The sequence below is a fragment of the Spea bombifrons genome, chromosome 1 (assembly GCF_027358695.1).
Source record: "Spea bombifrons isolate aSpeBom1 chromosome 1, aSpeBom1.2.pri, whole genome shotgun sequence".
Taxonomy (NCBI): domain Eukaryota; kingdom Metazoa; phylum Chordata; class Amphibia; order Anura; family Pelobatidae; genus Spea; species Spea bombifrons.
The window spans coordinates 135,062,674-135,206,852 of NC_071087.1; the positions used below are offsets into that span (position 1 = coordinate 135,062,674).

Sequence of the window (144,179 nt, forward strand, 5' to 3'; positions counted from 1 at the left end):
CCACTGGGTGCATTGGTTACCAAGGAATCTGAGAGTGCAGCGCATGTAGGAGTGCGGAGACAATATGTTTCTATGTTTAGATGTACATAATGGTGTAAAAAAAAGCAGATTGAGGAAGGAGAAAGACAACAAAATGTGGGTTTTTAAAAATGAGGGACAGTTTTGTGTTGAGTGTAACAGATACTGGGTTCTTCCCAGCTAGCATTTCCAAAACCATATTCTTCTGATCTTCATCTGTTATGGTTACACCCCTATTCAGATGATCAGATCACCTCTTGTCAAAGAGCAATTGATGAAGTGGTAGACTTCAGCTGAAACTTGTATTATGTATGTGTGTGTGTGTGGGGGGGGGGTAAAGAACTGCACTTTATTGGAACTGCGTATGACCCACAGGGAAGGGGAGGTGACATACACAGAGAAATTAAGGTGATAATACAAAATACTACAACTTAATCCCAGGAAGCTCGTAAAGTTGCAGTCCAAATACTGTTCTTGAAACAAGGGTCCAGCATTCATAGCAATATGCATTTTCAAAGCCAAGAGTGACCACCACATCTCTGGCTATGTCTGCAGTGCAAATATTCCCCTTCACCCCCTTATTTTAAAAATCCTAGGTTCCAGAGGGCAAAATTTGCCCATAATTTCCAACGGCGTAAACATAATCTATCTTTATATATTATTCACCAGCACAAAGCATTGATGAACATAAATCACCCCCACTTAAAATGAATGTTGGGATTATTTCCACTGTGACCACTGAACTATCGCCAGCCCCTCCCAGCAATCTGTCCCCAACATGTGGAACCTGAGCACCCTACCACCACCATCTATGTAATCTTCAGAGCCTGTGAGGTCAGGAGTGACACAGGCTGTCAGGGACCCCGATACTAGATAAAAAGCTTGGCAGCCCATAAAACTGTAGTGGGAGGGATTGATGACTCCATAGGTTGTGTGTTGGCAGGGCCTATAGTATATAAGGTCAAGATGATAAGATAAAAATATTCCTCCTGACTACCTTTTAATGACTATAATTCTACACAATGGCCCTTGGCCAAGTGCAATATGCCCTGTGATGCTTCCTGCCAGCAGGTGGGAAGTAGCTGATCTTAAACATTTGTTCATCGTGTCGCTTTAGGGATTACGCTTTTATTTATATATGTATGTCAACGGACTGTGTACTGCTTATACCAAATACAATTAAAACAAGGAATCCATACACCATATGAATGGTATATAGGGATTATGATAGTGAGTGAATACTTTATTTGATTGAGATTTTAATTTTTATAACCAGTTTAACCCCTACTCAATGAATTATTTAGTACTAGGTCACTTCACTTTAAGCCTGGTTTTCTCCCTGCTAGCTGGGTCACAATATATGGCTCTATACTGAGCAATCTATTGTGGCAGGCTTCAAATTTCAGGTATCCCCTTTTCAGTAACATCATTGCTGACATCGCAAGGTAATCCGTTTACTCTCACAGAGACCTGAAGGGGTTTGTAGAAACTCACAATTGGGTCTCCTAGCAGAGATGCCCTGCTTAAGTATGATCAGGGAAACACAGCTGCAAAAAAATATCAAAAATAGTTTAAGCATTTAAAAAAAAAAGAAATTAAAAGGTATAAAAGCACACAAATAATCAGCCATACTACCCATCTTCCTTCATCTAAAGAAAAACCCCAAATAGATTAAAAATAGATTTTTTTTAAAAATGCACATATTCCAGTTTTGTCTCATAGCTTACCCAAAACATGGTAAACCTATGCATGTGGTGCATAGCTGTGAATGTGGTGGAAAACAAATTAGTGTTTATTTCTGGGCAAGAAAGCAAAATCAGCAATACTAATTAAAAGTAGATTTTTTTTACCACTAAGTTGTGATGAAGTTGGTGGGGAAATGGATGACAAAATATGTCAAAACAATCATGCAATACCCTGGGTTATTTGGTTTTCAGAAACATATACTTTAACGTAGTGGTTTTGAGATCTGTGAGCACTGTTGAAGCTGTTGAGCCTTAGAATGTCAACGATGAAGGATCACACAAAAATATGCATTCCCTTTAATATTTGCCCTAAAACTACCAAAAAGTCCTTAAAAATCAGCACAGCAGGGGGATATAATACTTAGACAAGCATAGTTACCTTATGCGTTCTGCATTGACTGCACTTAAGCATTGATGAGTGCCCAAATTTCCCCACACACTTTATAGTGAACATTATAATTACACTAACCCCTTCTAAACCTGCGGGGGTCCTCTATATTAACCATTTAACATAGTGCTGGATCTTGCTGGATAGTATAGGAAACATATAGGGGTATAAGGCAATTCTGGAGGCAGAGTGGCACATAGGGGGTCAAAAGGCATATCATGGGGCACAGTGGCATTTAGAGGGTTAAAAGGCATATCATGGGGTACAGTGGCATATAGGGGGTATAAGGCATTTCTGGGGCAGAGTGGCAAGCCAGGGGGCAGATGTACATAACTTGGGGGGCAGGTTGAAAAAAAGGAAATAAAAACAAAATATTTTTCTCAATCATAGCTTTTATTAACAAACAATTGTTCACATAGTGTACATGAATTAGCATTTACTGGTAAAACTTTTTTCCTATAAGGTCGTCTTATATTCAGGCTTTTTCTTTTTTTTTCATAAATTAATATTCAGATTTTAATCTTATAATCAGGGTCGTCTTATAATCGAGCAAGTATTTTGTTTTTGTTTTTTAACTAAGTAAATGCATGCTTAAAAGGTACTTTAATATGCATTCTTTAGTGAGAATTAGACCTGGGACACTGTGCACTTTAATCAATGTGTACAGGAATACTGCCATATACTTTACAAGGGAAAGCTGACATTAATCTTTGAATTCATTCATAAAAAAGTAAGTCTCGATTAAATTAATCAGTAACCACAACTTCCTCTGTAGTTTAACAACTTTCATTGTGATATCACACTTCCTCACATATAACTCAACAAACCGCTTAAATGCAACACTTACTGAGAAAAAATAATCTCTGTCACTTGGATGGATTGATGCTGTTTATTAACAGCCAAGTATTATAATTTTGAGTCTCTATAAAGAACTCCTGTCGGAATCTACTGTTCTGAATCAGGGAAAAGCACAGGGTCCTTATCTGGAACCAATATAATTAATCAAATGAAAATGATGGTAGTGAGGTCACCTACACATCAAAGTGTAAAACTGCATTTCACTCAAATTTTTATACACCAAAATCATTCCTGTCACGCCAATCCACGCTTGGTAAAACCATGACGAAGGTGTGTCTGGCAAAAATTGCCTGTTATTTATATTCACAAATTTCCTCTACTTGGGTCATGAAAAATATTATTTGCATATACCTAATGTTATTTATTCATATAATTCATAGATGCATTTTGTGTTATTTGGATTTACAGATAGAATTCAATTTAATGAATACTCTTAAAAGGAGGTACTTACCAAAGGAGAAAAAAAGGAACCTACATCCGCAAATGTCATGCAACTTTAGTGTGGATGAGATTTTTTTTTATCTAGGTAACCTCTCTTAGATGTTGCTGAAATATAACATGGAAAATGCAAGTTAGCAGTTATAACAGTATTTTCTTAAACATGTCCTTATAATGTGTCCAGAATCCGGACAACAGGTTACATGGCCAGCATGTTATTTTACTTCAGAAGAATTCACCTGAACATCAGAAACCCGGAATGAAAAGAGTTCTAACATGTCCACTTGAAAATTCCATTTGCATTGAACTGGCCATCAGGTAAACAGGGCAAATGCCACCGATGTGCATTAATTGCCTCTTGTGTGGCACATGTTATCCTGTAATGTTCGGCAGCTAGCTGGATACACACTGCTAATTTTAAGCCCTAGTACATCCCTGGTTTGCATACACTTCTTTTTTCATGTTCCTTATGGATGGCGGCATTTTTACACTTGTGGATAACAGCATTTTCCACATTTCTGCTATGTCCTTGATTTACTGCTAAGGCCAGTAAGGTATTGTCGTGTATAAAAAGGGGCATCAATTCGCCCCTTTATAAATCAATGGTAAGACCACACCTTGAATATGCTGTGCAATTTTGGGCACCTATTCTAAAGAAGGATATCATAGCACTAGAAAAGGTGCAGAGGTGGGCTACAAAATTAATAAAATGAATGAAACACTTTAGTTATTAAGAAAGGTTAATTAATTTAAATCTGTTTAGTTTAGAAAAACAGTGCCTCAGAGGGGATATGATAGCATTATATAAATATATTCGGGGGCCAATACAATCCATTGTGTGGATATCTGTTCATAAACAGGACTATGCATGGAACACGTGGTCACGCGTTCAGACTGGAAGAAAGGAGATTTAGTCTAAGGCAGAGGAAAGGGTTTTACAGTAAGGACAAGAAGGATGTGGAATTCTCTGCCTGCACAGGTAGTTTTATCAGAGTCTGTACAGACATTTAAACGGACTACGCAGCAGCTTTGGCACCAGGATTTTAAATATTCGTAGAAGCAACTCTATTGGTTGCCTGCAGGGGCCTCCTTTGCCATCAACCAATGAAGTACACCTGTACTATAACCTAATAACATGCTGTCTGATCACTGATTAATGACCTTTTTGGTCACTAATCATTAATCGGCCTTACTTTAATAGCCAGTGACCTAATCTGATCATCATCCCTATCACCAACACTATGCAATACTGTAACCTGTAACATCTAACTGTACCTATGAACATCCACTAACATGACCCTAGTGTTACCCCATATGCTATGCACTCAGAGCCGGTCTTAAGTGTTCTGGCGCCCTGTGCGGACTACTCCTCTGGCGCCCCCCCATCCCCTTCTCACTGCCCCCCCCGTTCTCTGCCCCTCCTCACTGCCCCCTCCCTCTGCCCTTTCTCCCTATCCTTACTTACCTCATTGCCGGAGTCCTGCAGTGGGAACGGGAGGCGTCCGTCTTCCCGATCTGCCGCGGTGCACGCTTCACAGCTGAGAACGCCGGCACCGCGACGGAGTCACGGAGAGTGAGGGGCGCCGAGCGGTCGCTGAAAACTTCACTTAAATTGAAACATCATGTTTTTTGTTTGTTTTAACTTTATTTAACATCCTCCATGTTAAATAAAGTTAAAAAAAACTTTATTTAATATGGAGGATGTTAAACAAAGTTAAACAAAAAAAAAAAACCGATGCTTTAATTTAAGTCCCGGGCAGGCGTCCCTGTTGCCATTGCGCCCTGTGCGGCTGCACAGGTCGCACACCCCTAAGGCCGGCCCTGTATGCACTAACCCCTAACCTAATCCCTAGGATTTTAGGGAACATATAGTTTATGGGATTATTTCGTTGTTTAGGTGTAGTTTACCTCCAAAAGCATGAAGTGTGCCTGGTTCAGCTGTTGAAACCTTAGTTGAAACCTCTTTGCACTCTCATGATTTGGGTGTATCTTGTGACTGTGTAACGCTCACATACCACACCAGAGGCGTATATAGGGTATGACAGCTATGGCACGTGCCATGGGTGCCATCTCAAGGGGGGCGCCGGTGAGCGGCTTTTAAATGCCGGGTTTTTTTTTGTTTTTTTTTTGATGCGGAGGAGAGAGAGGGGCGCCTAGCAACCGCTTGGCGCCCCTCGTTCTCCCCCGGATAAAAAAAAGGACAGCGTTTAAAAGCTGCTCGCTGGTGCCCGCTGCTTCACTGCTGGGCGCCGAAATATGACGTCATATTACGGCGCTAAGCAGTGAAGCAGTGGGCACCAGCGAGCGGTGCAGGAAGACAGCAGCATCGTGCTCCCGTTGCTGGACTTCAAGGTGAGAGGGGGGGGATATATAGTGGGTAGGGGGGAAGGTATATAGTGGGTAGGGGGGGAAGGTATATAGTGGGTGGGGGGAGAGGGTATATAGTGGGTGGGGGGAGAGGGGTTAGAAAGTGATAAGGGAGGGAGAGGGGGGTAAAAAGTGATAAGGGAGGGAGAGGGGGGTAAAAAGTGATAAGGGAGGGAGAGGGGGGTAGAAAGTGATAAGGGAGGGAGAGGGGGTAGAAAGTGATAAGGGAGGGAGAGGGGGTAGAAAGTGATAGGGGAGGGAGAGGGGGGTAGAAAGTGATAAGAGAGGGAGAGGGGGGTAGAAAGTGATAGGGGAGGGAGAGGGGGGTAGAAAGTGATAAGGGAGGGAGAGGGGGTAGATATAAGTAAAGAGTGTGCATTAATGTGTGGATGCATTGAGTGAATGAGAGAGAACATGAGTTAATATGTGAATGTGTTGTCTGAATGAGGGAGAGCATGAGTTAATGTGTGGATGAGTTGTCTGAATGAGGGAGAGCATGAGTTAATATGTGAATGTATTGTCTGAATGAGGGAGAGCATGAGTTAATGTGTGGATGAATTGTCTGAATGAGGGAGAGCATGAGTTAATGTGTGGATGCATTGAGAGCATGAGTTAATGTGTGGATGAGTTGTCTGAATGAGGGAAAGCATGAGTTAATGTGTTGATGCATTGAGTGAATGAGGGAGAGCATGAGTTAATGTGTGGATGAATTGTCTGAATGAGGGAGAGCATGAGTTAATGTGTTGATGCATTGAGTGAATGAGGGAGAGCATGAGTTAATGTGTGGATGCATTGAGAGCATGAGTTAATGTGTGGATGAGTTGTCTGAATGAGGGAAAGCATGAGTTAATGTGTTGATGCATTGAGTGAATGAGGGAGAGCATGAGTTAATGTGTGGATGAATTGTCTGAATGAGGGAGAGCATGAGTTAATGTGTGGATGCATTGAGTGAATGAGGGAGAGCATGAGTTAATGTGTGGATGAGTTGTCTGAATTAAAGTGTGAATTAGTGAGTGACTGTAAAAGTGTTTGTGTATCATAGATGTATAATTGTGGAAGGGCAAAGATGGCACTAGCAGGAGGTTTGAGCCTTGGGGACCAAGATGGCACAGGCAGGGTGTATATGGGACAAAGATGGCACTGGCCGGACTGTTTGGGGACAAAGTTGACTTGTGCTGGGCTATTTGGGGACAAAGATTGCAAATCTTATGTGTGTAATCTGGGTGCTGGCCAGGTTCTATGTGGGCAGTGTGGACGCCAGGGCTGGCTTTGGGGTGTGCAACCTGTGATCTATGCCTGTAATTTAGGGGGTTTTAAATATACCTTTAATGCCGTGTTTTTATGTGAATTCCAATTGATCTATACCTGCAAAGCTGGGTTTTTGTGTTATTCTGTAGATCCATATCTGCTATGCTATGTTTCCATACATTATTTATGTGTACCTGCAAATACAGGGTTAATATGTCTTATTCAGCTGATCTATATCTGCGATGCTACGTTTCATATATTTATTGTATACCCGCAAATACAGGACTTGTATGTCTGATTCTGTTTATTTGATATATACCTTCAGTGCTGAGATCACAAGTGAATTTTAATTGATCTGGGTTTGTGTGTTGATCTATACCAGCTATCGGCAGCAGGGACTAATATTTATATAAATATATATATATGGGCAGCAGGGGCTAGTAAATGGGTTTTAGATATTTGGACAGGGGCGCAATTTCAGTGCTTGCCATAGGCGCTATTTTCAGTAGATATGCCTCTGTACCACACATATGTGTTATCTCTGTGATCAGGAGAAGAGGAAGCTGTTTCTTGTGTTTTATTTCTGTTACAGATGTCCCAGCATGCAGCATCAGTCCCAAAATATGCCTGACATGAGAAAAGGTAAAAAATCCCCAAATCTGTTTTACCATTAGATTAGAAAGCCCCAGGCGAGAGCATGGAGCAAGAGAGGCGCATTACTGAGGGGACGTCAGGCAGCCCTCTCCCCCTCCCGTTTTCCTGTTTTGCAGAAAAATCTGCTGAGTCATGCTTGGGGGGTGTCAGTCAATGTTGATTGACGACCCTGAGCTGACAATAATAGGTGGGCATCATCCTACTGTGCTTAGGGGTGGGGTCACTATATATGGGAGCCCACCCCGTTTAGGTCACTTTTTCAATTGACCTGGAAAGCTTTCCCTCCCTCCTGCCCCTCTTTTTTGTTCCTTGGCGGTTGGTTATCAAGCTGGCATAGAGCAAGGGTTAACCACCTTAGGTGTGGTTTGACCCGTGGTGCACAGGCCCTCGGCCTAAGTGCAGGACACTCCTTGGGCTTGTGCCTTGGTGAATCCTAGCCGTGACAATGGCTGCCGTGCAGGGGACACCGGTGGTCTCTACGGTTTTTACGGTTTTACGCCTGTGCCAGCCAGGTCGGTAGTTTACAGTCGTTGTTTACAATTTAGGGTTACGATTTGTAGCCTTTATATTTGGTTTACAATTGTTAGATTTAAGGCTTGCACGTGTCACAAGTAAGTCGGGTGGTGCGGCACGTGCATCGCTATATTATATACTATGTTATATCGTGTTTACAAATAAAGTTCATTTTACTATGAATAAAGTTATTTATACCTGTGTCATGGTGTGGAAGGTGTAAAGTGGACTGGACCGTGGCCTTATTTTTCCATAGTTGACTATAATAAAACATTATATTATTTACTTTGTGTTTGTGTATTTATTTTGGGGGGGGTAAAAGAGGGCGACGCATTGGCGCTACCTCAGTCATGTGTTTGTGGTGGGCCACAGGAAAAGGTAAGCAGGGTGTCTTTAAAATCCTTAGGTGATGTGCCTTCAGGGAATATATAGTAAGCATTTTTATGATTAGGTGTAGTTGAAATCTCTTAGCACTCATGATTTGGTGGTCTCTTGTGACCGTGTGATGCTAATATACCACATGAATGTAGTATCTATATGCTCAGGACAAACGTTCATGGCATGTGAAAAGGTAGAGCAAAAACCTCAAACCTATGTATTCCCATTAGATTTGTTGTTGCTGTGGGCCACCTAGAAAGGTAAGCGTCTTTTAAATTCTTAAATATATGGGGTTTTATGAGGTTAACGCGATACTTGGGACCTCTACTGTGTCTTAAATGAAACATGGTCCCAGTAAAGTGATCTGTCAAAATTCCAACTTTGAAAACTAAAACGAGCATATTCCCGTTTTGACACCACACTTATGTGGGGTATTGCTGTGCTTGGGGTGTTAATAAACACAAATCAAGGCATGTTTTGTTCTTTCACATATCCACTCAGAAAAATAAACATGGTGGTGCTGGTGTGAAATCTGCTGCACATGAGAGGTCAATATGCCCCTAACCAGATTCCCTGAGCTGCCTAGTTTTTGAAAATATATAGTTTTATGGGGTTAAATTGAAATACGGGACCTCTACTGTGTCTCAAATGAGATGTGGACCTAGCAAACTGATCTGATTAGACATGCCCTACCCATAGACATACGTACCTATAGTATTTGGATCCCGGGGTGGATCCTGTATGTGACACCACCCCACTAAAAACTGAACGTTGGCAAGAATATTTATTTCACAAATTTGTAAACTGTATGTCAGTATGTCACCCTCTGAGACTGGAAGAGCGCAGGTTTCATAGAGGACAAAGGAAGGGATTCTTCACAGTGAGGACAATTAAGGTATGGAATTCACTTCCAAGGGAGGTAGTCTTATCCAATACATTAGATACCTTCAAAAGGGGCCTATATAAATAGAATAATATTAATATTTTAGAGCTTCTTGATCCAAGGAGAAATCCGATTGCCTCTTGTAGTCAAGAAGGAATTTTTTCCCCTGATGGCAGAATTCGAATTAGCTTAATTAGGGTTTTTTTGCCTTCTTTTGGATCAAGAATAGAAAGGTTAGGTAGAAGGGTTGAACTTGATGGACTTAGGTCTTTTTTCAACCTTATGAACTATGTAACTATGTAACTATGTAACTGCAAGAAATCTGAAAAAAATGAATTAATTTATAAATTAAGTTAGCTTAAATAAATAACATTTACTAAATAGATAACAGCATAACTCCCATCACTCTATACTGAGGCAGACATTGACATGACAGGCCTCTGCCCCTAAAACAATTCTGCTTTTCAAGCGCACTCTTCAAAGACCATGATGTCCCACTGGTTCTGCCAAAACTACAGGGCCAAAATTGGAACATATGCATTTTTTTTAAAAAAAATGCAATGAGGGACATTATTTTTATAGGGTTTTTATTTTTTTTAAGATGAGAAGTATGGGGTGGTACTATTATTTTTGTGCTTTTATATTTTTACACGTTTATTTTATTATTATTTTATACTCTTTTAAAACTTTTTGTTTCCAATTTTTAATATTTTTTATATATATTATAAAAAAAAAGCATTGCACCATTACTAGAGATCCCATAGATCTTTTCAGACCCCAATGATCACTTTTGAAACAGGAAGAATGCTTGTGATGTTTAAAACTATTGTTTCTATACTTAACCATTTGCACAGTTCCAGAAACCTAATTTAGCACACCTGGTCTACACATTACATAAGTGACAGTAAATTAGCAACAGACGCTTGTGCTTTCCTGAATGATTATTTAGACAAGATAGTAATTAACTTTCTTAATATATATCATCATGCCACCTAGTGGTTGAACACAGATCTACATAGATAGTATGGATTGATAGATAGAACAATGGATAGACAGTTAAATACTGAAACACAGACCAAAGAAATAAATCCAAAAATAATCTGTTATTCCGTCCATGTTAGTGAAACGATTAAGTTAGTGTGCTTTGACAAAGGTATTTTTGGGGGATTTTAAGTGTGCCTTTAGCTGTGGTGTTATATGTGTCTTTTTTCACAGCAAGAGAAGTAATGTTTTGGATTTACAGCATTTTGTTGAAGGGATTCCTGATTATTTTGATATTGACGCCTAGCATGTCTCATTTGCCACAAACAGTATACTCAGTGCCTATTATACCTGCCTATACATGACCCTCCACAGTGTTGGGATCGCTGGAGTGATCGGATCACTGCCAAGATGTTTCACAATTCTGATCAGGGTCACATCATTTCTTGCAGAGCATTGATTTCTTCTTCATCCTCAGATAAGTGGCAGTTACTGTTACTTTGGGTGAGAATGTAATCACTGATTCTCTTAGCTGAGTTTTCTGATGCTACCTAACTAATACGATACTCTAGGCCTTCTTCAAAGCTTGCTTCAAGTACCATTAATGTGGTCTCTATTCTTAGTGCTGCCTTTCTTTATTGTAAGAGGCCCGCGCTATAACAGCTTCTGCCTTTGCACATCCTTTATATATTAATTATAGATAAGGAGATTGTGCTTCTAGATTTGGTAGAGCGCATTGATTACGAGGTGTAAATGATTTGACTTCTAGCAGGTTCGCAATCCTATGTTTAGCTTTAGCTAAAGTGTTGTGCGCCAACTTCTTCCTTTGCATGTTAGTCTCATTAAACTTGGTTTGAACTTGTAGTTTTGTCTACATTTTGACAAGAGCACAAAAGTATTTTTAGACAGCCTTTCATATTCCCCGTAACTTGCTTTGTGTTTCAATGTTTTTTTTTTTAATATGTTCTCCATTGTTAGGAGCTTCATTGCTACAAGATATACTTTAATTTCATCCCACAATTTTGTTAATGCTACCACTAATTCATCTTTCTCAGTTTCATAACTTTCTTTTACTTTATCTGTAGGCTTAATTGTGCGCTTAGGCCTGGTTTCTCCCTGCCTATCCTCAGAGGAGATAGACATTGTTTCATTGGCATATTCCTGATCAGCCATTGTGTGATATATGATGACTGTGTCTTTTACTGTTCATAGAATGCAGCAGGATGATCCCTGGTATAGGTCTTTATGTGATTAGACACTCCAGAGCCAGAATTGTGAACTGTCTGGGCAGCAAGCAGCTGTATTAGCTCTAAACAGATGTCCTGAAATGCTACCATTAAGTCCAGAGCCGGCCTTAAGTGTTCTGGCGCCCTGTGCGGACTACACTTCTGGCGCCCCCCTCTGCCCCTTCTCACTATCCAATCCCCCCCTGCCCCTTCTCCCTATCCTATCCCCCCACCCCTTCTCGCTATCCCCCCCTGCCCCTGCGGTGGGAGGGGGAGGCGTCCATCTTCCCTCTCTGCCACGGCGCCGGCATTTCATGTTGAAATTAAATTGGCACTCTACATAAAATGCCTTCACCGCGACGGAGTCGCATCGTTTTTTTTTAACTTTATTTAACATGAAGGATGTTAAATAAAGTTTAAAAATATATATATATATATATTTTAATTTAAGTCCCGGGCAGGCGCCCCTGCTGCCATGGCGCCCTGTGCGGTCACACATCCTTTAGGCTGGCCCTGATTAAATCTAAGAATAGCTAGTTGGAGTTCAGTAAACGGAAGCAAGATAACTCTAAGATGGAGTCTTAAATTGTGTGATCAGGAGTGGGAGGGGCCATTAAATAATATTCAAAGCCAAATAACCCTATATAACACTAAGAGAAATACATATAGCTCAGTATAACAGTTAAAGACGATAAGAGCAAGGGATGAATATTACAGGTCACATGATGCTGTATTACGTGACCTCGTAGGGTCAGGGAATGTGATGTCCATACCTGGGAACGTAGGGGCTCCAGCTACCTAGAGTCTACTCTTGCGCGACGCAGCCAGGACTGCACACTGATGGAAGTAGGTGGTCCCACTGGCATAAGGGGCATTCCCACTTATATCAGTGGACATCGTAGGGAAACACCCACATTTAAAGTTGAAATGGGCAGAAAGTGCGGCGTGTTAAGACCCCGCTTCCACAACCTTGAGTTCAAACCCGGAGGGGTCTCAGGTTCCCACTGCTAAGAATGCCTCATTATGCCTCAAGTAAAGGGGAGCCCTACTCTTGAGGCTTATAACCCACCATAATTTCCAACAATAATTTCCCCATGAATTAAGTAGTAAAAGCAGTAACTAAAAAAATGCCTTAAAATTCCTCCCCTTAATAGATTTATCCAGTAGATATGAAGATGAAGTAATGTCTTACCTTTACTCATGTTATACACATGAGACCCTTCAAAAAACACTTGCACTTCTTATAAACATATGATTTCAGCTTGTAAAATGTTCAACCATCAATGTATACAGCAAAGTAAATATTATTATTGGCTTTTATTCAGTTTCTAGTCTTACTAATTTGACAGAATGGTTTTATTTGGAATACACACACTCCCTTGATTAAATGTTTGGCTCCAAATTATATGTATACTGATTTCATAATACTCATTGGCTATAAAATGTTACAATTTTTAGCAGCTTTGGCAAACATTTGAATATATCTTTTATAATCTGGGCCATATGGCAAACTATGTCATCCCAACTGAACTTTGACAAACTTGTATTATGTGTACCTGCTTGTAGAATTTGATTCATGCTTTCTGCTTAAGTGGGAGGTTACTTGCAAGTTTACGGTAAGTGGTACGTTATTTATATTGTGTTTAAATAAAGATATCCTTTATTTGTGGATGCTTGTCACACATGTAAACATACATAACAATAATGATATCTATGGGAATCATGACTTCACATTCTTATATCTGGAGACTTCCCAGTAAGGCTAATTAGAGTTCCCATTCGTATGGGGGAGTGGCTTTTTAACAGGTAACTGCCTGCCTTATGTGTGAAGGCAGGCAGGGGTATACCTGGAGTATTTGGCAAACAGGGAGGATCCTGTATGTGGCACCCCTCCATACTTTAAAATGTAAAGACACTCATAAAACAAATTAATTTTTGCAAGAATATTTATTGCACAAAATTGTAAACCATATGTCAACTGGAAAAAAACTAGAAAAATATTAACTTATAAATAAATTAAATAGGTTTAATTAAATAACATTTACTGAATCGATATGGTACAACATAATTTCTGTCACTATATGCTGAGCCAGACATTGGCTGTATTACGGCATAACTGCTATCATTATATACTGAGTGAGACATTGACAGTGGTACAGCATAACACCGATCACTGTATACTGAGCCAGACAATGCCGGTAGTGCAGCATAACCTCCATCACTATATACTGAGCCAGACGTTGATGTGGTAGGCCTCTACCATGTCAATGCCTAGTTTAGTATATCAAGCAGTCGGGTGATCCACTGCTAAGTAAAGGAAGTGGGTGGGGCTCAGGCCCGGACTGGCCATCAGGCAAATTATTGGTAGGCAGCTGCCCGACATCGCTCCATATGCCAGGTATGGCCACTGGATGGTGGCCAATTGTATGTATGCAAAATGATTTTTAAAATCCGCCCTTACCCATACATTTCGGAATAGATTCAAGACTCAACAATGTCAAGACCAGAATACTGCTGATTTGTGATTTCTATCAGTTTATGTTCAATGCAGTGCCTCAATTTATAAAAACCCTGTGCTGTATGTTGTTCTTCACATGACCCAGAAAAAGTATTTAACCTGTGTGATATAATTACGTCATACAATCCCAACGCCCACATTTAGAATTTCCTACGATATTGTAAATTCCTGAGAAGGATTATCAGAACTTAATCCTAAATATTTTAAATAAAGCTGTACGCAAGGATATTAACTATAAAAAATGAATTAATTCCATACATTTATTATTTGCCAAAGGTGGATAAAAGTCTTGTCGATTCCCCAGGACAGGCATTGACAGTCTTACCTATAATCTATCTCAGTATTAGGACCATTTCTTACAAAAGTATGTTTTACACCTGGAATCCTACACCAGAGACACATTACATATCTTCGAAAAGGTTAACATGCTAACTTGGAAGAAGTCCTATACATGGCTCACTTTAGATATTGCATCCCTATATACATGCATTGAGCATGAAAAGGGCTTACTGGCAGTGAAGTATTTCCTTTTTTGTATGTGTGTATTAATGAGTATGAGTGTGTGTTATAGCATGTGTAAATTTGTGTAAGTGTGTTTACATATGTTTGAGTATATGTTGGAGGGGGGCAATGACAGCACAGAAAAGTTGTTTGGAGACAAGCTGGAACAAAGTTGGCACTAACAGGTTGTTTGGGGGGACTGATAAGCTGCTTGAGGGGAAAGGTGACACTCACACGCTGTTTGAGGCCAGAGTAGGTACTCACAAGCTGTTTGGGGGCAAAGGTGGTATTGTGGGTGCCGGGCCCTGTGGTTTTTAGTTACTCCACCTATCTCACCATTAAAAACCCAAAATGATTAATAAAAAATATTTTTTTTTAAAAATTAAATCCGAAACAAATTTTAGCTACCAGGATACCATCAGGTATTGGTCCAGGTGGAATTATGCCACACAGGTCAAATACTTGTGTCTTAACATATAGTACAGGGTTTTTAAATTGTGACACAATTTTTGTTCTGCAAAATTGGTCAAAGATATATAGGTACAACGCCTTGCAAAAGTATTCAGCCCCCCTGGCATTTTTTCTGTTTTGTTGCATTACAATTTTGTTGCATTAAAACTCACAGACCAGGCAAGGAGTGCATAAACCAGAGAGGCAACAAAGAGACCAAAGATAAATCACAAGGAGCTACAAAGCTCCACAGCAGAGATCAGAGTATCTGTCCATAGGACCACTTTAAGCCGTACACTGCACAGAGCTGGGGTTTACAGAAGAGTGGCCGGAAAAAAGTCATTGCTTAAAGAAAAAAAATAAGCAAACATGTTTGCTGGTCACCAAAAGGCATGTGGGAGACTGCCTAAACATACAAAAGAAAGTACTAGTCAGATGAGATTCAAATATAGCTTTTTGGCCATCATGGAAAACATGCAAACTCAACACCTCTCATCACCCCAGGAACACCAACCCCACAGCGAAGCACGGAGGTGGCAGCATCATGCTATGGGAATATTTTTCATCAGCAGGGATGCTGTACATCAGCAAAACCCATCCAACTTAAAGTGGCTGAAGCAGTTTTGCCTTGAAGAATGGGCAAAAAGCCCAGTGGCTAGATGTGCCAAGCTTATAGAGATGTACCGCAGGAGACTTGCAGCCATAATCGCTCCAAGAGGAGGCTCTACAAAGTATGGACTTTGGGGGTTAAATAGTTTTAAGTTTTAATTATTTCATGTTTGTTTCACAATAGAAAATATTTTGCATCTTCAAAGTGGTAGGCGTGTTGTGTAAATCAAATGATACAAACCTCCAACAAATCCATTTTAATTCCAGGTTGTAATGCAATAAAATAAGAAATTGCCAAGGCGGTGAATATTTGCAAGGCACTGTAGAACTTGTGGACCACTCAGGTCAGTCCCGATTTTGGGACTCTGTCCCGCTGTCCTGCCTATCCCTACCTCTGTCCCGCTTTGCTGTCGCACAGAAATTGCTAAATTTGATGCGGCTGCACACCCACCTCCAATTGCAATCCAAATGTTTTTAAGCATCCAGCTTGTGTGTGCCATGCCGCTTATGCATCAGTGAGGCTCTTCATCCCGCCCCCTTGAAGACGCGACGCGACGCTGAAGGGGGTGGGCTCACAGAGTCGACAGAGTTCCTCATGTGGCTTTCAGTCCCGTGGAGGAGCGCAAAGAGCAGGCAGGAAAGTCAGAAAAAGGGTAATGATTATGGTACTAAAAAATAGGGGCAGTCTGGGAGGCATGAGTACTCAAGGCGATGGGGCAACAATACACAATGGGGCTGGGGCATTATATAAATCAAGACTAAAAGGGCTGATGGCTGGGGGCATACATACACAGTGGGGGAAGGCAAGTGAAACAAAGTTGTGGGGGCATTAATACAGAAGGGGCTGGCATCATTACATCTATTCTAAAAGGGGGCTGGCTGGTGGTATAAATACACAATGGAGGGCTGGCTGTGGGCAACACACAAGGTGGTTAGGGGTATCACATAAATCAATACTAAAAAGGGGGCTGGCAGGGGGCATGAATACATAATAGGGGGCTGGCTAGGGGCAATACACAAGGTTGTGGGGTCACCAATACACAAGGGGGCAGCTTAGGCCATTACATGATAAATCGATACTAAAGGGAGGGGCTGGGAGAGATTCACAAGCAGGCAAAAACACAAAAGGGGGGTTAATGACAAAGCAGTGTGGCAAATAAATTTTTATTTGTTGTAGCTTAGCCTGTCCAGATGTGGGTGTCAGTGTGGCAGAGCCTGTCATGGTGTGTGTGTTTGGGTGTGGATGTGGATGAGCCTGTTCTGACATGGGTGTTTGGGTGTCTGTGTGGCAGAGCCTGTCCTGGTGTGTGTGTGTTTGGGTGTCGGTGAGGCAGATCCTTTCCTGGTGTGTGAGTTTGGGTGTGGATGTGGCAGAGCCTGTTCTGGTGTGTGTGTTGGGATGTCTGTGTGGCAGAACCTGTCCTGGTGTGTGTGTGTTTGGGTGTCGGTGTGGCAGAGCCTGTCCTGGTGTGTGTGTGTTTGGGTGTCGGTATTGCAGAGCCTGTCCTGGTGTGTGTGTGTGTTTGGGTGTCTGTGTGGCAGAGCATATTCTGGTGTGTGTGTTTGGGTGTCGGTGTGGCAGAGCCTGTCCTGGTGTGTGTGTTTGGGTGTCTGTGTGGCAGAGCATGTCCTGGCGTGTGTGTTTCGGCATCGTGGCAGAACCTGTCCTGGTGTGTGTGTGTGTTTGGGTGTCTGTGTGGCAGAGCCTGTTCTGGTGTGTGTGTTTTGGGTGTCGGTGCGGCAGATCCTGTCCTGGCATGTGTGTTTGCGTGTTGGCGTGGTAGAACCTATCTTGGTGTCTGTTTCCTGCCACTTTATTTACTGTAGGAATAAACAGAACTATTTATTTTTTACTTATTTACTCTATTTCAATCTGCATATTTTATTAACCCCTTAAGGACAATAGGGGTTTTTACTCGTAGTATATTGTGGGACAATGGCTATTTTAACATTTTTCGGTGTTGCTGTTTAGCTGTGATTTTCTTCTTTCTCATTTCGTGCTCCCACACATATTATATATTGTTTTTTTCAGGACAAACAAGGCTTTCTTTAGATACCATTAATTTTATCATATCATCTAATTTACTATAAAAAAATGATAAAATATGGGGATTTTTTGTTAAAAAATTACTTTTTCTCACTTTTTAAACAAAAAACTTTTACTCATCTGCAAAAACGAATGAAAAAACCTGCTAAATAGATTCTACTATTTGTCCTGAGTTTAGAAATACCCAATGTTTTTATGTTTTTTTGCTTTTTTCTGCAATAAGTACAGGTAGCGTTTTGCTATTTCAAAACCTTTTTTTCCAAATCTGGTAATTCTTCCCCCCATGTGCCATTTCGGGTATCTTTGAAGCCGGCCAATGCAATTTACCCCATCAAGTCATATATTTTTAAAAACTAGACACCCCAAGGTATTTCACATGCTGTTAATTTAACCCTTTCCATGCACTAATTTTACCACCAGCCTTTGTGAAACTTTATGGTAGTACATTTTTTTGTATTTTTTTCACACACGTTGTACTTCAGGTATAAATCTATCGCTCCTGGTATATGTCCCTGTCAAACAACACCCCAATATGTGTTCAGTAACATCTCCTGAGCGCAGTGATACCCCACATGCATGGGTTTGTTGGGTTATTTGGGAGGTAAAAGGCCGCCTTTGTGAGGTGTGTATTTTTTGGCCATTTAGACATCTGATCCTACTGCCCCCATGTCCCATATTTGGGACACCTTTGAACCCGGCCAATTCAATTTATCCCATCCACTCATGCATTTTTTAATACGAGACACACTCTTTCCATGCTGGAATTTTTGTAAAGATAAAGAATTTTAGGACTTGCTTATTTTTTTTTTTTTTGGTGACAGTGGGGATTTTTAAATGTTACCATATTATTTTTATTTTTTTTAAACATTTTTTTAATTTTTTTTTTTACATTTTTTTTTAATTTTTTTTTACTAATCACTCATTAGTGACCTTGCATGGTTGGATGCAGTACCTGCATTCAACCTGCAGGAGGAGCTCGAGAGTTCACAAGAGGGTCTGGATAGACCCTCTATGAACTGATATTTATTGTTGATGCCATCCTGTGAATGACGGCAACGTCATTCACAGGATGGCACTTGTGGTTGCTCTTCGGAGCAATCACAAGGTGATCGGGGTAGGGGGGTAGTGTTACTGACATGCCTCGATATTGAGGCATGTCAGTAACACCATTTATGCTTAGGAAGCGATTCAGATCGCTTCCTAAGCAGTTTTACCCGGGCGCCGCCGCGATCTTTGATGATCGGTGCGGCGGCGGCCATTTTTCTTCCGGGGGGGGCTGCCGAGGGCTGCCCTCCCCGGATCCACGGTCAGCCTCACTTGTGAGGCTTCCGTGGATGCTGCAAAGCCGCCGATCGCGGCGAAAACGCCGCGATCGCGGCGATGCAGCTATTTAACGGCAGCCCGTACATGTACGGGCATTGTCGTTAACCCGTTGCACGGCAACCCCGTACATGTACGGGGATTGTCGTTAAGGGGTTAAAAAGGATAAGTGGCCCTAAATTGTGGCTTCAGGCATCCCGTGTATGATGACTTTTGATGAACTCCCAATCCCATCACATTATATCAATATGCATTAGAAATCAGGAAAAGATGGGCATGGATGGTGGGCTAATTCGGTGGCACATAGGCTGCCAGCCCTCCCCTGTTTGCGCGAGAGCGATTAAAAAAAAAAAAAAAGTCCCTCTTTCACATTTTGAAATGTTGGGAAGTATGTGTATATTATTTAATTCTAGTTGCAGTTATATAGCTTTCTAATGAGCTTTTTTCATTCCTCTATAAACCTCAGGGATTCCTTTTGTAACCAGACCAGACCATGATTATTAATTACGAAAAAAATTAAATTTTTTGACCTACAACTTTACTAGTAATGTTGTGTAGTGTAGTTTATTTAACACTATATAAAATCTAAATAAGGTATACAATATAAAATGCATGGTTAGATCCCTTGTTTGTGAAGACGTAACAATATTTTTTATTTTTTACATGGAGAGCTACTGTATATTATTGTATTTTTTTGTAAACATAATAGCTAGCACTCTCAGGAAGGGCCTGGGTAATAAATAACTTATTTCACATGTTTAAAGCTACTAGCAGCTCAAATAAAATTTTACTTTGACACTAATTCCCTTGTAGTGCAAAATGAGTCTATATCAAATACATTGGCAAAAACAGAGGTTTTTGGTGCATGACTCAGATTTAAGGTCAGATTCAGGTTATAACTAGTTGCTGATCCGTCACCTATGTAAAAATGTCATACTACTCAGATCAACAAAATCTATGATGTTATGATGCTGAATTTACTCACTTACAAGGAAATGTTTTCAAAGGCATATTATTGTGGAGAAATAACCACATTTAATAGAATACATAAACAGGACTGGAGTTTTTTCATGCCCTAGGACTGGAGTTTTTCCAATGTTTTCCATATGTTTGTTAACTCATTATTTTGCTTGTCATTATTAATGTACCCATATAAATTATACATGTTGTGTTCAGGACAAGTAGGACCTTCTTTTAAAATCATAGAAATACATAAAACATAATAATTATTAGTGATAATTTAAAAAACTGTACTAAAATAGTAATAAGTAATGTTAAAATGTATTCTATACTTTAGGTAAACTATCACACAAAGCAATTTTGAGATGCTTAACCAAAAAAGGACAACCATTTCATAACTTGTCTTATGGTGCGTTCCCACTTGGGAGCATCTCTTGCTTTAGCTGTCTTGGGTGACCACAGAGGAAAAATCTCCAACAACATATCAGTCTGATCTTGCTCCAAGGGCAGTCCAGAACCGAAATGCCCGGCGTTTGTGTCATCAGGGCCACTTCGTTATCCCCAACCCATCCCTCAACACCAGCACACACATCAATTGCTTATGCTATTGTACAATCTTTTTATTTTGTTGTACATTTACAACTATTGTATATTATTGTAAAGAACCCACAATAAGTAAACACTTTCAGTAAATAGTAAGTAAGATAACAGAACTCTTTGTACTTAATTTCCTCCTACTGTAAAAGGTGTTAGATCGACAGCAAATACATTGGCAAAACAGAGGCTTTTGGTGCATGACTCAGATTCAAGCTTTTATTAGTTGATTGAAGACTGATACCCAAGAATGTAATGCTAAACACATCATCGAAAAAAGTACAGGCTAGATGGGCTGAATGCTTCTTATCTTACCTGCCACCAAATTATATCATTACATGTTACTATATTTACTTAACCATTAAAAAAGTTCATATTCAGACATGTTAGTCTGAAAGAAGAACCTCCATGTATAGATGTGTCTAATATTGAAACACTATGACTCATGCAGTCAAGCGATTGTGAAGTTCAATACTAACCCCTATTCTTCTTCTGACTCCAACGCTACTCTCCAGAACCTTCTCTTCCCCCTCCCGAACCGCACAGTGTTACCATGGATAAACAAAGACTATGACATCAGAGCAGTAGAATCATCATAACCATATGACTAAAATGTTATTTGTCCTTTTTACAATATGTTCATTTATGCATGCAGTAGCGTATCTAAAGGGGATAGTCTGCTCCCCCTGGGCGGGGAAAGAGTTTCCTCACACAATGTGTGGGCACCACAGTAGTAGGCCGCATAGACGTCTGTACGACCCCAGGGATGCTTAGCCAGCTCCCAGACCAATACAATCTACAAGAGAGGTAATGGGGTGTGGGAGAGTGGGTGAACGAACGAATGGGCAAATGAGTGACTGTTTAGGTGCAGAAATGGGACAGGCAAGCTGTTTAGGAGGGGCAGAGGTGGCACAGGCAGATTTCTTTAAGGGGCAGAGGTGGCACTGGTAGTTTGCTAAAGGGGCAAAGGTGGCACTGGTAGTTTGCTAAAGGGGCAAAGGTGGCACAGGCAGTTTGCTAAAGGAGCAGACATGGCACAGGCAGGCTGTTTCAGCAGCAGAGTTGGCACAGGTAGGCTGTTTGAGGGGGAGAGGTGACACAGGCAGGCTGTTTGAGGGGGAGAGGTGACACAGGCAGGCTGCTAAAGGGGCAGAGGTAGCACAGGTTGCTTCAGGGGAAAAGGTGGAACAGGCAGACTGTTTAAGGGGCAGAGGTGACACGGGCATGCTGCTAAAGGGGCAGAGTTGGCACAGGCTTGTTGCTTAAGTGGCAGAGGTTGTACAGGCAGGTTTCTTAAGTGGCAGAGGTGGCACAGGCAGGATGTTTCAGGGGGTAAGTTAGCACTGGCAGGCTGTTTCAGTGGCAGAGTTGGCACAGGCAGGCTGCTTCAATGGCAAAGTTGGCACAGGAAGCCTGCTAAAGGGGCAGATTTGACACAGGCAGACTGTTTTAGGGGCAAAGGTCTACCACCTCAATCTCTGGCTCAGTGTAAAGTGATGGGAGTTATGCCATACCATATCTGTTCAGTAAATGTTACAACTACTTTTTTTCAGGAGAAGTATGGCCTAATAATTATTCTAAAATAAAGAAAAAAAAACACATTTTTGATATCCTTTAGACTTGATCAAGACAACTTGCTGAAGTTCAAACCGAGCATCAGAATGGGGAATGGAGTCTGAGTATATCACAAACTGCTGATCTACTGGGATTTTCACGCACAACCATCTCTAAAGTTTAAAGAGAATGGTCTGAAAAAGAGAGAGTATTCAGTGAGCGGCAGTTGTGTGGATGTGACAACCTACGTGAGTATTGTTGAAGGCAAAAAGGGGTCCAAGCAAGGTGTACCTAATAAAGTGGTCAATGAGTGTATTGCAATAATGTAACTATTGACTTTTTTTTTTTTTTTAAACTTATAGCGGAACAGCTCAGAGTCACTTTTTTAGACTTTTTCTGGTTAATTTTTGGACTATTCGTTTTCGGGCAACAAATTACATTCCCTGCCCATTCAGTTCGGCCTACATTTTGGGACATTTTTAATTCGGAAACCAAATTCGTCTGGAGACCATATTTACTCTGACTTTCTTACTTATTCTCCCACTCTCTCATTCTCTCATGCTCCCTAAATGTTTCCCTTCAAAGATGTCCCAAATAGGACATTGGGGAAGAATCGGGTAGTATAGGTCAGAAAGCTAGGCTAGAAATGTGGGCCAGGTTTCTTAGGACTTGGGCGGCATTCTATGTTTATTCTTCAACCTAGTACAGTGGCGCTGCTCCCTTCCTGGGTTTTGCAGCCATTTTGGGGGATCAATTGATTTCTGAGAAATGGTCCTCCCAGATTCAGGAAATTCCCCATTTCACAAACACCTCGGAGGCGGAGGTGCTGGGCAGAGGTTGTCTGCAGATGTCCACCGACTGCCCCCACTAGACACCAGGGAGTCTGGAGCATGGGGTTCAAGTCTCGGGATGCATTGTAAGTCTGGAGGGGGCAGAGTGGCATACCTGGGGAGCAGAGTGGCATATCTGGGAAGCAGAGTGGCATAATGAGGGAAAACATGAAGTATATCTAGGTGGCATATATTTTCCTTAACTGTAATAGTGCTACAGAATCGGGAAAATATATCTGTATTGTTTATTTTATTGTTTCACTTTTTTGGATGTTCTTTAAATTAATACATTGATTCATTATTACTTATGGTTAAAAAAAGAGAGATAAAATGTTAGCTAGAAGGATTTTCAGAATTGATCGTATTTAGATGACTCACTGAATCAAACCTAGAACTGTTAGCTCATGGTATAAGATATGGAAATGATTAATACAACTCCTCAATTACATATTTTATTTTTTAATTGGAAGTGACTCATTGCCTAGGACCATTTCAGCATTCCTTTCTTATCGGTGCTTTTATACTACGTAGTTTGCTGCCAAAGTTGCGTTTTCATTAATAATACTGTCTTATTGGCATATATTTCAAGATCTATTTAATATTCATATTTGTTTATGACCACATCTATAGATTCCACAGTAGCAACCACAGCATAATTTCCATAACTAGAAATGATATATGTATATATACACAGTTGTGCTCAAAAGTTTGCATACCCTTGGAGAACTGGTAATATATGTACTATTTTTAAAGCAAACATGAGTGAGCAGGCAAAACACATTTCTTTTATTTCTAATGGAATTCATATTCAACTGTAGGTTATAACAGAATGGCACAATCATAAAACAAAACATGGCAACAAAGAAAAAAACTAAATGACCCCTGTTCAAAAGTCTACATGCCCTTACTTATGAAACTATGTTTTGCCCCCTTTAGCATCATTGAGTATTTTGTAATCGTTCTCTATGAGGCCCCAAATTCTTGCAGGCGGTATAGCTGCCCATTCGTCATGTCAAAATGCCTTCAGGTCATGCAAAGTCTTTGGTCGTCTTGCATTCACCTTTTTCTGTTGTAACCACGGGAGGGTTAACTTGGCCCTGTGCTTAAGGTCATTGTAGTGCTGGAAAGTCCAATCCCAATTGCCCCTCCAGGCCGCCCTACATCTAAACTTCTAAACTAAGCTACTGTGTAGCCACATACTGAATTGGCCAAAAGCCAGCAGCAACCGGGATCGCAGGGTTTGCAACTGTGATTGGGCCCACCACTCTAGGGTAATCACTTCCACAGGGGCCCTGCTACTTACCTGTGCATTGCTCATTCCACCCAGGGGATGCAGGAACCCAGAGGAGTCACGTGAGTTTTCCGTCACATCACATAACCCTGCTACATTCCTGCTCGGCTGGACAAGAAAATTTGGGCGCAAAGAGTGCGAGCAACACAGAGGAAAGCAGCAGCCCCTGTGGACGTCTGCAAGGACCACAGAGAGATCTGCAGTTCAGGTAAGGGAGGGTGTATGAACGAGTTTGTGTGATTGAGGGAATGAATGAGCATCTCTGAATGAGTATCTGTGAATGAGTGAGTATACATATGAACGAGTGAATAAATATTTGTGAATGAGTAAATGAATGAATATGCATGTGGTAGCATGGATGTGTAAGTGAGGTTTGCATGGCACAGGGAGGCTGTTTGTGGCTAAGATGCCACGTGGTGTGTTTGGGTGTCTGTGTGGTAGAGCCTGTCCTGGTGTGTGTTCGGGTGGAGTTGTGGCAGAGCCTGTCCTGGTGTGTGTGTTTGGGTGTTGATGTGGGTGTAGTCACTTCAGAGGACAAAACTTTCTAGGCCCAGAAATCAGTGAGAAGAAAGCTGGTTTCATCGACTCCTTGTAATCCACATTGTCTTTCAAAGACCTAAAGATAGTAGTCGATCTCCTCCCTGGTGTCGTTGAACTTTAGGATGGCATTGTAAGGTAGTTTCCTATGGCAGAAGGGCTGCTGCTCATCTTCTGTAGTAGTTCTGTCTCTGTCCCGCTGTATATCCGCCATTCTCAGCTGCCTGGTTGCGCAAATTAACTTGGGGATGATCTCTTGCACCACTGTATCTCCCACTGGATTTCTGAAGTTTGCCGTCAAGCCGGCAGGGCTACTCTGGTCTCCTTCCATCAGTTCAACGATGAAAGTAGCTTTTGACTTGTTAATTGGCATCTTTCCTCTGGCTTCCAGCAGTTGCTTTAAGTTGTTCCTTTTTAAGCTGCTGTAGTGCCGCTCCATTCACTGTGAAAAGGTCCCGGTGGAGGTTTGGATGTCCCGGTATGAATGAAGCATCCCACTGCTGCCACCAAATGTGACAGAAGGTCCTATACCCCAACTGGGTACACCAGTCAGATTGTTTCTTCCTTCCAGAGATTTCAGCGATTAACCCTCTCAGCACCAGACAGAACTAGCAATAGAGAGATGAAGCGGGACTTTGGCTCTGTAGCTGACCAATATCTAGCTGATTATAGCAGTCCACCCCAAGCATCAAACAAAACCAATTAGGTGAAAACAAATAACACTTTATTGTGAAAATACACAGCCTTATATACAGTTCAAACTATCAGACAGCATGGTGCCACAATCAGGCCACCAAGCACAGCAATGCCCGTATAACCCTAAATCGTTTTTTTCGGGGTGATCCCATGGGAGCGGCGGCAATCCAGGGGTATCGATGGATAGCCCGGGGTCCAAAAAGCGACTTAATACGTGGACCGGACCTCGAGCGGTAGCGGTTTGTAGGTTCCCAGGACAGTCCGCAAAGGCTCCCTAGCTGCGGCTGCTCAACCCCGGTCAACAAAAGGTGCCTAAAAACTGGGGTTCCCCAGGGTGCCTCCTCTTCCAGTCACCTCTCATCTAAGCTCCAACACATGTGCGCCCTGGTGGGGCCAGGGGCATCCAAGATATTTAGGGTTAAAAAGTACAGTGGGCACTCCTGCCAATCCTAGCTGACAAACAGTTCCAGACAATTATGGCTAAGACCCGGTCAAGTACAGGGCAAGTGCAATAAAGATCCAATGGGTCTGGGTGACACAAGGGTGGGGTTATACTCCTGGGCACAGCCAAAACAGTCAAACATAACTGAAGAAGTGGTTAAAAGTAATCTGCTGCCCTAGTTCCTGGTGCTGTCCTGGGAAGTTATGCAGAAGTCAGGTTGGTTTGCCGGGAAAGCCTATCTGCATTTCCATTCTGCTTTCCCGGGCCTGTACAGTAAAGTTATAGGGCTGCAGGGCAAGGCTCCACCGCAACAATCATCCATTATTCCCAGAGACTCTGTTCAGTCAAATCAAGAAGTTGAAGTCAGTGAGCACTGTGAAGGACTGTCCATAAAAGGTATGGCTGGAGTTTTTAAAGAGCCCATACCAATACCAGGCATTCCTTCTCTAGAGCTGCATCCCCAACTTCCCTAGGCAGCAACTTCTGGCTGGTACGTGCGACCGGGTGCTCACTGCCATCGGCTCCCACTTGACTCAGCACTGCTCGCAACCCGAAGGTGGAGGCATCTGTGTGGACAGAGAAGCGCTTTGAAGGGTCAGGAGGACAAATGATCTGTAAAATCCCGACGTACTTAAGAAGGCCTGAGTCTTCATTTTGGGAGTGGACAAATTGGCAACAGCCTCTCTTTTGGCTGGTGCTGAAAATCCTAGCCGACAAAGAGTTCTAGAGAATTATGGCAAAGACTTGGTCAGGTACAGGGCAAGGGCAATAAAGATCCAATAGGTCGGGGTGACACTCCTAGGATTATACTCCTAGGCACAACAAGTAAACACAACTGAAGAAGGGGTTGAAAGTACTCTGCAGTCCTAGTTCCTAGTAGTGGTGCTAGTGAATGAAGGGGAACCTGTGACCGGTGCTTCTGCACAGTGGAAGGAGGAACACATTCAACAGAGAAGCTAGAATGTGTGTCCCTTGGCTCCTCCAAGTCTGCCTCATAATCTAAATCAAGGTCATTGTCGTCATCAATATTGTCATTAAAGAATACCATATCCTTTTCCACCTGGGCAGAAGGTGGTGTAAGGTCCACTCTGGCTGCAAAAGTAGGCCATCCCTCTTCTTCCTCACTACCTTCTGGAGGCAAAATAGATCTGCTGCTATCACTGATTGCTGCCCCACTTTGGCTCTGGAGAGTGCTGCCAGTGTTTATGTTAGTGGTAACACCAGGGGTGGTAGCTCCAAGGGTGGTTGGGGTTGCACTGGTAGTGGTGGTTTTATTCCATGCATCGCCATAATAGTCACTATCTTTATCCGGGAATCCGGACCCCTTAGTGAGTCCTTGGTTGTAGTTAAATTTTTTAGATCCTCTAAAAAAAACAAAACAAAACAAAAAAAAAACAATCGAGATAAGCATGAAGTTCATCTTAGAATCTAATTATTTCTTATTTGATGGTGATATTTATTTACAGATTTGTGACACAGCGATGGGCACCTGTTTCGCCCCCAGTTATGCCTATTTTTGGCAGACTGGGAGCACGACACTATTTTTGGTGCCCACCGCCATGCCAATCTATATCTGTATAAAAGATATATTGATGATATATTCATCTTGTGGAAGGGTAGTTTTGACTCTTTAAAAGCCTTTTTTCAAATCTTAATTTGAATTCATTAGGTTTAGTCTTTACATATGAAACTGGTAAGACTTCCATTAACTTTTTGGATCTAAATATATCTATAGATAATGACAATACATACTTTAAACTGGTAGATAAGAATACTTACCTGAGCCAATAGTTGCCACGACCAAAAGTGGATTAACAACATACCTGTCATGGAAGCCTCTGTGACTTGGGAGGCGGCTGGAGCCTGTATTTCCCATGATAGACGGTGGACCCCTTGATTGCATTACATACTTCCAGCAGGTGACAGTGGACACTAATTACAGTGCAATACCTGGATCCTTTGCTTGGATTTATGTTTAAGTCACCCTGTACCTGATTAGCGGTACAGGGTGGCAACAGTGAGTGAGCCGGAGCTCTCTAGATCCCAGTTTCACCCTTCCTCCTGCCTGTCTGACCAGTATTATTGGTTCTGATGGTAGGAAACAATACCTAAAAGTCAATTTATTAGAATTAGAAAAAACATGTTCAAAAATAGAAGACTTTGATAAACAGGCTAAGATAATTAAAGATAGATTCTTAGAAAAAGGCTATAATAAGAAATTGGTCATATCAGCCCTTCGAGAGGTTAGAAAATTAAATAGAAATCAATTTCTTTACCAAGACAAAACCCATAAAAAAAATGTAAAAAAATTAAGATTAGTAAACTTGATGGTTTGACACCCCCAAAAAAATGAGACATTTAATTTGGGGTTTGTAACTACCTACTCTGATCATATACGAGAGATAAGGGAAATATTAGAAAAAATGGCACATTATCAAACATGATCCTATACTAAGCGATATTATACCCGAAAAGAGCCATATAATTTGTAAGAAAGGTAAACTTAATCTATCCTTGCACCATCGGTTTATCTCCAAAAAACTCCTTGCTAATAAATCTCAATCAACCCAATATACTCACTTTCTTTCTACCTGGAAGGGGTAGTATAGATATGGCAGATGTAAACAATGTTCTGTGTCACCAAAAAGATTATAGATTTTGGAAGTCTTATGAATAATCGTAAATTTGTTTTGCAACTGAATTGTTCACATTATAGGTCACATTAAAGGTAGGAAACGTTTGGAAATTATTTATTTGTCTCATTCTTAAACATCAGAAGAACCCGGCATTTTAACAGGGGTGTGTAGACTTTTTATATCCACTGTATACCCAGTTTTCCATACCTTCATACAATATATATATACATACATACATACACTTACCTACATAAATATACAACTACATATACATTTTTAAATATAATGGACTGTTGCCAAAACACTGGAAACTGTTACATTTATAACAGAAGTTCAATTGCTCTCCTTCAGTGTGTTCTTACTAATAGAGAACAACATTGCTAGGGCTTTCTTTGGTATAATACCCAAATAGCATGGCACAAGGGCGCCGCTGAAAGCCTTCTCCGAATTACTTGAGGTGAAAGGGCAGTGACGTTTTTTTCCGTTGCACTGCGAGAGCTACTCGCTATCAGTGGAACCTTTCCATTCGGCAGGAGAGATTAAGTTTTGAGTGGCCTCTATTGTGAATGTGCAGGGAACACATTATTAAAGACAAACAAAAGGAAATATCTTAATTGGATAGCATATCTTAAAATGCTTAAACAGATTTCAATCAGCATTTTGCTTATGTTTAACAGTTGTGTATTATTAACAGACACTTAAATAGAGTTGACATTTATTGTTGACATAGAAAAAGTATTATTTTATGATTTTTCTGTGGAGTTTCTTGTATTACACAAATAGGTTAGTGGCCTGTTATAACAGACACAAGTAAAATAAGTACTCAGAATAAGAGTTATAATACACTGTTCATTTTAATGTTTTCAAAAATTCAGGAGTTGCTGCTCAGCATTTAACTAATTATTCTGCTTTTTTATTCTTAGCTTCATAAATTGAATTTAGACTATTTTTAACCCCTTAACGACAATCCACGTACATGTACGGGGTTGCCGTGCAACGTGATAACGACAATGCCCGTACATGTACAGGCTCCCGTTAAATAGCTGCATCGTCGCGATCATGGCATTTTCGCCGCGATCGGCAACTTTGCAGCATGACCGTGGATCCGGTGAGGAAAGCCCTTCCCGGAAGAAAAATGGCCGCCGCCGCACCGATCATCACAGATCGCGGCAGCAGGTTAAAACAGCTTAGGAATCGATCGGAATCACTTCCTAAGCAGAAACTGTGTTGCTGACATGTAGCAACACAACCCCCCTACCCAGATAGCCTTGTGATTGCTTCGAAGAGCAACCACAAGTGCCATCCTGTAAATGACGTTGCCGTCATTCACAGGATGGCATTAACAATAGAAAATGTGTTCTATTTTTTGAACTCTTGAGCTCCTCCTGCAGGTTGAATGCAGGTACTGCATCCAACCATGCAAGGTCAATGGAGCCCAGCTCACTAATCAGAGTGATTAGTAAAAAAAATAAAAATATAGTAACATGTAAAAATACCCACTGTCACCAAAAAAAAGTTTTTCATAAGCAAGTCCTACAATTCTTTATCGTCATAATAATTCCCGCATGGAAAGAGTTAAAATATTGGCATTACAAATACCCATAGGGTGTCTAGTACTAAAAAATGTTGATGGGGTAAATTGAATTGGCCGGGTTCAAAGATGTCTCAAATACGGGACATGGGGGCAGTAGGATCAGATGTCGAAAATGTCTAAATGGCAAAAAAATACACACCTCACAAAGGCGGCCTTTTACCTCCAAAATAGCCCAACAAACCCATGCATGGGGGGTATCACTGCGCTCAGGAGATGTTACCGAACACATATTTGGGTGTTGTTTGACACGGACATATACCAGGAGCGGTAAATTTATACCTGAAGTACAACGTGTGTGAAAAAAAATACAAAAAAAAAAAAATAATTTACTACCATAAAGTTTCACAAAGGCTGGTGGTAAAATCAGTGCATGGAAAGGGTTAAAATACCAGCATTTCAAATACCTTGGGGTGTCTGGATTTTATAAATATATGATTTGATGGCGTAAATCGCATTGGCCGGCATCAAAGATACCCGAAATGGCACATGGGGGAAGAATTACCAGATTTGGGAAAAAAATGGTTTTGAAATAGCAAAACACTACCTGTACTTATTGCCCCATAACGTGCAGAAAAAAGCAAAAAAAAACATAAAAACATTGGGTATTTCTAAACTCAGGACAAATAGTAGAATCTTTTTACCAGGTTTTTTTCATTAGTTTTTGCAGATGAGTAAAAGTTTTTTTGTTTAAAAAGTGAGAAAAAGTAAAAACTTTTTTACAAAAAATACCCATATTTTATCATTTTTTTTAATAGTAAATTAGATGATATGATAAAATTAATGGTATCTAAAGAAAGCCCTGTTTGTCCTGAAAAAAACAATATATAATATGTGTGGGAGCACGAAATGACAAGAAAATCAAAGCTAAACAGCAACACTGAAAAATGTTGTCCCACAATATACTACGAGTAATAACCCCTATTATCCTTAAGGGGTTAAAGGCGTTTCAGGCAATAATAATAATAATAGGAAAAAAAGTAGTCATCAAAAACAAACATACAAGATTGGAAACATTCACAAATGCAGGTTTAATTGCTTTTATAAACCTTAGCTGTTGCCACAGTAAAATACTTAGAGATTTCCATCAGCGTTTCTTTTATGTTTAACAGTTACGCATTATAAACAGACACTCAAATAGATAGAGTTGACATATTAAGCAATAAAAGTTTGAGAAGGAAAATCCAAACTTAATTTAACAAAGCCTAATCTTCCAGAAGAGATCTAGCCTTTATATGTAAATGCTGCGATTTAGGCGTTTTCATGAACCTATCCTAGAGAATTCTTATTAAAATGTTCATCAACTTTGGGTACGGAATAAGTATGCACATTTTCAATTTTCATACTTTTACAAAAAAAGGGGAAAATAAGCAAATACATCTTTTTGTAATATTTTTATTAGTATGTGCGTCTAGTATTCCATTAACCAGAATACAGACTTGGGTGCATTAGCCTGTACTTTGTGATAGAGATGTATATATTATTTTTGTAATTTGCAGAACAGCCACGTGAAGTGAATACTGTACCACCACAGCTCCAAAACCTTTGTAGAACCCAAATATTCCTTCTTCACGTCTTATAGTGTTAATGCAGTCTCTCATTCCCTCGTATTGAGTGTTGATTGGAACTACCTCGTGGCCGAGGTCTGTATTGTCTATAATTGTGCGCGTTCCTTGAATATGAAGACGATGTAACACAGTCTCTAGAGGGTAAAGAATGACATCAGCACAAAGGCTTGCTGCAAAATTGGCTATAAGTTCAGGGAAGTATTCATCCAAAATGTTTTGGACTGAATTTGTCCCATCCTGTGAAATTTGTGGTCGATTCCTTTTCTTTATGATGAACAGCACGCATTTATGAACTATAGAGCTGATGACATAATGCAAAACACCATGAAGAACAGTGGGGAACATGATAACAAGGAGAGGCAGCAGCCGTTTGCTGTGGGGCACCCCAAGTCCCATAACACGACCAACTCCTTCTTTTATGCAATCCAAAATGCCAGGATTATCATGTATGATTTCACTCTATGCAAAATGAAAGAAAATAATCAGGCATGAGAATGTTAGATATATTAAGCTGTACGAAATGCTGATTTATATAAATAATAATAATTAAAAAAAAAGAGCGCACCATATATTTACAAGAATAACATTTTTGAATCAAAACCAAAAGGTTCTCACCATCTCAAGACGAACACTTTTAACAACTTTGTATGCTATGTTTTTATCAAAAAGTAATCGTACTCTTAAGACGTGCCCCACATAAGCCGTATTTACCCAAAGTGTGCAATTCTAAACAGTTATCTACGTAGACCGTAAAAAATAAACACTTAAATTGCGTAGTTTTACTACTCACAGATATCAAAACTTAAACATCACATTTTTTAATACGCAAAAGTGTATTCTATCATGTTTACCTGTACAGTTTCAATTAGGCTTGCAGAATAAAAAGGAGTTGCCACTGCATAAACCAACCTGCAAAACACAGACAAGTATTTTTTTAAAATGTTTATGGCCACATATTCCTTATATGAGAAAAAAGATGTAGATGACATGCATTCTACTGAATATAAACCATGGCACTTTGTTAGCACTGATGCAAACATTATATTTCTGGGCAAGATGGGGACAGATTTTTTAGGAGACACCGACAGGGGAAACCACAACACATTAAGAGCACAGATAAATCTGATGCCAGCCTTAAGTATAATCAGTACCAATACTATATTAGAAGAGACACAATCTGTGCTTATTTTAAATAAATTTAGAATAAGAGACCTATGACAATTTAAAAGATTATGTGACACATGTTGCTCGCAAATGGCAATAGAAACTACAACTTACGCTTTGAGAAGAACGTGTCCCCCTATTTGCTTGGGATTCCATTTATGGGTAAGTTCTCTACAAACAAATCACAAATATTAAATATAAATGCATGTACATTATTTATAAATTAACAGAAGATTTTTTTTAAAAAAAATACAACTACATTCTAAAACATAACTAAGTAAACTTGGGGAACCACAGCAGGCAGGACTGGTAGATCAAAAACCTTATGCTGTTCTGTGGACATATTCACTAAACAGAGGCTTGGTGGTGAGCTGAAACATCAGGTCAGCAAGTCAGCACAGTATTATGAAGGACAACCTTGGTTTGTTTCTCCTGCAAACGCGTTAAGTTGAGGAGATGAAATATTTCAACTCACAATGGCATCTATGAACCCTCATATTTTCACTACCGGTCCAGAAACCAGTCTGTGCATTGAGAGCATAACAAGTAGTAACTGGAATCATAAGGGAAGCTGATATCCTCTAAACAAACCTCTTTGTGAGCGTTAATGTTACTTAGTGGAATATGTATTATATTTACTACTAGTAAGCACAACATAATTAAAACTATTTAAGAGATGCATTAAACTGTGTTACAAAAGACAAAGAAAACAGACAGATTCAAGAATTGAAATAAGCATAATTAAATGTATATTCTAAAAGCCCTACCTCGGTAAGGGTGTGAATTCACTGATGATCCCTTCTGTTCCAAGAGTTATTCCTTGAACAATAAATGTACTCCCCATTCCTTTCCATAGTGCCCTGGGACCCTGTGGGTAGAGCAAGACATAATCGTCTCATTTACCATATTCACCAATATTGGATACTTTTACAACACATTAGTTTTCCTGACATCTCCAAAGCCTGTCAGTGGTAGATATAGTGTCAATACATGCATAACCAATTACGTTCTCTTCGCAGACCTCACCTATACTTGTAACTATGTAAAAACTGATATCAAAATTCAAATATATTGCATGTTATGCTGGTTTAATAGCAATACTGAAGTATAAGTGTAGAACATTGAAAATTGCCAGGTCCTCTGAGCTTTCCTATAACCATTAAATGTAGCCAAACATGGGTGAGAAGACCGGTGTGCAACCAGGTCCCCCGACGTTGCGTTCCCCCCAGAGTCTCTGGACTAAATCCGCAGTTTCCAGGTACGCTCGTTAGCACCTGAAAGGATCTGTTGCTGTAGGGGGAGGGGATGTTTTAAAGAGTTAGTTCTGCTGCCTGCTCCTCCCTGTTCAACCACAGCCCATGGTTTGCCAGACAGGCGTAATATCTCCAGCATGCATTCAAAATACTTTCTGCTAAAAGTTGTCAGATACAAAGTTAGTACATCTTACATTCTGCTACTTACCTGGGTCTTTGTGAAGTTGTACATAATATTGATAATGCTAAATGGAGATAGCTGGTAATTTCTAGCATGGTAATTAACCTACGGGACAAACATTTTTAATGGTTAGCAACAAGCACATATGTTTCAAGTGACCAGGGGGTTAAATACTTCAACTCATCAACTTCACTAATGATTATGAAGGGTCAACCAAACCAAGTCTGTCATACAAGGAGTCAGACCTGCATAATCTAGAACTAAGGTGGTGCAAGACTCATGAAATCTAGCTGTTCACAATGCATAGATATATTATATACACATACAAACCCATGGTTTACTGAATAAACCACTTTATGCCCCCCCTATTTCCAGGTACTTTCACAGATAAATGTTTATATTCCCCCCATCAGCACAAATATTAACTACAATGTTAGTTGGAATCAATCTACTCATGTACATATTTAGTCAAAAATAGGGCCATAATATGGTTTCATGAAAGTAACGTGTAATACAAAAACAAAAAGAAAAAAAAAATCATATTGCTATAAAAATGGACATTTAAAAATACTGGTAGTATTTACCTGGCACTGCCGACGCAAGACAATGCATGGGTGGGCCAAAACATTTTCTGTAAACAGACTAAGAGAAAAGATTAGAAGGATAAATAAATAGAATAGTATATACAATCTTAACACATAAAGAAAAACAATGACTCCAATAGTAACTGAATTCATAATCTATTCGTAACAAAGTATACAGGATGTTAACTCTGCATGATTAACCCATCCCACACACGATCTTTGTCCTTTTGATATGAATGGGTGCAATTCCGGCAGTCATTATAATTATAGAATGCCGCTGGTGGGATGGTTTGTATCCAAAGCTTTGCCCACATAGAGATGAAACTTGTAATTGTAATAGCATCATTAGATAAAAAGCAGCGCGTAAGTGGTTAAGAAGTGTTTTAAATATCTGATAAAACAGAAAAACAAAATTACAAATAAAAAGTAAATGAAACATAAAACCCCACCTAAACACTTACCTCGCAAGTCCAATACCAAATCCAGCAAATCTGTTCAGTTGCTCTATAAAAAGAGATACAACTCATTTAGTGATTACCAACCTGTAGTGCAACAGGTATCACAGTGAAAAAGAATTTGATTTGTTTAACCCCTTCGTGACAAAGGCTGATTTTACTTTTTGTACCCTTCGTGACAATGGCCGTTTTAACATTTCTGCGCTGCTCGTGTTTAGCTGTAATTTTCTTCTTTCCCGTTTACTGAACCTACACACATTAGATATATTTTTTTCAGGACAAGAAGGGCTTTCTTTAGATGACATTGTTTTGATTGTATCATATTATTTACTATTAAAAAAAGTATAAAATATGGTGAAAAATTTAGAAAAATATGACTGTTTCTAACTTTTAGTTGAAAAATCTTTTACTCATCTATAAAAGGTAATGAAAAAACCTGCTAAATAGATTCTACTATTTGTCCTGAGTTTTGAAATACCCAATGTTTTTATGTTTTTTTGCTTTTTTCTACCCATTATGGGGCAATAAGTACAGGTAGCGTTTTGCTATTTCAAAGCCATTTTTTCCAAATCTGGTAATTCTTCCCCCCATGTGCCATTTCGGGTATCTTTGAACCCGGCCAATGCATTTAACCCCATCAAGTCATATATTTTTGAAAACTAGACAGCCCAGGGTATTTCAAATGCTGGTATTTTAACTCTTTCCATGCACTTATTCTACCAGCAGCCTATGTCAAACTTTATGGTAGTCATTTTTTTGCATTTGTTTTGCCACACACATTTTACTTCAGGTATGAATTAAAATGTTCTCGTTTATGTCACTATCACAAAACACCCCAATATGTGTTCAGCAACATCTCCTGAGCGCAGTGATACCCCACATGAATGATTTTGCCTGGCTGTTTGGGGGCAAAAGGGCCACATTTGGGGCATGCGCATTTTTCAATGTTGAACTTTGGCATTTGGGAATCCACTGCCCATGCCCTATTTGGTACATCTTTGAGCCGGGCCATTTCAGTGTGCCCAACAAAACCATATATTTTTGAAAACTAGACACCCCAGGGTATTTTAAATGCTGGTATTTTAACTCTTTGCATGCACACATTTTACCACCAGCATTTTTTCAAAGTTTGCAGTAGTATTTTTGTGTGTGTATTTTTCCCACACACACCTACTTTATGCATGAATTTACAGCTCCTGGTATATGCCGCTGTCACACGACACCCCATAATGTGTTCAGCAACATCTCCTGAATGCAGTGATACCCCACATGCATGGGTTTGTCATTTTTTTGGGGAACTAAAAGGCCACATTTGGTACGTGTGCATTTTTCTAATTGGAAATTAGGTGTGTGGCCATCCTTCCCCCGGTGTTAATTGGGACGTTGTTGAACCCGGCCAATTCAATTTACCCCATCAAATCATACATTTTTTAAAAGTAGACACCCCACGGGCATTTAATATGCCAGTATTTTAACTCTTTCCATGCGAGAATTGTTTTAAGCTAATATGCTAATTTTAGGACTTGCTCACAAAAATATATTTTTTATATATATATAAAAAATTTAACATTTTTTTTCAACTTGGAGGTTCCCCTGATAGTGACATCAGTGGGAAATGATTTTTACATTTTACTGGTTTTTTACTATTTTTTTCTAATTATTATTAATTTTATTTTATTTTTTAATTTATTTTTACTAATCACACTGTGATTAGAAAGCTGGGCTCCATTGACTTGCATGGTGAATGCAGTACCTGTATTCAACCTGCAAGTGGAGCCAGAGTTCTCTAGATGGTCTGGACCATCTAGCGAACTTTAAAACTTGTTCGTATCTCTTGCAGGGCGGCGGCCATCTTGCTTGATGGCGAAGATCACGGGCAGCTGCGGCTGTGACCGCTCTCCGGAGCGGTCACAGCCCATCGAAAGGTAAGTGTTTGGTGTCGCTGGATGCCTCCTGATCGAGGCATTCCAGCGACACCATTTAAGTTTAGGAGGCGATCGTTGATCGCCTCCTAAACGCTTTTAAAACGGGCGTCCGCCGCCATACAAAGTATGGCGGATGTTGACGCCCCGTGGAGGGGCCAGAGATGGCCCCTTCGTGCCGATCGCGGCGTTGCTGAATGCCTCGAGGTCGAGGCATTCAGCAACCCTTTTTGGGTGCAGAAAGCGAAAGTAGATCGCTTTCTGCACCCGTTTAAAGACGTGCCGGTCCTGGCACATCAATTGTCGTAAAGCACATGCTTTTCCGTGTCGTGCCAGGACCGGCAATTGTCGTTAAGGGGTTAAAATTCATTTAACAAGTAATAACAAAAACAGACATGCTCACATATTGACTAAATACACACTTTCCAGAATACATTTCCTATTGTAGATAATGACAAACCTATTAGTAACAGCAATTTATAAATGCCAAGCTAGCTTTAATAAAAATAAAAATTCCACTTTTCATTGTAATTGTTAGCTAGTTCTCTCCAAGCTTTGCCAACAATACTTGGCATTTATATAGCCCCTGCCTCCTGTGCGCAAAGTTCGCTGAGTACTATGGTGTATAGAGAATGGGTTGTTATGAAACCACGCAGTTTATTCATTAACCTGAAAGCTGTAGATGAAATAAAACATTTTATCTCACCAATTAAACAATGCTGTGCAAAGGAAGGCGTTTGTTATCTTTACAGGCACAGTATTTTACTCCAGACAGTTCTGGTTTCTTGTGTCTCCCTGTTGTTTTTACAACCCAACACCAGACATTGGCAGCCATACCTTCTCATGTCAAAAAGAGTACATCCTCTTTGAATTCTATGGTTTTACATATCAGGACATAACAATCACCTGTTTCTTAGCAGGTCTAAAAATCAGGTAAACACAATCTAAGATTAACAGTGATCCCAAACACACCTGCAAGTCTACAACAGAATGGCTGAAAGTAAAGAATTAAGGTGTAGCAATGGGCCAGTCCTCAACCCAATTCTAATGCTGTGGTTGGACCTTAAGAGAGATATGCATTCACAAATGCCTGCAAACCTCTATGAAGTAAGCAAGGTTGTAAAAAAATTCCTCCACAGCGGTGTGAGAGACTGAAAGTCATACTGAAAACAATTACTTCAAGTTATTGCTGCTAAAGGTGGTTCTACAAGCTATTGAATCATAAGTTGTACTTAGTTTTTCACACATGGCTTCTCCATTTTAACTTTATTTTCTTAAATAAATCATGACATGTGTTGCTGTTGATCTGAGGTTGTATTTAACTAATTCTTAGACGTGCTAAGGAACAGATTGTAATTATGCCCTGTAATGTAAAGCCATAGAAAGTGTGTTTTTTTTTGTATTGTTTTTGTAAAACAGAAATCCTGGTCCATGCTCAAAAGACCCACCAGGCAACTAGACTAATGGTAATGGGGAGTTTAAATATTTCATCCCATTTCAAATTGGTGCTTGCAACTCACAGTTTTCTAAAGTGAAGGAAGGCTGCCTCACACATAAAATAATTACATATTATACACATACACACATTGAAGATGCCTTAGAGGGACAAGCTTGCTCAGTCTGCTTCTCAACCTTTACTATAAACGTGATACAGAGTTATAGCTGACATAGAAATAGCAATTCCAGGGCAAGGTGATTGGCAATTACCAATGGCTGATTTTTGTATGTTTTAACATTTTTGCGGTGCTCGTGTTTAGCTGTAAATTTCTGCTCTCATTTACTGAACCTACACAAGTTATATATTGGGGGGTTGGTTCAGAAAATGGCGTTTCAATGATCATGAGAACGGTGAGGAATCAGCCTAGAACTACATGGGGGGATCCTGTCAACGATCTCAAGGCAGCTGGGACCAGAGTCACCAAGAAAAAAAAAAAAAAAAAAAAAAAAAAAAAAATCGGTAAGACACTATGCTGTGAACCACCAAAATCCTGCAGTCCCCGCAAGGCCCCCCTGCTCAAGAAAGCACATGTACAGGCCTGTCTGAAGTTTGCCAGTGAACGTCTGAGTGATTCAGAGGAGAAAATACCCCGGAAACACCATCCACACTGTCAAACATGGAGGTGGAAACATTATGCTTTGGGACTGTTGTTCTGCTAAAGGGCCAGGACAACTTCTCTGCATCAATGGGACGATGGATGGGGCCATGTACCATCAAATCTTGGGTGAGAACCTCCTTCCCTCAGCCAGGGCATTGAAAATGGGTCGTGGATGGGTATTCCAGAATGACAATGACTCAAAACACACGGCCAAGGCAACAAAGGAGTGGCTCAAAAAGAAGCACATTAAGGTCCTGGAGTGGCCTAGCCAGTCTCCAGACCTTAATCCCACAGAAAATCTGTGGAGGGACCTGACGGTTCGAGTTGCCAAACATCAGCCTCGAAATCTTAATGACTTGGAGAGTGGGACAAAATCCCTCCTGAGATGTGTGCAAACCTGGTGGCCAACTACAAAAAACATCTGTCCTCTGTGATTGGGAAAACCCTTGTTGACAAAGTACTAAGTCATGTTTTGAAAAGGGGTCAAATAATTATTTCACCGAGTAAAATGAAAATCAATATATAACTTTTTGAAATGCGTTCTTCACATAAACCTACCATTACAATTATAGACTGATCATGTCTTTGTCAGTGGGCAAACATACAAAATCAGCAGGGGATCAAATAAGTTTTTAATTTTTTTTCACTCTACCTCTTGGTCTTCAGTTTTCTTCAGGGCTACACCATGACAAGGGGTATTTTGCACCACAAAGACTCAAGCTTGCATGTTCAACCATTATTCTTATACTTATGAACACTAACATTATACAGTAACATGATTTTCATATATAACATTAAGTACAACATAAAACCTCTGCTGCAACCCGGCACTTCCACTGAAGCTTCTATGACTGAGCACCAAAAGGTCATGTCATGGCAGCACTCCGTCATAGAAGTCCCAGGTAGCAGAAGAGGTTGTCTATGCACATCGCACAGATGTTCACTGGCTGCCCACACTAGACACCAGGGAGTCTGAAGCACAGGAAGCAAGTCTGGGAATGCGTTGGTAAGTCTAGGGTGGAGGGGGGGGAGCGGCATATAGTGGGTATAAGGCATATCTGAGTTGGCAGAGTGGCAAGCCGTTGGGCAGATTGGCAAATAAAAAGGAAATAAAAACAAAAAATACATTTTTCTCATGATTTTTATTAAATCTGAAAACATTTGTAAATGTGAATATTTACTAGTAAAACGTGTTTCCTATAGGGTAGTCTTATATTCAGGCCTTTTCTTTTTTCCTAAATTAATATTCACATTTTAGGAGGTTGTCTTATAATCAAGCAAATACGGCAATAATGAGTCAGTTTATTTACTGACTAAGAGTTACAACACATACACATAACACATAGGCAGCTGTCTAGAACCTTATATGAAAAACAGACTTTTTTGAAACAGAAGACATTTAAAAAAACTTGTTGTAACCTTCTGTTTTTCCGAGCCTTTTAGGCTTAGACATAGCCTTTAAAATAGAAGACATCCGTCAATAAAAAGGGCATCTGACTTTCCATGCTCTAACACCACACTAAGCTGATTCTTTGTGGCAAAACTAATGAAATTATGTTTCTTCAAAAACTTTCATTGATAACCAATGAGCCATTGTTTTGTTTTTCACAGACATTATGACAAGGATTCGTGGTATTTTCCTAGTAGACTAAAACAACAGAGGTAGATCACATACAAATTACTAATATTCAGTTGCCTGAAGACATTATGCAAAAAAGGAGAAAACATTTTTTTAAAACATGTTTTTTATCTGATTTCAGTAATACATTTCATTTTGTGGGAGTTCCCCATTAAGGACTTAATGTATCAACATCACTGAAAGGCGATGACTTGGCACAAATTCAAATATAAATAAGGGGAACAGATTAACAGACAGGATATTTTGATGGGCACCGACATAGGAAACTGAGCCAATTCCTCCTTTTACCTGCCAAATCCACAGACTGACACAAAATAAAAAACTAAATTTGAACAGCTTTGCCTCTCTTCTTTACAGCATTGAGTGGTGAGAGAGACAGAACGGTGTATGTAAACACTGGTACAGTCTTGCCAGAGTGATCATACAACCGGGCTAAGTCATCACATCGGGTCCATGAGAAAGACCCCTAACACCACACCCTGTTGGGCAAATGTGAAAATGGAGATGCCCAAATTTTGTATTTAAAATAGGTTTAATGTGATGTTCCATGCCACCGTCATGCTCTTTTGATGATTAAGACAGCATGTATGTGCAAAAATATAACAGTGTTTCAAATCGCTACTTGTTCGAGCAACTTAAACAGGGTATGATGCAACACTACAGAATAAACAAAAGTGAGTAACTGGCAAAATAACGGGCACAGTTAAGTGAAAGTTGCGTGGTTACACTACAAATAGAAACCTGCAGCGACATCCTGGGGACATTCATAATATCGCTCCGGCTTGCTTCCTCATAAAAGGCTTTATGTCAACCGTACACAGCATTTACATTTATTTTACATTTACAGTTATTTTTCGAATATATAAAGAGGCAAAAGGTATGGTTTTGACACAAAAATCCTGAAAACCGTCCTACATGTTATCGTACAAATACTAACCACAATATACAGGCCATTTCAGAGCTATGCTGATTAACATCAGTCGTCAATTCTTGGTGAAAACGCCACAACTAAGCATTATGAAGACCCACTTGTCTTGCAAAGATGGCAAAACTGACCATTCTTACATCTTTAACTGTGTATGATTAAGGGTTTAATCCTCCGTTACCTATATAATTCAGCAGGATGCAAGGTTTCATCTTGCCAACAGCTCACTGCTTGGTTAATAACCTACCCTATATGCTGCATGAGCCAAATCAAGCATTTTCTACAAATATTTAGCTCGTCGTGGCAGCTCTATTCTTAGTGGACCTTTATCATCTTGCACTTTTTAGTATAATGAGCAGATTAACTGGAACTCAGTTCAGGTAACATTTCAAAAGCTCAATGGAGAAATACTTGCCAATAAGGTGATACCAATAGCACGCATTAATCTTCATAAGCATAATTCTACCACAAGGGTAATCAACATTCTCTCTGTTTGTAGTTGGTTAGCAACCATCGCATGTATGTAGGAATTTGAATAATAAGAAAAGGGTATTTAAAAAGAACAATTCTGGTGCAGTTTTACAATTTGTCTTACAGCAAAAACCAACAGAATGTCCATGCTGGCTAAACAATGCTACTGGTTGCTATGGTGACAAGCCCACTTTTCAAACTCTGCACCAGAGTTGCTCTGTGTAAAGGGTGGACGATGTGTATTTTATGGTGAACTGTACTGGGTTTTGTATACGTCTTGATAGGAAGCCCAAAAAATTGGCAAGCAATCAAGATGGATATTATCACAAAGCACCAAGACGGATGAAACTAGAAGGCCAAACGGCAGTCATCAAAGAGAACTAACATGATGATAATATCCGATATAGATTGTGAAATCAAGTAATGATATTAAGATTATGTAAATGTGCTGGCAGGGTTTATTGGGTGATTAGCCTAGTAGTGTATCTATTACGGCCCAGAGAACGAGCGCTCTTGATAAAACTATTTAATAACAGTTTCTACCTAAAGGTGACAGGAAGCGTGAAATAGGGTGCTATCTATAAAGGTTGTTGTCAAATATCACCTTCTCCAACAACTTAGTAGACACACCCTCACAATGCCCTGTGACGCCACATCCGTCTCTTATATAACAGCCGATATCTGACAGAGGTGCTGCAAAACTCGAACCCACGCAGATGTTTTAACTTGCGCCTCGACAACCAAACCTACAACGCAAACAGAAACCAAAAAGCACCTCTGGTTGGATAATAATCTACCCCAGATCTGTGCAGCGAAGCTGCATAGAACACACAGTAATGGGTTTACAAGTAAAGACTCATCCAGCCACGGATGGCCACATGCCCAAAACCCAACTAAATGTCACAAGTGGCTACTAACCTTTTTGTCTTTTTTTTTTTTTTTTTTAATATTTTTATTATTATTTCTAAGGATGCAAAGAAAAAAATGCTCCCAATTTCTAAGCAGATCTGTCAAGATCTGCAACATGCTATTGCCTCATCGCGGCCAAAGGGTTGAAACCTATCATGCAATAACCAGAAGGCTATAGATGTTCAATCGCGATAATGTTACGTACGGAGGACTCTACCCTCGCGGTAAAATATGTACATTTAATATGTTTTTAGGATTTGTTACTAGGGGTGAGCCATGAACGCGAATGATAAACGAATAAGCGATCTATACAGTAGACTAGTGCGATGCATGAGCTGCATGGTGCGGCCTCTCACCCCCGCTGGCGCTGCTCTCCTCCACGGGTGGCGGGGGGTTGCTGTCCGCCGGGTACAGCGGGGATTTCTCTCCCCAGTGGAGGTTGCGGCTTCCTGGGATATCTGGTGGTGTGGTTACCCAGGGCTGTGACAGGTCCCCGGAGGAGCTGAATGACCTTGCTGGGAAGCCGTGCTGATACGGAGGTGGCGCTTCCTCTCCTCGGGCTGTACCCCATGCTGATCCCCGGTATCCCAGGCCATCAAAGCCCTCAGGCCTGCGAGGCTGCATTCTGCCCGTTATCCCCTGGCCAGGTCACTGGAATCCTGTGACGTCACCGCAGCAGGTGCCCCCTTTACCACAATAATATCCCAAGTCTGTCAAGAGCAGGAGGGAGGCGGCCCAGATACTGCTCTAACGTCACATGACAGCAGAGCGCCTGTCGTACGACGCATGCCGCCTCAACACAGCGCATTATAGAGCTATAAACAACAGAGAACACAATAAATAGGGGTCGGTTTATGTGTGTTCCTGAACTTGGACTTAAGTCACGTATTATTTCTAGTTTAATAGACCGGGGATACAGCTACGTTTGGGCAGGTGGGCTTCCTTACAATTTGTCTTTTGCCGTTCCTGGGAGATCATTGGGTAATCGGGGATGGGGCGGGGCACGTGATGTCACGAAGACTCTGTCCGCGTCCTTAGCGACGCAAAGGCACTAGGTAGATGTTTTTGTACGGACTGGAAGGAGAGAAGAGTCACTTGAATTAGTGAGTAATGGAAATAAATGTTATGTAGAAAACAATAGCGTGCACACAAAACATAATATGTAATACGGCAGTCTAATTTATTATGTGTTTACCTTTAATTATTCGGGCTGCATCTATTGCTGCAAGGCAATTGTTGGGTGAATTACCTGTGGATATGTACTGTGTGGCGGGACGTCTCAGTGTCGCTGCTCCAAGGTGAATGATTTCATGGATTATTTGGGGACTGCTTTATGTGACCATAGTGCTAAAGTGGTCCATATTGTCAGTGTAAAACCATAAAATGTATGTGACATCTGCATGGTGGCTGAGCTATAGGTAGATCACCTTGTCAGGATGCTGGAAAAGTCATATAATCTTCAATGACGTGGGGAATCGTATTCAGTCATGTAATCCAGAGGCTGGGCGCATGCAAATATTTGCAAAACATTTCTAAATTAACAACATTCGAATTTCTTTATTTCCAGCAACCTCTGTGAAATATGCAACCAAGTCTATCTGCTTTAGATAACTCTATGATATGTACATAAGGACTTGCCCCAGCGCCCAGATTGCTCCCACATTTGACTTGATTCCATCCACATGACTCACCCACAGGGATCTCCTCAAAGAGTCTCAGGTCTCCTCTTGATCCTGCCCTTTCTCATTATCTCTTCTATTTATCTTTATCTCAGCTCTCCATTTGCTCTTAATCTCTCCTCCACATTCCCCTTATCTCTCCATTTTCTCTCTCCCGTTTCTCTTTATCTTTCCACCTTTGACGTTATGTCTAATGCCCTCTTTCTTTTCTTTCTCCTTTCTTCCCTTTCTCTTTATCACTCACTTATTTCTCTTTACCTTACCTTTTTACTATCCTCTTTCTCTCTCCCTTTAACCCTACCTTCATTTTCTTTGATCTCCTCTTTTGATTTATCTCAACTTCCTCACTTCACATTATCTTTCCCCCTTCTCATTGTCTCTCCTACTTACTATCTTTCCCCCTTTTCCCCATCTCTCTCCTTTATCATCATCATCTCTCAACATCTCTCTACATCATGGATGCATCCTGGCACCATGTGTTCTCCAGGTAAGCGACGCACACACACCCGTCGTTCACGTGATATAAAAGAAAACGTGATTCATCAAACCAGTCCACTTTATTCCATTCCTCCGTGGTCCATTTCTTATGCTCACGGGCCCATTGCAGGCAGTTTCGGCAGCGGACAGGGGCCAGCATATGCCGGCGATCAGCGTGAAGTGCCGGCACCCGAGACAAACGCCTCACGCTCCCAACACAGGAGTCAGATCTCTCCTTGGATCAAGAAGCTGTTTCCCTATAATTTAAAATGTATATCCCTGAATATTATGTTTTTGCAAATATACATCCAATTGTTGTTTAAATATCTGTACAGACTCTGATAAAACTAGCTATGCAGGCAGAGAATTCAACATCCTTATTGTCCTAACTGTCAAAAAAACCCTTTCCTCTGCTTTAGGCTAAATCTCCTTTCTTCCAGTCTAAACGCGTGACCACGTGTCCTATGCATAGTCCTGTTTATGAATAGATTTCCACACAATGGTTTGTATTGGCCCCGAATATATTTATATAATGCTGTCATATCCCCTCTGAGGTGCCGTTTTTCTAAACTAAACAGATTTAAATTAATTAACCTTTCTTCATAACTAAAGTGTTTCATTCATTTTAATAATTTTGTAGCCCACCCCTGCACCTTTTTCAGTGCTATAATATCCTTCTTTAGAATACGTGCCCAAAATTGCACAACATATTTAAGGTGTGGTCTTACCATTGATTTATAAAGGGTCAAAATTATATTTTTATCCCGCGAATTGATGCCCCATACAGTGCCAACTTTGTGCTTTGGGCTTTCAGTGCAAATATTCGTGCCCAAAAAGCTTCACAGTGCCATCTATGTCCCCAAACAGCTTAATAGTGCCAACATTGTGCCTAAACAGCTTATCTCTGACATATTTGTTCTTAAACAGCTTAACAATGCCATCATTGTGCCCAAACAGCTTAACAATGCCATCACTGTGCCCAAACAGCTTAATAGTGTCACCTATGTGCCCAAACACCTTAACAGTGTCACCTTTGTGCCCAAACAGCTTGTCTCTGACATTGTTGTCCCCAAACAGCTTGCCTTGACATATTTGTCCTCAAACAGCTTAACAGTGCCATATTGACGGATTACACAGAAAAATACTGTGGTAATTAGCCACCATGACAGAATTAAGTGTGTAACACTATTAACCATATAGAAACTAAAGATACAAAAAAACACAAATAGAAATTACTTTACAAAACTGCCCTTCATGTTGAAAAAAATATCAGATATGCCAAACATATCACTATGTTAAAACTTAAGTTTAACTACACTAAAAAAAGATAAGGAGAGAGCACACTATATACACTGCGCTATAATCTAAGAAGTGAGCAGTTCAATTGGATCCCCTTAGAGTGTCCACATTCAGACCTAAAAGATAGCAGTCCCCTCTTTCAGGTGTCCAGAATTCTGGTTCACCAAGTAAAACTACCCCTATGAGTTTAGACAAAATCCCTTTCGGTAAAGCATAAGCTTGATGCAAATTTTTGCCAATTCGGTATAGACTTTGTCAGAGATGAGCACTTTTGGTGAATCTACTCCCTCCCAATTCCTTTTGTTTTCGTCTGTGACAGCAGGGTGATCCAGTTCTCAAATTCAAAACTTGTGGCTTAGACTCTGTTAAATGTCTGTGACTGTCCTTTGTGACATTTGTTTTCCTTTTTGAGTCAGTGAGCTGAAAGTCCATAAGAGGATATACATTTACCTTACCCTAGAGACAAAGTATTGTCATGTAACACATCAATAAAATAAAAATGGTTAAAAAAAAAGAACATAACATTCATAAACTAGCGCAATAGTTCAGGTAATAGTTCAGTCTGTTATCAAGTGTCAGGTGTGGAAAGAAAGAGAAGTCACTCCCTCCCACATTTGCAACCCGCAAATCCCCCCAGCAAAGATGAGAACACCGCTTTCATTTTCATCTAAAATAACCATTATATTTAAAAACTAGAGTTAGGACCTAAAGCCACAAGAGGCAAGTGATGGCCTCCCATACCCAAATAAATTCTGTGCGGTGTAAACCAGTGCAATAAACGTTGTGTAATTGCAAAGGTTTGAATAAAAGGTTCCCAAATAAAATAACATTTATTTACATTTTTTCCTCCTTATCCTGGAGCCTAAGGGTCAATTAATGATAAAGCTATTGCACTACCTTCTGTTTCCAATGAATAAAGGCACTTTCCTTTAGCCAGTTATCTCATACTGCCTTTACTGCTGACACTAAAAAATAATTGAGAAGTCTTATATTTAACATACTCTATACAGCCGTGTGCTGTCTTTGAGGAAGTATAGCTCTGGATATTTTATTTTGACTGTGCCCACTTAAAAAGCCAGTTCTTTAAAGACTCCTGTGAGATATGATCTTAAAGGCACATAAAAAGCCACTGATTGTTCTGAGATATAATGTGAGGAAGTTTGACTTTAAGGAGAGGATGGTAGATAAATGGAGCAGCTTCTTATCAGAAGAACTAGAGGCGAGTAGAGTGAGGGAATTAGACATGCATGGGATAGGCATAAGACTTCAGTTCATAAGACTTAAGGCATAAGTTCTTATGTGTCATCAAATGCTATGTTTCTATATTCACCTTAAATCCAGATATGTGTTAAAGGCAAGATGGTCCAGGACCAGTGGTATTGTTTCTGTGGATCCCTATACATTACATCATCTAGAAAAAGCTGTAAATTTCACCTTGCCGTCACAAACCGTGGTACCTGGCGAATACAGGATTTTGCGGAGAAAAGTTCTAATGCTATATAAAAAAAGAAAGGGTAGAGAAGGCAGCCTTGTCGAGTGCCTTTGCCTAAAGTAAAAGTTGAATTTAAATTTTTAATAGTGTTTATTAATTCCTTAGTTACAAACAGCCTGTATATATTTAACAAAAGAATCACTGAAGTTTTGAAGCTATAGAAGGTGCAGTCGATAGGGGCATGTTTACAGATCAATGCCGCATCTAAATTGTGGAGCGTTGATAGTCCCATAAGAGAGTCTCTTGGTGTAACTGTTGCCATAACTATATGTCTAGCACCCATGACGTAGTATCTATTAGTTCCAAAGCCTTTTTGACTGGTGAGAATTTTGGGAGCGACAAATTTCTTAAATCTTAAATACTGATCTTAAAATCAGTATTTAATTAGGGGATAAGTGTGTGAGAAGCTGGGTTAATAGGATCATGGCTTTCTTTGTGCAAAACAATAATCCTAGGTAAATTTGCATGAAGTGAAATAACACGAGTTGTGAATGAGGTGGGTAAAGCTTATTCTATCATATATGACTTTATAAAAACTCTAGTGAAAGGCCGTAGAGTCCTGGCGCCTTTCCCAGTTCCATATTTTCCAAGAGCCTGTGCTACTTCTTGTTGGTCAGTTTGCCTATTTTAGGAGAGTGTTCTGCGGAGAGATTAAGTAGTTGCACCAACTCTAGAAAGGTGCGCATTTCCACCAGGGACATATCGTCCCTGGCATGCAGTTTTTGGTAATAGGACTGAAATCTATGTTTATTTTTTTATGCAGTGTCGTAATGAGTAGATTTGCATGGATCAGTAGAATGGAGTTTGTCTGGATGATCGAGGAGATTGTGCGCACTTCTGTGGTGGCACCTGTGGTTACAAATATTATGATCAGATTTGTGCAAGGAGAGGCCACCAGTTGACAGAATATGGGCCAGGGTTCTCTGAGCTGTACATGGACAATAATTAGGGAAGTACATTTAATGGTTTATATGCATCAAGGAAGGTTGGTGTATAGAGGACACCTCTCCACTCTGGATTTGGGAATTGTATTTTTTCCAATAATTATCCTGGTTTATATTGGTTTCACTGAACAGCTGTCACAAATACACAGACATATTGGGAAATCCCGTCCGATCAAAGAAAATTAGAATCCAGGAGAAGAAGGAGGAAAGAATAAAATGTGTACTCTCTTTTATCAGGGTTGAGTCTTCTCCAGCAATGTGTACGTGTTAAAGAGACAATACCAGATGTATGTAGCTCAAATCTATTTCATTTAAGCACAACTATAACATTTCGTTAATTTATACAAATGTAACAATTAATACATTTCAAACTCTAACCTACATATAAAGGCCGCTCAGATGCTAACTGACTACATTGCGGGAGCAGCTAAAAGATTGTGTAGCTGGGTATATTCCTATGAAGATACAATGTAGTTAAGAGCTCTGTACCTCTTATCTGAAGTTCTGGAGCCTTAAAATGAGAGCAAGCTGTACTTATCATTAGTTAACAGACACGTGAAAAAAAGACAAGTATAAAACCAAAACAATGAAAATGTTATTTTTCATTTTTTCAACAAGGAAATGCTGGGCTCAACCAAAAGAGTTGGACATGCTAATATCTGTTTCATGGCAGTAAACTCTAAAAGGACCAGGGCTATAATAAATACAAGACCAGAGCAATTTTTGTGTCTTTCTTCAACTATTATTTCCCTCTTCCACTTTTAGTGTATCTACGCAAATTATATATACAGTTTTCGATACAGTTTTCGATGGGCTAAATATGCCTTTTTTAACCATAACACACTCTTTATGAATAAAATCTAAAAAAATTGTCTTTTTTTCTAAAACACCAACATTTATTTACAGTTTTCCAGATATATAAATTATACACAACTAGTATAAATGGAGAAAAAAAATGACAAAAATATATTCGATAGCTTGCCTTGATTTGGAAACTGACCTATATGTTTTCTAACATTTTAAGTTTTAAATTAGTTTACTGTTTTAATCCCCTACACTTAACCCTAACCCTATCTATTTCACCACTAAGGAACTTCCACTAGACATTTGGATTTGTACAAATTTCACTTTTATCTAAATATAGAGTTATCTAAATATGCCAGTTCATACAAATGTCCAAAACGAGGAGGAACCTCAATGAAACAAACAAAAACAAGGCAAAGAGCTCTGATTTTTTTCTTAATTTAGTTGTTTTTTTCAATCTCATTTAGCGTTCTTTTACATTCACTCTCTCTGAATGTCTCCTTACCTTCGCCGCTGACTGCCATTGTGTGTCTGCTCCACTTCTCTTACATCTTCTTGTTCTTCTGTCTTCTTTCTTTGTCCACTGCTCCTTGTGCTCCTTTTTTCTTCATCATCTTCTTGGTGGACATGGCCTCCTGGTAAACTTCTGCAAAAGGGCAAATCCTCCTGGCACACCCTCTCCCCTAATTCCCGGTCCCCATGGCTCCGCCGTTTCGCAGAAATGCACAGAGAAGCCATAATAATACAGATAGATTTGCTGAGAAAGAGGTACAGAAATGCTTCTTTTTCTGAGCCAATCTGTCTTTATTATTCTTGCTTCGCAGTGAACTTCCGCAAAATGCCGGAGCCTCCAGGGACAACCTCCAATTGGAGGAACAAGGCAGAGGGTGTGCCTGGATCTGTCTTTTTTGTGTGTAAGTTCACCAGAAGTTACCGTCAAACTGCAACATTAAGGTAATCTAACTTCACTTTATGACATTGTAAGGACACTGGGTCTCGATGCAGGGGCAGGTTCAGATTCAGAGCATGGCTGTAGGCAGGCTGATGATGTATCCAGTTCTGGGCTGCGCTCCACCTTAGCCTTAGTCTTTCTCTTGGGCACCATCTCTAGGTGTTCTGAGAACTAGCAGGAAATAAACTTGGGGTGACAAGCTCAATACAGGCAGGAAACTAGAAGCCTTCTGGCAGGGCACACAGCCGGGAGCCCTCAGGCAGGAGCACACGTCTTGGAAGCCCTCAGGTAGGAGCACACGTCTTGGAAGCCCTCTGGCAGGAGCACACGGCTTGGAAGCCCTCAGGCAGCAGCACACAGGATTCAAAAACAAACAATGCAAAGGCCAGCGATCTAGCACTGAGGTTAGGATAATGCTCGGTTTATATTGGGCCCTAATTGCTTGAACGAGGGGCAGGTGTGTCCAGAGCACACAGGAATAACATGGCCATGGAGAGGCAGATGGAAACAGCAACCCAAGATCCACCTGGTGGAGTAGTGGATAGGTGATACACCTAGATTCCACAAGGTTGCAGGTTTGAATCCCTGTGGTTTATGACAGCCATGACTGGTTTCTCCTGCAAGGAAGACCAAATTCTCCTAGCTCAATTGTTATAGTTATTCTAACTACTTACTGTATTTCCCTACTAAATTACTTAAATACTTCCTAAAATCTAATCGGCTGATAGAGTCATGTGTACCAGAAACCTAATTTTCTGTGAAAAAACATCCATTCTCTCACCATTGAGATCTTCACACCACTGACATTCCCTACAATCAAATTATCCTTGCCCAATCATTCCCTCAACTTTTGTCTCATTCCTTCTCAACCACCTTATAGATTGTGAGTTGACAAGAGCAGAGCCCTCTTCTTCTGCAATAGTCCTAACATGTGTAAACGTTATTGTATAGTTTGTAATGTCGGTTGTAATGTTATTGTTAGTTTAGACTCTGCTTATTGTAATATCTCTACAGAATCTGGTGGTGCTCTATAAACAAAATAGTCATGTAAGTAATGTATTATACAGTTACCTTGGTCCTTCTTGCTTATACTATCAATTGTTTCATCTCACCTTAACCTCTATATTGCACAAATTCTTCTTCAGTTCACACACAGTGTTTCTGCAACTTACAAAAAAGTACAGTGGAAGGTTTCATTTTTGAACACTAGATGGCAGTAATTGTATTCCTAATCAAGGTGAAGGCATACTCTGATGTAGTAAAAACTGAATTATGGAGATGTATTGCTTATCCCACTTATTATCTGTTCACTTTTTAACTCATACAGGACACTGTCACACATTGTCTTCTCTTTTTGTTCATATTCAGCCCATTTTTGTTTTTTCCCCATCAACTGTGTTTTTAGCAAGGTCAATCCCAAAAGAGCATTTACATTCCAGATGAGGAAAAAAATCCTGAAATGTTATCCTTGTGAACATTAAGTATCACTTGTTAGCAATTTTAACTACGAGTAAAATATCCAGATACTTGAAATAAGCCACATTAAGTGTTGGTTATTAACATTATTGTAATTCGCCAGAAACATAAGATCTTGTAAAACAAAAGACCAACTTGGCTTTCCAGGTAGGGCTACATTTTTGAAATACATTACTGTGCCAGTTCTTTCTTGACCCGTTGTGTTACTTTAAGTTTTTATTGGATCAGTTTTGTAATATATGCCAAGTAGGTCAGTAGTTAGTTGTGCCCTCTAGAGAATGTTAGATTGCATCTGGTGAACAGAGTGAGATATAGATATATACAGTGATATATATAGTATAGCTAGGAAGCCAGTAACATTGTGATCTTACTATATACCACAAACCTAACTATGTTATCAGTTTTTATCCTTTAATCTCTTCAGGTAGTAAGTTCTCATTATGTATATAAATACTGTATATTATGTATATAATATATATATATATATATTTACCTGTGGTTTATTCTCTAACTTCAATTGCAGGTCATTTGCCAAAGGCAAAATATGCCAATCGTAAAAGTGCCAGTGATGCAAAAGTTTGGGATAATATCAACCACATATCACCTAGAACTACAGAAAAGGCTACTGGCAAAAGCAGCAGTCTGTGAAGATAAATCTGCGGATCACAAGTATATATTTTACTTCTTTCAGCATTTAAGGCCATGCATAACTCAATGACAGCCACTCATATAGCTCTAAGCTCTCATAGACAAATACACACACCTCAAAACAGAAACAGGTTCTTTCACAAGAGCACATCTCACAGACAGGCACTCACACATCTCATAGTATTCACAGACAAACACACGCAACTCGGAGCAATCACAAGCAAAAACACTTCACATCACTTACAGACAGGTACAACCACAAATCAAAGTGAACATAGATTAAAAAAAAAACATTTTTTTATGTTTAGCTCCAATTCTAAATGCACCACCGCCTTTTATCCCCCTTACCTTCATGAAGCCCTACAACTTCTCAAGAAGCCCCTAACACTTCATGCTGATGCAAGCTCAAACACACTGAACACTCTCAGTCACACTAATACAAACCCTTAACACAACAATGAAGACTCAATAGCCCATACTACTCTCAGCTGAGCTAACACACACAATATTCTCATTTAAATGACACGCACAAACATAAAATATAATAAAGTATTCATAGAGGCCACAAGGGTATATCAGTAAAACTGGCCAAAAATAAGCGAAAGAAAAATGGGTGTGTTATCCACTAATGCTATGCTCCGCAATAGCCCAAATGTAGTAAAGGTACTCTGCGTCAGTTCTTTATGTCATGCCATCCCATCAGTTACCTTTCGTTGTACAGAGACCTAGATCAATAACATTTTGGGTCTTGTGTTGTCTATTGATCTTGTTTGTTGTAACTGGAAACTAGGTATTGACTTCTGTAAATAGTGAAGTTGTAAAAGTTCTGTGATGTCAGCTTTAACAACACAATAGCCTTTCAAAATTGTACAACCATTCCATGTTATGAAAAAGTAACAGAAAATGTGTTTCCCAGTTAGTATATGACAATTTAAATAATAACCTCCTTATGATGTTTACTTAGAAATCCATTGGAAATCACAGACGAATTCATCAAACAGTTTAACAATGCAGAAGAGCCTAAAGAGCAGGAGTACTTGCTAGATATGGCCGAGAAAATTCTTCAGAGGTGCAAGGTAATGAAACCATCATTTTTTTAAACAATATACAATGTAGAGAGGGACTCTGGTGAGAGGGGCCAAGTTAGGCTTCAGACTGCTTGACGTCTTGAATAAGCCTCTGATGAAAATTATATGGCAGTGTTACCACCCAGGATGAACAGACATTAGAGGGGTGTCCAGTGAACGTAATTAATTGATTATCATCCCCCTACATTAATAACTATTTTAGGGATAATACACAAAGTATGACAATATGACCCACATTAAATATTTTCAATAATGAGTTCTTTTAAACAGTAGTTAGAAATATGTCATCAAGACAGAGGGAGAGAGATTGAGAGAGGGTAGGTACAGTAGATCTGGGTGTCATCAGCGAATGCAAGGGGGCGGTTTTCTAGTGCAACCAGCCTGCATATCTAATAACAGTCCCAGTTTTCATGAGACAGTTCAGATTTTCAGGTACTGTCCCTCTGTCCCAAGTGTCTCCAGGTCCAAAAGTCAAAAACAGTCCGCAAGAAAGAAAGTTGTGGGTGACGTTAGAATGTGAGGGGAGTTAGAGTGTATGTGAGCATGACTGTGTGTGTATGTATGTATGTGTGTGAGCATGACTGTGTATGTGTGTGTGAGGGGGAGTATGTATGTGTAAGTGTGTGTGGGGGGAGTATGTGTTAGCATGAGTGTGTGTGTTAGAGTGTGTGTTAGTGTGAGTGAATATGAGTGTGTCTAAGTTTGTGCGAGTGTGTATATATGTGTGGGAGTTACTGAGGGTGAGGCAAAGGGTTATCGGGGCCTCTTGGCTTTGTATGCCTCCCTGGGCCAGAAGGTGCCAGCTCTCCCCTTTGACCCACTGCACTGCTTTTGTGGGCAATCTGGATCATTGCCCAGTTATGGAGAGCTATTCCAACTGACTCATGGCCTCTGTGCGACACTATGAGGCTAAGCAATGCCAGTTAGTTCTTCGGGTACGGTAAGCAGATAACCTCACCACTGGTCCTGCCCACGTCTTTTGTTGTACTTGACCTACTACCCTTTGCACCCTGTAGATGAATTTACACACACAGGCAGCTGCTTGGGGTAAGTTTATATTTTTACTTATAAAAATGTGGCCAGTTACAAAGATAATAATAATTAAAGATAATATTTTTTTTTAAATCTTTTGTGCTGCCCTAGGCCAGTACCTCCAGCCGCCCCTTCTGCGACTTCCATCCTTACACCAAGCCCTGTGATATGATGTCATATCCTATTGCCTATTAAGAATGTATGGCGCCTTAAAACAGTGTGCTATCGGTTGGGCAAAGGTCTACATAGTGTAAAGGGGAGGGGGGTTGGGGAGATGACAGATCTCCTTTGTAACCAGCCTGTTGAGCAATGGCTCACCATGAAGGACGATCCTTTCAATAAGTCAACCTGCCAACTTAGGCCCGGGCCAGAGTCTAGTAAATGTCAACGCATTAAACGCAGAAAAAAGAGGGTGCCTGGAATTTTATGCTATGACCTGATTTTCTTGTCTTGCTGTTTATTGATTAAGTTTGTTACTGGAAACTAGGTTTCGACTTGACTGTGCAGTTCGGTTAGCCTTGAGAACACAATAGCCTGTCACAGTTATACAATCGTATCTGGGAACTTTCTAAATGAGCTTACCACGAGATTGTTGAAAATATTAACCCAATATTAACCAAATCGTTTTAACATCAGTTCTTATAGAAACACTAGCAGCATCTGCTAGTCACTACTATGTGAGCAATGATTTGGGCTATGACATCTTTTGTCTTTTGAGTACTTTGCAAGTGATTTAATATGATTTCTGCAGCTGACAATAAGCTGCAGTTTAGAATTCCAATGCACTGCTCCATCTGTTGTGAGATTTGCTGGCCAGTTTTGCCCAATGTGTCATGTGAACAAAATGTTTCACTTTGCTAAAGTATTTTGTGCATAAAACCTTCATGACATGGTGAAGCACGGCACCATGAATGATTTTATATATAGATTTATAAAAATAATTCATTTTATGTTGGGTTTTTTATAGAGAAGAACAGGACTTGGTTCAAATGGTTATGGAAGTCATGTGAATCTCCATTGTGCATGGACTGAATTAATTTTGCTTGCTCAATGCAAAGGGAAAATCCAAGAAGGTAAACCTATTATTATGCGTAACATTTTACTGCTACTACTGCTATTTCGAAAGCAGTGTAATATGTAAACATCAATATATATTTATATATATTTATTTATTTAAAATGTAAGCCTACAAAGAATCGGTAGACACCATTTGCAGGTTTTGTTACGAGGTAGGACTAAGGAGACCTCTTTGGTGTAAATGGGTGAAAGTATGCATACCGTATACCAATACAGAACCATCTTTCAACAGTGCTCATTGTGATATAAGAAGTTGTATGATCCTCATGCTAACAGAGGTAACACAACCTATGATCCAATTTAGTCACAGGGTGTTCTAAGAAGTTTGTCCTTTAATATGTTGGGATGGTGTCATTGTCAGGGGGATGATTGGAAAACAATGGGGAATGTATGCACTGCATTACTTGTGGTGTTAATTCTGACAATTACTTTATTGTGTTTGTTTCCCATACATATTAACCCCTTAATGTCCATTGCCGGGTCAGGCACGTCATGCAGAACGGTCACTTAACGACCTATGACGTGCCTGACACGTCATGAGTCTTAAACAAGCTTACAAAGTGATCAACGAAAGTGATCTTCGCTTAAACGGAGTTGCTGTAATGCCTCGATGTCGAGGCATTCAGCAACACCGAGATCGGCATCATGGGCCATGTCTAGCCCCTCCCCGCGGGCGTCAACATCCGCCATACACTGTATGGCGGCGGACGCCCTTTTTAAAAGTTTAGGAGGCGATTAACGATCACCTCCTAAACTTCAATGGTGTTGCTGGAATGCCTCCATCACGAGGCATTCAGCGACACCAAACACTTACCCCAGGACGCGCTGTGACGGCTCGCTGCATCACGTGCGACTGAATCAATCCTGAGTCCCAATATCCAAGAGGCTACCTAGTCACAAGAATTAATTGTACAAGTAGTAGGGGATCACCGGTAGGTGAGTACACCTGTGAAACCTAGGGAGGGAGGATAGTTCCTATGTACACAACTTAACTTACACATAAATATTCCTTACAGCCATATGACAAGAACTAAATGATTTAAAAGTATTGTGGGAGTTCCCCTTTAAACATTGCATGCTGTAAAACTCTACTTGTACAACAAAAAGGCTAAGGAGACATTTTACGGGAATCATGCCAAAAACTGTTTCCAAGTCATTAATGATTTACCTACTGCTGTATAAGCGGTCCATCTACATGATGGATTATGATATACATTTTATTCATTTGTTTTCTTGTAGATGCTCTAGATATTCTGTTTATCTCAATGGACATGGCTACAATTAATCAAGAACACATGCCTGCGTTGTTCTTCGTTGCTGAGTCAGTTCTTTATAGAATTTGCACTGATGTAGCTAAGAAGCCTTACCTGTTCACCAATGAGGTCAAACTTTACAAGGTATTGCTATCGTCCATCTCTTTCGGGCCAAATACATTTTAATACCACAAAGTCATATTATCAGCTTAGTTTATAAAATCACATGGCTTATTTTTCTAAACAAAAAGAATGAGGCATATTACAGATATTTGCATTAGGCGTTTTAGAGAAATTTGATGTTTTTTTTTATCTGCATCTATCCTGTGGGAACATTTTAATTTAATGAGGCATTTTTACAATTAACTGAACTGATTTCATGTTATTTCCTTTTATTTACTATAAAAGTAGAGGGTTGCTGATTCTCCATGACTTTATTTAAAATGATCTTCCCTATTTGTTATGTAGCTGGCAGCAGCTGCCCCTAGTTATCAGTTCTAGAAAACAGTACTGGTACTGTTCTTTTGATTACACTGAAAGACATGTAATTGGCAGTTACATGAATATTCATCCACCACCCCAGTTAGGTTTTGTGGAATTGTTGATGATCAATGTGCCAATATCCTGAAAACGTGTAACATTTGCATTTTTTAACAGCTTGGGTTCCTGACATTTTTAAGGCTTTATATTTGTTATCTTACCGGAGAACTCCAAGGATTCAAAGACCAGAAGGAAAGACTCTCCTCGTATTTAAAAGGTTTACATTAAAAAAAGGGTTTTTTAATCATAAATGGGGATGTTAGATTATGGAAAGGAAAAATGTTAGAAATACCTTATTTAAAATAATAAAGGGGCGGGCGTTTGAAAAAATATACATGACTTTTTTTTAGTTATGGTATAAAAATACAAGGTGGTGAATCAAAAGGGCAATACTGCATAAAAATAAAAACTTTTTTCAAAGGGGCTATATATTGTCCAAAGCAATCAAAACATCAAAATTATTTGTGTTTATTTTTCTGCTAACATTGAAATAGCCATACATTGCTTGATATAGTTTGATTGATTATGTATTGACTTCATATTATTCATATGATGTGTGATATAATTTTGATTTTTTTTTTCCGATATGCATTTTTCTAGCTCTTTCTTTATGTGAAGACACATATCAGGCATATCCATATATATTGTTCTCGATTCATGTCATGTTAAAAGTTGGAGAAACCATATGTGCCTCTTCTCTATCTCCAGTGGAAACACTAACACAGTTTCAGGTGAGAATATAATAACTTTATGCAAAGAGTTAAACTGTATGCGTTGCCCCTCCAATAATCCCGAGGGCCAAGGGTAATAAAGCAGCTCAAAGCAGATTTGCCAGACAATAATCTGAGTGTGCAGTATCCAGCCCTGTCCAAAACACATTTATACAAATACCTTAAAATAAAGCTCAGAGATCATCCAGGTCTGATGAAAATGCTACCTAAAGCCCTTGTTAATTTATACTTTGTGGCGGTTCCATGTGGAATTACAAGTAAAATACATGAAAGAGCTGCAAGTAGTGGCCCCAAAAGTTGCCTCCTTGCTCTTATATATAATTATTTGTTCTTAATTTAAATTTAAGGTCTAGTGGGCTGTAATTGGTGGATTCTTCCCCTGTGCATCTGGGTAATGTCATAATTATCTACTGGCAGGCCATAAAAAAGGCTGCCACTTAATATTGTATTCTGTTTTCCATCACATTAAAATGTATTTATTTTTTTATTTTTTTTTTCATTGGAGGAAAATAAAGCATACCTTAAGATAAACTCATTTGTTTGGAACTGTCTTCTGATTTGGCTGCATGTTCAGATGAGTAATATCAAATTGCAAGAAGTTATTAATAATCTCTTTAGCCTTGAACTAGGACATCATCAAGAAAATTGGTATGTAGGTAATATCATACAATAATTTTTATACTATAATATCAACTCTGTGTTTTCTTCACTATTTATTATGTATACAATACCTAATTTTACTTAAAAATATGACAATAATTATATAAAAATAATGAAATCAGCAAGTTGTTGAGTGTGTTGAGCGTGATCTATATGCAAGCACAATACTGCACAAAACCAACTATTAACTTTTTCATGCCAAAGGAGACAGTAGAACATTGTTTTGACCCATATAAAGCCAAGAACGATCTAGCATATGGTTTTTCCACATCTCCTGTGTGTGGGTGGTCATTAGGATGTTGCCCATGGTATCATGGGGTATCATTGTTTTTAAGTAATTTTGAACTGCTGTAATTAACTTTTTAATGTAATGATAAAATTGTTACATGCAGGGCAATGGCTGCCATTCTCAATGTCTTGGATAATTGGATCAGGATATAGTATACTGAGTTGGGAGCCAGTCTCCTACATAGGAGATAAGTACTGTGCAAGATGACCAGCTATATGTCTCCAAATTAAAAGCACTCTGAAATATGTTTGGGCTTAGCAGCCCATGGGCAGCTTTCTACCACCTTTACCTGACGATGTCTTGCCTGTTCAAGAGAAAAATAATATATTTAGCACTGTGCATTCACATAAGAAGCAAAACTGATTGAATTGTGTTTAAATTCATGTATACCCTCACAAACACCTTTTATTTGTGGGTTTTTTACTGTTCAAAGTACTTTAATATACATTGGGGCTGTATGTGGTGCTAGACTGTCCCTTCAATGGATTTTGGGATGTTTGCCAGCAATTTGTTAAGAGTTTATCAATATAAAGTAAAAAAACGATGACGAATTATCAGGGCCAGGTTATGTCAGAATTCTGTCAATTTTCATTGGGAAACCAGCTTATACTTAATGCTTGCAGCTTTTCTTGATTTTTAATAATAATTAAATCCAGCCTGCCCCTGCACTATTCTGTAATGCATTGCTGGCACATATTACATTTCCTCTTGCAACAAAAGGGTCAATTTCTCTGTTTATTTAGACTCGACTCCTCTGTTCACTTGCTGTGTATTCATTTTACCTTTTAACCTTGTATTAGATCAGTTTAAACTTGCCTACAAATCTCTACAGCTACCTTTTCTATGTAAAAAAAATCTGACTACAATGTATCAATTTTACATGCTCTATTTTTTGTGCAATCCATTGAATCGCTTCAGATACAGAGTACAGATTTTCCCATTAGCTTTCACTGTAGCATTATTTATTGGTCATAGTCTATATTATAGGGCTGAAGTGAAAACCATATTTTCACATCTATTAAACTTAAGGCTGAGGCTGCTCATTGAATTGAGCCCAGCGTTTTGTGTCATATAAGAAAAACTCACTGACTACTTATGATAGTGTCTTGTGGTAAACAATAGAATGACTTGGTCTTAATCACATAGAGGGACCCGCTGATTTATGAATGTTTTTAAGAGGAAAGGACCTTGTTAGATATACATTACTGCATTAGTATTGTCCAAGCTCAGTATGATGTTTGAGCTTGGAAAGTCAGCCAAAGTATCACGACTGGTGATCTACTGATTTGCAGATTAAACATATTGCTGCAAAAAAAAAAAAAAATACATTTTACTTTCAATACCTGTGTACAGTACTGTGTACTTAATGCTGACATTTTTTTTCTTTTCCATTGGACATCATTTTTAAACTTCTAAATTGAAAGCAACTCATGAGTATACAAGGTAAAAGCACGCTAACCATAAGAGCCAAGGGATACATTGTATATCAGATACATAGTACCTAAAGGTTGAGTTAATATTTGCATATGAACATCAGTTGACTTAAATTCCACCCCTCCATGGTGAATAGTATTGGGTCTTAGTCTATAGAGAAAGTAGAGTGTAAATAAAGAAAGCAAAGTAGACACAAAAATATATATATATTATAAATAGTAGTATAAATTCACAAGAACACAGAACTAGAATCTTAAGCTTAGTAGTAGGTGTGGGCATGGAATAAGGAAATAAAAGGTTGCTGCCAGCATAACATTACAGTTATAGTGAGTTCAACAAAAATTCAACATATGGTTAAATTCTGTTCCCACGTCTTGTGTCTACTTTGCTTTCTTAATTTACACTCTACTTGCTCTTTAGACTAAGACTTCACTTTACCTTTAATCACTCAGTTCCAGGAATTGCCTTTGTCTTTATTCACATATTTAAGCTTCACCACTTATCAATTTGCCATAACTCCAGAACAAAAGACATCTGAGGTCTGAAGCTCATGTACATGTACATCTTCGAACTTTGCCTGGGGCTAATATGGCAATAACAATTTTTAGGCTTGGTTTCCATTTGGGTTTTTTTTGCTAAAAATGCCTATAAAAATGCCAATAGCGCCACCTGGCGTTTTTTTGTGAAAAACGGCTGCAGCCAGATGTTAGCTGTTCTTCAATAGGAAATCGCAAAATGCAATTTCCACTTGGCGTTTTTCTGTCTGGCGTTTTTTCAGTCCTCTTTGGCGTTTTTCTGCTTTTTTGGGCTCTGTGGCAGTTTTTCAAAACTGCAGCATGTTGACACTCTTGCGTTTTTTGCAAGAAATCTTGGCTTTTTTTCTCCAATAGAAGTCTATGGGAGAGAAAAAACGCCATGAAAAAGCCATGTGGGTTTATTGCCTTGGCGTTTTTTATGGCGTTTTTTCCACAGTTACAATGCAGAGGATGGACCCAGTATCTGTGTGTCCTACGAGAAATAGGCTGAAAACAAACAGTTTCACACAAAACAAAGTCCTGGACTGGTTTTACACCATTTGGAACAAACATGCCATTACAAACAAACATACGCGACCGGATCCTGCGTGCCAAAAGCAACAGCAAACAATTTGCACCATCATTTGGGGCCAATCTTCCCAGAGGAGCAGACATTCGAAATAAAGCATGCCTAAGGCTAGGTTTCCACTTGGGTTTTTGTCCGGCGTTTTTTTCTTGATGAAAAACGCCAGGAAAACTGCCAAGAAAACTGCCACTGCATTTACCTGCGTTTTGGCGTTTTTTCTGCAGTTTTTTCTGGCGTTTTAGCCTTTCTGTGGAAATTGCTTTTTTTGACCTTAGGCAGTTTTTCCAGCCTTTACAAGTTAGAAGTTTCACCCATTTGGAACAAACATGCCATTACAAACAAACATACGCGACCGGATCCTGCGTGCCAAAAGCAACAGCAAACAATTTGCACCATCATTTGGGGCCAATCTTCCCAGAGGAGCAGACATTCGAAATAAAGCATGCCTTACAAACCACAGAAAAGAGACAAAAGGGTCTACCAAGTAAATGACATCAGGAGAGGGCAGATACTTGCCATTTATCCTAATCCCTTTTAGCTGGGTGAAACTTCTAACTTGTAAAGGCTGGAAAAACTGCCTAAGGTCAAAAAAAGCAATTTCCACAGAAAGGCTAAAACGCCAGAAAAAACTGCAGAAAAAACACCAAGAGGCTAGGTTTCCACTTGGGTTTTTGTCCGGCGTTTTTTTCTTGATGAAAAACGCCAGGAAAACTACCAAGAAAACTGCCACTGCATTTACCTGCGTTTTGGCGTTTTTTCTGCAGTTTTTTCTGGCGTTTTAGCCTTTCTGTGGAAATTGCTTTTTTTGACCTTAGGCAGTTTTTCCAGCCTTTACAAGTTAGAAGTTTCACCCAGCTAAAAGGGATTAGGATAAATGGCAAGTATCTGCCCTCTCCTGATGTCATTTACTTGGTAGACCCTTTTGTCTCTTTTCTGTGATTTGTAAGGCATGCTTTATTTCGAATGTCTGCTCCTCTGGGAAGATTGGCCCCAAATGATGGTGCAAATTGTTTGCTGTTGCTTTTGGCACGCAGGATCCAGTCGCGTATGTTTGTTTGTAATGGCATGTTTGTTCCAAATGGTGTAAAATTCAATATGAACCAGTCCAGGACTTTGTTTTGTGTGAAACTGTTTGTTTTCAGCCTATTTCTCGTAGGACACACAGATACTGGGTCCATCCTCTGCATTGTAACTGTGGAAAAAACGCCATAAAAAACGCCAAGGCAATAAACCCACATGGCTTTTTCATGGCGTTTTTTCTCTCCCATAGACTTCTATTGGAGAAAAAAAGCCAAGATTTCTTGCAAAAAACGCCAGAGTGTCAACATGCTGCAATTTTGAAAAACTGCCACAGAGCCCAAAAAAGCAGAAAAACGCCAAAGAGGACTGAAAAAACGCCAAACAGAAGAACGCCAAGTGGAAATGGCATTTTGCGATTTCCTATTGAATTACAGCTAACATCTGGCTGCAGCCGTTTTTCACAAAAAAAACGCCAGGTGGCGCTATTGGCATTTTTAGGCTAGGTTTCCACTTGGGTTTTTGTCCGGCGTTTTTTTCTTGACGAAAAACGCCAGGAAAACTGCCAAGAAAACTGCCGCTGCATTTACCTGCGTTTTGGCGTTTTTTCTGCAGTTTTTTCTGGCGTTTTAGCCTTTCTGTGGAAATTGCTTTTTTTGACCTTAGGCAGTTTTTCCAGCCTTTACAAGTTAGAAGTTTCACCCAGCTAAAAGGGATTAGGATAAATGGCAAGTATCTGCCCTCTCCTGATGTCATTTACTTGGTAGACCCTTTTGTCTCTTTTCTGTGGTTTGTAAGGCATGCTTTATTTCGAATGTCTGCTCCTCTGGGAAGATTGGCCCCAAATGATGGTGCAAATTGTTTGCTGTTGCTTTTGGCACGCAGGATCCGGTCGCGTATGTTTGTTTGTAATGGCATGTTTGTTCCAAATGGTGTAAAATTCAATATGAACCAGTCCAGGACTTTGTTTTGTGTGAAACTGTTTGTTTTCAGCCTATTTCTCATAGGACACACAGATACTGGGTCCATCCTCTGCATTGTAACTGTGGAAAAAACGCCATAAAAAACGCCAAGGCAATAAACCCACATGGCTTTTTCATGGCGTTTTTTCTCTCCCATAGACTTCTATTGGAGAAAAAAAGCCAAGATTTCTTGCAAAAAACGCCAGAGTGTCAACATGCTGCAGTTTTGAAAAACTGCCACAGAGCCCAAAAAAGCAGAAAAACGCCAAAGAGGACTGAAAAAACGCCAGACAGAAAAACGCCAAGTGGAAATTGCATTTTGCGATTTCCTATTGAATTACAGCTAACATCTGGCTGCAAGCGTTTTTCACAAAAAAACGCCAGGTGGCGCTATTGGCGTTTTTATAGGCGTTTTTAGCAAAAAAAACCCCAATGGAAACCAAGCCTTATAGGCGTTTTTAGCAAAAAAAAACCAAATGGAAACCTTGCCAAACGCAGGTAAATGCAGTGGCAGTTTTCTTGGCAGTTTTCCTGGCGTTTTTCATCAAGAAAAAAACGCCGGACAAAAACCCAAGTGGAAACCTAGCCTTAAACCTTTTTAAAAAAAAAAAAAAAAAACTTTTTTGCTCACAGTGCATTTTAAGTTTTGCCTTTGTTTCTATCAGCAGGCACAGTCTACTTATTTGTTGCAGGTTTCCTTCATCAATACATTAATGCTTACTTAAATTTGGTCTGCCTCTGTGGTTTATCATTATTAAATTTCCCAGCCCTTAGATTTTGTATTCGTATAGATCTTGCTTTGCCAATTTGAGTTTCCATAATTTATCAAGCAGGTAAGGAGGATAAAACGAAGTTTGACAGTCACTTGGGAAATATCTACCTAAGACTTTTTTCTATTATTTGATTGCTTATTACACCATCTGTGAAGTGTAGCTGGGAAAAGTTCTCAATAATTTAAAGAACTTCTTACTGAAATCTGAGACTCTAGTTAATTAAAGTGATATAACAAGCGTGCTTCTGTGGTTAAAACTTAAAGCAGCATGACGGAGGGATGCTGTCCAAGACCAGGCATTTTCTAAACTCATCGGTGTTTTTTTAGCATTCCGATGTGTTCAAGACAAAAATGATCTGTCTGTTTATTAGAAAATGCTTTCTGATTCCATTCTCATAATATTTCCTCTGTACCTGTATGATAAAGGCTCCAAGGGTTAGCCCTTTTCTAACTCAGTAAATTAATGCTTTATTTTTTCAAAAGACCAGAGAGTGTCTGTTCTTTTGTGCAGACCTCTTTTGCCATTTTTCTATGTATTCTGTATATATATATATATATATATATATATATATATATATATGTTTATACAGTGTCCTATTTTATACTTTTTCGAATCACTTACTATTTTGTTCCTTTTTATTACTATTTCCTTTAGTGATGTTCCCTTTTTTTGTTTGTTTATTCTAAATGTAAATTTGCAACTGATCCTTAATACTACCTCTATTACTCCTTACATGTCTTATGTTCTAATGCTTTCTCCGCATTGTGACCTCTTCTAATCAACCTGACCAAGGTAGCATGGAATATGTGAAATTATACCCCTGTGCGCACTTTACATCCCACATAATGACCATGATCTTTCTTAATATAGTCTAAACTAGAAAATAATGTTTCTTTTATTTTGTAGAAAGCCATATGTCCCCTTCCAGATTATGGGTAGTATGAATGATGAATGTGTTAAATAGAGCTGCTCCTAACAACAATATTTGAATAATTCCAAGGGCTTTTAGTTTCCTGTAATGCAGTCTAACCACTCTACATTCTTACATTCTAGCTACAACAATCCTTCCAGTGAGCTAATTGTTCAATATATCAGCCTGATATTTACCTATTTTGCATTGTGCTGATGGTCGTATCAATGCATGTTATCATGTATTTGTTACTCTCAGATATAGTATTGATTGTCTCTCTAATTCAGATTCAGGTTGTATATCATAGCATGAATCTGACCCGACAACCTTCAATTCATATCCATTTCTAATGTTAGTGTGACAACTAGGTTAGTTTACATACATATATACATTACCTAGCCTAGGATTGACCTAACAAGGTTCCCATCATAGTCAGACTGTGTGTGTGTACAGGATGGATTGTCTATATAATTGAGATTCTCTCTGAATTTCCTAGAATCAGTTTACATGATCAGAATCACTAGTAGTGAGGTGTTTGTCCTCACAGTGCTGCTTTTTTTTCTACTGATATTATTGCATGCTCTTTCAGTGAACCAGTTATTTGACCTCTTGCCTGAAGATTGTCTTATGGAATTATACTCTGTGTCACACTAGCACCACATTTTCAGCATGACACATCTACAGTTTCCTTTACAGCTTTCTCTAAAATGCTACAGGTTTCCCATACAGCATCATTCATTCTGAAGTCACATCTTTCTTTCATTCATTCTGAAGTCACATCTTACTTGAAGCCTGTGTATAATTTTATTCATTTTAATGGACGAGTTTTTCCCTTATGTTTACTCCAACAGTCTGTTATTTAAAGGTATTCATTAACCTAGAAAGGACAGAGTTCCATTATAATAAGCTGTTAAACATGCATAAGAAAGGTACAAGTATATCATGTATAGAAAACAAGAACAAAGACCAATAAGGCTTGAGATTTCCACAGAAGATGAGATTCATAGATAAGCTGGCTGGTTCATACATGCAGTCAGATTGTATGTTTCTAAATTTATATTGTGCATTAGAAATAAATGTAAGTCACTTTAATACTTACACTCTGTTATTTGTGTGTCTTTCTGTCTTTTGTCATCTAAGTGCAGTGGATCCAGTGGATTTACGTGATATCCTCCTAGTCAGTGCATGGCAGGGTTCTGCAGAATCCCCTCATATGCATTTGCCCCCTTTCTTCTAGCTATTTGACGTGTAGGAGATGTGTTCAGCCAAACACTTCACCTAACACGTGGTTTAGTTACCGCCAGTCAGCTCCGGTGCTAGCTTGGCAAATTATGTGAGGGAAGGGTCTAATGAGACCCTTCTTGCGGATGCATGAAATGCACTCCCATTCATTTCAGTGGGAGCACTTTCCTGCCACTGATTGGCTTCTATATAAGATCGATCACAGAGGATTAGTTTTGTTGCAGCTCTGGAGTTGTGACTTTTTCCCAAAGTAAGTTTTTTTTAATCCTTTTAGAGAATGCATATTAAAATACACATAAAATACTTTAGTGTGCATTTTTGTATGATATGCACCTACCAGATTAGGTCACTGGTTGATGATCGGTGAGAATGATCAATGATCAGTAACCTAAAGAGTCATTAATCATTGATCCGGTAACATTTTATTAGGTTAAAAGCTGTTGAAAATAAATATTGTCAGATCACTAGTAAGTAACTAGTTTAGGCCACTGACGTTGATCGATGAATCCAATCAATAATCAGTGACCTAAGATGTCATTTATCAGTAATCAGTTAAGTCATAAAAAATGGAAAAAAAAACCTTATGACCTGGATGACCTCTCGTTCTCTCTTTTTCTTACTGTCAGCGATGGAAGGGGCATATGCTGCAGAGTGTAACTGACTGCAACAGACATGGAAGTAACTTTGACTTCCAGGTTAGCTCTGTTGAAGATTTTTTTTAATAATTTTTCACTTTTCCAATGCTGGTGCACATCACGATTGTGGCATTGAAGGGGTTAACGCTGCGGAATCACATTACGCAGTATAAACAAATTGATACTTGGGTGTATTACGCACCCCCGTTTCGACTCTTGAAAAGGGGATAAATTGTGCATATTATACCTGTGAGTTTACGGTAAGTACAAAGAACAGAGAAACACAAAATAAGGCACAAACATAAAGGGAACTGAATGCGCTCTACTGCTGGAGCATGCAAGACAGAATATGGCATAAGCATCCTGGAAACATGGCTGTGAGTTAAAATATTTACATTATATGTGTTATGAATATTACATATTTCATTATTGAAATACTTACTGATATATATTTCTTCAAAGTTTATGTATTTTTTATTATTCATTTATCCAGGTTGGAGTCAGTTGTAGCTTTGTTTATATTGGGAGCAGCTGCAAAATTAAATGCAACATGTTTAAGAGCTTTGATGGAATTTGGACAGCATTTTTTCACATACACTGAACAAGAACAGGTAGTATCAAGAATATTTATGTGGGACTATCAGCAAATGACAGTATATCTTCCCAAAGCCTTCAAATGGTCTGTCCTTTTAATATATTGCGGACTTCACATCCATATGTTAAAGCTTTAAAAATATAAATGGCAGCACTGTTTAAATTCAGTCTTACTTTGCTTCCCTGCCTTCTTTAACATAGTATAGCTATGGAATGTGTAAATATTATAATCCCAAATTGTAACATATTCTATGACTTGTTTTTGTCTTGTCCTAGCGTATTTGGCAGTTTTAATTATCTCTTTAGTCATGACCTCCTTTCATGTTACAGTCTATCAACTGGGTATTACCGTGCTTCCAGGAATCTTATTCTCTATATAAATATCTAGTTTTTTTTTTTATTTTATCTTCACTAGTGTCTAGATACAATATTTTCTTATGTCTAAAATTTACTTTTTTGCTCCCTCCCTTTATAATTTCGCAGCTCAATTTGTCAATCTTTATCCTTTCAAAGAATCTGTTGCTTTTTCTCTTAATTTGGGAAAATAACTGAAACAATAGTGAGAGCAATAATTGTTATATATTTGGATTGAAATGATTTGCAAGATTGGATGTTTGGATGTTAAAATAGTTAAATGGAAAAGGCAATAGTTGAGTGACAGGGCACAGAAGGTTGTAGTTAATGGTGTATACTGGTGGGCCAGCAGGCCGGCAGACCAACATTCAAAACAGCTGCTGAGCAGCTGCGAGCGGGATTGAAAGCCTCCTCCAACCCCCGGCACCTAATGAAGTTAAAGGGGCTGGCGTGCACGCACCACGCCGCCCAATGGCCGTGCCTCAGCACTTAATCCCACGTCTTAAAAGGGGTGGGACGAAGAGCTGAGGCACGGCCATTGGGCGGCGCGGTGCGGGCACGCCGGCCCCTTTAACTTCATGAACACCGTCCTCCCCCTGCTGCCCCCACCAGACACCAGGGAGTGAGAAGCAGTGGTAAGTCGAGGGGGGGGGTTATATAGGGGGCATAAGGCTTTTCTGGAGGCAGAGTGCCCCATGATATGCCTTTTAACCCCCTTTATGCCACTCCGCCTCCAGAAATGCCTTTTAACCCCCTATATACCACTATGCCTCTAGAAATGCCTTTTTTTATGTTAACCCTATTAATCATTGCCTTCTTTTGCTGAACACAGAGCTCATGTTATGTGTCACCATGGCCTTGGGAAGTAGCCTGTGCATACTCAATGGTGCTTGCAGACATTTGTTTACACGGCAGTACATCTGAAATCCAAAAATATGCATTTACTGGTTTTCAAGATAAACATATGTCACACAAAGCAGTAATAAAAGAAGCAAGTTTAAATGAACTGTTGAATTTAGACCCTCCACAAACATCAAATGATGGTAAGTAAAATAGTTAAAAATACAATGAATTGGTGATATATATAATGTGTGTAGTAAAGTAGTAGCAGTGGTTACTTTGGTTGTAATTATTGTTGCAGTTGCTACGCTTTAGGAAAGAAATGTTTTAAATAAATAATCATTATTGTACTGGTTTACAGTCAGGTGAGTGAAAGTATATGCATGCTTTTAATTGGATTCATTATTAACCCCTTCAAGACCGGGACGTACCAGGTACGTCATCAATGATGCGTGTTCCAGCGTCGCTATGAACGCTGGGATCGCGAGGGGCGACTGCTACTGACCGCTGGGTGCCCCCAGCGATCCGTAGCAGCCACTCCCACTCAATTCCGTGCAAGTGATCGCTGAAGTGAATTGCGAGCATGAAATTAAAATATTTTAAAAAAACTGCGGTCTTCAAGGGAAGACGCAGTACTCAAACGCTGGTCCTGAAGTGGTTAATACATTTGGAGAGGTGTGAAAAATGCTCTGAAGTAAGAATGCTTTCAAACATAGAAATGTTAATAGTTTATTTTTTTTATTTAACAAAATGCAAAATGAGTGAACAGACGGAAAATCTAAATCAAATCAATATTTGGTGTGACCTCCCTTTGCCTTCTAAACAGCATTAATTCTTCTGCAATGCAATGTAATATAATAGTTTGATAAATGTAGCAAAACAAAAAAAAGTGAAACATCCAGACCGAGTGGCCTAAATACACCTATGGGAAATGAAATACAAATGAGAAAAAAGGAATGCGAGGTAAATTAATAAAAATGGAAATAATAATGGCAAGCAAATAAATGGAAAAATTGAGACAAAATGTGATAAATATCAACTTGACTATATTAAAACATATCTAAACAATGGAATCCATCTTCAGTCACAGTTGTACACTTTTTATGTAAATTCACTTTTCTTCAGATTGTATTCTTGTTGAAAATGACTTTTTGTTATAAACATTACATCTTGTTTTAAGGAAATTGAAAATTCTGGAGGTGTTGTTCGTCTGTTTTCTTCACTGTCTGGAGAAACACTGATGTTTAGTTTCAAATAACAGCATGTGCAAGCAAAGCTCATCTTACTGGGGAATATTACATTGTAGCAATTAAATTAAGACAAAATATAACTCATAAAAAGAGAAAAGGTATTGGCATAATAAATCTTGTGCACACATCACAAAATGAAAAGCAAGTTTGTTTTTCAATTGGTAGATGAACGGAATGTATTAAATTCCATATATCATTTCATACTGAATAGACTGCAGCGTCATTTTATTGCACCGTGTTTTAAAAGTGCATATCTATCTAAAAGTAAGGTTAATATAATATTATTATATAACACAATAAGCAAAATTAAAACATAGATCAGGAAGTTGACAGGTAAGGAAGGCAGTATTATGTTGTAAGCTTCAAAATATAAGAGAATTGATTCATTATTCCCTTAAATGTAGTTTAGATAAATAATAGATATTTTTAATTTTTAGAAATGCTTGTGTGTGTTTTGTTAAAATATGAAAAAACAATACTTCCCTAATGATAGATTCCTCTGCAAGGATTCCTCAACTCCCAATAGATACAACAAAGGCAGAAACAGAGTATCATTGGACTGGACGTCTCCTTGAAGACTGGGGGGGAAATATGGAGAGAAAGAAAAAGGAACAAAATAGTGCAGTACTATATAAAATAAAAATAAGTATACCAAATTTATTTAAATGCACTCATAAACATTGTATGCACTGTCAATCATTTCAGTGCAATAAAAACTTTATCGATCAAATCTATTACCTGCCTCCGCCTTCTGAACCGCTACAAAGTTCTTTAAAGTGCAGTAGTGATAAATAAAGTGCTATATGAAAAACTTGGTTCTTCGCTATCATCACTTTAGAAGTAGGAATGTAAACAATCCCTGTCCTATATTATTATTATTATTATTATTTTATATATCTATGTAATATTAGGGTTTGAACTAAAAACATCCTCTTCTCCCAGAAAGCAGCAGAATATATTGAAAACAAAAACAGGATATCCCAACATTAATGGACATACACATACAGCATATGTACATAAGTTATGTTATTTACCAGTATTGAACATGCATGATCATAGTTACATGTCCAGAGATCTCCAGGTGCATGATATTACTTATCTCCTGCCCTACTTCTTTTCACCTAAACTATCTAAGCTGCCTGGTCCCTGATATGGAAAAGAGTCCCAAATAGGTTGGATGGAGAGGCATCTGATTGGTTACTGCAGTTACCCTTTAAAGTTGTTTCTGTCTTGCCAAACAAGACTTTCTACTATCCTCTGGGGTTGTCAGAAACAGCAGGGATTAGAACCTGAACATTGTGGCTCCTAGGTGAATCACTTATCCACTACTCCACCAGGTGGATCTTGGGTTGCTGTTTCTTTCTGCCTCTCCTTGGACCATGTTGATGTGGCATGCTCTTTACACATCTGCCCCTTGTTCCGTCAATTAAGGCTCAATATAAACCAGGCATCATCCTAGCCTCATTGCTAGAGCATTGTGTTCCAGGCCTTGTATACTGAGCTACTGCATCTGATCTGTCTTCTGTGTTTGACCCTTGGCTTTGGACTTTCTCGCTCTAGTGTTTGTCCCTTGGTACCCTGTGATATTTTAGTTTCTGACCTTTGGCTTGGACTGCGACTATTCTTCGGATCGTCCTTTGTACCGTGCATTGATCAGCATCCATTACTGCCCCCTGCCAGTCTGCTGCAGCCTGCCGTGTGCCCTGTCATAGGGCTTCCAGCCGTGCTCCTGCCGTGTGCCCTGCCAGAGGGCTTACAGCCATACTCCTGCTGTGTGCCCTGCCAGAGGGCTTCCAGCCGTGCTCCTGTCGTCTGCCCTGCAAGAGGGCTTCCAGCCGTGCTCCTGTCGTCTGCCCTGCAAGAGGGCTTCCACACGTGCTCCTGCTGTGTGCCCTGCTAGAAGGCTTCCAGCCGTGCTCCTGCCATGTGCCCTGTCAGAGGGCTTCCAGCCGTGCTCCTGCCATGTGCCCTGCCAGAGGGCTTCCCGCCGTGCTCCTGCCACGTGCCCTGCCAGAGGGCTTCCAGCTGTGCTCCTACCTCTTGCCTTGTCGGTGCCCTCCAAGTTTAAATCCTGGACGTGCTCAGGACACCTATAGATGGTGCCCAAGAGAAAGACTAAGGCTAAAGTGGAGCGCAGCCCTCAACTGGATACATCATCAGCCTGCCTACAGCCATGCTCTAAACTCGAATCTGCCCCTTCATCAAGACTCCAACTTGATCTGGCACCCAGTGCCCTTACAGGGGTCTTCACAAACATGGTACAATACAGCCATAGATCTCCTGCCCTGATATGGACACCTAGTATTTACGACCTGTCCTACCCAAAATATACATATCTCACTTTCAGGCACGCCTCTGTATAACATAAAATAATACACACGCAATTGCCCATAGTGTTACAATAATCATAAATTGAATGTGCTTTATCTGCTCCATGCTGTTTTGACTTTTTTTCATAGTAACAAGAGCGGAAACAATAGCAGAACCCTACCCTGAGGTTTTACAATAAATAATATCTGTCAGATATTCTATACTGTTACCTGCTATATGCATGTTGCTAAGGCATTTTGTTGGTTTATAGGTTTGCAAACATTTTGATAGAATTTATTTTCATTTTGATAAGTTGTCTTCAGTAGATCATAGCGAATGTAGAATTTTTGGGATACTGGGTTTTGAAATGAATAATATCTAAAGTCACTATTCATGTCAACTTTTAAAGGTTGTGCTTCCATTTATTACAAAAATGAATAATGGAGAAACTGTATTATTAAACTACGCCTATACATATCAAAAAATATTTTGCTTTTATAGCCACCAGCATCCCGAGCAGGCTCTATTTTCATAATATTAGATTTAAATTGAATATGCATATACATTGATATATGGAAATATTGGTTCTATTTATATAAGCGTTACAAAAAAAGGAGAGGTACTTTGTGATAACAAGTGAATTAAATATTTATTAGACCTGGGAAATTACATTTCTGAGAATTCAAAGTTGAATTTAATAGTACAGGCATATTATCAGAAATCCTATTTTAAAATATGATTTGATGGGGAAGATAAACCAGGGAAATGAAAAGTGATTTTATAAAATGTATTTCATTTATTTTTATAATACCTAATGTTGATTTTTTGCATTTATACTATTAATAGATTTGTGTTTACTTGATTGAAATGTTATGATATTGGGTATATGATCCCCAAACTGATTACATGTAGATTCTGTATATTACGCATGTAATGATTGGCTGTCATGCATATGGCCCATAAGTATAGAGTGTTGAGGAAGCTCTGTATTGTTAAACTTCATCTATAGCAGCTATAGTTATAAAAAGGTTAGCATTGCCTCTGCCCAATGATACACAAGCTCTATCCTTGTACAGACATAGAAAGCTGGAAAATCAGATGGGATACACTTAATGTCATGAAATATAGCATTTTACCCATGTGTGAGGTGGACTCTGGTTCATGTTCCCCCTAGCTACAATAGAAAATGTTTGTAGACTTTACTAACTGTCATATAGCATTCTGTGTCTGTCATCTCTGCCATAATGTAATAAACAAAGTACAGAATGCTTGTGAACAGGGTTTACACTTAGGTATAATATGATTACCTAAAATGGAAACCTGCAGGTCTGCATATAAAGTTTTTAAAAAAATGCTCAGTTTTTAATTATCCAAATATTTCATGTTCTATGGGTCCTTTTGAAAGTGTAAATATGATTACATTAAATCTATATCAGATTATCTTTATGCACGTTGAAAACCTGTGCACGGAGCAGTATCTGTGCCATTTTTGAAAGTAGTAAAGTTTTGGTCCATTAATTTAATGGCAAAACTCGTAATTATAAAAATGTGTTGTAATGTCTCAACAGGTGATAGTGTCCTGTATTTAATTTTGCTTTATAAAATTTTAAAGGTGACCAAATTACGTGGATTTTTTCTTATTGCACCATCTACAATCTGATTAAAGTCTGCCATGAACTCCAGGGAGATGTAACCAGAGATGGTCTCCTTGATGTCATTTGGAAAGCATTGTACAAACACAGAGGGACTGAAAGAGATGCCCGAATCATCGATGCTATTAAATTAGCTGAGGTATGTGTGGAATAGTTGTCGTCTGTCTGGTAGTTCTCCCTAATGTGTTTTGGTCCCCAAGATGCTAGGTCATATTCTTTTGTAAAGACAAAAATTAAAGCGATTTCCAATCGTGCCTCAAAAGAGAAACTTCCTTCTTGACACTAAAATGGCAATCCGACTACATCTGTCCTTATAACCAATTATATTCTCTTTGCCAAACAGCCATTTGTCCCACATATAAAGACATCTATTGAATTTGATAGCACAATGTCTGTGGGCAGTGCATTCCACATCAAGTTTTTTTTATTTAATGATTTCATAGCCCCATTTCATGTATAATTTACACAGCCACTTCTTCTCCCCAAAATTCATAACTTTACATTTGTCAACATTAAACTTCAACTGCCATTTGGTTGCTCAGTCAAAAGGAACATTTTAATGGTTGCTAAGGAGAGGACCTCCCCCTCTCCTACTCCTTACAAAAAACAGATGGGTGGCAGCAAAGACAGTGGGAGGTGCAGCCATGCCCAGAAGTCGGGCTATCTCTAAATAGTCTTGAAAGGAATGGGGAGTGGGCCGAAGATGGACAGAGAAGGTATATATTGAAACATCACCTCCATGTTCAGAATATAAACATACTTATCTGCTGTCCCGGTAGTTTGTTTTGATTTCCATAACATACTGGTAAAATCTGAAGAGCTCCCAAGTATGATGATGAGGAACATTTTAAGAACTATATTTTTATGTATGCTGTAGTGATGTACAAGTAATGGTGATTTTTTATTTAGGCAGATTGTTTGACATAACATGTAGTAACAGACATTGCAGACTAATGTGGGATCTTTTCAAATCCACTGAAGCACTGAAGGAAACTGTAAAAATGTCATACTTGTTAACACTTAATTTTAGCATTATTATAGTATTGTTTAGCAAAAAAGGCAGTTGAAAGACAATGTGGCTGCTCTTAAGAACCATAGTTGGCTAAATATGTATATATATTATCAGGACTGGCATGTTGATGCATGAGTGGTATCAATAGTAAGGGACTCTCGCCATCTGGTGCTGGCCAACTGGGCCTGTATATTATTATAAAAACATGCATTACAAAGGCTTGTGATTAAAGTATTTGGAGTTAAATTTATATATGAAGAACACAAGTAGAACATATGTTATATAACAGAATTAGTCGTAGTCTAGCAGAAAGTATTTAATAAACAGAATCTTTTGATTGCTTAAAAGGGATTAGCTGGAAGATATTCTGACATATTATTCACATATTCATTTCATTTCTATATCCAGTAGCAAAGTCAAAAGTCAGAGAGCAAAGGCAATTGATCGATAGGGCAGAGAGAGAGTTCTCACAGAATGCGCTTTGTATACATTTTTGAAAGCTTTGCAGAGCTGAAGCAATATTATTCAGCTTACTTTTCCAACATTCATCATTAGAATCTTACTGAGTCTATCACAAGTTATGTTGATTTTTTTGTTTGTAAGGCTTTGGCCAAACATTGAAAGAGTTCATAGGTATGTGTGTTCTTTTGTGTTAGTTACTGCACTTTACTAGTGTGCAAATATTATAAACAAAATCACTTTGAGAGAGCAGTTCTGCACTGACCCAAGAAACTTCATGTGTTCAGGGCCGGCCCGACAATGGAGCCAAGTGGGGCAACCGCTCCAGGCAGCGCTTTTGAAGCCCTTTTTTTTTTTAAAGCCGAGAAGAGAGAGAGAGGGCGCCGAGTGGTTTTATCTTACCAAGTTGTCAGTACCCGCTCGGCGCCCCTCACTCTCTCCTCTACGAGCCTTCTAGCTCGGTCTCGGTGCTGGTGGGGGGGCGGCAGGGAGAGGAAGGGTAGCTAATGGGGGGGGGCATTTTAAACTTCGCCCCAGGCGGCATTTTGTCTTGGGCCGGCCCTTCCTGTGTTTATCAAATGTAATCTAGGGATGCACTGTAAGGACTAGCAATGGTGGGTGATAAGGCTCTAATCTTTGATATTAGTGAGCAAAATCTGATTTTTTTCTGCTGTTCACCACTGAAAGGTGTAAATGAACGCTGTATGTGCATATGAGATCAAGGTAAGGTTCAGTGATAAGTGGTTACATCAAGTGTATAAAATTACAGTATATGGAGTCTTTATATATACACTATATAATAGAGGAAAAGTGAAAATTCCTTTAATTGCTATAGTGAAGGTTCCAGTTTTATCACCAGAAATAGCACCAACAGTACGTGCGAATAAAAACAAATGTAAAAAGAACATGTCACTATGCATACCTGATTTTCCATTAAATACAAATAATTATCGCATTTATGTGATAATGAAAATGTTAGACACTCATATAGGCATCTTTGTTGAACTAGCACATCAGCATATGTTTGAAAAACCTCTGCCATCTGGTGTCATATCAACATTGTAGAAACATTATAGAAACATACTTGTGTAATCACAACAAACTATTTTAAATTTTCTTTTTTTTACCATATACAGCTTTTCTCATTTTAATGAGTAAAAAAATTGATTTGGTTATATGAACAAATTTGCTTGCATCTTTTGGAACCACATGGATACATTCCAGTCGTGGTACCTAACCAGTCACACACTCTTCTGAGAGGTAGCTGGAAGATAACATGTTTTGTAAATTACAGGCTTTATATAAACCATTTTTATCCACTTTAAGAATAGGTAAATTCCTTTGAAATATATTTTTAATTTTGTAAAACTCCATGCTATAGTCAGTAATAGGCAAGACACCCATTAGCATCTTTTTTGTTATCACTCAATATTTGGTTTTGAAGATAATGTGCCCTTATTTTTTATTATTGATATTTGATGCAGATCCAAACAACATAGATCTACCCCTATACTTATATGATCTTATATGATCTGAAAGGGTTTTCATCTCCAGACAAGGAAGGGGCAAAACAAGTGCCCATAGGAGTCCCAATTCTTTGGAGATAAAAAAGACCCATCATAAAGAAAACAAATGCAGGTTAACAGAAGACAGATAGCAGAAAGTCTATCAAATCTTGGCAGTAGCCAGTGTAATGATGAACAAAAAATTCTGGAGCCTTATCTCCATGAGTGTGAGGGATAGACGAATACAATGATGTTACAATTAGTGTAATCCACATATGTATAGATATCCAACCAACTCAAACCAGTTGACTCAATAAATGCTTAGTATCCCACAAATATCCCTTAAGAGATTTGACAAGATTTGACATGGCAAATCTACAAATTTAGACAGTCTTTCAGAGTCAGAAAAAGTTACTGCGGCTTTAATTTACCCAGTGTCCCGTATATTATTTGTACCAGAAGAACTGGATGAAACTGATGCAAAGTGGGACTGTCAGTAGATGGTATAAAGCTAGGTTTCCATTTGGGTTTTTTTTGCTAAAAAAGCCTATAAAAACGCCAATAGCGCCACCTGGCGTTTTTTTTGTGAAAAACGGCTGCAGCCAGATGTTAGCTGTAATTCAATAGGAAATCGCAAAATGCCATTTCCACTTGGCGTTTTTCTGTTTGGCGTTTTTTCAGTCCTCTTTGGCGTTTTTCTGCTTTTTTGGGCTCTGTGGTAGTTTTTCAAAACTGCAGCATGTTGACACTCTGGCGTTTTTTGCAAGAAATCTTGGCTTTTTTTCTCCAATAGAAGTCTATGGGAGAGAAAAAACGCCATGAGGCTAGGTTTCCACTTGGGTTTTTGTCCGGCGTTTTTTTCTTGATGAAAAACGCCAGGAAAACTGCCAAGAAAACTGCCGCTGCATTTACCTGCGTTTTGGCGTTTTTTCTGCAGTTTTTTCTGGCGTTTTAGCCTTTCTGTGGAAATTGCTTTTTTTGACCTTAGGCAGTTTTTCCAGCCTTTACAAGTTAGAAGTTTCACCCAGCTAAAAGGGATTAGGATAAATGGCAAGTATCTGCCCTCTCCTGATGTCATTTACTTGGTAGACCCTTTTGTCTCTTTTCTGTGGTTTGTAAGGCATGCTTTATTCCGAATGTCTGCTCCTCTGGGAAGATTGGCCCCAAATGATGGTGCAAATTGTTTGCTGTTGCTTTTGGCACGCAGGATCTGGTCGCGTATGTTTGTTTGTAATGGCATGTTTGTTCCAAATGGTGTAAAATTCAATATGAACCAGTCCAGGACTTTGTTTTGTGTGAAACTGTTTGTTTTCAGCCTATTTCTCGTAGGACACACAGATACTGGGTCCATCCTCTGCATTGTAACTGTGGAAAAAACGCCATAAAAAACGCCAAGGCAATAAACCCACATGGCTTTTTCATGGCGTTTTTTCTCTCCCATAGAATTCTATTGGAGAAAAAAAGCCAAGATTTCTTGCAAAAAACGCCAGAGTGTCAACATGCTGCGATTTTGAAAAACTGCCACAGAGCCCAAAAAAGCAGAAAAACGCCAAACAGAAAAACGCCAAGTGGAAATGGCATTTTGCGATTTCCTATTGAAGAACAGCTAACATCTGGCTGCAGCCGTTTTTCACAAAAAAAACGCCAGGTGGCGCTATTGGCGTTTTTATGGGCGTTTTTAGCAAAAAAAAAAACAAATGGAAACCTAGCCTAAGAAAACTGACATTTTGACTGTTAATGCCATTAGGTAAGTATAATTTTATTTGGTGATAAACTTGTTGTAGCCCTATATATTTCTACAAAATTAAAACATTTAAACATTGAAACCTACAATCTATGCACTAAATACAAATGTCACATTAATTTGTAATCTAGGCATTCCTTTAGAGTACATGATTTAAATCTACATTTATAGCCTAGAGCTTTCAGCGGAGAAAACAAAGCAACTATAAAACTAAGTAAGTTAATATGCTGTTTTCCTGCTGTGCATCAAATGTCATTCCTGAGAAGTGCCAGATTATTCTTTATAAAATTATTTAACTTTAAGCTGTAAAATAAATTTTGCATTGAAAAAATCTTTTCTATTTAGTTGTTTACGCTTGTCCACATACAAGACAAAATACACTGCAATGGCTCACTTAGCACTTAATTCTTGCTGCACATTTGCTGAAATGATATGTGCTTTGTGATGTTATGAATGTTCAAGTGATGTGCATGTCAGTACATTTACAATCCAGTAGGACATTTATTTATTATTTTGCGTGAAGAGGAAAATGCTACTTTCTGCCCAATTTTGGTGGTCGGTAAATAAAATTGACCATACAGTGATTTGAAAAATTATTTTCCCCTTTCAGTATTTCTTATATTTTTGCTTAGTTTTCACATTTTATTGTTTCAGCTGATCCAACTAATTTTAATATGAGACAAATTTAGTCCCACTCTTCTTGGAAGAAATGTTTTAATTCAGCCATATCAGAGGGTTTTCAAGAACTGCCTTTTTAAGATCATGCCACAGCATCTGAATCGGATTCCAGTCAGGACTGATTGGGCCAATCCAGAACCTTCGTTTTGTTTCTTGCTTGTGTCCTTCGGATCGTCTAATATTAAAGTATTATATATGAAACATTTAAGTGTGACAAATATGCAAAAATTCATTTTTAAACAAAAAAATCTTAAACAATTCCCTTGATTGACAATTAAGTCAATCAGTTAATTATTTTGCTTTTTCTGTAATATATTATGGTGACAGTTCCCCTTTAACAGCCATTTATGATTTGCAATTACATTGTAAAGGTGAGTTGGAGTTGCTCCATCCAGCCTTTCTCATGTGGCACACCATTCCACTACATATCATATGCATGCATAGAGCAGTGTTTGGTTAAGCTTCTAGCCCTTCCTTTTTCTCGTAAGTTAGCAGGCTTTGGGGATTTAATACATAAAATAGTTAAATTTGAGTAAGGGTTCCATCTTGTGCACTAATTTAGGTGCTAGGAGGCAGGACAGTAGAGAATCTCTTTATTCATCAAGACCCAAAGGGGGTAAACTGCAGGGAGAAAAGCAAAAATATATTAAAAAAAAAATAGGAACCCCATGCTTAGCAAATTTATAAATGTATGAACAACAGCAGCAAAAGTAAATATGTGTGTGTATATATATATATATATATATATATATATATATATATATTGTGACAGGTCGGTACAGTAGTGGATGGGCGGTATATACGCCCTACTTTGGCTAATTTTGTGTGTCCTTATATGTAAAATTAACGCCCCAGGGAAAGAGAAGCACAATAAAAAACTACAATTTAGGAAGTGACTTGTAAATTGTGTAATGGGTCCCTGGGGTGGAGTATCCAGAAGAGCAGGGGGGACTGGTGCTCCAACAGTTTTTAAAATCCAGACCAGGATTTACAGGTGACCAAGTACAGCTCACTTCGTCTAATCAGGAGGGTTTAAAAAGCTTGGTTCAATTCAGTCTCTCTTCTTATTTCCAGCCAAGAGAGCTGCTGGACAAAAAGCCTTGCTGGATGTATTTTGTTTGTTTGGCGTGTTTTGTTTAGCTGCTGATTTTGAAGAAAATAAATATTTAAATTCTATCTGGATCTGGAATTGGCTTTTATATTACCCTAGAAGACAAGTGATTCTGAAAGATCTCTGACTAACTCCTTGTGCTTCAAAGGACGTTCAGTTACAATATATATATATATATATATATATATATATATATATATATATATATATATATATATATAATTAATTTTGGTGGACGTTTCCCTTTAAGCTTTACTCCAGAGTAGTGTGTCTATAATTTATTTAAACTGTATAATTCAGTCACAAGAAAAGATCATTTTATTATTATTACATTCACAACTGGTGTTAACCTGTATTATTTATTGTTTTATATAGCACTATCGCATTTTGCAGCGCTCTACATAGGGTTATTATAAATTCATTACCTACAAAGCAAAACCTTTATTATCAGATAACAACTTTCTCCAGGTCCTCCTGAACCCATGTGCACGTGTATATATCCACACATATATCTATGTCTCCCATAAACATTCATGATATGCTTTTTTGGTCTGAGCCCTGCATCCCTTGCATTCTTTAATGGAGTACCCTACTAAACAATGAGACCAGTACACTTCTACATAAATGCTTGTGTTCAGTAAACCAGTGGCAAATGTTGTTAAAACTGGAGCTATTATGACAAACCATTTTTTGGTTTATAGTGGTGGAGTAGAATATTGCAGTGTTATGTTTAGTTAGCAGATCACATAACATCATAATCAGTAAATGAGTAAATGTGCGCCTTCCATTATTATCATTTACTTCACCTTGTGCGATTATGTTGTGTTATTCACATTAATGTGGTATATTTATTTTTCTCCCTGTTTATTAACAGTCTGAAGTAAATGGTCCAACAAATCCCTTTGTTAATACAAGTGCTAAGACTTCATCATCTCCCAGCCCGGCCTTTTCACGGAATGTGGGAAACAGAATAGCACGTGCGTTGTCACAGAGGTTCTTACCTCCTGCAGTGCCCAATATCCCTGTTCCAAAGAAAAGTGTTCAGAAGCATCATCCTGTAAAGCTCCCTGAACGGAAAACCCACAGCATTGAGAAGAAAGCACGTCTTTCTTTAAGGTATGAAATACAATATAACCTTTATATAACAATGTTACCGGTAATACAAAGGATAACTTTGAACACAATAATCCCTGAAAAAATGCTCTGCGGGAATAATTATTTAATTCCCGCCATTGCTAAAGTGATTTACACTCAATAAGCACAATATCTGTTTATCTGTGTAGATGGAAATAACACAATTTTAAAGATTTTTTTAAGATATTTTTAACACACTATGTACCTATGCTTATTGTGGGTTAAGCCCTTTCATTACTGATCTGCCCAAAATACATTAAACAAAAAGTATGTATATATCCTTTACGGACACGGAACATCAACTCATTGATGAACAGTTTACAGCAATAATATTTAAGGTGTCCAGTACCAAGGGAAATGCTGGCACCTTCTGGTCTGAGGACCATGTAGTTGCGGTGGGCAACTTGGCTTTACATACCCCTCAAACCATGAACCAGAAGAATAACCCTCCCACTAAACTATTTTTGCTAGAGAAACTTTGACATTTGGGGGTTAAATGCACAGTGAAGCTTCCTGAACAACATCCACAATTACTGACAATATGTACATACTTAATAAAACATATTGCCCATCGTAAGCTATAAGCACTTGTCTGAACTTCTTATTTATAGATTCATTGTGTTCTTCAAAAGGAGGAATCATTGTAAATTCTACTGTTTTAAAGAAACTTTAAGTAAAGACAAAACTCTTATTCTGCAACAAAATAGGGTTAGATTACAAATCACAAATTGGAAAATACAGTAAATTACAAGGCAATAGAAATTTGCAAAAACATCTAACAAATAGTTCATTGCTACGGGTAGCAGGGAGATATTCTTTATCTCATTGGCAAAAAACTGAGCATTCATTTGTGCAAGAAGAATACATAGTTAACTTTTGTCAATAATGTGAATAGATAATAAAATGTTCATAACGATATTTAACATTTGGCTTGTCATGGTAGGCATCTATAATAATATAAGGACAAAAAATAAACAGATTATACAGTTGATTACATTTTAGATTGCATAATTTCTCTTAAAGTCTTTCTCGGTAATCCACATCAGATTTATTACATGCATATACTGTACATCCTTCATACATGTCTAAAAACTCTAGTGATGCCCTTTACTAATCTATTCAGTTTTGCTGCTAAAGTTTGGGACAGTTTGGATGCTCTTATTGCCAAACTTAAACACTAACTTATGAGAAACCTTACTTGTCGGCACGTGTCGGGACTCACTCACAAACAGTCTAGAGCTTGGGAGCAAGGATGTTTCGATGCCAAAATTGTAATCACGTCCCCAGGGAAGCTGTAGAGTCACAAACTTTCCCTCCTGTACTAAATGTTTCTATCACATTTCCCTTCTCACTTTTTCCTCCAAGCTCTGCATATTTAGAACCATTAGTCTTTCTTGGTAACTTTTATCCTGTAAACCATTCACCATTTTAGTAGCCCTTCTTTTGAACTCTGTGCAAAATGTCATTAGCCTTCTGAAGATGGGGTCTCCAGATTTGTATAAAGTACTCTAGGTGAGGCCTGACAAGAGATCTGTAAAGTGTCAGAACAATCTCACTCTTTCTGCTACTAATGCCTCTATGCTTTTTCTGATGCTTTATAACATTGCTTTATTGCATGATGCTAATCTGAAAATGATGTACAAAATACAGGTGTATTGAAGTTCAAAATCAGGAGCATGTAAGCAAACCACACAGTCAATAATCCCGAGAGAAACCAGATGGTGTCAGGAACAGCCAGTAGTCCTAACAGTGTAGCAGAAGAACTGAGCACCGACTAGCAGGGCTCGGGTATATTATATAAGCCTCCTAAGGCGAGTGGCCACACCTAGGAGGTGTGGCTACATGTATTTGGGATTTTCCATGTGATTGGAGGAACCTGGTGGGTGTGGCTACAGGTTCAGATTAGCTGGGTAATGTTGATCCTGTTCTAGATGTCATCAGGCCTCCCATCCAACCATTGATAGCAGACAGAATTAGAATCTATAATAGATTACTTTGTGTCTATAGAGGACCTGACTTAATTAGCATTGCTATAAAGAGTCAGCTCTTTAATGCATGAACAGGAAAAGTCAAAACTAAGCTTGTGTCAATTTAATTTATGTTATTTAATTCACCACTGTATTTCATGATCTAGTTGAAAAATATATTTCAATCGGACTTCCCCTTTAAGCTGCAACTAAACAAACCAAACAACTAGCTTTTGAAGAAGTTATTTTAATTTCTACTTACTGTGTGCAGTGTGCTGGCAGAATGGACGTGATGCACAATGTCTTATCTTTTTATTATATTCATTTTTCATTTTACGTTTAATTAAAAGTGATAACACACAAATCCTCATTTCCCAATCATGAATTATGTAATACATCTAATACATTTTAAATATCTCATATTTCTGGATAGACATCTTAGAAGATCTGAATACAAATTACCAAATCTTGGTTTTGTTTTTTATGATGTGAGGGAGAGGATTGGGCCTAGTAATATGTGGAATTAGTAGATGAAAAAAATTGAATCTAAACATTTTAAACAGTTTAATCTTTCATAGACTGTCATAAACTTTTAGCTGCAGTAAAGTTATCTTAAAAAATACTATAATGGTGTTTTATTATCTTATTTGGAGTCATTCTTTCCATCTAAACAGTTTATTGTTTCAAATTAATTAAAATATGAAGTAATAAAAGGTGCATTTTGCTAATTCATAATCTTCACCAGTTATTAAAATAATATATGACTTTGGTTTATTCTTGAAAAAAGTTTAGTTAATATGTTTCAGTTTTCCTCACGGTCTGATAAAAGATATTTAAACATGATGACTTTTAGTATCTTGGTTGCTGCAGTACAGTGCTTTTTGGAAAGTTCTGCAGAAGTAGCAATATTAACATTTTCAGTGCCAACCACATACATAGTAAGCATTGTTCCCTCTAATGTTGTTGTGCAAATTTTTTTATGTTATAAAAGTATGTGCGTACTGGCCACCATTCAGATTGCACACAAAGGGCTTGCCCGGCACCCAGATTGCACACATAGTACTTACCCCAGCACACATATAGCACACATAAGGACTTGCCCCAGCACCCAGATTGTACCCACAGTGGTCTCCTTTTAGAGTCTCAGGTCTTATCTTAGTCTGGCTCACATGCACCCTTTTTGACATTAATGGATATTCACAATTGCTCATAAACATCCTGGCTTACACAAACACACTCTCTCCCCTTTCTGCTCATCTCTTCCCTTTCTGCTCATCTCTCCCCTTTCTTGTTAGCCCCCTTTATTTTCCCCATTCTCATTATCTTTCCCATTTCTCTTTATCTCATCTCCCCATTTTCTATTTATCTATCATCCTCTTTCTATTTATCCCTTCCTTTCTCTCTATTTCTCTCATTTTGTCTCTGATTTCTCATTATCTTTTCCATTCTCTTCATCTAGCTTTTATATCTCTTTTTATCTAGCTTTGAATGAGTTATTTTAATTTCTACTTACTGTATGTAGTGTGCTCCCACTGGCTCCCCACTGTAGCATGTGCTACAGGTAATATTTCCCAAAGTTTGTCACCTAGCACCCTAAAATATTTTTTAAGAATGTGGACTGTGATCACTAGATCATCACCAGCCTCTCACAACAATCTGCCCATCTGTTCACAACATGCTGAAGATGTCCACCAGCAAAACTGTTTGGCATTTCCTAGTCTTTTCATCCCCTCTGTACTAGAGAGGCTACCCACCTGGCTGCTAGGCAAATCAGCCTGCCATAGTAATGTCAGATTTGAACTGTTCTCCCCAGCATTCTCACTCCAGTTGGCAAAAATGTTGAGTGGTACAAGTCCTGAGCTAGCCCCCCTAAACATATTCCCCTACTTCCCCTCTTGGAGATTAACTAGCTTTATGCTCTAGATACTCCCTCCACCCTCACCAGCACTGACCCCGACAAGTGCTTGCTCAGTAAGGAGTACACTTCTCTGCATACTATAAGTGTCCCTAAGTGTTGCCCCCTTTGATATAGTATTTTGGATTCTAAGTAGGCTCTTGCTCACACTTCTCACAAAAATGCAGCCCCTGGAACACCTGCTCCAGGAGTGCATGCATGTGTACAATATATATTTCCCTTCCTTCCTGGCAATTAACTTTGCACTTACCAGGTTTGTACTTGCAAGATTCATCAGGGGTCATGTTTCACTTTACAGCTATGTCAAAGTAGTTTGAGTAAATGAATTTAGTTATGCTTAGAACCAACAGTTGTCTTTTAATGGAACACTCCAAAACTCCATGTACAATAGACATTAGAGTCCACTTTGAATGAAACTAGTTAAAAAAATAATAATCAGGCTAATTAATAAAGAGATGATACTAAACATACTACTTTAACTTAAAATTAAAAAATATTATTTTTTATATTTGTGTGAAAGAAGGTTTTAGGAAATCATTAAAATGCTCCAAAGCATTGCAGATTATTTATAATGTTCAGTTCAGGTACATTCTGAAAAATGTGAGTGATTTATTTTAGGAAACAAACACCAATAGACTAATGGAGGTAAAGAGAAGTTGGTAAATATAAAAAATAGCACTGACTTTTAATGTGTTTTTGTCCTTGAACTTGGATATTGCTCAGCACTGCTTGTGACACCTCTGCAACATTTTTCATAATGTTCAGTTCTTTCAAAAGGTTTATTGGTTCTAGGCTTCCTGCTGTTAATGTTATATTCATGTTGCATTGTTTTGGTTATACTGGCTCTCTGTTTTTCTTTTATTAAGGTTCTTCTCGACTGTTGTGTCAAAATGATAGATGTTATAAACTGGAGCTCATATTAGGTGGGTCTCCACAGGAAAAAAAGACATCTATTAACAAAATTTAACTGAGTGCGATCCGTGGAACTCTGACAGAGACAATCAAAAATGTGGTGATCTATGTAAAAGGCCAATATGACTATAAAACACAATATGTATACATTCATGGGGTGATTTACTGTTTATCATTCTGCATGTACACAGGGGGTTTCTAGTTAGACCCCCATGACGTTCAGCAAACCAGGACAGGAGGACAGGACTGGCAGTAAGTATATTATGTGCCAGGACATGTGTTTAGCCAGACAGAGAAAGCTAGGACGGTGAAGGGCAAATTGTAAATAATTCACCCTTTTCAAAGGGGACAGCATGTAAATGTTAAAGGGACCTATCAGCTATGGAATGCATTAAAGTGCATTAGACTGTCCCTTCAATAAGTATAGCCAATGTAAAAAACTATGCATTTAGATGCTGAAGAGATCCAGGCTAACTCTGCTGTCAGGATACTTCTAATTTACTGTCAAGATTTTAAAATATGAAAATATTGCATAATCTGATTTTTTTTTTTTTATGTTTAGTTTGAATTATTTTATGAGGTAGTTGTGCTCTTTACATTTCATGTCTTCGGAGTTACCTTGAGCCATGACTTTTTTAACAGCTATATTATGTGATAAGAATTACATCAGCAAAATAGAATAACGGACCGCTTATGGAGTCTCAAATTGAAAATATATATAAACAAACTAAATATATGTGTATCATATGCTCTTCCATGCTTATATTAGCCGAGTATCATCCTTTCATTAACATTTCTTTTCTTGAATGCACAATACATTTAAGGATCCATGAGCCTGTTTCCTACCCCCCACCTATTTTCATTGAAGTAGATGTGTATGTGCAAATACTAAGCACCAGCCAGTTATATCATTGGCTATTTTATTAGTAGTATTTTGTGGCAATGATTGATACTTAAAGCAGAAAAATAATGCAGAGAGCAGAGGGGGCACTCTGCTTTGAAGCTGCAGTATTTCCATTACGTAAATTCTCTTGGGGGTGAGGGGAGCAGGAACAGAATGCAAAGTATTCTACAAAGTAATTTAATATGTGCTCTTTCTTGGTGGGTTTGTAAGGGATGTAAGGCTTTCCATTGGATGGGCCAAATACTGTAACTCACAGGTTAATTTAGTGGCCCATGTATAACTTAAGAAGACCAGTGTACATTGTGTTACATCCGATAAATGGAAAATATGGTAAAAGAAGGAACTGACATTTAAACCCTTACAGTACTGCAATTAGTTTATGACTCTATACCATACCTTTACTAATTTGTTAAAACATACCCACTTTCCACCATAATTATTTTATTCAGAATAGTGGAGAAAAATAAGACCCCCAATGTATACAAAGATGATTTATTCAGTCTTCATACAATTAGTGGTGGGAGAGCCTGACTGGGGTGGGACCAGGGACCCAAACTCGCTTTATGTGAGTACCCAGTGACAGGGAACGCCTTTAGGCACTTCTGGCTAGGCTTTAGTTCACATTTTTTCTCCTGACTTAATAAATAACAATTTGGCACTTATGAATTAAACAACCAACATAAAGTAAATGCAGTTTATAACCATAGCACATGTTTTTAGAATCTTTTTGTAATCTTTTTCTTTCTTTTTTTTTATAATGTACACACCAAAACCATAATTAGGTAAAACAATTAGATTAATAACTCATTTTTTTAATATCTTTTTAATGAAAAATTCCAGAAATACCTCCATTTTATATTTAATCTCCTTAATCTAAAATAATCTAGCATGTGCAGGTTTTATTAAAAGTAATATATCACATTAGTGGTATGTACTGGCATACATGCTGTTTTCCATTTTTCTTTTACAGTAAAAGAGGATCAAGCCCTTTAATAGATGTAATATCTGTTGCCATTTTTGTACTTTTATTATTAAGTCATCTTTCTTTATGAATGGTAATTATCTCTTGCTAATAACAACTTTAATTACATTACTTCTTTTAAGAAGCTATTTTAGCTCTTGGGGGAAATTTCATCATGGGCATTTTAGGTCAAGAAGTCAATATCCAGGGTCCCTGGTACATCATCTTATTACAGTACTAGATACAATCAAAAGTCACTTTGCTTCCTCTCTATTCAAGACCATTTTGTAAATCACTAGTCATGGTTTTGTGAAATGCATTTTGCGTGCGCTGCAGTATTGAAATATTGTTGTGGGATTTATATCAGGTCCCTCTCATCGTAAAGATGAGTTCATAAATTAGAAACTCACTCTAAATTGGACACTAATAAAAATGCAAGGGCAATATAATATGAGAATACACTGTCTATCTTCCGTTTATTAATACATTTTGAGTACAGAAATGTGTGCTTTTTGTACCATATAATTTTAGTGTTGTACCTTACTATAACACCTATTTTTCCCTAGCTATGAATACGTTGTCTCGTTTTACTGCAAGGAATTGTTGCACTTAAGACCGAAGGAATTGTTATGTAAAATAATCTGTTTATCAAGATAAACTCCAACCCCATAAAGCACTTTGGAAAAATAGCAGCCATGGGACTGTGCACCACATATGATGCCCTGACTCAAATGTTTAATGGCATCAAGACAGGCCTTTAATTTTACTTTTTGGCAGCATGCCAAACTAGTCTATAGGTTGTCATCACACAGTGCTGTTGATTATACCTTACACATGTGCTTGCGGAATTCTTTTAAGAGATATTTCTTTTGTGAACAATACAAGTTAAATGTCTCCATGTGATGTACCATTTCATTTGAAACACATTTAGACACAGTGCTTAATGATTAGGCGTTATAACCTATTGTGTTTTTTCCTTACCCTTTTTAACCTTTCCACATTGTTCCTTTGAATATTTATATGGCAGCTATTTGTGTGTAAACAATCACCAAAATCAGGGCTCTCCAGGCTTGATTTATTTTCCCGCAGGTTTACCTGAAATGCAAATGTACCATGGTTGATGAAATTGTGACCTGGAGCTGCATGGTGTTCTGCTGTTGGATGTAATCTGGTGCTGAACAATGCATTTTACGCGTTCAAGTCATTGTGTGTGAGCCGTTCTCGAACCCGATGGTGTCACATGGGAGGAGGTCACTTTATCAAGACTGTTCCTTGAAGTTCCTTGACTGTTCCTCCCAATGTTTAGCACATGGAAGCCATGTAGGGGAGACTTAAGAAGGGGACGCGACAGACAGTCTCTTTATTAAGCACGTATGCCTTGCAGCAGTCTTCTGCAACTTGTTTGCATGTTCCACAAAAAAACAGAGAAAATAAGTGCAGTGTAGATTTGTGTTCCGATTTGGGTTGCGGTTTGGACTTATTGTACCAGGCAAACTAGCTATAGTTCAGAGTTATGTTAAAAAAAAAGTCAGTGAGTTTACCTTCCTCCCCTGCACAAACACATTAAAAATATCTACATTAATCTAACAAATAATAAAACAAACAATAAACTTGGGTCCCTAGGGCTCTCTATTAAAGAAAATAGGTTAATGATAGCATGTAACAAGTGTCACAGTTACAGTGATACTCTTCCCTTTTGCATTTTAAGTTATAGACACCCGCCTGCCACAACTTTAGCACTTTAGTGAATCACCGAGTTGTTTTGCAAATGTTAGCATTCAGGGACGCTAACTTTAACTCAACTGACCATGTGACTTCTTAATAAAAGACACCCAAATGTATTCTGGAAAAATATACAAATAAACAAGATATTAAATATATAACTTATTTTGATGTTGCAGTCTCTGAGAAAACTGGTGACATTTTTTTTGTGCAATATGGTGTTATAGGTCAAGTATTGTTGCTTCTATGTTAATAAAAGATAATAAATAGGGTGTTTTTTTCCCTTGACCTAGTAAGAATAGCTTGATGTCTATTCCATGCATGTTTAAGTTCGCTCACTGTATTAGCCTCCACCACTTCTGAGACTATTGTCTCAGTAAAGTAGGACAAGTAGTATATTACATCTAAACCTCTCACCCATTAGTTTTAGACTATGACCTCTTGTTTTAACACTGCTCTTCCTTTCAAGTAAGCTTGCCTCATGTACTTTGTTTATGTATTTTAAAGTTTCTAATACATGTCCCCTCTCTCATCATTGTTCCAAGCTAAACATTAAAATCCCTTATTCTTTCCTGAGAACTTTCATCCTGCAAATGTATTAATTTACATTTATCAACATAAAACTGCAGCTGTCAACTCTTGCCCATTCTTAAAATTTCCCAATCATTTCCCATTTGACTTGTTCCACCTGGAATGTCTACCCTACAAAAAAACATACCATTAACACATTCTGTAATATCACAAATAAAAATATTAAAAGCACAGGTCCCATTACTAATCCCTGAGGTACTCCATTAGTTAAAAGACCTTCCTCTGAATGTACACCATTAATTTCAACCTTCTACCTCTAGTGACTCAACCATTGTGTTATCCATTCAACTATTTTGCAATTTAAAGTTTAAGTCTTCTATGGGGGACAGTGTCCAATGCCTTACTGAAATCTAGATAGGCGATATTAACAGCTCCTCCCTGGTTTATTATTTATTTACCCGGTCAAAATAAGAAATGAAGTTAGTTTGACAGGATCTCTCTGTAGTAAACCCGTGCTGTTTCCTACCATTTCCTGCCAGATATTTAACAATCCTATCCTTAAGTATAGTTTCAATAATTTGCCAACTACTGACCTAAGACGCACTGTAGTAGGCTGAGTCTTCCCTGCTACCTTTTTTTTAAGTGGTACTACAGTTGCCAACTTCTGGAACTAATCCTGAGAATAGTGACTGGTTAAATAAGTTTGGTAACAGTTTTGCCAGGACACTTCAAAGCTCTTTTAATAACTTTGGTTGTATCCCATTGGGTCCCATGTTTTCCTCTGTGAAAAAATGAAACAAAACAAAAAACAAAACAATAGAAATATTTATTTAAGCAGACAGCTAGCACTTTATCCTCTTTTATACAATTTCCTTCATTTCTTGTAAATTATTCCTGGTTTATGTTTTCTTCTTTCACTTATATATCTAAAAAAGTGTGATTTCTTTATAACATGGCAGTTTTCGCCATTGTTTGTTTTGGCGCATCTAATAATGCCTTTTGCCTCTGTAAACTTAGCTTTCTATTTGCTTCCAACTTTCTCAGTTAAAGTCTGGATCCTAAAAGCTTCCTTCTTCTCCTTTAAAACATTTGCCACATCTGTGGATTAATCTTTTTCTTTTAGTCTTAACACACTTAATACAATGTTCTGCTACCTTTAGTAGAATATTTCTTAAATGTGTCCATTTCTCCTGCAGTAGCTGGTAGCTATACCAGTAGATGGCAACCTCAAACTATCCGTTTTCGTAAATAGCTTTCTGTTATAAAGACGTTTGGAAATAGTAAAGTGCCATAAATGTCATACTGTGATAGTGAATTAATCATGTTGTTTATGAAAGTAATTAGTTTAGTGTTGTTTGTTAATTGGGATGGATTAGCATTTACATTGCAAAGATGCTCACAAAGTTTTCATTAATGTAGTCTTTTTTTATTTTTAATTCGTAATTTTAATTAGAATAGTAATAACAAATGTATGGGACATGATATTTTATTTTTTTGTATAATATTACTAGTAGTGACTTATATTCCAATAATAGTAACATGATGAGTTATATTGATTAATAACCTACCAACCAACTGGTAAAAAAAGGGACCTAGTAAAGTCATGATACTGATCTGGTATTTTTAGAAAATGTGAAAAATATATCCATATAGTAGTGGCATTAAGGCCAGTTAGTTGATGTGTTTACAGTTTTGTAAATCGTTTAGGTAAAACTAGGTTACATTCTGTATTGAGTTCAAGTAGAAACATTTTTTTAAAAGGAACAGCTTTCAAAACAAATACATTCATATATTAAAACTACACATGGCATTTGTTTGAGGCAAATTCTCCTCTGTGAAACTGAGATCAGTGGCTTTATCTGCTCCATGGGCCAGAAAGTGTCTGTTCATCCCTGTGCCAAGATATAACACACATAACCATACATTTTGGGGATCTAAAGCATGTGTATGTTACTTTTTAGTCTTAGAACATATTACATGAATTATTTATTATATTAAACAATAAAGTATAGAATTTGGGAAATGTGACAGGTCTGCTGTAAGCAGTTGTTTTCAGTGGAAGTGTTCCAGTTGTTATTACTTTAAGTGGCATACCTCTTCTGCCACTTGGCTTTATTCTTTTACTTTACCTTATGAATTACTAAAGGAGCACAGCCTGGTGCTTATTCTTAACTGTTTGACATTGTAGAGATGTACAATAATGATATACCTCCACTCAGAATCCACAAAGTATTCTATTTCAAAATCCTTTTCTTATCCAAAAAACAATTAATTTGATGGATACCTGCCAAAGGTAAAGCTGAGTTTACTGCACTGTAAAATTACCATTAATTTCACCAAATTTACTCAGCGTAGTCATCAGTGAAGACAACTGAGCTTAGGTTTCAATATTAAATATCTTTAGAGTTCCAATTTTATGAGGTGACAGGAGTATATTCACAAGACAGAGGTCATGGCATGAAAAAGTACTTTGGTTAAACTAGTGAAAACAGGATCACTGTCAACAATATTGCGTGGATGAGTTGTGGAGAAACAATTCAAGCTAGAGGAAATCAGTTTGGAGCAACAGAACCCAGAAGCAAGTGTACAGAGAGACAACTCTTTGAATGAACAGAGAACGGTTGTCATAAACAGGTTCACAAATATACTGTCATGTTTGATTTGTTTCCATAATATGATATCACTTTATTGGAAGGCTTTGCATAACCATCTTAAAGTTGCTGTATTAATCTATGTGCTGTTAGCTGTCATTGCTGCACACAACGTGTAATGGTGCATATGAATAGTTATACCATGGGCGTAGGAACCCCTAAAAATCTGGGGGGGACAGCATTTTCCCCCATCAGATCCCCACTTTCTCCCCATCTCTCACACTATCTACCCCCTCTCCCCCTTTTCACACTATCTACCCCCTCTCCCCCCTCTCACACTTTCTTACTATCTATCCCATCCCTACCCTCCCTTCTCACACTATCTACCCCATCCCTACCCTCCCTTCTCACACTATCTACCCTCTCCCTACCCCCCCTTCTCACTAGCTACCCTCTCCCTACCTGCCCTTCTCACACTATCTACCCCCTCCCTACCCTCCCTTCTCACACTATCTATCCCCTCCCTACCCTCCCTTCTCACACTATCTACCCCCTCCCTACCCTCCCTTCTCACACTAGCTACCCTCTCCCTACCCCCCTTCTCACTAGCTACCCTCTCCCTACCCTCCCTTCTCACTAGCTACCCTCTCCCTACCCTCTCTTCTCACTAGCTACCCTCTCCCTATCGCCTCCTTCTCACCAGCTACCCTCTCCCCACCCCCCCTTCTCACTAGCTACCCTCTCCCTACCCCCCTTCTCACTAGCTACCCTCTCCCTACCCTTCCTTCTCACTGTCTACCCCAGGGGTGTCCAAGTTTTTTCTGCAGTGGGCCACTTCATCAGAATTGTATACGTACGCGGGCCGCACTCATTTTTCACTGTGAGAAAATATGGCCTTTAATAAAATATGCAGATTAAAATAAAGTAAAAGACACAAAAACTTTACTTTTCCTCTCACTGATTTTTGGGCCTAGAAAGTTTTGTGACTACAAATTCAGGACTCAGGATAATTAAAAATGAAATAGTTCTATTTATTCTAGGGATGCACCAAAATGAAAATTCTGGATCAAAACATTCACGGTTCACTTATCCAAAACCGAAAATGACCCCCACCTTTAAAAATAATAATAAAAACTAAACATTTTTTATAAAAGTAGGTAACACACCACAATTGGACAAAAAAAATAGCAATATGACTTGGCATGATAGGAGTGTGATTGCTGTTAGCAATCACACTCCTATCATACCCAGGCAGCCAGTACATGCAGACCCCATATTGCTGGCAGCATCAATACACAAGGGGAGCAGCTGGCTAGGTTTCAGCATGTACTGGTTGACTTGGCATGATAGGAGTGTGATTGCTAACAGCAATCACAGTCCCATCATGCCTAGGTTCCAGCACTTACACATCCAACCAGTAAATGCTGGAACCTAGGCATGATGGGACTGTGATTGCTGTTAGCAATCACACTCCTATCATGCCAAGTCAGCCAGTACATGCTGGTACAGGGTTGCTGTAAGTGATGTGCAGACCCCATACTGCTGGCAGCATCAATACACAAGGGGGGGCAGCTAGCTAGGTTTCAGCATGTACTGGCTGACTTGGCATGATAGGAGTGTGATTGCTAACAGCAATCACACTCCTATCATACCCAGGCAGCCAGTACATGCAGACCCCATATTGCTGGCAGCATCAATACACAAGGGGAGCAGCTAGCTAGGTTTCAGCATGTACTGGCTGACTTGGCATGATAGGAGTGTGATTGCTAACAGCAATCACAGTCTCATCATGCCTAGGTTCCAGTATTTACATATCCATGTTATCACACACACACTCATTCATTCATATACTCATTCATTCACAGATTCATTCCCTCAATCACGCATACTGATTCAAACACCCTCCCTACCCCCTTACCTGCACTGCAGCTCCTCGATGCCGCTCACAGACTTCAGCAGGGGGCGCGCCCTCCCTCTGCGTTCTCTGGTACTGCACAATACAGAAGCAGGGCTCTTGTTGTAGCAGGGCTCGAGGTGCGGACGGCGTAAGATCGGTTGCCCTGGCTGCCGATCTTACACGGGGCGCACCTCGAGGTCTCGCGGGGTGCATTTGCGGCGTTTCTATTGGGGGGGTTCCTACGGCCCTGGGGGGCCCCCTCCCCCATCGGGTCCCCCTCCCGCATGAGTTACTGGGGGGGATCTGTCCCCCCCGGTTCCTATGCCCATGAGGTATACTGTAGATATGTTGGATGCCTCACTATTGCTTTTGCAAAACTCTTTGTAGACACCACCACATTGATAAGTCAAATAATAAAGTGGATATATTTTTGTAGTTGAGAAACAAAAGAAAACGCTTGAGAAATCTACAAGGTAGATTTACAGAACTTTTGTCATATATACATAGAATTAGGACAAATGTAATTTTATGTTCAGCATAGACAAACGTAGTAAATATATATATATATATATATATATATGGATATATATATATATATGGATATATATATATTGTGAGGTAGGTCTGGGATCGCCCCTCGCTGAGGTCAAGGGACAAACGCTGTCTTCATTCAAACCAGGCACACAGCAGTAAATTCGTGCAATCTGACACAGGGTCAGGTTTATTAGAAAGGTTGCAGGGACAAAAGAAATATAACAGTAACAAAAGAAACACCTTGCCTGTCCGGCACTTACTATACATAGGATGTCCCTCACTACCAGCTGGAGAGCTTCTCTCTGCCAACTTAACATAACATAATATGTCCAGCAACCTTTACTCACAGGTCTCTTCCACAGACAGGCTTTCTGTGTCCTCAGTCAGAGAGAGATACCTGCCCTCCTGGCTTCCCTTTTATATCCACCCTCTAATTCACTTAATTAATCACCGAGCAGGTGGAAGTCTCAGGTGTTACTCCACATAGGAAAGGAATCTAGGAGAAACATACCTCCCTTCTACCACCAATCCTACATGACTGTCACATATCCCCCCCCTCAGCTCAGGCCCCCGGGAATGAGCATCAGGAACCGCAAGACAGTGCACACGTGACAGTGCGTCCGCATTTCCCTGCAGCCGACCAGACCTGTGCTCCACTGTAAAATTGTAGGCCTGCAGAGCTAGAAACCATCTAGTCACTCTGCTATTTTTCTCCTTATTCAGGTACATCCATTTCAGAGGGGCATGGTCAGTGACCAACCTAAACTTCCTTCCCAACAAATAATACCTGAGGGACTCAAGGGCCCATTTAATAGCCAGACATTCCCTCTCCACAATTGCATACCTTCTCTCGTGCTTATTCAACTGCCTGCTTAAATAAAGCACAGGATGTTCCTCTCCATTCCTGATTTGCGACAAGACAGCCCCTATTCCTGTCTCAGAGGCATCTGTTTGTACCACAAATTCCTTTTTAAAATCAGACGTGATCAAGATCGGCTGGGAACAAAGGGCCAATTTCAGAGTTTGGAACGCTTTTTCAGCTTCAGGGTTCCACCTTATCATTACTGAGTCTTTTCCCTTGGTGAGATCAGTCAGGGGACCCGCCATGGCCGCAAAATGGGGTATGAACCTTCTATAATAACCGGCAATACCCAGGAATGCCCTCACCTGTTTTTTATTCACCGGTTGGGGCCAACGTAGGATTGCCTCAAGTTTGTCAACCTGGGGCTTGATTATACCTCTTCCTATTATGTAACCCAAATATTTTGCTTCTTCTAACCCAATGCAACATTTTTTTGGGTTTGCTGTCAGACCGGCTTCCTGTAAACCGTCAATGACTGCCTGTACGTTCAATAGGTGTGTCTCCCAGTCATGGCTATGTATCACTATATCATCCAGATAGGCAGAGGCATATTGCCTATGCGGTCTTAACACTCTATCCATTAACCTTTGGAAGGTGGCAGGGGCCCCATGTAGGCCAAAGGGCATATTTACATATTGGAACAAGCCGTCAGGTGTGGAAAATGCTGTCTTTTCTTTGGCAGTGTCCGTCAGGGGAATCTGCCAATAACCTTTTGTCAGATCTAAAGTTGTGATGTAGCGAGCTGTTCCCAGTCGGTCTATGAGCTCATCCACCCGTGGCATAGGATATGCATCAAACTTAGACACCGAGTTTAACTTCCTAAAGTCGTTACAGAATCTTATAGTACCGTCCGGTTTCGGAATTAACACAATTGGGCTGGACCACTCACTATGGGACTCTTCGATTACCCCCAATTCCAGCATCTCCTTTACCTCCTTAGACACTGCCTCTCGTCTAGCCTCAGGGATTCTATAGGGCCTTACGTGTACCTTTACTCCAGGATCTGTTATGATGTCATGCTTTATGAGGGGGGTCTGCCCTGGTTGTTCAGAAAAGAAATTTTTATTACGAAACACCAATTGTCTAGCCTCTTTCTTCTGTCTGTCAGACAGAGACTCAGCTATCTTAACATTTGGTATTACGGAGCCATCACACACTGAAAAAACACCTGTCGTAGCCAGAGCTGGCCTGCCTTTCCAAGCTTTGAGCAGATTCACATGGTATATCTGCTCAGGTTTTCTTTTACCTGGTTGGTGTACTTTATAATTCACTTCACCTACTCTTTCTATTATAGTGAAAGGACCCTGCCATTTAGCTAGGAACTTGCTCTCTATGGAAGGGACAAGTACCAACACGCGATCCCCTGGTGCAAATGTACGGATCTTAGCACCCCTATCATAAACCCTTTTTTGTATTCCTTGAGCCTGTTCTAGGTGTTTTTTCACAATTGGCATCACAGCTGCAATTCTGTCCTGCATTTGCGAAACATGTTCTATTACACTTTTGTAGGGAGTGACCTGTCCTTCCCAAGTTTCTTTAGCCACATCCAACAACCCACGTGGATGTCTACCATATACCAGCTCAAATGGTGAATACCCTGTAGATGACTGAGGCACTTCTCTTACCGCAAACATTAGATACGGAAGCAAAAAGTCCCAATTTTTCCCGTCTTTGTCCACTACTTTCTTTAACATCTGCTTAAGAGTCTTATTAAATCTCTCCACTAAACCATCAGTTTGAGGGTGATAGACTGAGGTACGTAGTTGAGACACCTTAAACAATTTACAAAGTTCCTTCATCACGTTAGACATAAAGGGGGTTCCTTGATCTGTAAGTATTTCTTTTGGAATGCCTACCCTACTGAAAACCTGAACCAACTCCTTTGCAATGGTCTTAGACGACGTATTGCGCAAAGGTATGGCCTCTGGATAGCGTGTAGCATAGTCCATTATGACTAAAATATGTTGGTGACCACGGGCTGACCTTATCAGGGGACCAACCAAATCCATCCCAATCCGTTCAAAGGGTACTTCGATTATCGGTAAGGGAACTAAGGGGCTACGGAAATGAGGCATAGGTGCATACATCTGACACTCGGGGCAGGATTCACAATACTCTTTTATATCACGATGCATGCCAGGCCAGCAGAATCTTAGCAATATCCTCTCTGTAGTTTTCTGGATCCCCAAATGGCCACCCACAATGTGCCCGTGTGCCAAATCTAATACTGTCCTCCTATAGGCCTTTGGAACCACTAGCTGATGCACGGTATCCTCCCCTTTTTTATCAACTTGGTATAGTAAATCATTTTCCAGGACCATATAGGGAAAAGCAAGCCTAGCTCCAGGCTCCACATGTACCCCATTAACTACTTTTACGTTTTCTCTGGCGTGAGTCAGTGTAGGGTCCCTCAACTGCTCACTTTGAAAGTCGTCTTTTCTGACCTCTAAATCAGCTATACATGGCTGTGGGATCCCTTGAGTTTCTGTCTCTGACAGGGGGTCTTCCAAGTCCCCTGCCATAACAGTAAAGGGAAAGGATAGGGGCCTTTCTGCCGACACCCCAACTACATCCTCCGTTGGGGAACTCTCAAATGGTTCAGGGCTTAGGTTAGCCGGTGAAGGCCTAACAGGGGCGCCATCTTTAACCACAAGATTGTTCTCCCATAATTTCCAAAAATAAGGAAAATCCCTTCCGAGAATAACCTCATGCATTAAGGCGGGGACTACCCCCACCTTGTGACACACGGAACCATAGGGAGTTGAAATACAAGCTACAGCAGTTTGGTACTCACAAGTATCCCCATGTACACAAGTTACAGTGAAAGTGTCGGGTTGCCTGTTAGAAGAACCTATGAGGCTGGCCTTTATTAGACTTACTACACTCCCGGAGTCTAACAAAGCCACCACCTTTTTATCATCCACTGTCAGCTCACACAGGTGTCTGTTAGAACCTTCTGAGCTGATAGCAGTACACACTACTTGAGCAAACATAGACATACGTTTCTTCAAAAAGGCTGCATCACACTGCATAGGTTCAACAGTCCCAGGACAGTTCATAGCAATATGACCCAACTCATGGCAACGAAAACATCTTATATCTCTGCTTTGTCCATAATCCTGCAGGTTAGGTTTTCCTGAGCCCACAGTCTCATCCTTATCACGGAAAGTCTTTACATTCTTCCCAGCTCCCATAAACCCCAGAACAGTCTTACCAGGAACTCTTGCCATCCGGACGGTTGAGCGCTGGGTGCCACACAACAGCTCGCCAGCAGCAGAATACCGTTCCACAAGATCCACAAGCTGGTCTGCTGTTTTAGGATCTCCATGGCTTACCCACTTTCTTAATGCTGGGGGTAGAGCCCTTAGGTATCGGTCCATGACGACACGTTGCACCACCTCAGTTGCTGATAAAACATCTGGTTGTAGCCACTTCCTGGTCAGATGGACGAGGTCAAACATCTGGGAACGCGGCGGCTTCTCCATATTGTATGCCCACTGGTGTACTCTCTGAGCTCTGACAGCTAAAGTGACACCCAAACGAGCAAGGATCTCTGCTTTGAGTTTATCAAAGTCTTTGGCTGCCTCCGGGTCAAGATCAAAATAAGCCTTTTGTGCTTCCCCTACAAGGAATGGGGCCACCAAGCCTGCCCAACGTGCCCTGGGCCACGCTTCTTGCATAGCTATCCTTTCAAACGTTGCGAGGAACGCCTCCACATCATCCGCTGGGGTCATCTTTTGCAAATAGTGGCCCACAGGGATAACCCTGTGCGGGGATTCTGGTTGCGTGTTTGGCAGATTTGCCAGGCCCTGCACCACCTCCTGCAGCGTCTGGCGGTCCTTGTTTGTGGCCTCGGTTAATGCAACCAGTTGGGCTGCCAACAGGCGGTTTGCTTCCTGCAAGTGTATATTTGTGCGCTGTTGCTCACTGGTAGCCTCCAGCTGAGCAGAAGCCGATCGCACCAAGGCAGTCACCACGTCATCCATTTTATGACACTTAAATGTGTTGCGTCACCCCGGCAACGTCTCCACGGTATTGCTCCGCAATCTTAACAGCCACCGGTTGCGTCTAGTGACGGTGCCCGCATTCTCCACCAATTGTGAGGTAGGTCTGGGATCGCCCCTCGCTGAGGTCAAGGGACAAACGCTGTCTTCATTCAAACCAGGCACACAGCAGTAAATTCGTGCAATCTGACACAGGGTCAGGTTTATTAGAAAGGTTGCAGGGACAAAAGAAATATAACAGTAACTAAAGAAACACCTTGCCTGTCCGGCACTTACTATACATAGGATGTCCCTCACTACCAGCTGGAGAGCTTCTCTCTGCCAACTTAACATAACATAATATGTCCAGCAACCTTTACTCACAGGTCTCTTCCACAGACAGGCTTTCTGTGTCCTCAGTCAGAGAGAGATATCTGCCCTCCTGGCTTCCCTTTTATATCCACCCTCTAATTCACTTAATTAATCACCGAGCAGGTGGAAGTCTCAGGTGTTACTCCACATAGGAAAGGAATCTAGGAGAAACATACCTCCCTTCTACCACCAATCCTACATGACTGTCACAATATATATGGATATATATGGATATATATATATATATATATATATATATATATATATCTATATATATATATATATATATATATATAGATATATATATATATATATATATATAGATATATATATATATATATATATCTATATATATATATATATATATATATCTATATATATATATATATATATATGGATATATATATATGGATAAAATAGTTATATAGCAAAAAGAGAAAACAACTGGCCAAATGCCACATACTACCTCACATAAGATTGGCTCTTGGGACATAACCGATAAAATCACTTCTGTTCCATGTCTGGAATGAAAACAGCTGCCTAGTAAAATATTAATGAAATATTCATTAGTAATTGCAGGACAGGAAAAAGAACAGATGCCTATTAACTGTCTACCTTTCATTCAAAACTAAATTTCAAAGAATTTGATGGATCTTTCCAGATGCCTTTTAAAACAAATTATATTATCTATAATTATAAAATAGAAAAGTATGACAAGAACATGAGGATGGTAGGAAGGTAATTTTTTTAGCTTAACTTCTAAGAGCAAAACAATAAGAAGAGCAAAACAATAATGTTAAAAATGAGTTAAATGTGTTGTGTATATGTTTTTTAATCTTACATTAATAACATACACATATGCCTAAAAAAGAGCATTCTTAGAGCACTGTGTATTGTTAACATGAGTTTGTTCAATTTGATAAATGGATTTCTAAACCTGCTTCCTCCCACTCTAAAGAAATTATATGTCAAGAAGATTTTAGAGAGTATTTTGGCTGCTAGGTATTAGTACCCTATAACTAGGACTTGTGAGAGCATTTATTTTTAGCAAATTTTACTGTCAAAATAAAAAAACTAAAAAAACTTGGGCACCTATTTTGGACTTTTGTGCTGATAATGTCATATGTCAGTGTTTCACCTGCACGTGATGGAAAATGTATTTTGGTGGCTGGTTTAAATGAGACTATTATTTATAATATATCGAATTTCCCCTTCCTGGACCATTAAACAGTGGTACATGGGGAGCCTGATCGCCCAGTAAGGTGATCTTCTCTAGTAATGGATCACGGGGGCTACAATCCCCTAGACTAGCTGGCCTAGGCCAGTAATCACCACTGTTTATGACAGTTGTGCAGATCCTCTGACACCCCCCTCAGCCCTCAAAGCTTTAATATCACCTGGGAATGGTCCTGAAATGTAACATCCATTGGCACTGTGGTGATAAGACCACTTTTAAAACATCCGGTGGTTTTGTGTTCTAAATTTGTTTTTAGCCCACAATAGCTAGCCATTCCCATCTTAGCTGTCTCATGCCTGAAAGCTTGGTCAATCCATTATGAAGTTGGTCTTTCAAAACTGCAATTCTTCTTCAAAAACCCACTTTAGTGTCATGTGTTAATATGTGACGGCCGCCCTCTATATGTGCGTGATATACTCTAATAAAAAAAAATATGTTGAATGTACACCAGAAAAAACTATCCTATACTTTTGTTTTGTTCTGTATATATCGGTCAGCTTAATGTTATTATGTCAAATCAACCTCCATTTCAGTATAGCAAGTTTTGAATTATTCTTCAGTAGTCTAAAATCATAGCTGGCAAGTCCATACTAATATGGACGTTTTAGGCTACACGCATGCAAACATATTTTAAAGAGAAAACATGACATCATTTTGGGAAACCGCCATTATTGATGCTTTTGTTTATGTGTACTCTTGTCACCTCTGTGTGTTGTACAACCTTCTTTTTGTCAACACACCAGTGTTTGTTCCATTGCCAGGAACATCATTGTAAATGTGTTCAGCATTTGGTAATGTTACCCACCTTTGCTAATTTTCTGCTGTTACTTTAGTTGGCTTTTATTCCTGGCAAGAAATGTACTGTGATCATTATCCTTTCAGTTTAGTCACTTATCCCATCTGTGATTTCTGTTACCATTCTGTTTGCTTCTCTTAAATTACTGACGGCCCTTTAGTTGTGAAATAAGTTTAAATACTTTTGGTTAGTGTGTATTACCAAGAAAATCTAATTGAACATATACTTCTTTCTTTGATTTTTAAAAAAATGCCATACAAATGAATTGGTAAGCATTATGTCGTTACACAATTATTGTGTGTTTACATCATTTCAATTCTAAACATATTTTCTGATTGCCTTGCTGTTTTATCGCAAAGTTATTGTGGCTGTTAGGGGTATATCACACTGGGTGCATAGATCAGGGGAGGAAATAGCACCACATGGATTTGGGCCTCGATGGAGCAATCCCCCCTCCCCCTACTAAAGTGGTCTAGGAGCTATTACTGCATCAGAAAAGAACATGTCATTGACTGGTGCCCCCCGATTAAGGCACCCCAGGCAACTGCTTGGGATGCCTGGTGCCAAAACTGAACAAGAACTAAAAAAACCTGTATAGATATCTCAATAAATCTATCTGCTCCATAGCCCTTACAAATCAGTCTGCTTTGGGATAGGTTTATGGAATATTTTATCTAAAAGATATAACCACAATTGACAACACATTCTTAAACTTTGTTGATTTGTATTCTAGCAATGTGGGGGAGTGTAGGAAAAATCAGATTATATGATAGCCGCATATAAGTATGACAAAACAAAATGTAAATAATCTTGCAAGGAGAACAAAGGTAGCCAAATATCCTATAGCAAAAAAAATAAAATATAAAAAATCTAATTACAATACAATGAAGAATCCTGTAAAATATAACAATAGTTGTATAGCATAGCAGTTACATTTAAAAGTCGTTTTTAATTATGTTGCAAAGTGTCAATTAAGAAGGAGAATTGCAGTGTTACATAATGATGACGTCCATCTCCATATACAGTATGTATCCTGTTATTTATTTAAAAGACTGTGTCTCAGAAAACATTCCATGTTTAGTAATATTACGGAACAAACATTACACTTATAAGAAAGGTTCCCTCGTTTAATGATGATAAACCTTATGATTTCAGGTGGCAAATGTAGCCATTATTGATTTATGTGAACTTCTCTATATTGGAAACCCATAAACACTGGAGGAATTATTTCATTCATTTTTTAACATATATATCTATATTTCAGATATGTTACACCGGGCTCCGCCATTTTTTTTATGTATGTATTTTTTTCAATAACAGAGAGGAGCTTTTGCTTGGTGGATCATCTTGTTCTCCACGTCCTAATTTTGTAACTCGTGCAAATATAGCCTTAAGGAAGGTCATAGAGGATCAGGTAATGAACAGTTTTTTTACGTATGTGCTTCAATTTGAGATGTACTTTGTTTAGAATGACCATGTGTTATTTTTAATATAGGAGTTAAAAGAAAATACTTTATTACGGTGTCATAACATGTTTTAGAAGCGTTAATTCCAGGTCAGCTGCCTTCTCCTGAGCCATACTTCTACAATTTTCTGTTGTTAATGTATAAAAATAAAAATGAGGGTTGTATTGTTGTCAGTGGGTATATTTCTTTTTCTACTTTAGCCAACCTAATTGCTCTTTTGCAATGCTTCTCAGTATCTTTCTATTTTATAAATGTTGCAGCTGATCACACTATATATATTAAATGCCATTTTCTTTTCTTTTTTTATTTCCTGGCTGACCTTTCTGTTAAACCACATTAATATTCCACTAAATCTTTCTGTTTTCACCTGAGAACAGTTCATCCACGTCCAAAAGTTTCAGGTCAATGTAGTTGACCTTCCTAAAATTGAACATTTGGTATCTAGGGTGCATTTTTGGTTGGGGTACCATCACCATGTCCTGACCTATGGTAACATACAAGTGCATGCAGTAGGGAGGCAGGTGAGCCATCATTTGCTAAGGCTTAAGGGCCAACCCTGCCTTGCATACATGACGTGGTCCAGTACAAAGGAAGTCTTCTGATTGGTAAAAAAAAAAAAACAAACAATAAAGCAGCCAGAATTTACCATTTATATGCTATGCGTCAAATCTGTGGATCTCTGCCAGTCTCATTCCCTTCTTTGAAAGAAACATGATCAACTTCTCTCATTTTAATTTGTCTGTTTTGCAAAACGGGTTATGTTTAGAGAACTTAGTCTGAACTTAGTAAATATAATGGTTTTCTTCAAAGTATTCCATTACACAAGCAACCTGGAAATAATTTTAAATTAATTCTTAGTTAATGTACTTCAGTACCTCATGCTAAACACACATTTTTGAAATGCTTTTCTAGAGTAACCAAGCTCACCATTGTACTTGCTACTTTATTAGGTACACCTGTTCAGTTGCTTGTTACCACAAATAGATAATCAGCCAATCACATGGCAGCAACTCAATGCATTTTGGGAATGTAGACCTGGTCAAGACAACAAAAATGCCTTGTTGATGTCAGAGGTCAGAGGAGAATGGGCAGACTGGTTCGATATGACAGAAAGGCAAGAGTATCTCAAATAATTCGCACAGGCTCACCAAAATTGGACAACGGAAGACTGGAAGAACGTTGCCTGGTCTGATGCATCTCAATTCCAGCTGCGGCATTCAGATGGCAGGGTCAGACTTTAGTGTAAACAACATGAAAGCATGGATCCAGCCCGCCTTGCATCAACGGTTCAGGCTGGCGGGGGTGGTGTAATGGTGTGGTGGATAATTTTTGGCATACTTTGGGCCCCTTAGTACCAATTGAGCATCGTTTAAAAGCGACAGCCAACCTGAGTATTGTTGCTGACCATGTCCATCCCTTTATGAGCACAGTGTACCCATCTTCTGATGGCTACTTCCAGCAGTATAATGCACCGTGTCACAAACCTCACATCATCTCAAACTGGTTTCTTGAACATGACAGTGAGTTCACTGTGCTACAATGGCCTCCACAGTCACCAGATCTCAATCAAATAGAGCACATTTGAGATGTGGTGGAACGGGAGATTCGCATCATGGATGTGCAGCCGACAAACCTGCTGAAACTGTGTGATGCCATCATGCCCATATAGACCAAATCTCTGAGGAATGTTTCCATAACCTTGTAGAAAGTATGCCATGAAGAATGAAGGCAAAAGGGGGTCCAACCGGGTACTAGCAAGGTGTACCTAATAAAGTGGCCAGTGAGTGTACTTTCTTGCTCTTCATTTTCATTGGTTTCCTGTGATGAAAAAGTAATTTTAAATGGATAATTTTAGTAAATAAATATACAGATACAGAATTAGGCACACCAGTCAAAAATAAATAACTAAATTAATAAGCATATTGAGAATTGGTGCAACACTCAAACCTGTGCCCAAAAGGTATAGGCAAATACAAATATGGTACCTAGACAGAATAAATGAGCAAATATATATATGCCAAAAAGGCAGAGCATACATTAATGCAATCTAATAGATACATACATGGCAGAAGAGAGGAGACTGTGGAGCAGATCCCCAACATTTCGACAGAGGTTTTTATCATGGGTGATCTGTTCAGATCTGTTCAGATCACCTTTGATAAAAACCTCTGTGTCGAAACATTGGGAATCTCCTCTGCATTCTATGTTTTTCTGCAATGTAGGTATCTATTAAATTGCATTAGTGTTTACTCTGTACAACACTTTTGTGCTTAATAAATTGCTCTGCTTTTTGGTAGTTTCTTTGCTTCTTATTTTGTTTGAGAACTCTTCTATATTACAATGATCTTTAATAACTATACCTTTTTACCTTATGCTAATAAACACAGCTAAACTCACACTTTTAAAATACTTTTGTAGAGCTTTTAAAACAAGCTTGCCACTGTATTCAACCTTTCTGACTATTCCTTTCCATTGTATTCCTGGGTTTTGGCAATAATATGCTAGAATAGAAATATGACTAAATAGTCTTTTTAAGTCAATTTGTAGAAAGTTATTTTGAGACAATTACCTTTTCTGTTATAACCACATAAAAGCAATTGAAAAAGTTTTGCTTCTTCCCAGACTACATACAAAAACTAGTTGCCATGACAAGTGCTGATTCCACCTGACAGAAACCTGATTTCTGAGTGTTCAGCAACAATTTTGTGTGATGTGTATGTTGAACATGAAATTGAAATACCTGGACTCCATTTGCTAGTGATCATCGTTTACTCTTGACAGTTCAGAAAGATATTTAATCATATTGTTCTTGGTAGAATCTAAAGGAGCTATGAATGCTGAAGGTTATGTTATTATGCTGTTGAATTATCGGTTCACTGCACCGATCTCAGTATTATTTCATTTTGGGAACACCACCTTCACATAAACTTATTTCCCTGTCAAGAGCTGGAAACTGAAAATATGCAAAGTTAACAAATCTTCTTCTGCACGATTCACCTAACTGTAGTAGAGGCTGAAATGGCAAACCGGGAAGTTTTGTTTCAAATTTTATAGTTAACTTAAATAGTACATATTTCTAGTTGCACTTTGACATTATAGAAAAGAAGATTGTATAAAAAAGGATTGTTGAATCAGTGTTTCATATTCTGCAGATCTCCCAGATCTGACCTCTTACCCATCAGATCATACCATACATAATATATCACCCACTAGTTTCAGACTCCAGTGATTTAAGTAACATGTTTAATGCCTTACTATTGAAAGATTTGAGTGTCTAAGGGAAACAGTGGTATAAGCAAATTTTACAATAAAGCAAATTATTTGTATTTGCTCTTTTCAGGATTCGATCTCTGTAATTTGGTCCAGTGCAGACCCAAAGTGGCTCACTCAGCTCAAGGATGGCAAATTTTAGAGATCCTATAAAGGAACAGATTTCTGCTTTAGCAAATCTGCTATTTATATCCCTTGCCAGATAAAAGAAAAATAAATTTATGCTATTCTGAGACATGAAAAGTTCACAGAGGTAAATAGTTTTTAACCTTAGATTGTGCCCAGAAACACTGGCCACCAAGGATCTTGTGATTCTAATTAGATGAACGTACATAAAAATGGGTAACAGAAATCCTAATAGAGATCATTTGGACACTCATTGACAGGATGGATCCATCCAAGTAATGTAGATGCCAAGTACCCAAATTAATCCTCACTGTGCCAACAACTAATGTGTGAAATGCCATCAGTAATTGTGAAAGCAGGTATCATTGTGTGTCCGGAAAAGTTCCTGGCAGCAAAATGTCTTGTTCAGTCATACTGGACATAAAATTCTAATGACCATTGTGGAAAAGTGCAAACTAAATATCATTAATCTTTTAGTAGCATTATTTCAAACTAGAATTATTTGAATAATATTATGTTTTTTTAATTCAAAATGCAGCATGTCCTGCAAAAGATGTCTAAATTCAGTAGATAGTTATCCATGTTAAATATGATATTTTAGCTGCATTTTGATATTAATTGTAATTTCCAATAGGCATGGTCAGGCTAGTAGATAGCACCTTCTGGCCCATTGGGCATGTAAAACTAACCCCATAACCCTCTTCCTGGATCTAACATATGCACATACTTAAACATTCATTTTGTCTCACTGTCAGTCCTAGACGTTGTAGCTCCTGAAACTGTGTGCCACCCCCTACACCGTCCACACAAACCTATCTCCTCCAAAAGTGTTAACGTACTGAGGAGCAAATATGGAGCCCTCCATCTCGCTATTATTTCATTAATCTCCTCCCTTTTCTTCTCATAACCCAAAACGCCTGTTCTCCACATTTAACCCCCTCCTTTGTCACCCAGCACCTCCCTCACCTTCCAACTTCTCTGCCCAAGAATTTGACACCTACTTCATGGATAACATCCGCCTCCATTCTGAGGTACTCATGTCCTCCCACCTCACCACATGCTTCTCGACCCTGTACCCTCACATCTCCTATCATCCCTTTCTGACATCCTTACCCCAATTCTACCAATATCTTCAATCTCTCTCTTTGCTATGGTATATTCCCATCCTCATTTAAACATGCTATCATCTCACCCATCCTAAAGAAACCCTCACTTGATCCCACAAATTACTGTCCAGTTTCCATTCTACCCCTGGCACCCAAACTGTCGAAATGATTGATTTATAATCAATTGAATTTCTCTCTGCTTTGCCCTCTGCTATCTGTTTTATGCCCACAGCATTCCCCCGAGACCACACTCCTCACCTCTAAAACAAAAGGCCATTTCTCACTACTAATAGTCTTGGACCACTCTGAAGCTTTTGACACAGTTGACTACAAACCCTTCATGCTCATGGCATTCATCACAAAGCTCGATAATTAGCTTAAAATTTAGGATGAGAAATGTAGTAAAAACTAGCGAAAATTAGGGAACATACTATAAGGTGTGCAATATTTTTTACAAAGCCGTAGAATTTTTACATTATGTAAGATGGGATTGCAACTCTAATTTTAAACAAATAAATGAAATATACCCACAAAAGTATATATTTCTGTAAAGCAGACAACCCAGAATACCCTGTCAAGGGTATTTGGGCACTCTTCATGGCCACCAATCACTGTGAAATTTTTTCTTGAGCTTTTTTTCACCGATACTTCTGTGTTGCTTAGATTTTTATGTGCGGGGTATGTGTTACAGCAGAGAAACTCGTCCAACATTGTTTAGCTGCATCTCCTGATTACAGAAATACCCCACATCCTTATTTTTTTCTCTCTAGAGGGCCATATCCACCCCTTACATATAGTACCCTATAGGGTAGTATTTTTCATACTTATGTCTTTGGGGGTTGTGAATGGGGGGCAGGGGTTTTTACCTTTTAGATGTTGTGCTAGGGCAATGGGATATAAGGGTTTTGTCTTATTTTTCTTATCATTTTTTAAAATTTATTATTGTATTTTTAAATTTGTTTAAATAAATTTTGCACTTGACCTCTTGAACATGTTATTAATGCCAGTGATGTCACAATGATATCACTTAGCTGACTTTGTTTATTTTTTTATTATTATTTATTGTATTATTTTAGTGATTTTTTTATCATTAAAAAAATCACTTACAATGTATTTTCTTTTTGTTTCATTTTTCTGCTTGTGATAAGAGTTAGAAACATGGGTTCTCACTCTCCTCCCTGCGCTCCCCCTCCCTGTGATCCCCCTGAGACTTGCATTGGGGATCACACTGTCTGTGATCAGTATGTCACTTCACAGAGTGTATTGTTAACAACCAGAGAATATTAATACTTTTCATTTTATGTATATTATCATACTTTTCTGTTTTATTTTTTCTTAGTGTAATGCTAAACAAGTTTGTTCTTATCTACAGTTGGAAAAGGAGCTAAAAATTAAAATGGAGGAAGAGGAAAAAATGATAAAGAAGGAACAGCAGGAAAAGAAAAATAAAGAAGAACAACACTTCAAAGAAGTCATGAAAAAGAGAGAAGAAATATTAAAGAAATCTACCAAGCCTTATGAGCTTCCTTTGATAAAAAAAGACACCAAATAAAATTACCTTGATTAAACAGAGCTAATTAACCATTCAGATAGATCTGGCATTGGGTTAATGAAAACATATAGGAGCAGAGCACTTATAATAGAATAGAAAGTGCAGAATACAAAGTGGCTTCATAAATGCTAAATATTGACACATAAAAATATTCCACAGTATATACTATATAACACCAAGCAACATTAACGTAAATAATTAGTCCAATAGTCACTTCCCATGGAACAAAAATGTGGGATGTGGATTCTTAAGCATGCAATCTCAGAATGGAAAAATAAAGAAATATAAGTAATGTAATATTGCCACAAATGATAGATCTTAAAGTAAGCTGAGAGGTAACATACACACATGGTCCAGAGCAGTACAAGGCTGGGAGTTATGAGCAGAACTCCAGGTTACTTAAGTAATGCAGATATGTATCCAATTAAGGTAGGCTGAATGTGTTAAGAGTCTGTTTCCTTCTGCAAATGTGGATGTCTAGAACCAAATGAGACACAAATGGGCAGATTAAAGGAAAGGGTGAACATTTATTTCATAAAACCAAGCATACACTTAAAGTGCAAAAATCTGTATTGGAAGCAAGATCACCTCTTGCCTGTACAAGCCTTCTTTCCTATATAAGGAATGATGGTGTCCTAAAAGTTTTGTAAACCCACACAAAGTTTAACATATCCAAATGCATCCTGAGGATATTTTATTAATATAAAAGGGACATTACAATAAACACAACTGTGTTATTCATTTATTTCACTTGGACTTATGTTGTGTAGCTTATGTATTCACCGTATATAGTTCACAAAATACTGTATTTACTAACAAATCTACGGCCCCTGTTTGTTACCATTTTTGGGTTCTTATGACCATTGATATCCCAAACACTACTATCAACATGACAACACAATACTTATCTATCACGTGGTGAAGCAGTGGAGAATCAACCACTATTCCCCTCCATAAATAATAATCGGCATGATAACAATTACAACTACATCTCCTAATAATTGCCTAATTGGGAATGCAGTGGGGTTACTCAACTTGCCTCCATGTCACAGTAATAGAGCACAGTATTGTGTAAGCAGCTATAAAGAAAGACACCAGACAAGCAAGAGTGTAATGGTGAAGTGTCGTAAACTCAACATGTTTTTACATGCCTGTGTGTGTTAGAATAAGGCTGTGTTGTGGTGCATTTGCTAGTTACATGAGAGGGCAGGACGCTGGATGGGTCACTTGGATTTACCTGCCCCTCAGGTCATAGATATCAGCCGTCCTCTGATCAACACATACCTTTTTTATTTGTATTTATTCTATACATAGAAGAAAAAGAAAAAAACAGGCATATATGAAGTCACATGTATATATATACCGTATATATATATATATATATACCGTATATACGGTATATATATATATATATACGGTATATATATATATATAGCAAAGAGAAGTGTATATTGCTGGTAGTATCCCTTTATCCAATAATTGTTCAAAACAGAGACTAGCATTTAACAGCTTAATTAACTGCAAGTAATATGTTTTCCTTCACTCTTTACTTACCATGTTTCTTAAAATAATGTTGGTTCCCATGTCCAAAAGACAAGGGGTAGCATTGTAGCTTTCATCACAAGTTATCTCACAATGAATTGAGGATCAATAAGATCTTGTAACAGACTTTCAGAAGCTAAAAGACTTCTTGTTGATCAGGAAATATGAAATTGTATCCCTGGCCTTCATCACTTCAGTCATCCATCCAGGAAATGGGGTCTTCTCCAGCAATCTAATGGATACCTAATGCCATATCCACATTTTTGCTGTGCACCAGAGGTTCCTGAAGTTTGTGATGCCAACATTTCCAATTTAGGGCTCTGTCCTTTGGGCTCAGCACAACTCCAAACATATCAGGGATCTGTACTTGGACCCATTCTTTTTAATATTTTCATTAGTGATATTACAGAAGGTCTTAATGATAAGGTCTGTCTTTTTGCTGATGACACAAAGATTTGCATCAGGGTTGATGTTCCTGGAAGGATAAGCCAAATGGCAAATGATTTAGGTAAACTGGAAAAACAGAGCTGTAGCAGCTGGCATTTAATGGGGATACATACAGTAATGCACCTAGAGCATGAAAAACCCAAGGGCAGAGTATAGAATTTTTGAAATTGTCCTAACCTCAACATGTAAGGAAAGGGATTTAGGGGTAATTATTTCAGAGGATTTAAAGGTATTAGCAGTAGAAAGAGGGAAGTGCTCATGCCGTTGTACAGATCACTGGTGAGACCTACTTGGAGTATTGTGTACAGTACTGCAGACCGTATCTCCAGAAGGATATAGATATGTTGGAGAAAGTTCAGAGATGGGCTACTAAAATAGTTCATGGAATACAGGCCAAAACTTAAAAGGAAAAGTTAAAGGATCTTAGCATATATATAGCCTGGAAGAAAGATATGATTCAGGATATGATAGAAACATTTAATTACTTAGAGGGAATCAACATAATAAGAGAGTTTATTTAAAAGAAGGCATACTACCACAGCAAGAGGACACATGCTTAAGCTAGAGGGGGCAGGTTTAAAAGTAACATCAGAAAATATGACTTTATTAAAAGGGTAGTTGATTCACAGAATAGCAATCCAGCTATTAATACATTGCAGGTGTTTAAGAAAGCATGGGATAGGCATAATGCTAAGCTAGATACAAAATAAGGCTAGGGGCTTAGGAAAGTATTCAGTGGTCGGGCAGACTAGATGGGCCGAATGGTTCGTATCACGTTACTAATTCAACAGTTGGAACTCAATATTATTCAACAGAAAATATACAGTGTCATTTTGTAAACAGATTTGATTAAACAGCAACAAGACATTTTTTAAACAGATTTGCTGTTTGAGTTGGCTTAGTCGATTGCTGTTGAGTTCATTTAATTGAATTACCTCTAGTCTAAATTGAACACATGCACTATGCAAGAGAGTGTTATATCCAAGATTACTATTTCCTCTGTTGTCTTTTTTTATTTATTTTTCATTGCATGACATTAATAATTGGTCTTGCCTGTGATATAAATACATTACAATGGTGATACATGTTCTGGAACATATTGTTCCATTAGCCAACTATAGTGTAGTTTATTAGCTTTGCTGTCTTGTGAAGGCATGGAGGAATAAATAAAAAATGACATTCAATATCATTTCTCTTGGTGAACTGGCAGATATACAAGACTGATGATTCTAAAATAAGGAACAACGTGTTATGTGCTCTAAAAGACATTCGGTAATTTCTCAATCCACAAATGTAATGTCTTACATGATAAATTATAGACCTTCTTAGTCTTATGTTGGAGAGAAGTTTGTTTTGGTAATGGTAGAATGATTTCTAATTTAACTCAATAAAAAGGAAACCCTTTTTTGCAATTAGAAAGAAGGGTATAAGTAACTTTGCATAATGATTTTTCAGTTTTTCTAAGAATTAAAAAATGTAATATAATTCCAATTATAATTATTACTTTGTGTAATTATATATATATATATATATATATATATATATATATATATATACATACATACAAAGAAAGTACACCCTCTTTGAATTCTATGGTTTTACATTTCAAGACCTAATAACAATGTTCTTTAGCAGGTCTAAAAATTAGGTAAATAAAACCACAGATGAACAACAACACATGACATATTACACCGTTACAGCTTCCATAGGAATTAAGATGCTAAGTAGGAGACGGGTGCTGTTAATCTAATGTCTTTGATTAATTGATCATCAGCAAGTGTGGCCACCTCTATAAAAGCCAATGTTTTAGCAGTTTGCTGGTCTGGAGTTTTCGGGGGGGGGGTTAACACGATACAAAGGAGGAAAGACAACGGCAATGATCTTAGAGAAGCAATTGCTGCTGTCCATCAATCTGAGTAGAGTTATAAGGCAATTTTCAAGCAATTTAAAGTCTATCATTCTACTGTGAGAAAGATTATTCAAAAGTGGAAAACATCTTCCCAAAAGTGGACACCCCAGCAAATTCACCCACATGGTCAGACCGTGCAATGCTCAAAGAAATTGCGAAAAACCCAAAAGTTACATCTCAGACTCTACAGACCTCAGTTAACATGTTAACTGTTAAAGTTCATGTACAATTAGAAAATGACTGAACAAGTATGGTTTGTGTGGAAGGGTTGAAAGCCTCTTCTCTCTAAAAAAGAACATGTCAGCATGGCTTCGGTTTACAAAGTTGCATCTGAACAAACCACAAGACTACAGGAACAATGCCTTTTGGGCAGACAAGACCAAAGTGGAGATGTCTGGCCACAATACACAGGGCCACATTTGGCAAACACCAAACATAGCATATCAGCACAAACATTTCATACCAACTGTCAAGCACATTGATTTGGGCTTGTTTTGCAGCTACATGACCTGGGGACCCTGCAGTCATTGAGTGGACCATGAACTCCTTTGTATACCAAAGTGTTCTAGAGTCAAATGTGAGGCCATCTGTCTGACAGCTAAAGCTTGGCCAAAATTGGGTCATGCAACAGTACAATGATCCCAAGCACACCAGCAAATCTACAACAGAATGGCTGAACAAGAATAAAGGTGTTGCATTGGCCCAGTCAAGGTCAAGACCTCAAGCCGATTGAAATGCTGTGGCAGGATCTTAAGAGAGCTGCGCATAAACAAGTGCCCATGAACCTCAATGAACTGAAGCAATGTTACAAAGAAGAGTGGGCCAAAATTCCCCCATAACGATGTGTGAGAATAAAGTCATACAGAAACCAATTACTTCAAGTTTTTGCTGCTAATTATGGTTCTACAAGCTATAAGGTGTACTTAGTTTTTCACACATGGCTTCCCCATTGTTGCATTACAGTATTTGTGTTGAATAAATCATGACACGGTGTAATATGTCATGTGTTGATCATCTGAGGTTGTATGTATCTAATTGTAGACCTGCTGAGGAACAGATGATTGTTATGTCCTGGTATGTAAAACATTAGAAGGATATACTTTCTTTTTCACATGACTGTATATATAGTGGGGGTTTACACATTTTCATGACATTTTGCACGTTCTTTTTTAGTTTTAAAATATTCAAAGAATTCCATAGTAAAGTTACCAATAGCTGTATGTATTAGGACTCTGCGTCTAGTCTTGCATATTTAGCTCCATAAAATGAAGCCAATACATTTTGAGTATGAAATTCAATTCAATTATTAATTGTAACTATCCTTCAGTGAGTGTGCTGTTCTTTTCTCTATATTACCCTGTCACTGTACTGACTTGGAATACAAGATATATTGATGTATCCATGGTAACAGTGCTAGTTATCATGGGATCAGGCTGCAGCGCCTGACAAAGTAAGTATGATGAATCATAGGCTTTGAGTTACACATACATTCTGCTCAGATAAAAAAGGTACAAACTATGGAATTATGAGAAGCACAAAACAACTTTACTAAAATAAGGGTTAGTGATCATGGCAGCTTCCTTCATAAGAGCAGAACAAACAAGGTCAATATAAAGAGTCCAACAAGATCAATTAGCAGAGGCCAGATACAGTTAGAGTACTTTACATACACATAAAGTAGTATAGATGCTATATAATATATTCTTAATATGTCTGCCTAGCTATGTCTTGTTTATTGTAATACTGTTTAATAGACTTGTGCATTTGGATTTGTATGAATTGGACGAAGTGGATGAAAACAAATCAAAAAGCACAGAATTTTCATATGAAATTAAAGGGCCCATTTACTCACACTCTCACTTACTCTCTCATTCACTCACTCTCACACTCTCTGACGATCACTTCTGCATCTTCTTGTTCTTTATCTTCTGTCTTCTGTCTTTCATCTTTTATTCTCATACTTCTATCTTCGTTTGCATCTTCATCCCAAATGGCAGTGCTTCTGATGATGACCTCTTGCCCAATCCTCCAAATGGGGGGGCTCACCTAAATTAATGCAATTTTGGCAGTTCACCTTAGGCCAAAATGATGGCACTTCTGGTGACGCCCACTCACCCAGTTGGCAGATTGGACGTAACCTGGCTCTAACTTTCGCTGAAATGGTGTAGCTTCCGGTGACGTCCTCTTGGCTATTCCTCTAATCGGATGGGAGGACGTCACTGAAAGCACGGCTGAAGTTCACTTTAGGGCGCAGCCATTTTGACGGACGTTTTTTGCCAGGTTATGTCTGATCTTCCAATCAGGAGAGAAGATGTCACCGTATATGCCGTCATTTTACCCTAAGGTGAACTCTCGCAAAAAGAACTTTTGAGAAATTTCCCAAAATTAACTATGCATCATGCAGGACCAGCGGTCCTTTCCTGTCTTTCATGTGGAGAAAGCTTGCTGGAGTTGCCCCTTGTGCTTCGCAGTAAAATCTGAGTGTTGATATGTTGAACCTCTTAGTTTAGAGGTTAGCATTTATAGAGTTTATCCAAGTTCACTAAGGTTTATGTTGAAACCAAGCTCTGTCCTAGACACAAGTGTCAGAGCACAAAAATATTAAAGCACCATTTATTTAATTAGATAATTTATTTACCTAAGGATGTAGTTTCATTACTTACTTATTTAAATGTTTGCACAGTAAATTGGTACTAAGGATCCTGATTCTTTTGACCACAGGTGGATTGCAATCCCAATCCTTCAATAGAAAAGGTTTCAAGACTCAAGTACCTGCAGAGACCTACTGAAGGCTGTTTATGAACTTGATTCTGTTATCGTATCTGTAGTACCTGTAGTATCTTGTTCATCATATTTGTGAAAATGACTGCAACTCCAGCTGATGAAGTATTGTGCATTATGTGAAATTAATTTAGCAAACAAGCAGCTTCTTAAGTAGCTTCTAAAAGATAGTAGTTATTCATTTTGTGATATTCTATAATTTACACCCTACCTATAACATTACTGATGATGTCACTTGCTAGATAGTTATTTTATCTTATAAAACTAGTACCTCATACACATATCCTTTGGCATCTGAGGTGGTTAAGAACACATAGAATGCAATCATAGATGGGCTGGTACCATAGAAACTTCACCAACTGGACATAGATCTTTTAGTTTTGTGGTCCATGAAAGTTGTATGGAAGATGGTCACTTTAAAGATGTATGTGTTTATTTAAAATGGTGTTTTAAAAGTTTGTAAAATCATGTAAATATATCTATCCATCTTTTCTTCACACATTTAAATACATTCTCTTATCCCACCTTATGTTATAAAATTATAAAAACATCAATTTAATTATTACAGACTTGTGTTCTAAAGCCACAAATGACATCTGAAGTAATTTAAAAGCATTTAAACTTTTGAATCCATTACTAGATTCATGCTTTTTTTAACTCAAATAATTACATTTAAGAGAGCTGAAAATGCATTGAGAAAATAAAGAACGCTCTGGGATCAATATTAACGGTCAATTAAGCAACTATTAGCTGTAACTATTTTGAGAAAGACATTTGCTGCTGCAGTTTTCAAATGCTGTTTATAGAATTTAGCATAACAATTACCACAGAATGCTGATTGATGTATGATAATAGAAGGGCATTCAGTGCTATTAAAAATCCTGTGGAATGCTTCTGTGTGCAAAGTTCATACATAATACAGGAGCAGAAAATGTTAATGAATCAAATAAAATGTGGGGAGCATTAAATATAGCCAGGTTGCCATGAAAGTGCAAGTTGCCATGTCACTAACTTTTTAAATAAGAATAATTAATATGAGAATTCCAGGATATTAACATTTCAAGACTATGGTCAAAGGTGAAACATCAATTCCATCAAGCAAACTAAATAAGCCTTCATTATAAATATTATTATAATTTTTGTGGCAACAATATTTCCTTCAGATTAAAGCAGGCCTTAGGGTGGGCGTGGAACGCAGCTAACCCCTTCTGTGTTCCTGTCTCTAACTCTGCTTCTTCTCTTGCTCTTCTTGTTCTTCTATTTTCTGTTTTCTTTTGTCATCCTCTTCTGCCCATATCTTCTTTCTTCGTCTGCTTCTACATGAACCAGGCTTGCCGGAGCACTTCCACAAAAGGATGGAGCCTCAAGGCACACCTTCTTCGCTGATTGGAGGATTGGAAGAGCAGCTGTCCCAAGAGCTCTGCCCTTTTGCAAATGTTTTCCCGAGAGGCCAGAATAATAAAGATGGGATTGTGGAAAAAGAAAAGTGTTTCTGCACCTCTTTCTCTGGAAATCTGGCCCCTTGGAGACAGGGACATAAAAGCGGCTGCCAGAAAATGTAGGGAGACATTGAAAGAGTGAATGAGAGCATGGGAGAGAGTATGGGAAGAGTGTGAGTAAGAGTGAGTGAGAGCGTGATGTTGTATGTGTGAGAGAGCATGAGTAAGATATTATTATTAATTTTTTGGTGACAATGGGGAATTATTTTTACATATTACCAAATTTGTATTTGTTTTATTATATATATATATATATATATATATATATATATATATATATTTGCCATCTTGTGAGTGGCATCAATGCCATTTAATAATGGCGTTTGTGGTTGCTCTTTGGAACAATCACAAAGCAATCGGGGTAGGGGGCTTCTGTTGCTGAATGGCTCGATATCGAAGCATGTCATCAACACTGATTATGGCAAGAAAAAGTAAGTAAACCGTTTGGAATTACCAGCATTTATGTATATATTTCTCTTAAATATGATATGATCTTAATCAAGTTAGAATAATGATCAAACACAATCTATTTTTTTTAGTAATAACACACAAATTATTGTATTGTTAATATTGAATACATTACTCAAAAATTCACAGTGTGGTTTGGAAAATGTAGGAAAAAAGCGAACCACTTCAACAAAAGCTAATTGGAGTCAAGAGTTGGCAAACCTGGAGTTCAATCAATGAAACGTAATTGGAGCTGTGTTTTAGGGAAGTGGCCACCTAGCAAAGATGATTCAAGGGCACAGCACAGAATGCTCAATGAGTTTTAAAAAAAACACTAGAGTAACAACTAAAGGCTTCAAAGAATCATTGGAACTGGTTAACATCTCTGTCAAGTAGTCTACCATATGCAAAACACTAAACAGACACAGAGTCAATGGCGGGACACCATAGCCTTTGCAATCCAATTTAACATCGTTCTTTGCTTGAAGCTTGACAAAGAGCACCTTGACACTCCACAACGCTACTGGGAATGTTTCGTGGACTGGTGAAACTAAGGTTGAATTGTTCAGGAAGAACATGCCACAGTAGGTATGGCATAAAAGGGCACATAAAAAACATCCCAATGGAGAAGTATGAACCAGGGCCTGGACAGTTTGCCATTGTGGGGACAATGAATTCCTAAGTTTATCATGGTATCGTACAGGTAAAAGTAATTCCGCAGGACAATGGTCCTAAACATCAAATTAAATCTACAGAATGGTTTTAAAAAAGCAAATCTACCTTTTGGAGTGGCCCAGTTAGAGCCCCAACCTTAACTCATTATAGATGCTGTAGGATGACCTCTAGAGAGCCGTTCACACCTGACATCCTAGGAATATGACTGATCTTTAGCAGTTGTATAAGAAAGAATGATGAAAAATTCCTCCTGGACGTTGTGCAGATACTGGAAGCGCTTGTTTAAGGTTATTGCTGCCATAAGAGATTCACCCAGTTATTAAATCCAGGTGTTCACTTACTTTTTCAACCAGCCCTGTGAATGTTTAGTGGGTGGGTTCAATAAAGACATGACAGATTATCATTGTTTGTGTCATTTTATCAACAATTCATGCAGAAAGCCAGGTCATTCCAAAGGGTTCATTTGCTTTTCTTGCCACTGTACATAAAGTTAAAACCAATGGTACTTAGAGAAGGTGACAGTATGTAAACTTAAATAACCAAAGAATGCATCCACCGATTTGCATGCAGTAAAATGCATTGCAGTCCATGCAAAATATAATCTAATATGCATAGCACATGAAAATGAGAATGGTCTCTTAACTGTAAAAGAAATTAAACATGATACATGATGTTTCACTGTTAAAATTGCATTTACCATTATTAGTCTAATTAATTGTTAATTAAAATAATGTTAATAATTTAAGCAAACCCTGCCCCTCCGCTCTAAGTAACAAAATTCTGCCTGCAAAAAGGACATTTACTGTTCTAAACTTGTCACTATACCTGAGGCTTGAGAAAGACCTGTGCGTCGAAACGTTGCCTGTGTGAAATAAACTCACCTTATTATTTGAAGTGCTGAGCCTCTGCTTCTTTATTTTGGATTTATTGAGGGACTTGGTGGTACCCTGGCTCGTGCACCATTTCACTGCTGAGTGCTGCATTCCAACCTCTCTTTTTGTATATACCTGACATGACTAACTTTTATGGATAACATACAGACAACAGAGACAAAAAATATGTAATCATTTGTGGCCTACATGAGAGGCACTTAACATTCATCAGACTGGCTTGAATTGCAAAACATTTTTTTCAAAGGCTCTGCTTAATTAAAATACATTTACTTGTCAAATTAATGAATTTTATCTCTTGTTATATAATGTATATAATGTTCACACATTCTTGGTATAAGTATTCCAAGCACTGTCAAAAAAGTGTTGTCCAAGTGTTTCTTACATATTTTCCCATGTGGTTTTATGCATAGCCACTTTATGTCTATCAGACCATTCCCCGGGGAAGGGAAATGTTGCCAGTATCCTTCAGACTATGTCTGCCAATGTCCTGACCTTATGCTTCTTCACTGGAACAGTATAATGCCAAGGACTGCAATTATAAATATACTGTCACTGTGCCACCTCCATGAATGGCTCAACAAAATTCAGACAAAATGGGTTATTTTACAAGACAGAACTGGCAATAATTTGACATCCACATAATGCAACACACATAATAGGATTTAGGAACCTCTATTTAATAAATTTAATAAATAATAATTTAAAAAAAACCCTTTTCATAACAAAATAGTACATTTACATCTTTGTATTGGTTTAACCATGTGAAACATAAAATCAAAACATTTTAAATATTTTATCAAGCTGTTTGAAACAATCAATTTGAAAATATACATGATAAAGCACAACCAGTTGTTTAGTTTAGATTTTAGAATGTATACATTTAATGTATATTATTTTATAGATGTTTGAATACAGGATTTTGCAGTGATACAATTTGTTTAAGCCATCATCTAAATTGAAGTTCAGTTTCCAAACATTAAAGTACTTAAAGTCATTCACTCACAATTCATCTCAAAAAAATCATTCATTCATAGTAAAATTCATTTACTAAAAAAATGTACTTTGAGAAAATGAAAGTGTGTTAATTTCCAAAATGTAACGCATAAGTCTATCAAGTTTAAACTAATATCCCTAATTGCACTGAATAATGAAAATTGTGTTAAATCTAGGCTGGATGTCTAGGGTCCAATTAACCATGCCATACCTAGTTCTGAAAATAATAAGTGTCACCAAAATGTAAATGATGGATTGCATGACAGGTTTTGTGATTTATTATTTGCTATTTTTTTTGCTCAAATATGTTATAGTTTTAAAAGCTAATAAAATATACCAAACTAAACCTTATTTGTGTATCCTTATTACCATCATTAATTAATGATTTAAGTGTTTGATGATGAACTATAACTATAATGCATTCATTTTTTTAAAAAAAATTCTCCATAATGCATTATACTACTTTATGTGTACCTTTTTTGCTAGAAAATAGCTGATGACGTTTAGTGATTGAACATGCCACATAAAAAAACAACATTTTTCCACTCAGACTTTCAACAGCAGTTGTGCATATCCTCAGAGTCCAGATATTCATAGGTGCGTATAGGGTTAGTGGTGCCTGGAGTCTGTTTTTCTTCAGCATCCCTGCCATAACTAAAACATACACACATACTAATACGCAAAAACACTCTAACGCCCACTCACTCTAACACCATACATGCTCCATCTCCCTACTCTCTATCACAGCACCAGCAATAGGTTCACCCTTGACACTCCTTGCACTGACACACAAACTCATGCTAAAACTCACACACATTTGAATACTAACATCCACTCATGCTAATACCATACACTAGCATACACACACACTCAGGCTTACACCACTCACTAACACACGTTCAAACATCATAAAGTAGCATATACACACATATGCAAATAGCATACATTCACACATGCCAACATAATACACTAGCACACTCTCTACTTCCACACACTTACACCATAAAATCATACACACACTCACTCATTATTTATGTAGTTCACATTTCCTGTCCTTCCACCCTCCTTCCTTCTAACTCACATGACACTCTGTCTTCACTGTAATGTGCACTCTCCAGGTGCCTGTCCGTCGGGCACCTATGGCACCAACCTTAGCATGCAGGTCTATGATATACTAAATTATGACTATGATCCATATATATATATATATATATATATATATATATATATATATATATATATATATATATATATATATATAAATATATATAAATGCTCCAATGATATATCCTGATGAAGGCTCCCTGTAGGAGACCAAATCATCCGTATATTCTAAACTAATAAACATTTTACTATATATATATATATATATATATATATATATATATATATACATAAATATATTATAATTAAATATTATTACTAGCAATGTGACTTTCTAATCTTTCCTCCCCATCACCTTGCGCTAGTGACCGTTCTGAACATTTATATAGAGTCAGATGCAATGTATCTATTTCGCTTAGTCACAACACAAGACAATGCAATCTGTTATTACACAGGGTGCATCTGTCACAGATGTACTGAAATATGATTTCAATGGCAGGTACTTATGTGCTATGCAAGATTAACCACCTATGGTTAGGGGAAGAGAACTCCAAGATAAGCACAAAAGCAGCAATCAATACTCAAAATCAGACAGTCCTGGTCCACAGGGCTGATAGATCAGTATCAAAAATCAGTAAGGAAGTCCAGGTATCAATCCAGGCAGCAAATCAAAAGAGTAGTCTCTAAACGAATCCAGTAACAAATAAGCAGATAATCCAAAATGCCTTTAAAAACAATTAAACTCATTAATTTTAATTCCTAAATTAAAACTTCAACTAAACTTATAAAAGCTACTTGGAGGGGAAAAAAGTGTTGTGGCAGCTGGAAAGCAGAAGGAAATTCACATCACTGGCCTGGATCCAAGAACACATCTGTGTTAGTGACAGAACCAGTTAGTGCTTCACTTTACCAAGATTTGTGTTGTTAATAGCTCTCTTGTGCCGAGCCATCACATTATCAAGCTGTATGCCATACACACTGATTTAATTTTTAAAGAGGAATGAAACCCACAGCATGGGTCTGAGTACTGGAGACAGTTGTTGCACAATCTAGAATTCTAGACTCCATACTGGTGACCTAAAACAAGTATCCTTTACATGCTACACATGTCTAGAAGATGTAAGCAAACTAGAGAGTCATATAACCAGGAGCAATCAATCAAAGTTTACACATTTGTGAATTCAGAGCAGGACTGTGAAGTGGCCTATTCTGGTCTGACTGAGAAGCAGCTCTGCTGCTGCAAAAATGGGTGCAGATTGCTCTATTGGGTGGTCAGACATCGCAGTGTGCCATTGATCATAGTTCAGCTGGCCATTTACACAATGGAGACTCCATGACCCACTTCTGAGCAGATATCTTGTCAAATCCAGGTGTGGACAGTAGCCGTGTATGCCGCTACATACACCCACACACAATATATACACAAAATCTTTAGACTCCAATGCGCATTATAGACTTTTGCATTTCGATTTGTATTAATTACAAGTGTAACGAAATTTCGTTAATTCTTACAAATTTCCAAAAATAAGGCAAAACCCCCAGGAACTGGGCTCATTCATTTGCACTCTCTCACAGTCGCATCTATGTTTTCTCACACTCTCATTCACACTTTTACGCTCTCTGAATGTATCCCTACATTCACAGCTCCACTTCTTGATCTTCTTGTTCTTCTCTCTCGTCTTCCATCTTCTTCGTTCACCTGGATTTCCACAGACATAATGGTGAACTTCCGCAACAATGGCGGAGCTTCCAGTGACATTCTCTGCCATTTTTTCCTAAGCTCACTGAGAGGTAATGTCCACGAAGATGCAGATGAGGAAAACAGACAGAAGACAGAAAAAGATGTAGAACAAGAACACTAAGAGGATGCTAGAGAAGAAGCGGAGCTGCGAGATGCAGAAGCGGTCAAGATAAGGAGAAGATAAGGAGACATTCAGAGAGCATGAAACGAATGGGCAGAAAACAGAATTTGTTGTTTGGAAACAAATGGCCCAAAAACAAACCGGAAAATGCATCAAAATTTGGATGGCCCATTTGCACAGATACACCTGAAAAAACTTCTAGCAAAATGTATATCTTTAAAAAAACAAGTTGCACTAGGGCAACCGATTTCCTATGTTGGATGTGACAAAAATATTCATATGACAAATACTGCAATATTTTAAAAATGCTCCTCCTTTAGAACCTTGAAGTGACCTTGTGTTTCTTTTTACAATAAATAATTCTTTAGTAATATTCTGTTCTATTTAGTTTTGATAAGTGGATTTTTTAAAATCAAGTTGCATCTATCATCTATCTGTATATCTATCCATCCATGCATCAATATCTTGGTATGTTTAGACTTAAGCATACAATTATTTTTTTTCTTCCATGTTCTATAAAAAAAAACTTCAGATTTTTCTTCATTAGAAGACACTTCTTACACATAAAAGAGGGCTATAGATTTCTTCAAGCTCTTCTTTTACTTTTAACCAGATTCCACACACGAGTTACATTAAAAATGGCATCTTTAATATTTTCAGAGATTGAAGATAGTACCTTCATGATTTATTCATTCTTTGGAAATCTCTTCTGTAACAAGATTTCATAAAACAGATAACATTCACAGGCTGGAAACCTGTCATTAAACATCCCCCTCTGTCTTGAAACACACTAAAATAAGGAAACAAAAGAAGCTATTATTTTTTTTTTAATATTCCTATTTACATTAAACATTGAATTAATTAATATTGTATTTGCTCCACATGGGTTCTGATTTGTATACAGAATTTGACAGTTCATCTTTTATGCTCTTATATTTAGTGTTCTTAAAATGTCCTGCCATGTTCAATATTTGTTTGTGAATGCCGCTGAGAACTCATTGGTCTGTAGAGTAATAACAGTTTCTAATAGACAATGAAAGGCAACCCATAGCCCACTAAACCAGGGTTCAAAGAGCATGAACAAAAATACACCAAATTAAATAGAAAATGATAAAAACTACTGTGAATATGAAATAATGATAATTCCCTTTCAGGTAGTGTAGCATTATTCCATTGTTAATAAACTCAATTTATTTAAACACTTCCTTTACAGTAGGAGGCTTCATGGAATAAGGCTGCCAGCAAGCCCTTTGAGCGGGACACTCCTTACCCCTTATTTTTGTTGTTTACTCACTATACAGATCTGCGGAATATGATGGCGTTATGTAAAACAATAAATAAAAAAAAAATCAAAATAATATAATATACTGTATTACATTATATTACATGTTTTTGTGTTATACTTAAACTTGCTTCGTTTTCCGTTTTTTCAAACCTGTTTCTAATGGTTTTGGGCAAGGTTTTGTAAATAATAAGTTGAGTTTTTTTAAAAAATATATCAGGGTGTATTTACTTAACTGAGAGTTTTCAGGTTCATTTTTGATCTTACTTTACAAAGAAATAGTTTCCTTCTTCTTGTATGTTTTACTCATGTCACAAAGTCACACAGAGGGTCTTACAAAAGTATTTGCCCTTAGACACGCTGAGACATAACCATATAAATATTATATAGACATCCATAAAAGCAGGCCCCAACTGGTCTTCTTGCACACAAGGCAAATGGCCCATAGCCGACCCTACTGATCTGCCGCATGCTCTGTGATTCTAAAAATGTAAAGTGTTGCTCAGTGCAACTGCCTTGATGTCATGGTCTATCCAGGCTGCGGAGCTGTATATCTCTGTTTTTCCCTGCCTTGCCTCAGTTCCCATGTTTAGCTGTAATCTGTTCCTGGATTTCCGTATGTTCTGTCCTGAACCTCTGATTCCTTGATTCCAGTCTTGCTCTTTGCTTCAGCTCTGTTTCCTTTATAAGGTGTGTCCTGTTTGCTCTGTTTGTCTCAGTCTGCAGTCTAAAGGTATGTCCTTCTCAGTTCTGTGTTTGGATTCAATGTTTAGTTTATTAGTAATTCAGTAAGCAGGGTTTAGCGTTAGGACCCACCGTCATTGGAGTACTTTCGGGTAGTGGTGGGCTAAGCATACTATGGCCATATGATGTGACAGAATCTCCAATTGTTATCATATAGTCCTAGGCTAGTTCCTGTATTCATGTTTGTCTGTCTCTTATGTACCTTTGCCCTTCTTCCCTGAATCATCTGAGAATTTCGGTTCCTCTCTCCTCTCCCCATGTCCCAGTTAAGATATCCTATCCTTGCTTAAAGGAGAAGTGTCCGAGGATTCGGGCTCCTCACTCCTTCCCCTGTGTTCCTTGCCTTGTTGCCTGTCCTTTGTTGTGCCCTGTATCATGTATGTCTTGTCTGGTTATATTCCTTGCTCGGTCTCCCTGTTCCTTGCTCTGTCCTCCTTGCTTGCTACGTTTCTGTTTATTCTCTGCTTAGCTTCCATAGTCCCAGCCTGCAGCATCCTGACATGATTCTAGTGCTATGTCTCATGCCTGCTTCAGGGTGCTTGCAGGAAATCTCCAAGTTTTGTTTTGGATTTCCACATCCAGCCAAGTTTTGTTTTGTTCTGGACTACGTCAGCTGCTATGTCGGGGTGCTGGTATGTGGCTGCACAACTCTAGATGCCCACCCGGGTGAGTGCAGTCGCCCTGCATCAGGCCCTGTCCAACTCCACTACTGCTCAATACCTCCTGAACTCCATCTTTGGGCGCTCTGGGTCTTTACAGTTGTCTGTATGGACCCAGTTCCTGACACTTGGGCGGCACATTTCAGGGGGGGCAGCAAAAAACGCTGCCCCAAACGTCCATCAAACACCCCCACAGCAGTTACTACTTCCCATTAAATCCCTGCAGTCACGCTGATGATTGGCCCCGCCCTTTTCTGCTTCCCAGTCCCTCCCTGCAGTCACACTGATGATTGGTCAGGCTCCTTTCTTTATAGCGTCCACACTGCTCAGTAAGTATTAAATTAATATTTGGGCTGCTGAAAGTTAGGGGAGGTAGGGGTTAATTTAGGGACAGTTATGGTTAATGGGGTCCTTAGGGTTAATTTAGGAGCAGTTATGGTTAATGGGGTCCTTAGGGTTAATTTAGGAGCAATTATGGTTGAAGGGGTGTTTAGGGTTAATTTAGGGGCAGTTATGGTTAATGGGGTCTTTAGGGTTAATTTAGGGGCAGTTATGGTTAGTAGGGTCTTTAGGGTAAATTTAAGGGTAGTTATGGTTAATAGGGTCTTTAGGGTTAATTTAGGGGCAGTTTTGGTTAGGGGTGGGCCAATTTTAGATTAGGGGGGTGCCCGAGTTAAGTCTTGCCTAGGGCAGCACAAAACCAAAATACACCACTGGCGTGGCTGCACATATCCACCAGCGACCACACTTATGTAATTTAGGTCCACTGGCCTTAAAGTTCCAGGGTTGCCTGGTCATCCCCATGGCTCTATACACAAATGTAATACATACTCCTCATAAAATTGTATTATAAATATATATATATATCTATACACACTATATATATATATATATATATATATATATATATATACACACACACACATATAGATAGATTGTGACAATATTATATAATACTGCTAAATTCATCTTTCGTTTTATTTTCTCTCTGTCTATTCTAGACAGGCATCTAACTGTTCGGTACACAAGAGATAATGCAGAAAGTTGAGGGGTTTTTTTAACATCCATCACTTACTAATTCTTGGTTTATGGTCTACTTTTGTACATACTAAGCTGGTAAATTTTTTTATAATAAAATGTGGATGATGTGATTGTCTTTTCAGTCACTATCTGAATTAAAATTTCAAATGAAATCACAGTACTGATTTGAAGTGTTTTGTAACCCCTTCATTTACACGTAGGTCAGCCAATGCATTGCTGTGCTCTGTATATGTCAAGATCCTTTGACACTTATGAAGAGTTAATTTTAGTTTGAGGCTGGAAAGAAAACAACATAACAAAAATGCTGAAGATTAGTTTGAAATTTCCATTGAGAAGATCATATCCGGCACTGTTCTACAGTCTGATTAAATGGAAATGATGCCTCTTGTAATCAAAAATATTGTGTTCTTGAATTTCAAACACATTTTAGCCACAAAACCTGATGTTAAGATATTTTTTAAAGAACACAAAATATGAAGTTTGACAATAGAATCAAGAAATTTCTTGTACAGAGCAAATCACAGCAAAAGTCATGAAAGAGATTTTGGAATGTAATATTTAATTTTTTTATTTTCAAAAAGCACCCTCATCATTAATACATTAAACTAAATATATATTTTAAAAGTACTATAAAACCATAAACCCAATTTACCATTAAAATGTCAGCTTTATGCATATTTCTACTAGCTGCTCTTTCATGTTTATCTGTTAAAAGTAAAAGTAATTTGCTACAATACCATTTGCTGAACTGCACACGCTATTAAGCTAATATTATGGTACAAAACTGGTTGCACAAATACATCATAGCATTAAACTGCACCAAAGGAAGCATGCAAATCATTTTATAATGAGCGTATTATATTAGAAAGAAGGTTCCACATGCATTTATTTGCTAAAATACATTTCATGTAAGGCATAACCATAAAGTAGAAGGAACCTGTACAGTCTTTTGCAGAATACTTATTTTTCTTACTAAAGTTTATTTTTTTATTCAGTAGTAATATAAGAAAAAGGATTTTACTAGTAGATAAAGGGCAGTTGGCCAAACTAGTGTAGAATATCTCAAACATTAAGTCAGTCATTATGTAAACAACAAAAAAATATGATTGAAATAAGCCCTATTTTCAAAGGCCATCAAAGTTTAGGAAGTCATTTTGGATTTTCGCTGATATAATTCCTTTTGCTCACAATTGTGGCATCCCATTGCGGTATGGAGATTGTCTTGCCCTGGAAAACTAGGTATATGAAATGTGAAACTCACACTTTTTGGAATACATTGGTGTGACAGAATGACCTGTCATACAAGGCCCCAAGGTAGTCAGAGATGGCTCCAGGCTGGCTGCCAAACAGAGATTGCACAGGCAGGAACTCCATTGTGTAAACTAATCCCATTAACAGGATGGCTACCAGGGGGATATTGAGTAGCTAAAGGGGATTAAAGGTTGGGTTGTCTACATGTACCTGTTTATCAATGTTAATTTATGTTAATGAAGTTCTGTGGCTATATGAGTCTATGTTTTACAGCAATAAACTGTTCATTCCTGCTGTACTCAATTCAAGGTAGTTGTGTGCAGGGCCGGACTGGCCCACCGGGATACCGGGAAATTTCCCGGTGGGCCGGAAGGTCCGTGGGCTGGGCGGCCAGGAGACTTACCATATAGACAGCCGCTGAGCTGCCCCCCAGGCTGCCCGAAATCTAATCAAAGCGGCCGCTGGGTGCTGATGCGGCCGGCCGGCATCAGCACCCAGCAGCCGTGTGCGACGGCCGTCTAGTGATGGGAGCAGTGTGAGGGGTGAAAGCTCCGCCCCCTCGCACTGACCTTTCACCCCTCACGTTGCTCCCATCGCTATGCGGCCATCAGACTGCTGGGAATGTAATCTGAACGGCCGGTGCGTGCTGATGCCGCCGGCCGCCTCTGCTTTAATACTTTTTTTTTTACTTTATATGGCAAGCCGATCCAGCTTACCATATAAATAAAAAAAAAAGTGTTAAAGCAGAGCCGGCCGGCGGCATCAGCACGCACCGGCCGTTTAAATTACATTCCCAGCAGTCTGACGGCCGTCTAGTGATGGGAGCAGCGTGAGGTGGAAGCTCCGCCCCCTCGCGCTCAGACTGCTGCAGCACCGGATGTCAGGTCAGTGGCATCCTGGCTGTCAGCATAGAGGAGAACGGTGTGCAGCTACCAGGATGTCAAGAGAAGTAGAAGGTGAGTAAAATAATGTATTTTATGTACTGTATAATGTGTTTTTTGTATTTGTTAAAAACAAAAAAAAAATCGGCATGTGTGTGTATGTAAGTGTGTCCCCCTATATGCCACTCTGCCTCCAGAAATGCCTTATATCCCCCTATATGCCACTCTGTCCCATGATATGCCTTTTAACCCCCTATATGCCAGAGTTGCATATAGGGGTATAAGGCATTTCTGGATGCAGAGTGACATATAGGGGGTCAAAAGGCATATCTGGAGGCAGAGTGGCATAAAGGGGGTTAAAAGGTATATCATGGGGCAGAGGAGCATATAGGAGGGTATAAAGCATATCGGGGAGGCAGAGTGGCATATAGGGGGCATAAGGCTTTTCTGGAGGCAGAGTGCCCCATGATATGCCTTTTAACCCCCTTCATGCCACTCTGCCTCCAGAAATGCCTTATACCCCCTATATGCCAGAGTGGCATATAGGAGGTTAGAAGGCATATCATGGGACAGAGTGGCATATATTATTTTTTATTTAATATGGCAAGCTGGATCGGCTTGCCATATAAAGTAAACAAAAATGTCCCATGATATGCCTTTTAACCTCCTATATGGCAGAGTGGCATATAGGGGGTTAGAAGGCATATCATGGGACAGAGTGGCATATAGGAGGGTTGAGGCATAAGAGGGAGGCAGAGTGGCATATAGGGGGGTATAAGGCTTTTCTGGAGGCAGAGTGCCCCATGATATGCCTTTTCACCCCCTTTATGCCACTCTGCCTCCAGAAATGCCTTATACCCCCTATATGCCACTCTGTCCCATGATATGCCTTTTAACCCCCTATATGCCAGAGTGGCATATAGGGGTATAAGGCATTTCTGGATGCAGAGTGACAGATAGGGGGTCAACGGCATATCTGGAGGCAGAGTGGCATAAGGGGAGTTAAAAGGGATGCCATGGGGCAGAGAGGCATATAGGAGGGTATAAAGCATATTGGGGAGGCAGAGTGGCATATAGGGGGCAAAAGGCTTTTCTGTAGGCAGAGTGCCCCATGATATGCCTTTTAACCCCCTTTATGCCACTCTGCCTCCAGAAATTCCTTATACACCCCTATATGCCACTCTGTCCCATGATATGCCTTTTAACCCCCTATATGGCAGAGTGGCATATAGGGGGTTAGAAGGCATATCATGGGACAGAGTGGCATATAGGGGTATAAGGCATTTCTGGATGCAGAGTGACATATAGGGGGTCAAAAGGCATATCTGGAGGTGGAGTGGCAAAAAGGGGGTTAAAAGGCATATCACGGGGCAGAGGGGCATATAGGAGGGTTGAGGCATATCAGGGAGGCAGAGTGGCATATGGGGGGTATAAGGCATTTCTGGAGGCAGAGTGACATATCGGGGATTAAAAGGCATATTATGGGGCAGAGTGGCATATAGGAGGGTATAAAGCATATCAGGGAGGCAGAGTGGCATATAGGGGGGCATAAGGCTTTTCTGGAGGCAGAGTGCCCCATGATATGCCTTTTAACCCCCTTCATGCCACTCTGCCTCCAGGAATGCCTTATACCCACTATATGCCACTCTGTCCCATGATATGCCTTTTAACCCCCTATATGGCAGAGTGGCATATTTGGGGTTAGAAGGCATATCATGGGACAGAGTGGCATATAGGGGGTATAAGGCATTTCTGGAGGCAGAGTGGCATATAGGGGGTTAGAAGGCATATCAGGGGGCAGAGTGGCAAGCCTGGGGGCAGAGGTGCATAACTCGGGGGTAGGTTGTCAAATGAAAGGAAATAAAAACCAAACATGTCTCAATCATAGCTTTTATTAAATATGAAAAAAATAGTCTACATGAATTAATAAAGAAATAAAAGTTTCTTACCAGAATATCGTGAAGAATAATGTGATCAGTGTTTTGTTCCACTGAATAAAATGGAACTCTTTCATCTAAAAATGTTGGCAGTAGTAAATGTTTTGATCCCATTATGTGTAATGTATTTCATTTATTAGGGCCTTTTAACACTTTTGCTTTCTGGCATTTTAATACAAATAATGAGATAAAAAGAATGGCACATAGTGTGACTCGGGTGTGTATAAGGGGTGCGTGTGGGTATAAGAGCTTCACCGTGAGATAAACTATATGGGGCTGGTCTCCAAATTTTTCCAGGGCTGCTTTTCAGTCCCAGTCCGGCCCTGGTTGTGTGTCTACTTATTGGGTACACATAGCAGGGTTCCAAGGTGCGCATGCTGGCTGGTGCTGGAAGTGATTCCGGGGACAACAGGAGGATACTGGGTGATCTCTGAGAGTTACTACAGCTCTCTTGGTGAACCCGTTACAATTGGGTACCAGAAATGTTTTATAACCTTTGTCACCCAAACAGATTAAACAAGAAAATCCAGGAACAATTCTCTGTAAAGGTATTTTGATTGATTTTTGCATGAGATTTTTTTTTTTTTTTTTTTTAACAAAGAAGGACAAATAAAAATGATTGGAGTATATATGTAAGTTCTTCAAAAGACTGCATTCTTCAAAAGACTGCATTCATGAAAATGTCCACCATTAGTTCATACGGTATACTTGTGAGCTTCTGGGAAAAGCTCACTCAGAGAACCATTGTTAGCCACCCGCCATTGGCTGAGATGACAAGTACACCATCCAACCCTCAAGTCTAGAATGAAAGCACATTTTTAAATGTTAAAATTATCTTTCATTTAAGCTACATGCAGGATAGAAGAACTGAGTTCTCAGGTTGATGCTTCACCTATAATTACACATACTTCTTCTCTCGCCATATAAATGTAGACTGTAAATTCTTTACAGACCCAGAGTCCTGGAGTCTGATCGGTTTATGCATCCTAGAAAACTGACCAAGACTTAATAGTGGCATTATCTTAATTGATCATACCAACACTATAAAAAAATATTATTGTGACATGTTATTTGACCTATTAATATCAAGTACAAAATAGTTCATATAGAGGCATTTGTTGAGCTGTGGTATGTACAAAGGAGAAACATTACCCTAGGCCATTTACTTTATACCAGTGTTGAAAGTGTGTTCAATAGCAGACTTATTTGTTGCCTCACTGTTACATAAATGGATAGAAAAGAAGAGCAATGCAAACTCATCAATTTTCATGTGATGATAATAATAGAAATGAATTCCAGCAAGTGTTAATAACTGTCTTTAGTAATGACTGCTTAAGTAAGGTTGTCATTTATTAGTGGAACAAATGCTTCCAAGATGGCCAAGAATCAGTGAAAGATGACCCACGTTCAAGGTGCATTCATCATAATGCAGTGATAAAGAGGTAATAGCTGATGAATTGGAAATCATGCCGGACGATTTCACTGAAGACCATAAAGACCATTAACTGTCTTCAAAGACTGATTGACACAAGTTTAACTGTAGTAAAGTGACTTTGTGGTTCCTCAAAATCAAAAAAAAAAAAAAAAAAGATTTGATAAAACCCTAACCATCTAGAAAAATGTGAAGAGAGAACTTAGTAATATCACAGTTAAAATCTTTCATCGTTGCTTCTGAAGTTCACAGGAAAGTTTTTGAAGAAATATATAACATTATATATTTGAGAACACAGGTCGGTGTGATCTACCGTACAGGAATGGACAATCCAGCAACATTGTTCTTAGATGTCTAAGACTATGTTTATAACTTAAAAAATAAATACAGAATCACACAATATGTTTTAACCCCTTAAGGACAATGGGCGGTCCTTAAACCTATTGAAAACAATGCATTTTGAGGCCGTACATGTAAGGGCTTTGGCATTAAGGGGTTAAAAATACAAATCCAAAATAAAAGTCAAAATGATGTTCTGTTATGCAAGGAAGATACCTGTTAAAACGTTTTCAAGGTCTCTGTAAACTCAGTCAAGTTGTTGTCTTTTTTGTTTTTGGTTTAATCATGTTTCTTGATGAAAAAGTGGTTTTGCCACATTGATCCCCAAGTCGGTTTTGTATAAAAAGGATTTCTCGTCTAAATTTTAAAAAGTGATCTTATCACCCTAACAACTAATGGAATGCCCTGTCTGACTGGACCACTCAATTTTTCATATGCCCCACTCTCTTTCGAATTGATGTATTTTAGTGCACCTACAACAGGTCAGTGACTTTTTTGTTGTTGTTAATAAATGTTGTTAACAGAAGTTAAATAAACCAGCAGAATGTTTATTTAAGTTAAATTGGATGAAAAATATATGTAAATGAATATTCTGGTACAATAATAAAGTAATCAGCAAACTACAACATCTTACTGAAAACTTCCCCTAGTGGAGGGTGAGTTCTGAGTAGCCTATCACTTATTTATCATATGAACCATGGAAAAGTAGATATTACATTATTTTTTAGAACCTAATGCTTGCCACCTCTCGTATATTGTTGTTTGAGCTGATTGGTGGTATGCAGAAAAATTATGAAATGCGAGGTAATGAAAAGGTTGTCTTTTTTTGCAAACGTTTTACAAACTAAGCTTTTTGTAATCATATCAATACGGACTGCAAAAAAGTGGAAAAGTTACTGTGGAAGAAAAGTTCACAGCCAATGGAGAAAATGGGCACCCTGCTGGGAGAATTTCCGCAATATAACAAGAGTAATTCAAAAATCTCTGAAAACACCATTCGGACTTTACAGTAGAATGAGTGAAGTATACAACAATAGGCAACAAAACAAATACTGTGCAGGTGAAAATACTGAATGTTTTAGTGTTTATTAAAACCAGATATTTAAAATTCTTATCATGTTGTATAAGTTTTATAATGAAAGTTAAAGAACGTGCCTAACAATATTATACTATTATCTATATGTTTCTTTTATTTTTCATGTAAACCTGCTGAGAGTCTCATAGAAGACATCACCCATGATTTGTGATCTGAATCTAAGTATACCTGTTGGTTTTTGGGTTTTTTTTGTTTGTTTTTTTATTATTCACGATGGGTGTTATTTTGTAAGGACGGACATGTTCAATTGTATATAATACAAAACTGCATAACACTATTAATATAGAGTTATTACAAACGGAGCGCCAGACCACATCTTAAAACACATCATCTTGCCAACCGCCCTATAAGACAGCTGGCATAACTCAAAAATCAGTTCACCCCATAAAATTATAGGGTAACCATACTCCAATAAAAGCCACGACAAATAAGTATTATGAAATATAAGGGAGGGTGGGCGGGCGCATCTTCATCAACTCGTCCATCTTCAGTTTACCGCTTCGCCACTGCTCACCAGCCTCAAGGACAGTGCAGTATCGGCAAGGGGGTTCGCCAGGTAAGTAAACTAGCCCCCTCATGATCCCTCTATTTATACTTAGTTTTCCCGCCCATAGCGCAGCGCGAGATAGGGCGCGGCACACCTAAACGGAGCGCGAGGCACCCACGAGACGGCTCGAGGGAACCAAAAAAGGCGGCAAAGCGCTAGCGCAGGCGCAAAACACAATATGCTTATGTAACATTTTTTTTTTATAACACTGACCTTTCCATGACCCTGTCTCCATTGAAGTCAATGGAATAATAGCTCACTACCTTGTCCCCACATCTTCATGCCACCCTGCCCTATTTGTGCAGGCTTTATCATAAGTGAATAGGAACAACTACCCATGCTGCGTACTTGGACAATCCAGTCCTTCAAAGGCCCTAAGAGGAAGAGGAAGCATTTACTTTAAATGGCATCTGGTTGTTGAACTTTAATGGTGGGAGGAGTGAACAAAATATAAGCGGTACAGTGTCACCAATTACAATCTATCAGCATGTAGACCAAAAGGAGTACTCGAGAATAATGTACTGAAAAGTATTACCTCATAAGTATAAAACCTATACAAGAAAAATATCGGAAAAGTATAATTTAAAAGATAAAGATATGATCAATATATTGCAGAACTGAAGCTTAAAGTAAAAAATAATAGGTGTAAGATCTAAGAGGGCAAGTTAAAAGAAATGACTCTATAGAGTATTGTTGGGGGGAGTCCAAAACTAGGCAAGATTCTGGATTGGCATAGACAAGAAAGAAAAAGAGAGCAATAGAGTTAAGTGCAACATCAAATATATAGTTTTTACTACTGGCTCTCTATATGTCATCCTCCTGATACATTGGACCCGTCATGATTCTGCAATCCGGTGGTTTATCATATTCAATGTGCTATGTATTACAAATGTATGTCATGTTTCCTTGCTGAAACAATGAACCTAGATGAATCAAGAATAGCTTTGCCTCTGATCCCCTTGTACATCTTGGATTCTTGAAGGTTACATGATGGAGTGCAGAATCTGGTCCACTGGAAGGGCTATGGTCCTGAAGAGCGCTCCTGGGTTCTAGCCTCTTATCTACATGCTCATACTCTGCAACAGGCATTCCATGTCTAGTTTCCCAGCAAACCTGCTTGTTTGTGTCCTGTGACCACTCTAGGAGGGTGAAATTGATGATGATCTTAGATGGCTGTAAGCCTCTATTTGGAAGTTCTTCCACTATTTAAAGTTGGTGGCTGGGCCTAGCAATTACTCATGTAAGGAATCTATTCTTGGGTGATAATTGCTTTGTTGTGTCTCTTAATCTTCTATGTTTGACTTGTTTATTGAAACATGCCTGAATGACGCCTGCATTGTTATCTTGCCTGTGCCTTGTATTATCAGTTTGTCACAAGCAACTGAATTTATCTTGACTATCTTTCTGCCTACTCAACCTGCACTTTTGGTTATAGGTTCTTACTCTGTCTCCAGAGGAGGGTTGGAACCTTCTGGCCCAGGAGGCAGGTAAAACCCTCTTACCTCGCTCACAGTTTTTTATAGCTGCTCATACACTGTGCTACAAGCCTAGTTTCTACCGCTGGGTCACGTAACCTTGTGTCACACCACGTTACCAATCTGGCCAGGTTGGTCAAAAATTCTTCATAAGGGGGGGGCTGAGGGTCACCCTTTCTGTCTCAAAGGTTTTACTTGTTGTGATACCACCAGTGTTACTTTAAATACTTTATGACCAGGATTCACCTTCGTGTTACTCTTGGGGAAACTCTTGGGGAAACCTTCGTGTTACTCGTGGGGAAAATAATCTTCGTATTCCACGAATATTCACCTGTTCCTGTGTTCGGCTCGGGTGAATATTCATGTACATTCTCCATGTGTTTTTTTCTTCTTTTTCATTGTTTTGCCATTTTTGTATTTGTAGAAGGGGTTAATATGAGTTAATGCGATACGCAGCACCTTTGGCGCCAGGATTTTAAAGGTCCATACTTTGCCAAAAAACAATGGCAAAAAGTGCACCAATAAAGAAAGGAAAGAGTATGTATGACAATATTTTCTACGGTGAAGGATAGATAGTGTCTCAAGGAAAGAAGAACATGGTTGGGATATAGTGAATAAAATCAAATAGTCTCTTGGCAAGAAGATAAATTAGACTTGATAAAATAACCAAAAGAAAAGCGTAGAAACACATCACAAGTAATCAAAAATATTTTTCTTCATCTATTAACCTTAAAATATTGGAAACTGACCAAACAAATCAGTATTTGGGCCCAAGTTGCCTTTTATTAACTTAATCTGTTTCTTAGTTATCATCAAAGAAAATATTACATATAGTGGGCTGGATAATTTATCCCTTTCAGGTCTAGTCTGATCAATATCTGAAGATTCCCTGTAGTCAACTGATACATTACACCTGCCAGTAACAAACAGTTGAGCATTTCAAAGTCTAATTACACCAACATATCTGTAGGACTTTAGCTCCCAATAGCACAGAAATCTATAACAATGATTAATAGTTTTTGGATCAAGTGTTTTGACAGGGAACATCTTTTAACCATTTATTCTTTGACACGATGCTATTGCTAGTAGCTTTCTGTATTCTTAGTCTCCTGATTCAGCTCGTTCCTGTAATATTCTGGTTGTGAATTGCTTGCCTGACCATGTCTTCTCTGTCTGTGAGTTCCTGTTGTTTGCCCTATCTGAGTCCAAGGTGCCTGCCCTAGTCCGGAGGGCTACAACCGTGTTCCTATCGTGTTTGCCTACAGCCTTTATCCTGTTTGTGTTTTGTTCTGCTGTGTAAACCACTGCTGTCTATACTTCTGTTTAGCCAGCATACTTCAATATATACTTTTTATTGTAATCCAGACTGACTTTGCTCTTCTGTACTTACTATTTTGTCCCCATACATTGCAGGGTACAGACAGAGGCCCAGGTATCCCCTAGAACTGGGCTCCTACCCGACCTGCTTACCCGTGTTCTAACACAGAGCTTTCCGGTGGTGACCCAGTGAAGCTGCGCTTCCTTCAGGGTCTCTGGCCAACACAAAGATAGTTTCCAGGTATGGTTGCAAACCTTATAAACAGGTGAGGACTGTCACCTTCTGGGCTAGGTGCAGGTCATTTTGAGTGGCACCTGGCTCCTTTGCTCACCCAGTAACATACATACTAGTACACAAACACAATCACTATAACACAAAAACTCAGTGAAAGTAGGTTGATCCAATGAAAAACAAATAAAAAAAAAACAGATTTCCCCCCTTATTCTCCTATGTATCTATATATACAGTATATAAATGACAAAAAAGCATAAAAATAATAACAGTCCTCATTACAGTCCTCATTACAGTCCTCATTTTCCACCTTGCATTCAATTTATGTATTTCTACATACACATTGATTGCCTATGCTGCCCATGTAGACGACAGTACTCACTACATGCACAATGGCCAGTATAAGAAGTGGTTAAACCCATAATAATCCTACAAACATAATATATATATTAAATACACATTCCAGTTGTATGGTGTTCATTTTTGCACCAGTGGTTCACTAGCTTTTGTGGAAAGAGAGCTTTAAAATGTAGGGGCCTTTGTGTCATCAGAGAGACTGATCCCTGCATACTAGAAAGTAACCAGGCTTTTTTACTCTGGTGCACAACAGATCAGCAGATAGCATGCCATCACTTTTATTTTTATGATACACATTACCATGGTAACAAGGAGCCTTTAGTAACCAGCAGCCGAAAGGCAACGTTCAGATTTCAGTTTTACTTTGTATCTTAGTGTTTAATAATAATAATACTAATAAAAATAATAAGCTGCCAATCACACACAGAACAATCAGCAGCTTTCTCTGGGCTGTAGAGGAAGCCTGCGGATTGAACTGTAAATGTGAGGTTTTCCACTTAAACGGAAGTCTTATGTGTATACTTAAACACGTGTAGACGCAGGGCGCAAAGAAAGCTTTAGTAGTTGATGGGCAAGCCCACACAGAAATATGTTTATAATGATGACTTGTGGTCTGTAAGTTCCTATAAGTGCTGTCTCCTGATATGGGGTAAACTTAATGTTCTTTGGTGCGTCCAACAGGACACAAGCTGAGAGTTTACATTGGTTCCTTCAAATCAATTACAAAATTATAGTTCAAAATTATTTGCAAATATAATTGCCACTGATGATATTCTTGTGAATAAGCATAATCAAAATACTAATACAGATGTTTTCTTCTATCTGAAAATGTATGTTTATTACAAACTAGGTAACTCAAGTGCAGAAGGCAGAAGCTAATAAATCAAAAGATATATTTCTGGCAAAGAAATCAATGCCTGTGCCCATGAGACTCTAGAAATCTCTAGAGACACCATATCTTTCGGCTAAAAAAGGAAAAAAAAATCAATAGTTGTAGTCACAATAGTCTCGGCTCTATTGTTCAATGTAATGAAGACACATACTATATATATAAAGCAAAATAATGATCCTGTCTTTAGGTTTAAAAAAAACATTTTCATTTTTCTTAAAAAACAAAACAAAAACATAAAAGATTAAGTGGTTTCTATTCAGATGTTTACAAAAGATACAGACCAAGTTAGCAGGAACTATATTTGAATGGCCTTGGTTTCTTTTCATTCTCGTGTTTCGGTGTTAACCATGTCCTGTATGCATGGTCCCCAATACATTTTACAGACTTACACAGATAAACCTTGGATATCAGCTCTCTAATACAAGCATCACGGTATTTTTCAGTGAGACAATGAATCCATATCCTGGTGTTTAGTTTTCTTTTTTTAGGGGTGGTATGTTTTTACTTAGAGTTCTTTTGCAATGTTATTATTATGTATGTTTTTTTTTCCTTACCATTTTTTTCCACAGAAATAGTGCTCTATACTACAATAAGGTCAGCTAACCATACTACTTCAAGGTAGACAAAATAGCGGTACCCTGCACAGCATAAATGAGTCTAACGATTTACCATACAGTCAGGACATTAAAGTCACAAAAACAAAATATGACAAAATATGACATCTTTAGATTTAACAATTTTCAAAAATTATTTGTCATTTACATATTAATTTTATTTCAAAGATTAAAAAGTACAGTGTAAATGTATAGTGATGCATGTTCGATGTTAACAAGATAGTCCCAAAGAAGTAGGACTTGTAGGATCTGGTTTAAAGGGTCCTAGAGAAGGTCATGCACTACCAGAGGATGATAAGGTGGTGGTTCATTGGGTAAAATATATAGACTTTAATTTTTTTTACACATTGGAGCAAATCTCTTAAAATTTATGGTAAGTATTATTTGAGTATAACCCTGAAATATAAGGATTTTGTGAGAGTTGTAGTATATTGCAATGAGATTTAGTATGAAAAAAATCAACGTCAAGAGATTAAAATTTATGGAAAATTAATGAGACAGTTGCAATGAACTGTATTCTATACATGTAAACCTCAGTGAGCAAAAGAAGTGACACTCAATAAATTACACATTGTGAATAAAAATTATCTAATCAGTCCGTTGACATTTGAGATGTTTGATATTTTAACGTGGACTTGTCAGCTTCCCAAATGCTCTTTCTTGACCTGATTTGCATTCCTCCCTTTTAATTTATTCAGCTGTCCTGGCATCCTCAGAAGTGGCATTGCAGAGAAGAAATGAAATAAGGTCGTGTGGAAGAAGTATTATGCAGCATTTGCAAGGAAAAGCACACAATGGCATAATGTATAATATGCCATAATCCTAGGTGCTGGATAGAATGTATCGTTCAGGTCACAAAGTAAATGAAAATATACTAAATATCATCAAACCAATTTCAAAGAAGAAATTAAGCACACACTAGTTTTGGCAAAATGGCGCCACCAAATATATTCATGAATTCAGGGCCGGACTGGGGATAATAAGGCGGCCTAGGCACTTTAAGGCAGACGACATCCTAACGGCATAAGTGCTGCCGATGGCTGGATATGACAGGTCACACTTTATGTTTTATGATCATGTAGCGTGCGGCTGGTCATATCCAGCTGTTGGGTGCACACTACAGCTGGAGTGTATGGAGCAATTTCCACAAGCGTCCCACCGTGCTAACTGGCCACTCCAGGTTTGCATGTTTCTGTGTGAACAATATGCAGTTCAAAAGGAAATTGCAATATATTGTAAAATATAAAAATATACTCCATTATCAGTGTGACTGATATAAACAGTAGAATTAAATGTGCATTTCAATTATAAAACTGTTTGCAAGCACTGGGCTTTTTCAATACCACAACATGGATATTAAAGAAAAACTTTTATATGGTTTCCATGCCAATAATGGAGAAAAGCCAGAATACTTTGTGTCATGGGAGCAGGCCTGCTAATAAAGTTACAATGAGTGGGAGGAGTCACATTGGTAACTGACTCCAGAGAGAGAGTAACTGACAGCAGCCATGACAGACACTGCCTGTGAGTTATGCTAGATGTTTCATGAATAAAGCAGTTAACAGAAGATCTACTGGAGTGTTTATTTCATGACATGGTGTCAGAAGTGCTGTTTACCCTACATTAACAGTCTGCAAGTTTGCCAACATGTCCAAGTTTCAGCCTCCTGAACCCTTTGATTTCTCTCAGCCTGCAGCATGGCCAGCATGGCGTCAGAGGTTCTCCCGGTTTCGCATCGCTTCAAAATTGGATAAGGAGAGTGGAGAGGTACAGGTTAACTCACTCTTGTATGCCATGGGGAAGGATGTAGAGCCCATATATAATGCATTCATTTTCCAGGAAGGGGAAGAATATAACTTTGATATTGTCATGGACAAACTGAGTGCCCATTTTGTCCCACGGAGAAATGTAATCCATGAAAGGGCCTGTTTCTATAAACGCAGTCAGCTAGCAGGAGAGTCTGTGGAGTCCTTTGTACGCAGTTTATTTGAAATGGCAGAGTACTGTGAATTTGGTCCTGCTAAGGAGGAACACATCCGTGACCGAATTGTTATTGGTGTAGCTGATGCTGATGTGTCGCAGAAGTTGCAGCTGGAGCCTGAACTGACACTAGATGTGGCTATCAGAATGGCACGCCAAAGCGAGATGGTAAAAGCACAGAATGTGACCATGAGGTCTGAATGCATGGTGAATGAAATGCAGACTACCACACGTTCTATTAGAGAGAAGCATAGTACGGGCAGTAGGCTGCAGACTGCAGAAGGGCTGAAATCACGCTGCTCTCGCTGTAACCGCATTCATGGACCGAAAACCCCCTGCCCTGCTAAGAATAAGAGATGTAGAAAATGCAATCGCATGGGTCATTTTGAAGTTACATGTAAAACAGAGATGGTAAAGGAAATTGAAGTTGGATGTGAATCTGAATGTACAGATGAACTATTCCTTGGATCAGTATCACAGTGGCTGGACACCGATGACTGTTGGAGTGTGGAACTCCCTGTGATGGGGGCATGCATCAAATTCAAGATTGACACAGGGGCAGATATCTCTGTTATGTCTGAGAAAAGCTTTAAATCATTACCACAATGCCCCATCTTGGAAGCTAGCAGAGCATGTGTCCGCAGCCCAG

The 144,179-nt window shown here is 38.7% G+C and overlaps 2 protein-coding genes across 2 annotated transcripts; one reads left to right on the forward strand and one right to left on the reverse strand.

Moving 5' to 3' along the window:
• Positions 1–31,285: 31,285 nt before the first annotated feature.
• SLC25A46 (solute carrier family 25 member 46) lies at positions 31,286–44,217 on the reverse strand. Its single transcript, XM_053474418.1, has 8 exons — positions 43,797–44,217; positions 35,485–35,527; positions 35,024–35,081; positions 34,467–34,544; positions 33,773–33,873; positions 33,120–33,176; positions 32,693–32,750; positions 31,286–32,300 (listed from the first exon to the last, which is right to left on the reverse strand). The coding sequence occupies exons 1-8, from the start codon at positions 44,062–44,064 to the stop codon at positions 31,722–31,724; spliced, it is 1,242 nt and encodes a 413-aa protein (XP_053330393.1). The 5' UTR covers positions 44,065–44,217; the 3' UTR covers positions 31,286–31,721.
• Positions 44,218–53,092: 8,875 nt separating this feature from the next.
• On the forward strand, positions 53,093–112,007 carry TMEM232 (transmembrane protein 232). Its single transcript, XM_053454278.1, has 13 exons — positions 53,093–53,232; positions 54,176–54,287; positions 56,299–56,404; positions 57,648–57,805; positions 58,319–58,418; positions 58,802–58,932; positions 59,438–59,580; positions 68,449–68,566; positions 69,736–69,946; positions 74,916–75,094; positions 82,339–82,580; positions 105,103–105,196; positions 111,123–112,007. The coding sequence occupies exons 1-13, from the start codon at positions 53,108–53,110 to the stop codon at positions 111,300–111,302; spliced, it is 1,899 nt and encodes a 632-aa protein (XP_053310253.1). The 5' UTR covers positions 53,093–53,107; the 3' UTR covers positions 111,303–112,007.
• Positions 112,008–144,179: the final 32,172 nt, after the last annotated feature.

Coding starts and splice junctions, on each gene's coding strand:
- SLC25A46 (XM_053474418.1), bottom strand. CDS start 44,064: ATGCAGCCTCGCAGGCCTGAGGGCTTTGATGGCCTGGGATACCGGGGA. Junction 33,874..34,466: donor ACAACTTCACAAAGACCCAG/GTAAGTAGCAGA, acceptor CTCTACCCACAG/GGTCCCAGGGCACTATGGAA. Junction 33,177..33,772: donor GAATTCACACCCTTACCGAG/GTAGGGCTTTTA, acceptor ATTTGTTTGTAG/AGAACTTACCCATAAATGGA.
- TMEM232 (XM_053454278.1), top strand. CDS start 53,108: ATGCCAATCGTAAAAGTGCCAGTGATGCAAAAGTTTGGGATAATATCA. Junction 54,288..56,298: donor AAATTCTTCAGAGGTGCAAG/GTAATGAAACCA, acceptor GGTTTTTTATAG/AGAAGAACAGGACTTGGTTC. Junction 56,405..57,647: donor CAAAGGGAAAATCCAAGAAG/GTAAACCTATTA, acceptor GTTTTCTTGTAG/ATGCTCTAGATATTCTGTTT.